The 144179-nt window shown below is 40.6% G+C and overlaps 2 long non-coding RNA genes and 1 pseudogene across 4 annotated transcripts; 1 reads left to right on the forward strand and 2 right to left on the reverse strand.

Annotated features, from left to right (window-relative positions):
- Positions 1-21560: 21560 nt before the first annotated feature.
- Positions 21561-32996, reverse strand: LOC144310889 (uncharacterized). Its single transcript, XR_013376516.1, has 2 exons — positions 32790-32996; positions 21561-22494 (listed from the first exon to the last, which is right to left on the reverse strand). It is a non-coding gene; the product is annotated as an uncharacterized LOC144310889 (long non-coding RNA).
- Positions 32997-33112: 116 nt separating this feature from the next.
- On the forward strand, positions 33113-77130 carry LOC144310888 (uncharacterized). Of its 3 annotated transcripts, XR_013376513.1 has the most exons (6): positions 33113-33602; positions 40930-41224; positions 42661-42916; positions 74404-74651; positions 75175-75264; positions 76905-77130. It is a non-coding gene; the product is annotated as an uncharacterized LOC144310888 (long non-coding RNA). The 3 variants fall into 3 exon arrangements; XR_013376514.1 differs by lacking the exons at positions 74404-74651; positions 75175-75264; positions 76905-77130 and adding exons at positions 65700-65736; positions 69228-69961; XR_013376515.1 differs by lacking the exons at positions 74404-74651; positions 75175-75264; positions 76905-77130 and adding an exon at positions 49102-51713.
- On the reverse strand, positions 44319-45402 carry LOC144310887 (ataxin-3 pseudogene; annotated as a pseudogene).
- Positions 77131-144179: the final 67049 nt, after the last annotated feature.

Consider the following 144179-nt stretch of genomic DNA (forward strand, 5'->3'; position numbering starts at 1 on the left):
ATTTCCTCTTTAACACATTGATTATTTGGAGAGGTATTGTTTCATTTCTAAGTATTTGGAGACTTTTATTTCTATTATTGGTTTCTAGGTTAATTCTATTTTGAGCAGAGAACATACTTTGTATGATTTCAATTCTGTTTAATTTGTTATGGTTTGCTTTATGAAGCCAGATATGTTCTATCTTGGAGAATGTTACATGGATACTTAAAAAGAATGTATATTCAGCTGATGCTGAGTGGACAGCTTTATAAATGTCAGTTAGACACAGTCTGCTGATGGTGTTATTTAGTTCTATATTCTACCCGTTTTTTTTTTAAATCTACCATTTCTATCAATTACTTACTAGTGTTGAACTCTAGCTACATTGCAGATTTGTCTATTTTTCCTTTTAGCTCTGTCAATTTTTGCCTTATGTATTTTGAATCTCTGTTGCTACATGCATATACATTTAGAGTTCTTATGTCTTTCAATGAAATTACCCTTTTATTGTTATGTAATATCATTCCTTATCCTTGGTAGTTTTCTTTGTTCTGAAGTTTATATGGACTGATATAACTGCTATAGGTTTCTTTTGTTTACTGTTTGCATAATATACCTTTTTCTAGATGTTTGCTTTTTAATTGCCTATATTAATATATTGAGTCCTTTTAGACAGCATAAAGCTGGATCATGTATGTTGTCTATTTTGATATTCTTTGTCTTCTAACTAATGTGTTTCATGCATTTATATGTAAAGAAAATATTGGTATGTTAGGATTTTAATCTACCGTTTAATTGTGTTTTCTGCATATTCTTTTTATTTCCATTCTTTTGTTCCCCTTTACTGCTTTTATTATGTGTTACTAGAATTTTTTTATTCCATTTTCATTTATTTACTATGTTTTTCACTATATCTCTTGGTGTGATTTTTGGTAGATATTATAGTGATTACAATATTTGTATATATTTTTTCACAGCTTATTTAGAATACATAGTTTACATTTCAAATTGAATGGAAGAGATTTATTACCATTTAGGTCCCATGATTCCCTTCCCTTCATTTTGTAGATGTCTGATTTAAAGGATAGACTATTAGGTTTATGCAAATACTTACCATTTACCTTGTTCTTCCTTTATTTCTTTCAAATAACACCATGCCATTTCATGGGTAGTGCAAGTACCTTATAGTAACAAAATAGTCCTCATTCCTCCCTCCTGTCCCTTGTACTATTGCTGTCATTTATTTTACTTATACATAAGCATACATACAATATATATACATAGATAATCAACACATTGTTGTAATTATTATTTTAAACAAGTTGTTATCTGTTAGATCAATTAAGAATAGAAAAAATATTTTATTTACTTTTACTTATTCATTCTCTGATGTTCTTCTTTCATTACATAGATCCAAGTTTCTGGTCTATATAATTTTCCTTCTCTCTAAAGAACTTCTAAGATGTCCCTTCTAAGGTGGACCTATGGGCAACAAATTCTCTCAATATTTATTTGTTATTCCACTGTCATTTCCATTCTTCTATCAGTCCTACCCAATGTGTTTTAAACATCTGTATATTGCATTTTTTTTTTGTTTTAAAATTCCAATTTGTTTCTTTTGTGTGTACTTTCTATTGTTTTGTTGGTACTTTCCATTTATTTCAAGAGTGTTGACCCTTACTCTTTGGAGCATTTATTTATTTATTTTTTAGTAGGCTCCACACCCAGCACAGAGCCCAATGTGGGGCGTGAACTCATCATGATCCTGAGGTGAAGACCTGAGCTGAGATCAAGAGTTGGTTGCTTAACTGAGCCACCCAGGTGCCCTGGAGCATTTTTATAATGAATGCTTTACAGTCCTTGTCAGATAATTCCAACGTCTGAGTTATCTCAGGATTCACTTGTGCTAATTGTCTTTTTCCACCTGAACCCATATTTTCCTGGTTCTTTGCATGCCAAATAATGTTGTATTGCCTTTTTATTGTTTGGGATATTATCTTATGAGATTTTGGGTCTTAGGTAAAGCCTATGGAGGATGTTAATATTTTTATTTTAGCAGGCAATCAACCCTATGAGTTCAGGCTGATGTTCTGACCAGCCTTCTATGGATTGTGGTTTTAACATTGGTTATATGTTCAAAGCCTTGCAGTGCTATGTGGATCCCATTAGATGTGTGTGCTCACCCATCTAATGTTTTGAGTCAGTTTGAGACCTAGATGATAACCTCTGGTTCCAGTTCTCAGTCTTTGGTATGATGTTTAGGATCAGATTCATCTATGCACAATTCGTAGGTGAGCTTGGGAATTCATAAGTGATATTCTAAGGTCCAGGTTCCTTTCCTGAGTTTCTTTCTCTCTGTGATTACTCTAGTTCTAACTTTCTCCCCCCCCCCCCTCCTTTTTAAAGATTTTATTTATTTACTTGGGAGAGAGAAAAAGTGAGAGACAGAACACCAGCAGAGGGGGAGTGTCAAAGGGAGAGGGAAAAGCAGACTCCTCCTAAGCAGGGTGCCCTTTGTGGGACTCAATCCCAGGACCCTGGGATTGTGACCTGAGCTGATGGTAGACACTTAATTGACTGAGCCATCCAGGCACCCCTGCCCTAGTTCTTTCAGACTTCTTGAGGCTCTGTCTTTGTGGGTTCTATGGCCAGAAACCTGGGATCTAACTGAATTTGCTATCATGTACTTTCCGTGACAGTGCCTGCTAAGCCAAATTGTAGGAGAACAGAGAAGGAGAGAGCCATAGGGAAAGAGCTCCATCTTCCTGGGACCACAGATCCTCTGATCAGAAAGGAAGGCACCCTTGCTTCAGTGTTTTAGGCTTCTGTGGTTCCTCTCTCACTGCTGTTGCTGCCACCACAGGCATCATGGAATTGCCTGGGGGCCGTGGTACAAGAGAATAAGAAATTAAGCAATGAATTTAAAAAGAAAAGTGACTTCCCTTATTCTCTGAGTGTTAGGATACCTCATTTCTGCTCCTTGATGCAGACCTATAGGGCTTCTCCAGAAGACCTCTGCACCAATCCACACTGGTTTTAGGTTCCTTGATTCCATGTTGGAGGATACCAGAAGAAGAAAAAAATGGTAAACACACCAGTTCAATGATACATCACATTCTAGTATTTTCCAATTTTCCTTTTACTTACTTTTCTGAGTCCCTGAATAGGTACTGTCTGCTTTCTTTGTCCAGATTTTATAGCTGCAGTCAGTGAGAAAGTCAGTGTGGAGGGTATTTATTTCATTTTATCTGAAACTAGAAACACACCTAGATTTTAATCATTAGCAAGCCCCTTCCCTCCACCAGTAGGATACTTTAAGTCCAACCTAATGTGGGACTCATTTTACCTGTAATATATTCTCAGATGCAATAATACAATAGGCCGGGCAAAGGCTAAATTGAACAATAAGATAACTTTAAGAAGCAAAGCAAACAGCTGTGCCCAACTTCTCTTACCAAGTTGTTACAACAGCTCTTTGGGGAATAAGAATATCCTTAATTTTATTGAATCTATGCTTTTCTTTTCTGTTTTACAATATCACTTTTTCAGACACCTAGTGCATTCACCCTCTTCTCTATTTTCAAGACAGGAAAACAAAGGCCAAAGATTTACTGGGTTCTCATGAAAATTATTCAAAGCCAGGTTCTGCCTCATTATTTTATTATCTTGTCACCTGGAGAAAAACTGTGGCAGATGCTGAAAATTTTGGCAAGCATGCCATATGAGGGGAAAAAATCTTAAACATAGGGCTTCCAAACACAAGAATGCGGTTATTATGCGCAGGTGAAGGTGTAGAGATGATTTCCTCAGAGAAAGACGTGGAAAGAACTTTCTAGATTCTTCTATTTCTTCACTGGTATTTATTCCTCAATCTACGACAACCTGCCCTTCTTACTCTGTGGAAAGTGTTCTTAGAAAAAGAGTCCTGAAAAGAGAGAGAGCCTCCCCACATTCTGCGGAGTCATCAAACCCTCTGGCATTACAGCCTCATTAGCACTCCTCATACAATCTAACTACTTCTGACCTTTTGTTTTCTTTTGAACCTTTCTGGAATCCCCTTTCCAGGAGGGGAATGGAGATGCAAGGGAAATCACCTGAAAGAAGTTAATTGCCTTTGCTTCTAATTACCTTCTTTTTTCCAAGGGCAATGGGTTAATTATCAAGACACTACCACATGTTAGATTCTCTGAGTGAAAGACACTTTTCCTTTAACATGATCACACTATGTTGATGATACTCATCGCTCCCAGAATACTGCTAAAATAATTGTTCCTAAGCTGGTTGCTCTACAGAAATACTCATTGAATGTAGAGCATTAACCCCCTGATTGCATATTAAACAAAATTTTTTTTCAAACTGTAAAATTACTTAGCAAGAGAAAAAACCCACATTAATTAAAAATCTATCCTTAGCCAGCCCAGAACTACATTTAAAATGCTCCAGAAGTGGCAATTTAAAGAGTTAGAAAATACCACACTTCTCTATGTGCCTCTAGTACCAAATAAAACTGTTCATATTTACTCTGCAGGGTGGACAAGTGCTTTTTAAAGTTTGGTTTCTTAACAGCAGTAAAGGGAGTTCTAATCAACCCCAAATTGGCTGCAGGTCAACATGTACGGGATTGCCAGAAGTGCTACTCAGTGACTCAAGACTCTGAACGCAGTGACCCCTACATTCAAAGTCTGGGATGAAGATGGTAGTTTCTAAATCCCAAGTTCAAATCAAGTGCTAATCATTAATACTGAGAACTACTCAGGCAGAGTCACTTTTAGGGACATTCAGGGAAGTGGTTCTCACACTTGAGGATCAGAATCCCCTGGAGTGCTTATTAAAACACAGATGGCTGGGCTACCATCCCCAGAATTTCTGATTCACCAGAGCCAGGGTGAGGCCCTGGAATTTGCATTTCTAGCAGGTTTCCAGATGTTGCTAATTCTGCTGGTCCCTGATGGGCACTTTGGGGAAGCACTGATTTAAGTTAATGAAGGCAGTTGGCACCAAAGGTAGGGCATGGTTACTTACCCCAGGGAGAGTCCATCCTTCATCTGGAGGGTCTCCTATCCCCTAGCAGCTAGATTTCCAATTTTATTTTTTGTCTCCCCTTTTCACCACAGACCTACTATCTTAGCTGTATTATTGTCAGTATTCAATTAGGAGGTTTGCACTGTAAACAACAGAAAGGTGAACTCAAACTGGTTAAAGAAGTTACTGAATAGATTTGTGTTCAATAAACACAATTTACTAGCTCACAAAGGTGAGGTCTGGGTGTTGAGAGGCCTTCAGTATTGCTTCATCTGTGGCCTGATGATATTTTCAAGGAACCACATACTCCACTTCCGTTTCTCTGCTCTGTAAGCCACAGTTTGGGTCTTATCCTAAGATTAGTTCCCTCTGTGGCTTTCAGATGCCTGCCAGCAACAATCAGGCTTGCTCTTGTCCATTGAGAGAGAAAGTGACTTCCTGGGGGTCTTTTCAGAACAAAGGAAAATTCTCCAGAAGCCTCTGGCAGGTCTCTTGTTATGTCTTCTTGCCCAGAATTAGGTCATAAACTCATTCCCGAACCACTTACTGGCATGGAGGATGGATTTACCTTTTGCCTAATTAGACCACCTTCTAGAGCACTGGATGGCTCCTAGAGGATGGCATCAGATTCTCCTGAGACCCATGGTATGCATGATTACAGACCTACATGGAACTGATATTTTCTTGGGATGAGAGAACAGAGAGTGGGTAGTAGGTAGCAATTAACAGTGTTCACTATACTTTCCAAGCCCTTCTGAGAGTAGATATTTTTAGAAAACTAAAAAGCCAACTGGGGAACAATATTTTATATTTTTTCAAGGCAAGCAATTTTTTTCAGGGTAAGATTTATCAGAATTCATCAGCTGATGGGAAAGGAGATTTGAAACTCAGATCTGCCATTTATTAAGAATGAAGCTTTAATTCACCTTTGACCTGCAGTTGTTTCTCCTTTAAAATGGGGATAATTCATAGTTTTCAGGGTTGTTAGGACTGGGAAAAAATGGATGCAGAGGATCTGGACTACAACAGGGGCTCGATCTATTGGAACTGTCATCATTTAAAAAAATATGTATGTATGTATGTATGTATGTATTTAGGCACTGGAGATTAGGCCTGGTTGGACCGGGGGGTCCCTGAGCACCAGCCACTGCCATGCAGCCTGTGGGTCTGCAGCCCCTGCCCCAGGAAGCAGATCAAGGGGACAGAGGATGCAGGGCCACAGAGGAGGCTGGGGAAGCCAGGGGATCCAGGCCCCTGGGGAAGGGGCTGCCAGGCTGGGGCTGCGTCACTTGACCTTCACCCCAGGAACAAGCAGCTGTGCAAGGACACCTGAGAAGGGAATCCTCAGGGTGAGGTGAACATTTTCCTTTGTTTAAGCGTTTATTTTTAAACACTAACAAGCTTTTTGGACATCTATTCAAAGTCAGGAAGTCAGGTTTGAGGTTTTTTGTTTGTTTGTTTTGGTCTTTAGGTCTATTACATCTTAATAGTTTCTGGAGACAATCTAGGTTAAGCAAGAGCAAAGTGCCATTGTTTGCCTTTAAGGAGGGGAGGGGGTATTCTCTACACATTTTCTTTTTTAACTTTGCACTTTCTTTATATAATAGTTTGCATTTTGGTTATTTGCTACCCTGGATACTTTCAGGAAGAATGAATTAAATATTCAGGGTGAGTGAGTTAGGTATAAGATCTGAAGTTTTCAGCTGTGAAAACAGGAAAAATATGTAACATTTTAGCTTGACTGTGGAAGACGACGGTTGCATGTTTCTAATCTGTGTGTGTTTCCATCTTTGTGAGAAGATGCTTTAATAAATCTCTTAATTATTGAAAAAAAAAATGTCCCCACTGCGTTGGGGAGTGGATGCGGGGAGGTTGAGGCAATGTTGGTTCTAGTCACGCTGCTTCCGCGAGGACACTAGTGAGGTCCCCTCTCCGTCGGAAAGGAAAGGGCGTTCAGCTTCCAGGCCAACCTCGGGGAACTGCGGCTAAGCGCGAGGAAAGCTGAAGGAAGGCGCAGGAACAGCAGCCCCACTTCCAGCCCGCTGCTCCGTCCCTACCCAGCCTCTTCCTTTGCCCTTTGCAACACTCCTCTGTGCCTGTTTCGTAGATGAAGCGATTGTGAAGTCACACAGGCCGGGGCAGAGTGAGGATCGGCCTCCAAGGCCTGCGCTCCCCACCTCTGCCATCCCGCCCTTGGGGTCATGCCCCAGGAGCAGGTGCGAGGGGGGGACGGGCAAACACCCCTAATGCACAGCCCAGCTGGCCAGAGAGGCCCAGACAGGATCGGAGCCCCTTCCAAAGACTCGGTCCCAGGGACGCCCGGGTGGCTCCGCAGTGGAGCGTCTGCCTTGGGCTCAGGGCGTGACCCCAGGGTCCTGGGATCAGTCCTGCATCGGCCTCGCAGGTAGGGTAGGGATAATAAAGGAGTCCGCTGCAAACACACCATCTGGATCTGATCTGTACTGGTGATTCCTCTTCCGCCTTCGTCTTTACTGTGCCTCCCTCTTCCTTATAGTTTTGAAGTCCCATCTTTGGACTAATTCCTTCTTATGTATTTCTGCGTGTGTGTGTGTGTGTGTGTGTGTGTGTGTGTGTTTATTGAAAACTAGAATAGCAATTGACAAAATTCAGATGTTCTCAATTTACGAGAACAGCGAAGACTCAGGAAATTTCAGAAGGTTAGGCTTGATATACTGCCTTGGCAAAATTCTGCATCTGACTATGAAACACGTCTAAATGTTTAGGCAACTAAAGAATTCAGGGGGGACTAGACACCAGCGAGCTTCCCCTAGGAAGAGGTCAAGTGAATGGACTTGGGCTCCTTGTTGGATCTAATTACCACACTGATGTGTGTGAAGGCATGTTCTCCAGATCATGGTGTGTGCATCCACTTATTTGCATGTGGGACAATTTTAGATGTGCTTACTCCTGTCACTCACCAGATACTGTCACTGTGTGTGTTCACTATCGAGACTCAGAAGGGTTACATTCTCCTCCTTACATGATGGTTGGCATGCTCACTGCCTACTCTTCTCCACCATCCGCTCCTTCTGTAGTACTTCTGATATCCCAGCCCACTCATCGGGGTTCCTTTGCACCCTTTCTTCCATCTGTTAGCTCATCTCTGCCTTTAGTCTTCCTCCTGTTAACTTTCCAAGTACCCTCCTCTGAACCTTCACCTTGCCACGTCCTCTCCTTATCTTGATCTCTATCAGACTATCCCATATAATCTCAGCTCTGGGATCAGTTTCTCCTGTAGCTTCTCCAATTGCTCAGCAACCCTCTCCCACCCAGGGTCCATCCTTCTTTTGGTCTCCACTGCTTCATCTTCAAAGTAAATTCATGGATCTGTATAATACTCTCAGGCTTCTTATCCCAAGATTGCACACCCAGCTGGCCCAATGTTTTCCTCCTGTCTTTCCAGGCTGATTGTCCCTCAGCATATCCCTTAGCTTTTTTGAGCTCTCTGAGATGACAAACATCAGACCCACCTCTCTATATATATTTTGGCAATTCCAGGCTTTGTCTTCTAAACCAGAGTACATGTATATGTATTTTTTGTCTGGGGTCACGGCCCTTTCTGCTTTTTTTTTTTTTTTTAAAACATCTTGGTATAAAATGAGACAACCTAAAGAAAACTATGAAATAGCTAGTGCTGCAGGTGGCATGTGGCCTTGGCATAAATCATGAGGGGAATTGCAGAACTGACCGAAGTTGGGAGCACTGCATGATAAAAAAGTAACAAAGGGCCCAGAAAAGGCATTTTGGGAAGATGGCAAAATGCCAGGTGGCTAAAAAAACTCTCAGGTAACCTCAACCTGTTAGAAGCTCTGGGTTAGCCTCAAAGGAGGCTTTTAATATTGTGTCTAAAAGAAAATATTGTGTCTGACAGCCTTTATTTAAAATCCTAAAGGTTTAACAACTGGCTCTCAAAGAAGAAAAAGACAAACAAGCCGTAGATTGTAATATTCGCTAGTTTCCCTAGTGTAATCTCATGATGGCTGACCCTGAGCTAAGGCTTGGCATCACTATATGTGGATTTGGGAAGAGGAGTGCACACCCAACTTTCACCAATTGGTGCAAACCAGTCACCACACACCACTGCCTAGTTACTCATTAATTTCTGGGATCTTCAGTTCTTTCCTTCCTCTCTCCCATCCCCTCCCTCCCTCCCTCCCTCCCTCCCTTCCTTCCTTCCTTCCTTCCTTCCTTCCTTCCTTCCTTCCTTCCTTCCTTCCTTTTTTAAAAAAATAAGACCTCAGGCAGCCCAGGTGGCTCAGCAGTTTAGCGCTGCCTTCAGCCCAGGGCATGATCCTGGAGACCCGGGATTGAGTCCCATGTCAGGCTCCCTGCATGGAGCCTGCTTCTCCCTCTGCCTGTGTCTCTGCCTCTCTCTGTGTGTCTCTCATGAATAAATACATAAAATCTTAAAAAAAAATAAGACTTCATTTTTTTAAAGATCAATTTTAGGCTCATAGCAAAATTGAGCAGAAGGCTCAGACATTTCCCCTATACCATCTGTCCTTACATATGTATAGTCTTCCCCATTATCAAGATTCTGCACTGTAATGGTACACTTGGCACACTTATTGAACTTGCACCAATACATCAGTATCATCCAAAATCCATCATTTGCACTGTGTTTCACCCTTGGTGTTGTACATTCTTTGGGTTTGGGTGAATGGATAATGATATGGATCCACCATTATAGTATCATACAGAGTAGTTTCACTACCATAAAAATCATCTGTGCTCTTCCTTTTCATCCCTCTTCTCCTAACTCCTGGAAACCATCCATCATTTTATTGTCTCCATAGCTTTACCCTTTTTCTAGAACTTCATATAGCTAAAATGATACAATATGTAGCCCTTTAAGATTGATTTCTTTCACCCAGTGATATGTGTTCAAGGTTCCTCCTTGTCTTTTCATGGCTTGATAGCTCATTTGTTTTTGGTGCTGAATAATATTCTGTTGTCTGATTGTACCACACTTTATCCTTTCACCTACTGACGGACGTCTTGGTTGCTTCCAAGTTTTGGCAATTATGAATAAACCTGCTACAAACGTCTGCACACAGGTATTTGTATGGACATAGTTTTCAACTCCTTTGAGTAAATACCAGAGAGCAACAGTTGCTGGATCAAATGGTAAGACTTTTTAGTTTTGTAAAAAGACACCAGAGGCATCTGGGTGCCTCAGTTAAGCATCTGTCTTCAGCTCAGGGCATGATCTCAGGGTCCTGGAGTCGAGCCCTACCTCAGGTTCCCTGCTCAGTGGGGAGCCTGCTTCTCCCTCTCCCCCTGCCTGCCACTCCCCCTGCTTGTGCTCTCTCTGTCAAATAAATAAATAAATAAATAAATAAATAAATAAATATTAAATCTTTTTAAAAAAAGACACCAAACTGTCTTCCAGAGTGACTGTACCATTTTCCATTCCCATGAGCCATGACTGAGAGTTCCTGTTGCTCAACATCCTCACCAGCATTTGGTGTTGTCTGTGTCCTATTCTCTGGCCATTCTAATATGTGTATAGCAATGTCTTGTTTTAATTTGCATTTCCTGAATGACATATAATGTTGATCAGCTTTGCAAATGCTTATTTGCTATCTATGTATCCTCTTTGGTGAGATGTCTGTGAAGGTCTACGGCCCATTTTTAACTGGGCTATTTTATTATTGTTGAGTTTTAAGAGTTCTTTGAATATTTTGGATAATAGTCCTTTATAAAATATGTCCTTTGCCAATATTTTCTTCTTTTATTTCACAATTGTTAGATGGATTAATCAATATAACAGGAGCATAGTGTCTTGCATATGATGGTTCTCCTCTACCTTACTAAAGAAATACATTGAGCACTAAGTGGGGATATTTGCACTCTGTGAAGACCATTTTGCATGGTTTGGCAAGCATTAGTCAAACTGTATCAGTCACTCAAAGGAGACCAAGAAAAATGGTTTCTCCTAAAGTTTGATGCATTTTTTGCTGGGAGGGAAAAGCACAGAGAACCAACCCTAAAAACCAAGCTTTTTTTTCCTATGAGGATTTAAAAGCCAGAGGCTTGCAACCAATGAGACTAACCACTGTACAGTTCCTAGTCCTCTATTTCCTCTGGGGTCAAGGCCCTTTTAGCTTTTTGCACTTTTTTCTCTGCCTTATCCATGCATTTCCTTTAAAAAACATCTTTATGTATATAAGAAGAATTTGAGGCAATTGAAAACTGTTACATAGCTGAAGTACCACCACTGCTTGAGTTTTTCTCTCTGTCTCTGCCCCTCACCCTGTTTGCGCTCTCTCTCTGTCTCAAGTAAATACATAAATCTTAAAAAAAAAAAAAAAAAAAAAAAAAAAAAAGGAGGGCTGCTTGGGCCACGTAGTCGGTTAAGCTTCTGACTCTTGCTTTTGGCTTAGGCCATGATCTCAGGGTCATGAGATCAAGCTCCATGCTCAGTGCAGTATCTGCTTGAGAAACTCAAGTAGACTCTCTACTGAGAGGAAAGGCTGACACAGGGCTCAATCTCACCATCCTGAGATCATAACCTGAGCCAAAACCAAGAGTCAAACATTTAACTGACTGAACCACCTTGGCACCCCTGTTTGTCTTTTATATTAGCTATCCTGGTCCATATGATTTTGGTATCTCATTGTGGTTTCAATTTGCCTTTTTCTAATAGTCAAAGATATTGAACATCTTTTCATGTGCTTATTGGTCATTTTAATACCTTCTGTGGAGAAACATCTATTCAAATCTTTTGCCTGTTTTTCATTTTGGTTGTCTTTTTACATTTGAGTTGTAGGAATTCTTTATATATTCTGGATACAAGCTGGATAGATGATTTGTAAATATTCTCTACTATTCTGTGGGCTATACTTTTCTTGATCGTATCATTTGCAGCACAAAAGTTTCTAATTTAAATGTAGTCCAATTTATCTATTTTTCCTTTTGTTGTTTGCATTTTTGCTGTCATATCTAAGGGCAAAGAAATTAAATTACAAACAAACTTTGGAGAGAACACCCCAGTAGAATCAAAGTAAATACAATTATAAAGATAAATACACAAATATTTTTTTAAAAAAATATGTAGCAACTCAGTACATTTATTTATTTTCTTTTTTTAAATTTAAATTCAACTTGACAACATATAACACCCAGTGCTCATCACATCACATGGCCTCCTTAATGCCCATCATCCAGTCACTCCATCCCCCCACCCACCTGCCCTTCAGCAACCCTCAGTTTTTTTTCCCAGATTTAAGGTTCTCTTATGGTTTGTCTTCTCTTTAATTTTTCCCCACTCAGTCTCCCCCCTTCCTTTATGGTCCCTTTCACTATTTCTTATATTCTACATATAGGTGAGACCATATGATAATTGTCTTTCTCCAATTGACTTGTTTCACTCAGCATAAAACCCTCCAGTTCCATCCATGTCGTACATAAATAGCAGGTATTCATCTTTTCTGATGGCTGAGTTATATTCCATTGTATATATAGACCACATCTTCTTTTTTCATTCATCTGTTGAAGGACAGCTGGGCTCCTTCCATGGTTTGGCTTTTGTGGACATTGCTGCTATAAACATTGGGGTGCAGGGGGTTTCACTGCAAAGGTTTCACCTTTGTTTCACTGCATCTGTATCTTTGGGGGTAAATCCCTAGTAGTGCAATTGCTGGGTTATAGGGTAGCTCTATATCTTACTTCTTGAGGAACCTCCACACAGTTTTCCAGAGTGGCTGCACCAGCTTGCATTCCCACCAACAGTGCAAGAGGGTTCCCCTTTCTCCACATCCTTGCCAACATTTGTTGTTTCCTATCTTGTTAATTTTAGCCATTCTCACCATATAAAGTGGTATCTCATTGTGGTTTTGATTTGTATTTCCCTAATGACAAGTGATGTGGAGCATTTTTTCATGTGCCTGTTGGCCATGTGTAGGTTTTTGGAGAAATGTCTGCTCATGCATTCTGCCCATTTCTTGGCAAGTCACTACTTTTAAAGTCCTATTGTTACATGTATAACTGTCTTTCTCACAGAACCATGGGGAAATCTTGAAGAGTGGCCTCATGCAATGTGGAAAGCAACCTGAACCACACAGATGCCCTGAGTCACAGGCAGGGGAACTGGTCCCGCCAAACTGTGCTGAGTTGCCATGGAAACATCCATGTGTCCATAATGCCCATCAAGCAGCTTGATGTCAAAAGCCCTTAGTAGCTGCTTAATGTTTGCTTCTCTTTTCCTAAGAGAGGGCCCTGTTATGTTATGAAATATGTAAATCAGCCATTTTTAGCTATTAAAAACATTGTTTTAGAATAGCCACTCTCTGTGTCTTCTCCTTCCTTCCTACCTTCATGGCCACATTGCATTTGGACCCATATTTCTCAAGAACTAAAGCAAATCCCCTACTGCATTTATTCTCTAACATCCTCCTTGTGAAAATATGTGTCTTTGATTCCTTATAGCCCTTTGAAATATTGAAGATTTTCAACAGCATCCTGAAATGGGTTCAAAGTTCTATGGTGACTCAAAAAAGGGGAGATTATATTGGATTATGTCATTTTTGTTTTCTGTCAAGAGGCAGCATGAGCTTGAAGCCAAAGCAGGAGTGATTACCATGTGGGGTTAAATGGGAGGTTTTCATCCATGATCCAGTTCTTCCTCCAGCCTGCCCCATTTCAACTGTACCCTTCCAAGAGCTCAGGTGAAAATCTTGGAGTTATCCTTCCCTCATCTCCCTCATCCAAACCATTAGGAAACCCTGCTGGGTTTCTTGCCCTCCTTTCTCCAGATCTGACCTTGTCTCCTGCCTTCATGGCTGACACCTAGCTGACATCATCTCTTGCCTGTCTCCTTGAAGGTGATCTTCCTGCTTCTCCTTGCCCCTCTAATAGCAGCTGGAGTGGCCATTGCAATCTAAGTCAGAACATCTTGCCTCAGCCCCAAACCTTCCAACAGCTTCCCATTTCAGAATAAAACTGCATTTCTTAACAGAGTTGACAACCCTCCCAACCCACCGCAAGACCTGAGCTTCTCAACCTTGCTGACTCCACTCCCTCTTACTTGCTCTGCTGAATGTGAACTGGCCCCTTGTGATTTTGTGAACAATTCAGGAGTGCCCCCATCTTAGGGCCTTTGCCTTTGCTGTTCCCTCTGCCTGGAATACTCCTCTCTCCATTTATCACTTCCTTCTGCTCAAATGTCATCTTAAATGAGAGAGGCTGTCCCTGACCATCCCATATAAAAATAGCACTTGTGTGTCCCATATCTTGCTTTATTTATTTTTTTAAATATTTAAAAAATTTTTATTCATGAGAGATACAGAGAGAGAGGCAGAGAGAGACACAGGCAGAGGGAGAAGCAGGCTCCATGCAAGGAGCCCGATGGGTACTCGATCCCAGCACTCTGGGATCATGCCCTGAGCCAAAGGCAGCTGAGCCACTATGGTGCCCCCATACCTTGCTTTAATTTTCTCCAAGTCATTCATCACTACAAGAGCTATGCTTATTTACTTATTTTCTGTTTTCACCCACTAGGAATATAAGCTCCACCAGGGCAAGAATGTCTGTTTATTCATTGCTATATATCTAGGACTTATTGCATGGCCTGGCATACGTACAGCAGGTATTGAATGAATTGGTAAATTACAGCATGGATTGAGAACAATGTTGCTGCAGACCTACTACCTCTGTTTAAATCTCAGTTGACCATTATTAGCTGGTGAACATTGGTAAGTTAACATTTAGCTGTTTTATGCCTCAATAGCCCCCTCTGTAAAATGGGATTAAAGATTGTGCCTACATCATATGATTGTTGTATTAAAAGAGGTGATATGTGGGGCACCTGGGTGGCTCAGTTGGTTAAGTGTCAGACTCTTGATTTCAGCTCAGGTCATGATCTCAGGGTTGTGAGATGGAGTCCAGCATCAGTCTCTATGCTGGCCATGGAGCCTGCTTAAGATTCTCTCTCTCCCTTGCCCTCTGCCCCTCCCCCTGACTCACATGCTTCTTTTGCTCTCTCTCCAAAAGAAAAAAAAATTTAAGTGGCGATACAGGCCAAGTGTTTAAAACAATGGTGAGTCGAGAACAAAGGTTCAATAAGTAAATACTAGCAATGGTCACTGTTGATAATAATAATAATGTACACAGTTGCATATCAGTCACTCTGTGAAGTGGAAGTAGAAATGGAAAGGCAGGTAAGTTGAGTAATTTTTAAAAATTATTTTATTTATTCATGAGAGACACAGAGAGAGAGGCAGAGACACAGGCAGAGGGAGAAGCAAGCTCCATGCAGGGACCCCGAGGTGGGACTCAATCCTGGGACCAGCATCACGCCCTGAGCAGAAGGCAGATGCTCAACCACTGAGCCACCAAGGTGTCCCAAGTTGAGTAATTTTTAAAGAGTCAAACAACAAGTGAATAAGAGTAAAGGAAAAGCAAGAAGGTCCAGGATTCAAAACCAGCTTCTGTGTCTCCATAGCACCGTGAAGGGGGCTTTCCATGCTGTCATTACTGCCAAGAAGTCAAGGTTAACATGGGGCTGGAACCTGAAGAATGTGATTTAGCATTTCCCAAAGTCTGTTCCATGGAACACCAGTCCAAGAACATTCTCCAAGGAAAACATGGTCCAATACGTTTTGAGAATGCTAAGTGCTGTATCCCTCCTTAGATATTGTCAGCACGTGTCATCTTTTTAAAGATTTTATTTACTTATTCATGAGAGATACAGAAAGAGAGAGAGGGACAGAGACATAGGCAGAGGGAGAAGCAGGCTCCCAGTGGGGAGCCCAATGCAGGACTCGATCACAACCTGAGCCAAAGGCAGACGTTCAACCTCTGAACCACCCAGGTGTCCCACTTGTCATCATTTTAGAGGCTCTGTGAAGTCCTTCTGTAAAGAATCCTGCTTAATTGCCTCATATAGCTTCCTTAAATATATATTTAATTATAGAGCCCTTTGTGTATGTTATGTCTACCAACATTTGCAGAAGCAAGATTCTGCAGAACATATCTGGAAAAATACCAGTTTAATAAAATATATCCAAACCAGGTGTTGGCTGTTGGTAGGATTAGTCAGACCAGTGGAGGGTGGAAGGATGGAGGATGGAAGCATCCACACAACTGAGGCAGCTAACTGGAAATCAACAGCAAGATGTCATGGGAACATGCAGTCATTAATGAGTCTACAATATCATGGTGGTAGGGAAATGGAAGCCCAGACTAGCAGCAGCATACAGCAGACAGCGTCAAGGAGTAACAAGCAGTAGTGCATGGGTTTCCTAATACCCCGTAGAGCTCAGCAACTGGGAAATCTGGCAGAAGGCTGTATGCTAAGGTTCAAGGAGGGAGTGAGAATCCCAGGGGCTAGTTACTAAATGGACCTCAAATTTTAGCATAGTTTTCAGGGAGGGAACCATGAAAGCAAGCAGTGCATTCATTTCTAGGGACCAGAAATGCTACTGGGGAAATTGGGAAGAGGCAAACTTGATCATGACTAGGTTAAAAAGTGGAATAAGAGTTTCCATAAGCTTCATGTCAAGGAGCAAAGAGAGAATCTGGTTATGCCATGTAGGGAAGAAGACAAAACGTGACTCCTTAAAACCTTCATGACTGAGAATTCATGATCACAGACCTGAGCCAAGCCTATAGGTAAGAGCCAAGGGGTTATGACTATGGGAAAAAGAGGTACAGGGATAAGCCGCCAAGGTGGTCATTACCGAGTGGAAAGTTAACATATCCATGAAACATATTCAAATAGCAGGTGGCTAAAAGCTCCAGAGTTATTCCTCCTTATTACATCCTAGGCTTCTGATCCCCAGCTGAGTGCTGTCTGCACCACACCAGATTGCCTCTTGAAGCTGGCTGGCATCCCAGGATGCACTTTGCAGGCCCAGGGTTGGATTTGCGGCCCTTGACACCCAGGAGGGTAATCAGCCTCCTATTTGGGCTGTTCTGCACCATTTCCTAGGGACAGACTCCCCTCCCAGAGCGATGGAGGTACTCTGGCACTCTAAGAATGCAACTATATAGACTTGGTTGATGTCCAAGTTAAGTTCTTAAGTAAGAGAACTTACCATTAAATTACCTGAGTGACTGTCATCACTCTGAAGCCAGCAAAAGTTACTCTGCTCAATAAAGTTTTGAGAAAGATGTTTGTTGAACTTTGGGCAAATTTATGATTTTTCTCTTCTCATTTCATGGTGAAGACTATGAAGCCAAAGAATTTTTCTCTTGGTCTCTGCTGGAACAGACAAAGCTGTCTCTTGCCCTTATACTCTAAAATATCCAGTTAGGAAATGTGGCAGGTGTTTTTAAAAAGAATTATGTTAGACAAAGCAGAACACAATTAATACAGTGTAATATAAGGGAGACACCTAGGAAATTTCTGGGAGAACGGGGAAAGGAAAGAATGATTCTGATCAGAATGATAATCAAGGAAGTCTTCATGGAAGAGATGACATTTGAGTTAGGCCTTGAAAGGTAAAGAAAGGGATCCCTGGGTGGCGCAGCGGTTTGGCGCCTGCCTTTGGCCCAGGGCGCGATCCTGGAGACCCGGGATCGAATCCCACATCGGGCTCCCGGTGCATGGAGCCTGCTTCTCCCTCTGCCTCTCTCTCTCTCTCTCTCTGTGACTATCATAAATAAATAAAAATTAAAAAAAAAAAAAAGAAAGAAAGGTAAAGAAAAAATAGTACGTTGTTGATTTACTTGCTGACCTCCAGAGGGTTTCAGTCTGGGAACATATAACAGGAGAATCTCAGAGAGAGTTAAAAAGGAAGTTGCTTTGCTTTTAGCTCTAATATTTTGGCCCCAAGTTAATGATCACTTAGGTAAGAATGAGAGCTATTATGAAATGGATTGATGTTTTATCTCTTTCCCCCTTCCCACTCCATCTCTCGATGTTCTCATTAGGAAAAAAAAATAGGAAGCAGTTCTCTCATTTCTCCTGGTTTTGAGCTTCCTTGGCTAAGGGCAATGGCAAGTATTTTTGTTTTTGTTTTGTTTTGTTTTGTTTTTGTTTTTGATGTTGGGGAAGAATAGAAAACCCAATGGTCCACTCTGAGAAGGCTTTTGTTTGCAAATGCTGATGGGAATTGACTTCATTAAGCCTGAGGAGTAGGGGGAGAGGTTGGAGGCTGGTGTAGTTGCAGAGGAACTTCTCTGACCTGAGAAGAATATGGGAAAAGAGCCACACTTGCAGGAGGAGTTGAGGTTTACTTGGATGCACCAGCCCGGAGGTAACAAGACGTGAGTGTGGCTTGGTGGTACATTGAAAGCCTGGGTGAAGGTAGAGGCCAGTGAGGCTGACATGGAAACACAAAAACCATAGAGAAGAAACATTGACTTTCAGGGGTATCAGATACCAGAATACTCAAAAGACCAGACTCCTCACTCATTTTTATAGACTCGTGTAAGCCCAACAGAATAGAGAAGAAATCTTCAGTGGTTACTGACTTTGAATTCCAAGTGGAATCTGGTGTGTGAGGGCTGTAAACCAGATTCTAATTTGATTTATAAAAATTAAGAAATATTACATTTTTCCACTTTGAGTATTGGGAAAATTCATGACTATCATATTTCAAAATCTGCAATGGCACATTAGCATTCTGTATCTAATTTCCAAGCTCTTCTGCTGAAAGCATCGTCAGTTTTTATATCCATCTTGTACTCATTAAGTGCTGTGTCTTTGGAATCAGAAAGACCTAGTTTGAATAATCACTGTGTTTCTGACATGATATACAAACAAAAGTCACTTAATATTTTTGAGTTTCAGTTGCCTCTTCTAGAAATGGGGAAACCTGCCTGAGAGAGTTATCATGGTGTTCATTGGATAAGACATTTCTACTGCTCATTCCCTGGACCTTAGAATACATTCAACAAACAGTAGCATGTGTGATTATTTCTGTGGTGCTGGGGTTAGGACCCTAGGTGACCTAGGCTCTGCCAACACCATGACAGAGGCTTGGAAAAATTTCCTGTATGTCCCTGTATGTCCTGTGCGTCCCTCTTCTTCCTCACTTTTTCACCCATGACACCTGACAATGATAAATGACCACACCCCATGCTCAGGAAGGGAAAGGGTGATTTCCCTTCTCTGGTAGGATTTATTCCTGTTTCTGGAAGGAATGTGAATTTAGGATTCAGCTGTGGTCTAGGTGGCTCTTTTGCAAGACGGAGGAGAGAATTTCTAATTCTCAAATGTTAATGTGCATACAAATCTTCCAGTGTTTTAAAACAGTGTATTAACAGAAAATTTGAAGTATAGGGGCACCTGGGTGGCTCAGTGGTTAAGCGTTTGCCTTTGGCCCAGGGTGTGATCCCTGGGTCCTGGGATCAAGTCCCGCTTTGGGAACCCTGCAGGGAGCCTACTTCTCCCTCTCCCTATGTCTCTGCCTCTCTCTCTGTCTCTCATGAATAAATAAATAAAATCTTTAAAAAAATAAGAAAATTTGAAGTATAGTAAGGCCAATGTATCAGGAGATGACTGTCATAGAAAGGATAGTTTATTATAGTTCCCAAGAGAAAGAGACACACAATGCTATGGAGGCCATACAGAGAAACACCAGGAACAATCAGTGGGCAGAGAGAGAAAGGAGAGCTGTGGCTAGTTTTAGTTGTTTCCTCAGAAAGGATGGGGTGAACCAGGGTAAAAAGGCTTAAGATTAGTTAAATAATTTCAGCAGACTCTAGGGTAAAGGGGCAGACCTACTCCCCCAATGCAGTGATTAGGATAGTGGCCTGGAGAATGAGAGCCCCATAAAGCAGGTATTTGGGGTGTGGGCTCTGGATTGGTTGGTTTGTAATTGAAAAGCAAGCTTGGGAATTGACCAATCCTGGGAGGGGTCGTCCCTTCAGGGTCAGTAAAGCCCCAGATGTCGGAGCATCAGAATACAGAAAATAAAAAGACCAGAGGATCTTATTTAAAACACAGAATTCTGGGTCCCACCACTAAGATTCTGATTCTTTTTGGCCTGAGATGAAGCTCATTCATTTCTTTTCTTTTTTTTTTTTAAGATTTTATTTATTCACGAGAGACACACAGAGAGAGGCAGACACAGGCAAAGGGAGAAGCAGGCTCCCTGCGAGGAGCCCTATGCGGGACTCGATCCTGGAACTCTGGTAAGACGCCCTGAGCCGAAGGCAGATGCTCTACCACTGAGCCCCCCAGGTGCCCCGAAGCTCATTCATTTCTCATCAGCCCCTAGGTGACACTACATGCTGCCAGTTTGTGGCTCACAGTTTAGGTAGTAGGGCTCCGAAGAAGATGAGCAAGGAGCATCCCAGAAAACAGCATCTGAGTAGAGACAGTCTGTTGTTGAACAGCTCCCAATCACAGCTGAGGATGGCAGAGTAAAACAGATCCTCTAGCTTCCCCAGCAATCCACAGAACCTGGGTTAAATGCTCTGGTTACTAGAGACCTTACTTTAAGCTCTTTAAATGTAGAGACGTTAAGGACAAACAAAACATGTTGGTGGTCTCAGTATAATTCAAAACCATCGAGCCTGCCCCCCAAAGGCACTTAGACACTTAAAGGGCAGTGGAATCCTATTAGTTAATTGACCACCAACCATTTAGGAGAACTTCCCCTATGTGAAGGAGTAGACCAAATGCTGTGGAGCTTTTATTTTCAGTTTTACCCAAACATAACCCAAACCTAAGTGTGCAGTTTAGTGAGCCTTCAGAAAGCAAGACATGTAACCACAACCCAGATCAAGAAATAGAACATTTAACCAGTGCCACAGAAGGCTCCCTAATCCTCCCTGCCAGTTTCTAGGTCCCCAACAGTCCTGACATCTATCACCATTGATTAGTGGGACCTGGTTTTGAACTTTATATAAATTAAATCATAGAGTGTAAATTCTTTTGTCTTCTATGTTCATTATTTTTTTTTTCACTCCACACTGTGAGATCCATCCATGCTGTTTTGTACAGCAGTGGCTCATTCTCATTGCTGTGTAGTATTCTATTCTGTGAACAAACCACACTTCCCCTAACCTCCCAGTGGTGGACATTTGGGTTATTTTTATTTCACAGCACTGTTGTGAGCATTCTTATACAGGTCCTGTCCATATTGTTGGGTATATACCTTGGAGTAGAATCTGTGAGAATTTACATTTAGCACAAAAGATTTCCATAGTGATTATGCCAGCTTGCGTGTGCTCCAGCAATGAACGAGAATTTTGGTTGCTCAGCACCCTGGCATCAGGTCTTGGTTTTTAAATGGAACAGGTGGAGAATGATGGCAAGGGAAATAGAGTGAACGAGAGTTTGGAGGTGGGAAAATGCAAGCCGCATTAGGGCAAAATGTTTCTATGGATGAGAAATGCAACTGGACATTTCACCAGGAGTTAAGAGAGGGACAGGCCATCAGTGCTCTCTTGAAACAACGCTTGAAGCCAGAGGCTAAAAATCAGAGTTAAGCAGAATGTGTCAAATTAGGCATTTGGAAACTGCAAACCAGAGAATCTAGGTATTCATGAAAAAGACAATGTGCCAGAGGCTCTGTTACCTCGACACTATGGATGTAAAAGTGAGTCATGTTCCCTCCTCTACCAGAGGCCACACATACCAAGAAGAGATAAATAAGATGTATAATAAAGCATTGCGATAAATGCTGCAGCAGAGACTCGTACAGACTGGAAGCAGGAAGAAGGTATCCATCAATTGGCCTGGTAGGCCTGGGAATACTTGCCTAGGAGGTGACATTGGATCTGAGTCTTGATAAATTAGCGGTTCATTAAAAAGGTAATGAGCAGAGAAGCAGAAGCAATGGTTTGAAAAGGTAGAAGATTATGGGGATGTGGTTGGAGAAAGTCCAGTCGTTTTGTGCAGACTCATGGGACTGGGTGAGAGTAGACTGGGAGCAGCCTCATAAATACTCCCGAGCATCCATGTGCCACAGGCCAGGAGAAGAAGCCACTGGAGTTCTCCAAAGGGGAGCTGCCAAGATCCCTTGGAAGGATATCGTGATAGCACGAGACTTAGGATCTAAGGTCCACAGCAGAGGAAATAAAAAGAAATAAAAAGAAAGCAACAGATGTGACTTCAAATAAAATATGGCTCAGTTCTCCTCTTGCAGGGCAAAAATCCTCATTTATTTGGAACTGGAAAAGTACTTAGGGTGATGATTTTGTTCTGCTAGGGTGGGCCCAAGACTGAAGGTAATTTCTCAAAAGCAGCTGCTCTAAGAGTTAGTTAAATGGTGCCAGGGGATTCACTGGACACAGGTGTCATGTTCAATCTTATTCATCTATCAATAGAGCCAGACTCCGAGTGCCGGCTGGATGCTGGATGGCAGCAGGGCACCTCTGAGACAGGAATTCTATTAGCAGATGCATCTCGCTGCTTCAGTCTGGGGCTCTGCTGCAGACTTCAAAGACAGCCTCAAGTCCTTGACTTCTACTGTGCGTCTCCATCTCTTCGGCTGCAGATCCTGCCGGGGTGACTCAAATACACACGTGGAGTACACTTTTCACATTGAGGGTGTTCCTACACATATTTTCCTCCTGCATTTTTAAGATAGGAAAGGAATATTTGAGCATTTAATTAATTGAATACATAATAAAAGGAGTTGGTACATTAAAAAAATTCTTTAAAGATTTTATTTATTTACTTATGAGAGATACACAGAGAGAGGCAGAGACATAGGCAGAGGGAGAAGCAGGCTCCCTGTGGGGAGCCCAATGTGGGACTCAATCCCGGGGCCTGGGGATCACGCCCTGAGCCAAAGACAGAGGCTCAACCACTGAGCCACCCAGGTGCCCCTGCTGTACTCTTTTCAGAACATTGTATCAAGGGTACAAAATGTTGATATGTTTTATAACTGGTAATGTTAAATTTGATTTAATACAATAGAACTAATAAAATATAATATTCATGTGTATAAATACAAAATACATAAATTTATATAAAAATATATGTTAAATATATTTTTTAAAGAAAAACATGAGACACCTGGATGACTCAGTCAGTTAAGCAACTGCCTTCAGCTCAGATCATGATCTCAAGGTCCTGGGATGGAACCCGCATCAGGCTTCAGAGCCTCCCTCTCTCTCTCTGCCTCCTGTTTGTGCTCTCTCTCTAGCTCAAATGAATAAATACAAACTAGAAAAAAAAGAAAAACACATGAGTTCATACAGATACCTCAGGCTTCAATCCAGCATAAATTTTAGTTTCCCCTTTACTTGTAACTTCCTTCTCCAACAGTTTAAAACCTGTCATTATTTGTAATACATTTACTTACTTGCTTACCTCTATTATATGTGTAAGGTAGTTTTAGAATTGCTAGCACATATCCTTTTGAGAAACAGATATACCAACTAGAGTACAATTTTGTCTACAGGTTCATTTTGCCTTTGGCCTGTGTCCAGGCAAAAAATTTTTTCCTGTAGGTCAGCTTCTTTCTTACCCACCCCTTCCGGTGTGATGATGTTATTCACTGACAACACAGTTACATGTATTCGTCATATGTATCCTGCAGCATATCTTGGGTTGCCTCGGTGACCTGGTTGATTTTTTAAAAATTTGAGTACAATAAAATTCACTCATAGTATGCAATACTATGGACTTTGACAATCACACAGAGTTATGTACTGATCGTCCTAATACTGTAGAGGATGTTTCACTGACCCCCCACCATTTCCTCATGCTGCTTCTTTGCAATTAACTCTTCACCCAGTCTCAAACTGACCGTTGCTGCTCAGTTTTGCATTCCTACTGTTTTGTCTTTTCAAGAATATCATATAAATGGGATCAATCAATATACAGTTTTTTGATTCTCACTTTTTTCACCTAGCCAAGTGTAGTTAAGATTAATCTACTGTTGTGTGGATACATAGCATATTCTTTAAAAAATAACATATTAATGATGTATAATTGACAATGAACAGCACATATTGAAAATGTTGATTTGACAAGTTCTGACATAAGGATGCATCCATACAGCCTTCACTACAATCAAAATAATAGATCCAGCAGTACCAAAACTTTTTTTTTTTTTTGGTAGATTTTATTTATTTATTTATTTATTTATTTATTTATTTATTTATTTATTTATGAGAGACATAGAGGGAGAGGCAGAGACACAGGCAGAAGGAGAAGCAGGCTCCCTGCAGGGAGCCCAATGTGGGACTCAATCCCAGGACCCCAGAATCACGACCTGAGCCAAAGACAGACGCTCAACTGCTGAGCCACCCAGGCGTCCCTATACAAAAACTTTTGTCCCCCTTTGTTATCATTCCTCATGTCTTTCTCCACTTCTTCCATCCCTAAGCATCCATTGATCTGCTGTCACTATGGATACATGTACACTTGCTAGAATTTTATAGGAATAAAATAATACAACATGTATTCCTTTTTATCTTTCACTCAGCAAAATTATTTTGGGACTCATCCTAAAATAGCATGTTTCACTAGGTCATTCCTTTTTGTTGTAGGGTTGTAGTCCATTGGATGGATAGAATTCAAGTTTGTTTATCCATTCACCTGATGATGGATGTTTGGATAGTTGCCATTTCGAGGCTGTTACAAATAGTGGCTATGATCATTCATGCACTATTTTTTGGGGGATGGATATATGCTTTCATTTTCTTGGACAAAGTAGAATGGCTGGATCAGATGGTGGGTGTATGCTGAACTTTTAAGAAATTGCCAAACTCTTGCAAAGTGGTTACTCCATTTTACATTCTTATTAGCAAGGCAGGATAGCTCTAGTTTTTATGTATTGCTGCCAACACATGTTATGGTCAATCTTTTTCCATTTTAGCCATTCTTATTGGTATGCAGTGGTATTTTATTGTGTGCAATTTGCATTTCCCTAATGCAATGATGTAGGATTTATTCCATGAGTTCATTTGCCTTCTCTTCTAGTAACATAACTGCTTGAATCTTATGTTTTTAAAAGATTGTGTCCTTTGTATTGAATTTTAAGATTTTGATATATACTTGGAATATATTTAAACGTCTGTTATATATTAAAAGTCTGTTATCAGATACATGGCTTTTAAATATTTTCTTCTAGTCTGTGGCTTGTCTTTCATTTTCTTAAGAGATCTTTTGGAAAGCAGAGCTTTAAATTCTGCTGAAGTCCAATTTATCAATTTCTTGTTTTATATCTCATGCTCTTAGAGTGTCATATGGAAGAAATCTTTGCCTAAAAGAAGGTCACAATAGTTTTCTTCTATGTTTTCTTCTGAATGTCTTATAATTTTAGGTTTTACATTATGTTTATGAGTTCATTTTTGAGTTAAGGTTAATTTTTCTTTATGGTGCAAGGTATGCACTGAAGTTTTTTTGCTTTGTTTTGTTTGCTTGTGGATATCAAATTTTTCCAGCACCATTTGGTGAAAAGTCTCTTTATTCACTGAATTGCCTTTGCACCTTTGCCATAAATCACTTGTTCATATATGTGTGGGTCTATTTTTGGCTTTTCTGTTTGTTAAATTTACATACTTATTTATATTTCTACCAATACGACCCTGTCTCAATTATTGTAATTTTATAATAATTCATGAAGTCAGGTAGTGTCAGTCCTCCATCTTTTTTGTTTCGTTTTGTTTACAAAATCATTTTTGCCTATTCTAGGTCTTTTATATTTCCATATGAATTTTAAAATCGGTTTGCCAATTTCTACAAAAGCATCCAGGATTTTTATTGGGATTTCATTGAATCTTTAGATCATTTGGGAGAGAACTTGCCTGTTAATAATACTGATTCCTCAACTAATAAACATACCTATCTCTTCCTTCATCATGTCTCCTTTTTGTTCTCTGAGAAAAGTTTTGTATCTTTTCAGATTTATCCTTATGTATTTCACATTGTTAATGCTATTGTAAATTTTACTCTTGGTTAAATTTCTATTGCTTACTGTGTGTTGTTATACAGAAATACAATTGATTTTCTCCATTGGTCTTTTACCCTTGAAACTTGCTAAATTCACTTATTAGTTCTAGCATATTTCTGTGTTTCCATTAAATTTTCTATGGAGAAGATTATGTTATCTGGAAATAATGCCAGGTTAATGCCTTTGTTTGCAAACTGGATGCCTTTAATTTCTTGTCCTCACCTTGCTGCACTGGTTAAAACCTCCAATACTGGGTGATGGGCACTGAGGAGGGCACTTGATGAGATGAGCCCTGGGTATTATACTATATGTTGGCAAATCGATCTCCAATAAAAAAAATACACAAAAAAAAGATCATGGAGGTATTCACCAATATTAAAATCTAAAACTTTATCATACAATGCTGAATAGAAGTAGCAAGAGTGGATATCCTTGTATTGTTCCTGATTTCAAATGGATCATTACTTAGTTTTTAATCATTGTATACATGCTAAACATAAGGGCTTTTTCTCTTTTAATGTCTCTTATGAAGTTAGAGAAAACTTCTATTTCTAGTTTGCTGAAAGGTTGCTTTCTTCTTTTTATCAGAAGTGAATTTTGTCAAATGATTTTTCTATGTCTACTGAGACTATTTTTTTTTAGTTCACTAATATGCAAGCAAAAGGACAATGAAACAATGAAATATCAGCCTAAAATCCTATACCCAGCAAAAAATGTCTTTGAAAAATGATGGTGAAATAAAAAAAAAATGTTTTCAGGCATACAAAAGCTGTGATCGTTCAATGCCAGCAGTTTTGCATTGTATGAAAAATTAAAGGAAATCCTGAAGGCAGAAGAAAAACATGACCAGATAGTAATATGGATCTACACAAATGGATGATGAACGCATTGGCAAATATATAAGGTATCTTCATACTATTAAATCGATTTACAAGATAATTATTGAAACAAGAGCAATGTAGTATGATGTTTATACCACATACTACATGTAAAAGCAAAATATATGAAAACAATAGCACAAAGGTTGGAGGGAAAAATGTAAGTATACTATTGGCAGGTTCTTATACTGTACATGAAGTAGTATGATATCACTTGAAATTGGAATGTGGGAATTAAAAAGGCATAATTTAAATCTTAGAGCAACCATTAAAATTAAACAGTTATAGCCAAAAATACATCAAGTTGTTAAAATGTTGATGGAGGTCAATAATTATATGGATAAATATCAATATTTATTGATATTGATAAATATATTGAACATATCCAAAACAAAGCAGAAAAATAGGAAAAAGAAAAAAATATGGACAAGAAAACTAATAGCAAGATGATGGATTCAAACCTGACAATATCAGTAATATGTGAGGTGTAAATGGTTCTGTATGATCCCCAGGCCACTGTTACTTCTAATCTTTTCAAATGTTTCTTTCCCCAGCTTGTAGTAGTTTCTACCCAAGCATTCACTGATCAACACTCACCTAAATACTAAATGAGACTCCTCTCCAGATCTCTATATTCTGTCTCTTTGCAGTTCCTTTCTCTATTCTACTCTTGTCTTGGGTACTCTAACCATCTTGGTTTCCCTAAATTCTTGATTCTATCTCTTCAATTCAGGAAATCTGCTGCATTCCACCAGGATTCCCTCTCCCTGTACTTTGTCCTGGAAACCTCTCAAGGCAGCAAGCTGAGCCAACCATAGGGCTCACCTCATTTGTACTCTTTCAGGAATCATTGCTCTTTGTTGCTTGGTATTCGGTGTCTTACAAAACTGTTGTTTCATATATCTCATTGGTTTTTGTTTGCTTCAGTCCAGAGTGTAAATACAGTCTTTATTATTACACTTTAGTCAGAAGCAGAAATCGGGTTTTTCCTTTTTATTGCCAGGAATAGTCATTGTATGGATGTACCAGTTTGTTTACTCATTCACTTATTGAAAGGCTGCATTATTTCCAGTTTCTGGCAACTTGAATAAAGCTTCTATAAACATTTGTATGCAGCTTTTGTAGGAACACAAATTTCCACTTAACTTAGTTAAATACCTGGGAGTGGTATTACTCAGTCACTTGGTAAGGGTGTATTTAATTTTATAAGAAATTGCTGAGTTGTTTCCCAAAGTGACTGTACTACTTGGCATTCCCACCAAAAATCTATGAGGGTTCCAGTTGCTCTGCATTCTTGCCAGCACTTGGTGTTGTAAGTTGTTTAATGATTTATTTCTAGTCATTCTAACATATGGATAGTGGTATCTCATTGTGGTTTTAATTTGCACTTCCCTAGTGACTAATGATGTTGAACATCTTTTTATATACTTATTTGCCATCTGTGTCTTCTTTTTTTGAAAGGCCAATTGAGAACTTTCACCCATTAAAAAAAATTGGGTTGTCTGTTTTCTTATTTTTTTTATTTTTTTATTTTTTTAGCTTTTTAGAGAGAGAGCATGTGAGCCAGCGGAGGGGCAGAGGAAGAAGGAGAGAATCTCCAGAAGAACCCTGCTGAGCATGAAGCCTGACATGGGGCTCCGTCTCATGACCCTGAAATCATGGCCCAAGCCAAAATCAAGACTGATGCCTAACCGACTGAGCCACCCAGAGCACCATATTTTTGAGTTTTGAGAGCTCTTTATATATTATGGATGCTTGCGATATTTTGTCCCCAGTCTATGGCTTATCTTATGTTTCATTTTAAATCTCCATATTAGAGGAATTTGATTTGACAAAAAAACTGACTTAGAAGTGTAATTTTAGAGCAGCCGCAGTGGCTTAGTGGTTTAGCACCACCTTCAGCCCAGGGCATGATCCTGGAGACCCGGGATCGAGTCCCATGTTGGGCTCCCTGCATGGAGCCTGCTTCTCCCTCTGCCTGTGTCTCTGCCTCTCTCTCCTTCTGTGTCTCTCATGAATAAATAAATAAAAATTAAAAAAAAGAAGTGTAATTTTATTAATGTTCTAAATTTATTTATTGACTGATGGAAGAAAGGATTTTAAGTACAGTAATTTTTACCCCCAGACATTTAAAGTCATTTATATCTGAGTAAATTTTGAGAGTGAATTGAGTATAGTAACAAGTTTAGGGCATTTGTGTTCTCTTTCTAGCTCAGCCACTAGTGATATGATCCTAAATATCTTGATTTTACAGGCTTAATTTTCTCAGCAGCAAATGTTCAATGTTGAGCATAAGCGTTTCAAAGTTACTAACTCAGAATGCAATAACATTCTTTGTTAACTTTCCTGGAAGTTATAGCTTTATCTTGATTTGTTTTTTTTCATTTTCATAATAACATAATAGTACCTTTTGTTAAGAGTGATATTTATATATATATTTTCTATTTATCTATTCAAATAGCTTGACAACTGGAAAATGCACATGCAACTAAAGAAGGGGAAGAGTGAAAGGGAAAAAGCTTTTATCAAAATAAAACAGTAGCACTTCACTTATTTTTTAAAATTCCACTTAAACAGTATGTTGCTTGGTAGGCATAGATAGTAAATTACTTCAGTATATTATTTAGGGGCATTAGAGTTATACTTATCAGGCATCTAAACTGATCCTTTTATTTAGTTGTGGAATAGTGAGTGTCAAAATATGTTTTGAGGGAAAATTCTATCCTGTTTTTTTCCTCAATCATTTTATGATGAAAAATTTCCAATGTAGTAAAAATTTGCAATAATTCTGCTTGGAATACCCATAAATCTACCATATGGATTTTACAATGAACATCTTACTACATTTCCTTTATTACATACCTGTCTATCCTTCCTGATACCCATCTATCAATCCACCTTATTTTCTGATGTGATTTGAAGCCTATGGATTTTATTATTTGAGTATTTGTTATGAAGGAATCTTTTGATTATTTAATGAGATCATTGTCTCTACCATATACTTGTCTATCAAAAAGAAAATCATCCCACTAAATCTTGTTAAAGTTCCCAAAGCTGGGAAATTCTCCAAAGAATCCTGGCCTGCACCCCGGATATGTTGAATTCAGATCTGGGTAAGCCTCACATTTGAATCCCCCACGCTCCTTCCTCCTGTTAGCTCCATAGTTGTTTGAATTGCCCACTAAGGTATTTGCCCAGACACATCTTGAGAGAGCCGATTAGAAACAGCACATGTGGGGAAAGGCCATGACATGCCTCAGTTAAACAGTCTAAGGAAGAGAGAGTCAGAGAGAAGATATTCCAGAAGTGAAATTGAGTGAGGGAAGATATGCTCAGGCAGGGCTGAGATTAGACAGGGCCTAGAAACAACCCTTTGCAAACCTAGTTGTCTGAAAGAATCATTTGGGAGAACTAAAATAAAAAAACAAAACAAGAGGCACTTTGGGTGACTCAGTGGTAGAGTGTCTGCCTTTGGCTCAGGTCGTGATCCTGCAGTGCTGGATCCTGCAGTGCTACGGGGTGGATTGTAAGCAGGGAGCCTGCTTACAGGCTTGCTCCACAGGGAGCCTGCTTCTTCCTCTGTCTATATGTCTCTGCCTCTCTCTCTCTCTGTCTCTCATGAATAAATAAATAAAATATGAAAAAAAAAAACCCAAAAGCCTAGTTTCTAATAAAGAGTTTGACTTAGCTCTGGGTGAGGGCTGAATCTCTACTTTTAACAAGTGACACATGTCACTTTAAATTTAAATTTAAAGAAATGTAGGGAGGTACAAAAGAGCTAGCTGCACATGATAGCTTTTAGTACAAGCCAAGTGATATTCACATTTGAGGGTTCCCAGCTTGACTCTCAGCTGTGTCTGCTGCTTGAACTTACACACATTGGGGTAGCTAGTAGAACAGGCCAGCAGAAGTTGATTGGCCTAAAGGCCCATGGAGACAAGCTTGGTCAAGTACCAAATCCATGCAGAAGGAAGGGATGGATCTGAGTTCCAGACAGTGTTTTGCTCTCAGTTATGTATCCTGACTCTGGTTGCCAGTCTGGAAACCAGCAAGAAACTGAAAGATTTGGCCAGTAACCCTAAGATATTGAAACCCAGCATTTCTTTGTTGTTCAGAAGACAGAGTGAAATACAAGAGGAGGTAGAATTTTACCCAGAGACTCAGAGACTGGAGAACTCACAGACAGCAGACCTTGACACTGTGCAAGTGTCTCCAGCATAGTGGGAGATGGCAGTTCCCAGGAGAAACCAGTGGAAAGGCTCAAGGGGACCTTGACACTTTGATGCCTAGGGCATCATTGGAGCCAAAGTGCCAGAGAAAAATGGCAACCATTTTTGGTTGCAAGGCCATTCTTAACATTATTGTGGAGCATCCTGAAATAATTGATGGTTGGGGGTGATTTTCAAGGGATGAATACCTTCAGTTGCTGGTAAAGTTTGGGCAAGAGTCAGCAAAATACGACTTCTATAGGTATTGAATTTAAATTCCATTGGCTTGTTAGGTGAAACTAACTTGTAAAGATGGCCAAAAGAAATCAGGGCCCTAAGAAATGAACGAGGTAGCATATTAAGAGAAGGGAAGAGCAGATGCTTCGTAAACTCATGTCTGCCCTAATAGATATTGCCTGGTTTATCTTCCTCTAATTAAAAGTTTCTTTATTAATTTTAACTTAATAGTTTAAAATTTTTAGACTGCAGGTATAACTATCTTCTTGTTGTCTGTGATGTTCTGTGTTTCTGACTCTTTTCTCTTGCTTTACTGATTCCCCTTCTGTAGTATTTCCTGGATTCTTCTCCTTTGATACCTTAAAAAATGTATTTTCCTATTTCTCTCCATCCCACAAGAGCAGTGGGATTTCAGGGTTGAATCCACCTGGGTGTTTGTCCATCTACCAGCCCCATGCTTACAATCCACCCCGTAGGTGACTGCTTGTCCCATCTTGGCCAGGGAGAGCTTTATGGAGAATGACTTTCTCTGCAACAAAGGCCTTTGCCCCTCACTCTGACAAAGACACATAATGGATCCGTTTTGAAAAGCATCAGATGTACTTTCATTTTCCTCCAGGAACGATGAACATTTGGAATTCTGAAGAGCAAACTAACTCTAAAATGCTAGGTGCCAAGATGCTTGCATTTGGAACTCTTGGTAAAATTGGGATTTGGTTAAAAAGAATTTCCGTGGGATGTGTGGCTTAGGACACATGCACAGGTGGTTGGGAAGAGGTTTGTATCTGGGTCATATTTTCATCCAACAGGTGATCTGAGAAGCGGTGCAGTCGTGATAAAGGAGGGCGAGGTAAACACTATCTAAAGATATATTTGAGGCTCAAATGAGAGCTTAATGCAGGCAGAGTTCTTGCAACATCAGAATGTAAATAATTTACTTTACTCATTCATTCAGCAGAGAGAGGGGAGGGAAGATTAATGGGCAGTTTAAAAGAAAGTCCAGTTAAAACCTTTGCCGCCCTAATGTCATGGAGGCAAGAGCCAGCTTAATCTAAACAAAAGGGGTGGCTCACCCATTTGGACAGGGCTGGGAGACCACACAGTGGCTCAGAATTGCCCATCAGCAGGGTCCCGCTCTTTATAGACCATTTGTTTCCATTTGTAGTGAAAAAGGAGATGCTCTTGTAGAGGTTAAGTCAGCCAGTTATTTGTTATAAACTTTCAGAAAGGAATGGGTTTGAAACAAGTCTTAAGTGTTTCAGTGACAAACATTTAACGTCAACTCTGAGATTTATGGCACTTCTGTTCACCCTTTGAAAGCTTTTAGTTCAGTGGCAAAGGTTACTGGGGGCTTGTCCAGGAAAAAAAAGGAGGTTCTTTCTGTTGTCTTATCATTTGAGCACTGGCTGGAGGATATTCCAAAGTTTCGGTAATGAATAATCGTCCTTTCTGCTCACACCGTCATCTGCCTTGCAAGTATGATTGTCCTCGGAGAGTAATCCAAGCATTGAAGCACTCTGGCATCTGGAGGCTCACACCTCCCCAGCTGGGATTCAGGGAGGAGGGCAGGCAAAGCTGACCCCAGGCCACCCCGCAGCCATGGGACCACAGGGCAGGCAGGCCCAGGTGGCACATACCTGCTGGCGTCAGCCACTGCTACACCATCTGGAGTACTTGTGCTGTTGAGATACCTGTCCTAGAATAATCCAAATGGTGAAAACTCATCATGTCGTGGCCAAGGCCTCGTTCCCTTTTGCTTAACCCAAATTTTGATGAAAGCAGCCCTCACTGGTGTGATTTCAGGAAATCTGGCTTCCTGAAAGAGTCCTTTCTAACAAGATGCTGCTTACCTGTTACCTGGTGGCACTACCATAGAGAATTCTGCTGCTGACCATTGTGAAGTCATAGCTACCTGCCACTAGGAATCACAATGCCAACCACCTGGCCTTGGGGTGGGTGGGTGGGGGCCGAGGAGTGAGACATGGGGCTCCCTTCCTAATTATACAAGGACAGGCTTGTATGTCTAATTGAGGCCCATTAGGACTTAGAGTGACTCTGGATGCAGCCCACTCAGTTCCAAAGGGTCTTCACAGAGCTCTACCCTTGCTGGCTCCCTGCTTACTGTGTTATAAAAACAACAGTCAACATTTATTGGGTGCTTAGTAGGTGCCAGGCACTGTTCTCAGCCTTTTGTGTGGATTATCCCACTGATCTTCACCACCACCTATTGAGATCTGTTTTTACAGATGAGGGAAGTTAAGTCACAGATTCTGTGACCAAGGACATTCCTCTAAAATCAGCGTAAGGTCCATCCACTAAATCTTCTTTTCCCACTCCAGGACTGATCTCTTTCAAAAGGTGACTGCTAGCCCTTTTCTTCTGGAAGAAGCTTTAACATACAGAAGCTCTCTCCCAAAGGTAGCACTCCCCCGAGGGTGCTGTGGGATGATGTAAGTATGTTTTATGTTTTCCAAGGTCTGAGATATTCAGTCAGGATACACCACAGTGACTTCTGTTTCTTTCCCAAATCTCCTTTTTTTTTAAAGGGGAAAAGAGGATGGGGGGGCGGGCGTGCTCTGGACTCCCATTGGTCTGCTGCCTTGACCAGCTAAGTAAACAAGAACATGTATGAATCTCTAAGAATTAGCAGTGCTGTGGATCTAGAAGCGAGTCTAAATTTCTGCACAAGAAAGAAACTTTTCTTTTAAGTCAGTAGTTCTGGCCACTGGTAGTAAAAACACTGCTTGAAAGAACACAAGCCAAGGAATCTGGGTTATAAAACATAAAATCTCTATAGGTGATTCTAATATGCAGTTCTGGTTGCAAACCACTGACCAAAGGGAAAGTGTAGCAAAGACATAGGACTGCTGAAAGATATACTGTATTTATCTCACCAAACAGAACATGTAATTATAGACTGAAGCATGTGTGGTCTGATGAGTTCATAGCACTCAGGTCTTATACAACAAGGCTGTGTGTGTGTGTGTATACGTGTGTGAGTGTGTGTGTGTGTGAGAGAGAGAGACAGACAGACAGACAGAGAGATAGAGACAAAGACAAAAAGAGAGAATGTGATGTATTTGCTTTGCATTTGCTAGCTATAAGGTCCTGTCCAAGTGACAGCCCTGCCAACCTTTAGGTGACATAGAATTCTCTTGCTGCTTTTATTTTGTAATAACAAGTATTAACTTTCATTAACTGAAGTAAGAGACCATGATGTGAATCTGTAGACATTTTCACTGCCTTAAACTTTGGATCTTAATAAAGTCCTTCAAAGTTAGGCAAAAACTTTTTGGAAACCACCAAAATAATTGGATTGTTTCTCCCCACCACAATGGCTCAACAGTGGCACATTACTTAAGTTCTTTATTGTTTCAATGTTTAAAAATTAATTTGGCTAGATATATTCATGCTTGCTTTTTCTCAGAACTATTTATTTTTTTAAAGGTTGATTATTTATTTATTTATTTATTTATTCATGAGAGACATAGAGAGAAAGGCAGAGACATAGACAGAGGGAGAAGCAGGCTCCCTGCAGGGAGCCCGATGTGGAACTCAATCCAGGACCCCAGGATCATGCCCTGAGCCAAAGGCAGATGCTCAACTGCTGAGCCACCCAGGGGTCCCCCCTCAGAACTATTTAGATACTCTTCCATGGTCTTCTGGCATTGAAATTTATTGTGGTGAAATCTGAGACTAGTCTGATTTTTTTCTGTTGCTTGCACTGAACTAGAATTTTTTATTTATTTATTTATTTTTTAAATTTTCTATTTATTTATGATAGTCACAGAGAGAGAGAGAGAGAGGCAGAGACACAGGCAGAGGGAGAAGCAGGCCCCATGCGGAGCCCGACGTGGGATTCGATCCCGGCTCTCCAGGATCGCGCCCTGGGCCAAAGGCAGGCGCTAAACCGCTGCGCCACCCAGGGATCCCTAGAATTTTTTATTAGGGCTGAAGATTCTATCTTTTTTAAAAAAGATTATTTATTTATTTATTTATTCATGAGAGATACAGAGAGAGAGAGAGAGGGAGAGAGAGAGGGAGACAGAGACACAGGCAGAGGGAGAAGCAGCCTCCATGCAGGGAGCCTAACATGGGACTTGATCCCGGGTCTCCCGGATCTCCAGGATCCAGCCCTGGGCTGAAAGTGGCACTAAACTGCTGAGCCACCGGGGCTGCCCAGAAGATTCTATCTTTATCCTTTAAATTAAATAATTAAATGAGATTATGTCTTGATGCCAATAATTTCTATCAGTTATTCCCTATATATATACTATAAGCATTCAATTGGTACATCCAGTTTTTCTTTCTTAGAGACATTTTTTTTCTGTATTCTATCTCTGATTACTTTTTCCTCCCTAGTCTGGGTTCTTGATTGTAAGGACACCAATTAGCTTTATGTTGGATCTTCTTTGTCTCCTATATTAATCATCCACTCGAATTGCTTTAATTTCTTTGTCTTTTCCATTCATTGAGCATATCCTATGTCCTCCCTCTATGCCATTAATATAGTACTTAATCTTATTTATGATAGTTGTTGCTTTTTCTAAAATGTCAAAAGACTCAAAATAGTGTTACAATCCTTCACTTGGTTTATTTGTTCTCCCTTTTCATCCCAATCTTTTATTTATGATCTTGTTTCACAATTATGGTTTTATTGACTTTGTATTCTGTGGGTCTATGCACTTGAGTGCCTTGGGCCATGCTTTTCTCCAGACAGATTCCTTGCCTGTTGTTTTGTGTGTGCTACTTTGGTTGTTGGTGTTTTTTTTTTTTTTTTTTTTTTTTTTTTTTTTTTTTTTTTTTGTCTTTTATCTCCTGTTGGAAGTTATATACAGAATTAATATGCCATTTCCTTGCACCTTGTTCATGCTTATTCTGGATTATTTTCCCCCATCTTCCTTCTTTGAACTACATTTTGAGGGCCGTATTTTTTTTTCTCTTATTTTTTTATGGCCTGCTTGTTTGAGCATGGGAGAAAGGAAGAAGTCAGATGGGGATAATTCTAACCCTTAGTAGGGTACTTGGATGTTTCTCAGTTTCTTGAAATCTTACCAAATGACCTGTATGTACCAAGGCACTCTTCACACAGTGGATTTTGATTTTCCTTTCATCTCGGACTGTGTCTTGGAAGATGGCAGACTTAAATAGCCCTTCTTATTTCCAGTGATAGCTATTACATATAAATTGACAGTTTTCCAAGCACTGTGATAAGCATATTGCATAATTTTTTTTCATTAAATCTTTGTGACAACTCACTTAAGTAGGTACTATTACATTGCAGTTTTGTAGATGGAGTTCAAATGAGATTGATTCAATAGTTTTTCTCCTTTGATGTATTTCTGTTATCTTGTCAGAATCAGATCTATTTAAATCTTTTGTAAATAACCATATTAATATGTTATATTTTAGGGAAAATACAATAAAATAAAATATAAAATATAACAATTCCTTATATTGTACCTAACTTTATAGACTAAACTCTAATGTATTATAAATATACAAATTAATATATAGTATGACAATCTCCTTTTTCCCCTGTTAAGTTTGTTTAGGGGGGTTCTATATTTGTGTTTTCATATTTTTTGGAATAAACTTTAAAATCTTAAATTTGTCAGAAGTCATTTGCTATTTTATTGGAATTACATTAGCCTACAGGATAATTTGAGAATCAACATATTTTTAATACTGAATATTCCAGTCAAGTATACCCTTGCATTTATTCAATTAACCACATATATTATGGAAAATCTTGATATTCTGAAGTATTTTTATATTGGTGGCTCTGGTGAATATATGTTAACCCTTCCACAGAAACACTAATATATATATATTTAAAGATTTTATTTATTTACTCATGAGAGACACAAAGAGAGAGGCAGAGACACAGGCAGAGGGAGAAACAGGCTCCATGCAGGGAACTCAACGTGGGGCTCGATCCCGGGTCTCCAGGATCATGCCCTGGGCTGAAGGTGGCACTAAACTGCTGAGCCACCCGGGCTGCCCTCTATTTTTAAACTTACTATTGTCTCTTATTCTAATAATTATGTGTTTGCTTTTTTTGAATGTTCCATGGTTAGAAAAAATCCTGTTGTTTCTAATAATTCTGTATTATTTTCTGTACATTCTTTTCAATATATACAATTCTTCCCCCTCTTCTTCTTCTTCTCTTCTTCCTCCTCCTCCTCTCCCTCCTCCTCCTCTCTGGTCTGATTGCATTGGCTCATTCTTTAAGAACAATATTAAGTTGGTCCACTCGTTCAGCTCAAGACTGCCATCAAACTCAGCAGCTTAAAGCAGCCATCACCCAGCCCAGCTTATTTATACTTCAAGGTGCTCTGCAGACTAGCAAGTGTTGATTGCTCTAAACTGGACTAGTCTGGCTTGGCTCCAGGCTGTAGGTTAGATTCAGGTGGGGAACTTGATTTACTCTTGATTTATTTTGTGTTTATGTTCAGAAGTGTGCCTCTCAGCCTTTTAAGTGTAAATACTAATGTTTAAGCCAAGATGAGCCTTCTCTTGTTTGGAACCCAAAGCATCCAGATTGACTTACCACTAAACTTATGTGCTACCCAGACAACCTGTGTAGAGTTCAGCAGCCATTTGCTGTCACTTCAGTGGTTTCTCTCAGGCTCTGTCTGCTAATGTGAAGTAGTCCCTACCTTCCTCCTTTCCCTGGAAAGCTGTGCCCTCTAGTCTGATGTTTCTCACACTTCAGCATGCATTCAGATCACCCGGAAGTCTTATTAAAAGTTTCTAAATGCTTAACATCACTCGGCATCAGGGAAATAAAAATCCAAACCACAATGAGATACCACCTCACACTGGTCAGAATGGCTAAAATGAACAAGTCAGGAAACAACAGATGTTGACAAGGATGCAGAGAGAAGGGAACCCTCTTGCCCTGTTGGTGGGAACACAAACTGATACAGCCACTCTGGGAAATAGTATGGAGGTTTCTCAAAAAGTTAAAAATTGAGCTACCTTATGATGCAGCAATTGTACTACTAGGTACTTATCCAAAGGATACAAACATAGTGATTCAAAGGGACACATGCACCTCAATGTTTATAGCAGCAAAGCCCGCAATAGCCAAAATATGGAAAGAGCCCAGACATCTATCAACAGATGAATGGATAAGGAAGATGTGGTATATTTATTGGAATATTTCTCAGCCATCAAAAAAAAATGAAATCTTACCATTTGCAACAATATGAATGGAACAAGAGGATATTCTGCTAAGTGAAGTAAGACAGGGAAAAACAAATACCATATGATTTTATGCAAACATGGAATTTAAGAAACAAAACAGATGAACATAGGGGAAGGGAAGGAAAAATAAAATAAGATGAAAATAGAGAGGTAGGCAAACCATAAAACAGACTCTTACCTATATGGGACAATCTGAAGGTTGCTGGAATTTAAATTAAAAAAATTTTAAAAAGAAAACAAATTAAATGCAGTTTCAGATTCAGCAGGTGGGACCTGAGATTTTGCATTTATCGCAAGCTCTCAGATGATCTTGGTCTACAGACCACTTTGAATAGCAAGGCTTTAGACCATGATAAGAAAATAATTTTTACCCAGTTTAAAAAAATGATTATACACTGTTAGTGACAGCGTGGAGGGGACATAAGAGGGTAGGAAGATACTAGGCTAGATTTAGACCCTGTCACTGTGTCTGCTGTCAGTTTAATTTTCACACACTGGAAAGTTGAAAAAATCAACTGTCAGAAGGGATGTGAACATATTATGCATAAACCATCCAGAGGAAAGGTACCACTCATTCTCTTATGATTAATAAGAATGATCACTAGGATTTCCCAGGTAAGTTATTGTCTACAAAACAGCTTCATGAGAAAGTAGCTAGAAAGTGAGGACTAAAAAGAGATATTTGGCATAAAATGCCTATCACTGTGCCTGGTATACACTTAGTAGTGAATGTTAACCATTGTCATTTTTATTAAACTTTTAAAGACTGAGTAAGGATAAAGCTGTGCTTTCCAAATGAGTCTTACAGAGGGGTTTTCACTGTATTCTCTTTATTACTTCTGTTTTGGTGTTGTGTGTTTTGTGTATGTGTTCTCTTAATGATTGAACTCTGTAACAAACAAGGAAAATACATAATGAAAACTATAACTATCACTCTGAGAATTGTACTGTTTGCATCAGTATTCTTTAAGCTGCAAGAAACAACACCCCCACACCCCACCCCTGACTACTGAATTTGTTTTAAGTAACAGGGAAAATTTATCATATCACTTAACAAGAAGGCTTGAGATAGGGGTAACCCTGCGATCCATCAATTCAGTGACTGGATGGGTTTTCCATCTCTCCTACTCTTCATTTTTGTTGTGTTGGTTATACCCTCATCATCTCATGATAGCTTCAGTAGTTCCAAGTGTCACATCCAGACACGACAATGTCTAGGAGAGAGAGTCTCCTTTTCTGGGTTTGTCTATTTGAGAGGGAGGAAATATCATTCCCAGAAGACCCTCAAAGACTTCTCTTCTCTCTTATTGGTCATATCTGAATCACATGCCCCTTCTTAAGATAATCCCACTGGCAAATAGAATGGGATCACCAGCCTTGTCTATACAGTCCATTCAGGAATTGTCTCTATGTCATGCAGGAGAAGGATGGAGACCACAACAGAGAATGAGGCACACAAGAAGGAGGGATGAGCTTTCTGGGGGCACAGATAGAGTGAGTAGAACTCTAAATATGAAGGGAGCTGGCCAAATTTTTATGGTGACAAATGTTTTTGAATTTTCCACTTAGGACAGGAGTTCTTTCTTGCTGCAGCCATCTCAAATATTTGTCATTTTCTGTCTAAATTTTTAGTGACTGGGAACTCATTATTTTGCAGATTTTTGGCCTTTTCTTCCCTTTTGGGTCCTTACCCACACTCCCAGTCAGCCATCAAAGGAGCTTTTACAACACGAGTACCAACCCCTTTTAGGGAAGTGTTACTGTTAGCTTCTGATGGTGGCGATGACCTGTCTCATGCTCAAAACCTCAGCTGTGCTCTCCTCTCTATGTGTCTGTGTCTGACCCTTATGATTCAAACCCATATTGAACAACGCTGACCTCACTTTCACGCTGTCCTCCTGATGTTTCATCACCATACTTTTACAATTGTCATGCCAACATGGCACCTGAAAGTAGTTGAAAACGGGCTGCTTTAAAAGACTCATCTCGCTTCCCACTTTGATTCTCACTACTACCAGTAAGCACCCCTCACGCCCCACAACCACCGAATGCCATGGTTTCCAATTCTTTCATGAATAGGAAATCTTCAGGGTCCTGCAGCTCTAGATTTTGAATCCACTAAGCATATGACCCATTTACTCTGAACTCTGAGCAAATCAATTGACCCTCTATAGCGACTAACTCTCAGATATGTACACGTCTAGAGAGATTTAAGTCCTGACCTTCTACTTGCTCCAGAGTAGTTCACCTTTGTTCAGTGGCATTGGAAAATTCACACAACATTTATTTCTTGCTCTAACAGCCTTCTTGGAAGCTTCAGAGTTAGTCAATTATCTATTCCAAGATGGAGGAGGAATAACAATGGTATTAATCTCACTGCTGTGTGATCTAACCTTTCAAAGTAGACATTTTTCAAAAGGGCAGCATTAAGAGCTCAGCGTCCCAGCGAAGGTAGATTTCCCATAATCATGTCCATAATTAAAAAAATAGTCTCAAGGAAATTTTATCATTTCAGGAAACTTCTGCTAAAAGTCTTATATTTTTATGCTTTTGAACCCTTGCTAGCTTTGCTTTTTTTGCATCATTGCCTCTCTATAAAGCCTATAGCCCCATGAAGGTCAAGAGAATAAGGGGTGTCTCTGTGATTGGCACACTAACTTTGGCTGACTAAGCTTTATGGAAATGAGGAGAACATTACCAATGTGTGTAGCCTGCATGGCCTCGTTCAGGAGAAACTTGACGACAATCTGTGGTACCAGAAGGGCAGAAGCTCCTCTGTGCATCCCGCTTCCTGCACAGCCATCCATCAGGGGAACTGCGGCTGGTCTCCAGAGGCTTCTCAGGCACAGAAAAGCTACAGGTACCTGTCTTTCCAATGGTTTATTGTTTCAAGTTGCTCAATGGTGCTGTTGTCATGTCTTCTAAACAGAAGCTTCTCACCCCAACTTCCCGATGATGATGAGCAAGAGCCAGGTGACATGGTTTAATGGGGATGGGGGGGCAGGAAAGAGCACACCTCTCCTTCAAACAGACCTTAAATCAGACTCTACGCTCAACCTTTAATATCTATCCAAATTCCCTGGGAAGCTAGCTAAAAATGCAGAATGGAGCTCATTTCTAGATAATTTGATTCAGAAGGTTTGCACAGTTTTGAATCTGCATTTTAAGCAACATACCAGCAGATAAATCTGAGAGGAGTACAAAGAAGAGCCACTTTGAGAAAATCTGCCCTAAGTCATAGATTTGAGGACCAGCATCAGCATTAAGCATCCTGCCTGTTACAGCCTCTCTGCGCAGGTTCTTTGTATACATGAGCATCTATCCCCACCAGCCTTGCAAGTTGGGTGGCCCAGTTTACAGATGAGGGGAGTGAGGCATCCAGAGGTTAGGACATTGGATCAAGAGCTCACTGCCATACGCTGGCCTGCTCCTGGGCATGAGCTGGAGTCTACCTTCTTCCACAGCCCATGCTCTCTGGTCTGGGTGACACCATTCCCCCCAATTAATGACAGCTCAGGTCCTGAACTAGGCTCTGGACAGACCAAGATGAACGAGATAGTGTTCATTTCAAGGACTCATTCTAGTGAGTTTTGAGGGCTGGTTTCTGTCTCTCTCCTTCCAGATGTGCAAAAGCAGCTTGCTCAGTGACAGGCAGGGCCAGAACTAGGAAATAAAACCGTGTGGAGATTTTTCACCTGTACCATGATGATAGATTTAGTATATCACTTGTGTGGCTTATAAGCTGCCTTGCTAGCTTTGAAGGACCTCCAAAATAGTTTAGTCGATGAGGCATTTAGATAGTGCTCCATTCTTTTCCAAGTAGTGAGTCTATTTTTGATGATGCTAAACCTCCGCAATGCATACCTATGCATTGCATTGTGTGCCAAACCAAGTAAGATGGCTGATACACAAGCATTTTGGGAGGATAAAAGCACTATGCAATGAATTGTGGATATGTTTTCAAAGGTCCTGTTGAATGAGTCCACCCAAAGCTGGGCTTTGAATCTCACAAAGACCACTTGCTGAATTATTCACCATAGGCCAGGCACAGCAGACTCCATGTATATTACTTTGTGTGTTTTCACAATAATTCTCAGACTTTTACAGAAAAGAAAACTGAGGCCCGGAAAGAACACACGGCTAGTACATGGTTATGATGAAGGCTGAGCCCAAGACCTGAGCCCTTTTGTTTAAACACTGTACATCTTTCACTCATTCCATTTAATATATTCACTTTTAAGATGGAGGGGCCCTTCGAGATAATGGAGTTCAACCTTTTTTTTTTTTTTTTTTTAGATCTTATTTATTCATCAGAGACACACAGAGAGGCAGAGACACAGACAGAGGGAGAAGCAGGCTCCTTGCAGGGAGCTGGATGCGGGAGTCCATCCTGGGACTGGAATCACACCCTGAGACACTCAACCGCTGAGCCACCCAGGCGTCCCTGGAGTTCAACTTTATTCCATCATAGAAATCAGCTCCATATTATCCTCTGAATAGTCATTGCCTTCTTCTCGCACACCTTCAGAGGTGCATGCTCTACACCTCACAGGTAACCTTCAGCTTCCTTCTTGCTTGCAGGATCACATGCAACCTTCTCAGACATCCATATTTTTACCCACTTACCTTCCAACTCTCTTCTCACCATTGCTTTAGAGACACACTAGTCCTCTGCTGTCTACTAAGTTGACTACATGCATTCCCAACCTCTGCTATTGGGTAAAACCCTCATGTGGGGCAACCTCTTCCTCTTTTCTGCCTGCCTGAGTCTTCTACTCATTCTCAAGTCCAGTATCAAGAGCCTCTCAGTCCTCAGCAAGCTTTCCCAATATCCCAGGGCACCTGTTTCCTACGTTACTCATGTACTTCCTAATGCAAGTTGTTCTCTAATGTTGACCGTTTTGGTGCTGTGGTACCGATAGACCCCATGAAAGGAAGGGCTTTGTCCTATTCATCTTCGTATCCTCAATGCCTTGCTTAAGTCATTTTTCAAGAATGGTCTTCCAGTTGTATTGGTTTAGATAAAAACTATTCTGCCTAGCAGATCCTGTATTTTCTATTTTGCATTTATTTCTCTGTGTTGGTGAAGCACCCAGCACACAGTCAATTCTGTCTAACTAGCTGAATGTTGTTGTTGTTGTCATTGGAGCTATGTGGGAACAGGCTAGGAGGAGAACTGAATCGACTTACTGGGGCTAAGAAAATATTTATGATAGCATCATTTGTAACAGTAAAAAACTGGAAACAATTTAAAAGTCCGTGTATATAAAGTTAAGGAACATACAAAGCAAGATTATGTGTTATTTATTGGAAAATGCATATTCAATACAATTATACAGCAGTATGTACCACAATAGGGATGAGGGAGAAGGTATTCATTTTTTGGAGGCTGCTCTAATAAAGTGCCACACTGAGTGGTTTGAACAACAGAAATTTATTGACTCACGGTTCTGGAAATTAGAAATCTAATATCAAGGTGTTAGCAGGTTTGACTTCTCCTAAGGCCTCTTTCTGTGGCTTGCAGATGGCCACCTCCTTCCCGTGTGGTCCCATGGTCTCCTGTGTGCAGACATCCTTGGTGTCCAAATCTTTCTTATAAGGACACCTGTTAGATTGGATTAGGGCTTACTCCAATGTCCTCTGTTTACCTTAATCACCGTTTTAAAGGCTCTATCTCCAAATGTAGTCACATTTATGAGGTACTGGGGGTTAGATTTGCAACCTATGAATTTTGGCAAGGGGTAGGGGACACAATTCAGCCCCTAATAGCAGAATTGGCTCCTTCTGAGGGCTGTGAGGGGAGAATCTGTCCCACGCAGCTCTCCTAGCTTTTGGTAGTCTCAGGTGTTCCTTGACTTATGGACAGTGTTCTCCTGTGTCTTCACACTGTCTTCCCTCCATATGTGTCTCCTTGTATGTTGATGTCTAAATTTCCATTCTTTTTTTTTTGATTTGTAAAAGGTATTAATTCTTCCCTTCTGTTTTGAAATTATTTCTAACAGTTTCTAAAGACATGGTCACGGCTGCCTGAAGCATGTCTTCTTCACTCATAACATTTCCTGGATCACTGCCCAGTGCCTCTGAACTTGTGGTGGGCCTCTCACACGGATGTGAGAGCTGTCCTAGTGGATCCTGTTGCTGCTGCTGCTGCTGCTGCTGCTGTTGCTGCTGCTGCCACTTTTCAAAGTAGGCTTCTCTTCTCTTCTGTAGCTCTTCTGAAGTAATGTGGAGTATCTTGAGATATACTTCTGGAACTCCCTTGCATACTGAGCTGAATAGCCCTGCGGAGATCTGTTTCTTCATCTTCATGTCAATTTCTTGGCGACTTAGTGCCAGAGCCCTCTGCAAATCTTCCTCATCTTCATTTAACATGCCTGACCCATCGTTTGCTTCTAAGACTCGTTCCAGATCTGTTTTCTGGACTCTCTGTTCTTTTAGTTGTGCTAATTCTTCTCCAATAAGTTTTGGTCTCTGCATCTGTTGGACCCTGATCATCTGTAGAAGTTGGTCAGCTTCACAATCTGGCAGATCACCCTTAACAACAAATACAGAATAACCTTCCTGTTGTAATTGAGATAGGAAAAGTGCAAGGTATGTGTCTGATATTAATTCTGGACCCGTCAAAGAGAATTCAAGTTGAACCACTGTTTCCCTAATGTTCTAACTGTAAACTAGTGTTCTTTGTAATTGCATATAAATGATCTTTCATTTATGGGATCGATCCTGAACCTCTGATACTCTGGACTGTTGAAGAGAATTAGTTCTAAACCCCAAACTTTCAAGGCATTGCTTATAACTTGAATAGAGAAAAAACCACTGTCATCGATATTTCCAGAAGGCTGCTGTAAAAATGTGCGATAGTCTTCACTAGTAACTCCTCCTTCTGCCATTCTCATCCTCTCTTCTTCATCTAGCTGATGTGCAATTGAAGATAATTCCACAGGGCTAAAATATTCTCCTTGCAATAGATTATTCAAGCAATGTTGAGCACAAAGTGAGCCTTCTTGTTTCTCGTGGAAGATGGACTCCATGTTTATTTGTCTCCCAAATTTCCATTCTTTTATAGGGACACACATCACACTAGATTAAGGCCCAACCTTATTTTAATTTGATCATCTCAGCAAAGATCCTATCTCCAAATAACTATCACGTCTTGCAGGATTCAGGGTGAGGACTCCAATATAGGTTTTTTTGTTTTGTTTTGTTTTCTTTTCTTTTGTTTTGAAGAGGATGGAGTGGGGATGGACACAATTCAACCCATAACAGAATATGGAGGTTGAAGAAGGTCCATAAGGGACTTTGTGTCATGCATATGTCATGTTTCAGTTCTTAGGTGAGGCTGTGTTCATAGACATTTTGTAACTAGAACAATGACAACAAAAGCATTGAACAAGACTACTATTCATCTTCATGGGAGCTGGAGCCTTAGCGTGGAGTGGACATTTCCTGGCATGTATGTTTGTATCCCCCACCACCACTACCCTCAGTAAATTCTAGCATACAGCCCAGTGCTAGTGAGGCAGTCATTGTATCTTGGACCAATTTGTTCACTGTTGACACCTTCACATCTTCAGGCATTTCTTACAAGTTCTGAGCCTAAATCTCCCCATTTACCCTCCATGCATAAGTGCTAGGGATGATTTCTATCTGTGGCCACATAGAATACTTCTGTTGTCATTTCCACCTGGAATGTCTAAAAGTGTTGTAGAGCACACCCTCTCTCCTACCTATCCTCCTACCCACTGCCCCCCAACCCATTGCTAATTCCTTTAACTCCTCCTTATACAATCCGACTTTTGTGATTTAGGCTGCTCTTGACATTGAACTAAATAGGCATTGCCTCATCCCCATAGAGCTTGCATTTTAAGCAGGTCATTACATAAGCAATAATTTGATATCAATGGTGATAAAGGGCTAGAAAGTAAGGAGTAGTGCAAGTTCTCCACAAAGAGATCATGGGTGGGGCCACACTGGGAGAAACTAGGAAATCCCCCTCCTTGGAGAAGTGTTGAGCAGGGGTAAGAATTTATTGGCTAAAGAGGAATGTCCAGCATGAAGAGGAGGTAGCATGTGCAGTTTGATGTAAGGCCTTTGCTGTGGCTAGTTAGGGACCTCTAGGTCACATTAAAGACTGTCAACTTTAATCTAAAGGGAAAGGGGAAAGTATGGAAAGGTTTTAAGTAGGGAAGCACCATGACCAGATTTGCATGTTAGAAAGACCATCTCAGGGGCTCCTTTGTGGCTCAGTGGGTTAAGCCTCTGACTCTTGATTTTGACTCAAGTCTTGACCTCAGGGTGGTGAATTCGAGCCCACCATTCAAATTCCACCACTCGAATTCCACCACTTTTAAGTAGGTGGACTTTACACCTACTTAAAAAAAAAAAAAAAAAGACCACCTTCTGTGAAGAGGCGGGGTGGGAGATTGTATGAGTAACAATGAAGTGAGTTGTCTGTTAGACTATTCCCAAGTGCAGGCTGGAGGGTGGAAATAAAAGCAGCTCTGAGCATAGTGGGCACGGTGACATGTTCAGAAGTGGATGGATTTGAAATATGTTTTAGGATATAAAAAAGAACATGATAATTTATTAGAAATAGAGGGTGAGGACAATACCACCCTTAGCCCCTACCTCTTAGCCCAAGAGGCCCTTACCTTGGACTAAGGATTGGAAAACTCCAGTCCATGGGTCAGGTATGATCTCTATCTTATTTCTCTTTTTAAATAAAGTTTTATTGAAATACAGTTACACTCATTAATCTATGTATTGTCTGTGGCTACCATGGTGCTACAGTGAAGAATTGAGTAGTTTGTGACAAAGGCTATCTGGCTCATGAAGTCTAAAATATTTACTATCTGGCCCCTTACAGAAATTTTTTTTTTTTTTGCCAGGCCATGCTTCCAAAGACCCCACATATCCAAACTGGCACAAAAAATGAATTTTTAGTAAACAAGTGAGTCCCTCTCAACCCAGGCAAATTGCTTGGCTCTAACTCTAGGCATCTACTGTTAAGACCAAGGATGTTCCCAGGGAGATGCTTCTTTCCATCCCTTCTTCTCAAGTCCTGTAAATGGATGTGTCTAAATGCTTTGGAACTTTTGGCTTTTGTTGTTGCCAACACTTTCCAGTGCAGGGAGGATTTGAGCAAAAGGAAGGCTGATATGGAATAAAAGACTAATTAACTTGTCAAAAATCATTGTCTAATCTATAGCATGAATGAAATGAATTATCTGTCACAAAGAGTAGTTTCATAGTAGAACTCAGAGCATCCGTGTGTTTGTTTTGCATTGTTTTGCAATACTCCTGCATCAGTGCAGTCTTTGTGGTCATGGCACATGGTAGATGAAGAATATTTTGCTATATTAAACTATTCATGTTATTCTGGTCTAGAGGAAACATGAATGAAGTAGGATACTGATTCTTTACAGAAATATCAAAGTTATACATATGCATATGAACTCCATTTCTACTCTAATTCTGGGCGATCATGACTTTGTTAAATTAACATTTGTTAAGTAGAGCACAGGGTGAGCTGGATGGTGAGCTGAGGTTCAACAAAAGACTATGTATGAGAGAAATTGAAATAGAGAAATTTATCACTTACAGGTCCTGGAGGAAATACCCATATGCCTTGAGGGGCCACATGGGGAGGACAAGGCAGGTATAGACAGAGAGGCAAGACCTGGGGCACCATCCCTTTATTAGGGTCTGGGTGTAGAGTGCTTTGGAATTCCCAGGCTAAATACAGATTTGTCAATTCAAATCAAAGAGATTAGGGCTTTGGTAAATTCCATGAGTATCTTATCTAAGCGGTGCACAAGAAGAAGGCCCTGGGAGATGGAGGAGACTGCTGATCACCAGGGTTTTGTGGGGAGTCATATTTGGAGCTTACATTTACTTAAGACTCTGTGGGCTATTATCTAGAGCACATGGTTGTACAAGGGGCTAATGGCAGTTTAAGGTCCCTGCAGGGCATGTGGCTACACAAATGCATGTGGAGACAGCAATACTGTGGAGTAGCTTAGCTGAACTCTTGACATGGGTCCTGAAAATATTAGGGTGGAGGAAGGCAAGGGAAGGGTCAAGGGTATCTCTTGGGTTGCTGGTGTGATCATGAAGGTGGCAGAGGTGACAGCTGGTTTGGAATGTTACTTTTGAAGAATGTTTGAGAATCCAGGTAGAAGATATAGAGTAAATGTTTAGATCCATGCTACTCAGAAGGGAATAAGGATGCGTTGAAGACAGAGTTGTCAGTCATTGGTAACTGAGCTCATGGAAGTGGTGGCAGTCTATTGGGAAGAGGAATCTGGAAGAAAAAAAGAGCTTGTACCCTTGGCATACAGTGCCTATTAACAGCTGGGTGGGGAGGACAAACCAGCTATGAAAGATGTAGAGAAGGAGAGGTCTAGGAGGTTAAAGAAAGGCTTAGAGACTGAAGAATTAGAGAATTAAAAGCTCAAGAAAAAGTTTCTTCAGAGGGAGGCTTTGGTTAATTGTGTCACATAAGCTGAGGGCTAGATTTCGCTCCTGGAAGCCATTTGTGACCTAAGAGTCATTTCCATGATGCTTAGGGGGGAAGGATGTAGAAGTTTTTGGGAATGCTATGAGGAATGCAGGAGACATGAGGCATGGAAACAAAGAATGTAAACAGGGAGTTCAGGGGGAAGAGGGAATAAAGTGGTAGCTGGAGGAGGATGTAGGACCAGATTTTTTAATTTTTTTTTTTTTTTTTTTTTTAAGGATAAGAGAGCCTTGGAGATGTCTAAGGGTTGTTGGAAAGTCTCCACCTTGGAGAGAGAGGATGATGATAAAGGAGAGACAAGAAATTACAGATGCATTCCGAGCTCATTGGCCTCACTGAGTATTGCAGCCTCACCCCTCAAAGTCTCTGTTGAGTCTTTGGCACTTAGGAAAGAGTGCAACCATTTTGCTGGGAGAGATGACAGCCGTGAAACCCTGAAAAACTCACACTCACTTACCCAACTATCTGCATAGCATTTGGTCTTTGACTCCGTTGCATTCGGAAGAGGCTTTTGTTATTTATCCTTTCAGAAAATGAGTTGCATTTAAAGTAGATCTCATTTGAGATCCAGAGCCTGTAAGGCTATCAGCCTACTAGATAGAAATAGCTTGTTGCTCTCTTGGTTGATTGCAGTCGTAACAGCAGGATTTCACGTTTCACAAATGATTACATCCTGCATGGATATCTGACATATTCTTCATCACTGTTTTACTCGATTAAAAATGTTGCATTCTACGAAGAAATAGCATTTAGGACGCACAGGTCTCTGAGTGGCAGAGTTTTCAGAAAAGCTGTCATTGCAAAATGAAATTTAGAATCTTAGAGATGGCACCAAGCTGGGAAATTTACATACTATCAGGAAGCAGGACTGGCTGTCTGGAATAATTGAAAACTCTAGTAATAACATGAGTTGTCCTAGGGAGTAACGTTAGGAAATGTAATAAACATTTTTCAAATCTGAGAGCTTTTGTTTTCCATCTATTTACTATACAAAGATGCTGTTGACCTCACAACTAAATATTTTTTCTTGATGTGCTTTACTCCCCCAAATGCTGATCACTATTATTACTGATGCCTTTTGGAGCAATTGTGCTAAGTGTTTCATATACATTTCCTCATCTTACCTTCATTATGATCTTGAGAGGTTACATTGTTTTCACTCAGTGGAGGAGAAAACTGAGGCTTGGAAAAGTGCATTGCTTCCCTAAGTGTCACAGGCATCAGATGTAAATGGCACAGTTTGGATATAAAGTCAGCCAGGATGACTGGAGGCCTTATGTTTAACTTCTTCATTTCTCCATATAGAGGCGAAGGGATTTTAGCTTCTGCTCTGAGAGCTTCAAATCTGACTGGAAGCATATCATATGTGTCCACATAACTTTTCCATAAGGCAAGAGTTAGTAAGTATAATAAGGGGTGATTTGGAATTTAGGAGAGTGAGAAGTGGCTGGGGAGTGGGGCACGTTCTCAAGGCTGGTTCATCATCAATCCTCCGAACTAGAATTGGTGGAATTGTGATTGACACGTGGGAGTGAAAGATTGTTAAGTTGGAAGGAATGGTAAGGGCAAAGGCAAGGTCAGGATAGAGGCGCTGTCTGGAGAGCAAGGGGGCAGCCCTTTTACTGATGTTTGAATGTGGAATAACACTGAAAAGACCTGTCCAGGTCAGAGTGTGGAGGTATACAGATGGCAGGATGATTATATTCTCTCCCTACATTCTGGAAATGAAGGCTGGAGCTGAGTTGGATAAAGACTTGACTGTCATGGGAAAGTCAATTCAGCTTCTACCATCCAAAGGAAAGAGAGTAAACTCAGTTGTTATAACTAGGAAATAACAATACTAAAAAAAGTTTGATCTTTCTCCTTTCATCATGCAGTCAGTAACAAGTCCTCATCTTTCCCTGGGATAGGGACTTTCAACCTTGGCTATATATTAGAATCTTCTGGGGGAAATGTTAAACTATTAAACTTGAGTGGCACCCTAGAGTAATAGAATCTCTTGGGGATGGATAACAAGCATTGGCATATTTTAAAGCTTCCCAGGTGACTCTACTATGTAGTTGAGACTGAGTACTACTATGTTAGCAGGTCCCTCACTTGTTAAGCGAAGGAATTATTTAACTTCTAGAACAGGCAAGGCTGGTAACTACAGTGCTAGTTGTGCTGGTAATAGAAAATGAAACATCAGGAAGGAGACCTGATTTGAGAAAAGATGAGGAGAAACATCTGTTGTTAAATATATTGAAATTAGAAAGTCCAGGTGGAGATTGGGTGTTCCTCTAAGGTGGGCTCTCCCTGGCACTGTGGTGTCATCTGTAAGTACTGTTCCCTGAAAATAGTAGCTGCAGAATAAACATTGGAATCAGGAAGTCCAGCAGGCATTTGGAGCTAGGGTTTTACATGCTTATGAGGTAAGTCAATGTTCTTAAGACTCAGATGTTTGAGCTGCATGTGCATTGGCAATAGTGTAAGTCATCTGGATAGAAAAGAAAAGCTGATGGCGCAACATGGTGGCATGCCAGTATGAAGGAAAAAGAACTAGGAGAGAGAGAGTTACAGATGGAGAATAAAAAATAATGCAAAGATGAAAAGACAGAAAAGGAGTCCATGCAGTCAACTGTATGAAATATTATAGGAAGTTTTTAAAAAAAGAAGTTGAAGGAGAAAAAAATTCAAATCCAATCCCATTGGTGCATATGGGATAGACAGAAGTATTATTTTTAAAATCATACAAAGAGTATTGTTCACTGTAGAAAAAGTAAAAATTATAATAACTAAAATAAATAAAACCAATCATTCATAATCCCACCACTCAAAGATAAACACTATTTCTTTTCCAAACATATATCTGGGTTTTTTTGTCAACACAAATAGAACATTATTTACATAGTCATATAGAATCTGTTGTTTTCATAACACAGTACGCCATGAATATCTTTCCATGTCAATGACTATACACATTGAAAATGGCTGCAAGTTATTTTGGTTATAACAGAGCTACCATAATTTACTTAATCACTTTCTTATTAGCAGTTTTTAATTTTTTGACATTTTAAGCTTTTTATTGATATGCACGTGTACATGTGTTTGATTATTTCTTAGGTTAAGTTTCTAGGTGTAGAATTTTTACTAGAAAATTACACAACTGGTTACTTCTTCATATGCTCAACAATACTGTAAATATGCCTTCTGTATCTATTGATTTATCAAGTAAAACAGTGGTAGTCCAATGGTGCATTTATGTGCTTTGCTTTGATTCCTAATTATGTTCAGTCTTTCCATATGTATATAGGACATATGTATTGCCTCTTTTTTTTTAATTTTTATTTATTTATGATAGTCACACACACAGAGAGAGAGAGAGAGGCAGAGACACAGGCAGAGGGAGAAGCAGGCTCCATGCACCAGGAGCCCGATGTGGGATTCGATCCCGAGTCTCCAGGATCGCACCCTGGGCCAAAGGCAGGCGCCAAACCGCTGCGCCACCCAGGGATCCCCTGTATTGCCTCTTTAATTGAATTCTTTTCATTTCCTCCACAGTATTCCTATTAGTATATTTTGGTCTTCTAGGAATACTGTCCATCTGTTGCCCAGAACACCTTTTCCTTCTCATGTACGGAGCAGAGGGATGCTTGGCTATTTCCTCATCCCAGTTCACCCTGCCTGTTTTGCAGGGCTGAAATTATGTTATCTCTTGTTTTCTATTCCTTTGGATATTGCAGAAGGAACCTGGGATGGAAAAATGTCTCTGGGTGGGTTCTTTGAAAGGTGCTAAGAGAGAAAGAGTGATGTGAAGGATGATATAATGCCTCAGCCCCTGCAAAGGGAGAGGGCAGAAGCAGGCCTAAACAGAGGAAGAAGGCAAACCCATGAGGCTGTCCAACAAAACCTTGACAGTGCTTCACGGAGCTCTGAAGGGAATGTTGCCTGACACACCTGGCCCTGATGCCCTCACCTCATTCAGTCAGTGGATAAGTATGTCTCCTGATGAAGCAAATAAAAAGACAAGATGCTTAATTAAGCTTGAATTATAGATGAAGAATTAATACTTTTAAAATATGAGTATGTCCCCCAGGCACCTATCTGGCTCAATCAGAAGAAAGTGTAATGCTTGATCGTGAGGTCATGAGTTCAAGCCCCACATTGGATGTAGAGATTTTTAAAAATAAATAAAAACTTTCAAAAAATATGAGTGTGTCTTCAGTGTTGCATGAGACATATTTATGTTTAAAAAAACAATTGTTTTCCTGGAAGTCAAATTTAACTGAGTGTTTTGTGTTTTATGTGGCAACCCTAGATGTGGGCACTAACGAAGGAGGAATATTAGATAAGGTGGCTCTGCTGAGACAGCTCTGAAGGAGCTGGTAATCGTAGGTGATCATACATCTTGTATTTGAAGCAAACATTTCTGGATGAGGGGTCTGGGTGGTGTGTTTCCATATCCAACAGAGTTAAACCCAGGACTCTCCAATCCTGAGCTTGAACTGGAAGTCCTCGGAGAACAGCTCCAATTAATTGTTAGAAGAGAAACAAAGATTGGGGAAAAAAAAATCAAGGAAATCATAAGTGATGGAACAGAGGAAGCAGATAATGTGGGAAAGTGGGACAGGGGTTCCAGGCAGCGATTTTGATGATCAACAGTTTGGCTGGAGTGTTTTAGGTCCTGTCTGTCTCAAGGATGAGCACTGACCATTACGAGTGGCAGAGTCCATTTTTTATCCGCAGGAAGCCTGCGAGAGCCCCCAGTCATCTGGGTGTGCTTGTTGAATTTTTATGGCTGTCTAATGACTCTTGAATGAGAGCTAACAGGCTTGGGCTCCTATTCCTTTATTCCCTTAAGAATGGATGAGGTTTCAGCTGTTCCAGAAAAGAGGACAGTGGGAGGCTCACACTGCATGTGGGCTGTTGGCTAACGGTGCTCATTTCCCGCAACAATGAAACGGCGTGAAAAGGAGTCTTCAAGAGGTCCCTGGGCTGCCTGGAGACTCCCTGTGTCGTAACACAGGACTAGTTTTGGCATTCATGAATACTAAATGAGAGCAAAGAGGTAATTTAACTTAATGAACTGAGAAAGCTTTGCAAGACTTCGTGAGTACTTCCCAGCCTATGCGTTACCTTAAGTGCCTACTAAAAGTAGAAGAGATGTGATGCTTTCTCTCCTCTCTCTCTGTCTTTTTATTTTTAACTCATTACTAATTCTATCTCTGTTTCCATATAAGGGTCTTAATATAGATCTTGCCCTAATACTGCCAGACTAATCTTCCTTAATTGCAACTTTTATTGCATTATTTTCCTGCTTAAAAACCTTCAATGGCTCCCTATTTCCTACTATAAAGTCGTCTTGATTTAAAAATTGCCATAATCTCTCTGGTTTTGCCTCACACGCCAACTGTATTCCTTTCTAAGCCCTAAAACATAACCAGTTGCCTTGACAAGCTTGCCCTAAATTAGGTATTTTAACAATGAACCATGGGAAACCTTCACAGGGCACATACATTTAGGTATTATTTTGTCATATTTTCACAAGGGACAACTTGAGATAACTCAGTCGTATATTTTTTTCTCAGTGATCTAACTGCAGCTGTATTTTCATGATCCTGAAAACCTCCTCCTACTTTCTCAGAGCTTTTGGTTATCTACCTCCCTGCCTATCAGCTGGAATCTTCCTCAATCAATGGGGCTTTGATTATGGATATCTAGTAAAGCCTCTGTTTTCCATAGGAGATCTGATCATCCTTTGCAGAAATGAAACAGCTTGTGTTTTGTCAACATCAATTCCCAGTTTAGATTAGAATCATTAGTGGCAGAGCAAGTGCTATTTGGCTAAGCAGTGATAATTAAAGCAGCAAACAGGGACCTGCATAAATCTGTCCGTGTTTTACATGGATAATGGAATGAAAACCCGTCACAAGGACTTTTGAAATAGATGGTAATTGGAGCTCAGTGGTACATCCCCACCCCCACACTCTGAAACCCAAGGTAAAATACCAAGGGGACATAAAAATGCCTCATCATCACTGGAAATGACAATAGAGTTCCAGCAACATTAAAGTATTTCTGAGACAGTACGGAGGAAGTGACAAAAGATACACAGTCTCAATTCCCCTTGTATACAAAAGGCAGATGTTAGCAGTGGTGAGTAAAGAATGGTTTACCAGCACTCCAGAAAAATAAAACCGCGACTTGCTGTATTCCTGCCATGGCCAGTTTCAGGTCACCATAGCAGACCTGGGGAGAAATGCACAGATTTGGTTCGTGCAAGGCTGCCCAAGCAGCTCCATCATCCCACTGAAGATGTGGGAAATTAGTCCAAGTGGTGACTCAGAATAAACCTCTGAACTGGATGTGGGGGTGTGAGGGTCTGCAGTGGGGACAAGAGGCCAAAAGAGATAAACATCAACTCCTCAGACCCCTTTTACTGCCAGTCCACAGCTTCCAGGAGTATCTATGCTCAGGAGGTAGAGGAACAAGTCAGTGAGAGGAAAAATCTAGGGCAGACCTGGTTTTCTTTCCATCAGACTATCAGCTGCCCTCTTTTTGCAAAGCAGACACTGTGGCCTCCATAAAGGAAGAACATAGAGAAGCCAGGTAGAAGAAAAAACTAGATTTAGAAAGATGTCCTAGGACAAAAACGCTCATAAAATAGAAAGCATATAACGTGATGACAAAGATATGACCAGGTTTACTGTTGACACATTAAGAATAAGAACAGGTTAAGGGCACCTGGGTGGCTCAGGTGGTAAGCATCTGACTCTTGATCTCAGGTCAGGTCTTGGTCTCAGGGTCTTAAGTTCAGGGTCATGAGTTCAATTCCCATATTGACCCAACATGGAGCCTAATTTAAAAAAAAAAAAATGAGAATGGGTTAAACTTCTGAGCAAAAGACAGACTATTCAGATTGGGTGATAAGGCAAATTCTAGCTGTTTGTAGGAGAGACACCTAAAGGAAAATGGCACAAGGAAGTTAAAAATGATCAGTATCGCAGGAAAATGAAAAGTAAAATTCAGAGCTTAATTTTACTATTACACAAAATGGAATTTAAGACTAAAAGGGGCACCTGGGTGGCTCAGTCAGTTAAGCATCCAACTCTTGATTTCAGCTCAGGTCATGATTTCAGGGTGGTGAGGTCTAGCCCCGTGTCAGGTTCTATGCTCAGTGGGGTTCCTTAAGATTCTATCTCTCTCCTCCCAATACCCCCTGCTCACATTATCTCTCTCTCTTTCTAAACAAAACAAAACAAAACATTTAAAAGCATTAAGTAGGAAAAAGAGTTATTGGGTTTTTCGTTTTTTAAAGATTTTATTTACTTATTCATGAGAGACACAGGCAGAGGGAGAAGCAGGCTCCCTGTGGGGAGCCCGATGTGAGACTCGATTCCAGGACCTTGGGATCATGACCTGAGCCAAAGGCAGACGCTCAACCACTGAGCCATCCAGGCATCTCTGGTTATTCGGTATTAAAGAAAAATTCAAAACAAGAAAAGACTCGCGAAACTTTATGTACCAAAAAAATATAATGTTGAGGTGTGTATAGTGTAACTGTTTGGAAGATGAGAAGCAGTTGATACAACCGTGGTGTTGTACTTTAACAAAATGTGACTTTTAGAATTTTCCAACAAAAGTATGATATAGATGAGTGGAATAGTTTAATTACTACATTGGATTTAATAATTATATACATAAGATGTTTGTACTCCAAAAAAATATTGATTTTCTTAAATGTCCAGTGGAACATGGTAACAAACATTCAATAAATATTTATTTTGTATTTGCCAATGCCAAGCCTTATATTCGGTAGGGGACAAAATGTGAACAGAATTGTCACAGACCCTGTCACAGGGAGCTCATGTGTCAGGCACTCTTCTAGAAATAGGGGATGCAGCAGAGAACCAAACAGATCAAGATCCCTGCTTTCCTGAAGCTTATATTCTATATATCCTAGTTGGAGAAAACAGGTAATAACAAAGCCGTATGGATCTTTCTTTTCTAGTTAAGCTAATGCCATATTTTTTGGGGTCATGGTATCATTTTCATCATATCCTTTATGTATTTTAAATTTCTAAATAGCTTATAATTGCGGTTTTTATGTACCTTTTGCCCAACACTAATTTTAAAAGAACATGTAAAAATTTTCCCATGTGGCTAGAGTTTTGGGGGGACCACCCCTTTATTATATTTTAATTTCTTTTTGCTTTGAGCCAGAGAATGTAGCCCAAATAATTTCTTCTTAAAACTCATGAAAGTTTTCTTTGTGGCCTAGTTTATGATGAAATTCAGTTCAGCGTCTCCACATTGCCCAACGTCATTGGAGCCAATTCATGTATTCCACATGCTTCAGTCCTGCTGAACTCCTTTCATTTGCTTGAAACTGCCCTTTCCTTCCAATTTTGAGACTATAAATCATGTTGTAACAGAACACTTCTCTCGTTTGTTTATTGTCCTCGTCAGAGTTTTTCAGAAGAACAAAACCAATAGAGTATGTGTGTAGAGAGAGAGAGAGAGAGAGAGAGAGAGAGAGAGATTTATTATAAGGAATTGGCTTGTGTAACTTTGAAGGCTGAGAAGTCCCAAGATATGCAGTTGCCAAGCCCAAGACCCAGAAGAGCCAATGTGTAGGACTTGTCCCCACCTAAAGGGCTGAGAACCAGGAGAGTCAATGATGGAAGGTCCAGTCAGAAGGGCAACAGACTTGAGACCCAAGAAAAGCCAATGTTTCTGTTCAGATACAAAGGCAGGAAAAGACTGGTGCCCCAGCTCAAAGCAGTCAGGCAAGAGGAGCCAGAGGACTTTCCTCTTATTCAGTTTTTTGTTGTTGTTGTATTCAGGTCTACAGCTGATTGGATGAACCCTGCCCACATTAGAAAGGACAATCTGCTTAACTCAGTTTATTGACTCAAATGCTCACCTCACCTAGAAACACTCTCATAGACATATCCAGAATAATATTTGGCCAAAAGTCTGGAAGCCCTGTGGCCCAGCAAGATTATGTTAGAGGGTCCCACTGGGTGCTCCCACAGCATCCTGTCCATCTCCTATCCTCATATTCTGATATAGTGCCTTCATTTGCTTATTCAGTTGACTAGATGGTATTCCTACATCTTTAACTATCACCTGATCAGAGAAGCCTCCCCTGAACCCTATTTCCATCACTCTCTCACTCTGTTTTATTATCCTCCACACCCAATGTACTTGGGTGTCTCTATTATTGAGTCCTCCCACTAGAATATAAGTTCCACAGAAGTAGGAATTTTGTATGTTTTTATTGACTGCTGCATCCACTACTTCTGAAAGAGCTCCTGGTACAATGTGGGTATTCAATTAATATGCAGCTAATAAAATCCGGGAATAAATAAAAATAATTTATTACAACTAAGTGTATTATAGGTATGTAAGGATAGTTCAGCATTAGGTATTATGTAGAACATTCTCTAGAATTCAATGAAGCAATCAATATGTAAAATATTTTTTAAATGTCATGATCTTGATGTCAAAAGGAAAGGATTACCAAAAAAAAAAAACACCCCAAAACTGAAACAAAACTTTAGCAATCTATAGTTGAAGGTTTATTCCTTAAATGACAAAAAAATCATAGTTATGATGAGATATTAAAGACCTATCATTAAAATGTATCAGGGTTCAGTAAACTATGGTCTATAGGCCAAAACTCATTATGCTCACTTTTTATTTATTGTTTATAGCTGCCTTCATGCTATAGTGGGAGAGTTAAGTAGCCTTGACAAGGATGATGTGCTCCCCAGAGCTAACAATATTTACTATTTGGCTCTTTATAGAAAAAGCCTGCTGACCTCTGTCAAAGAATAAGAGAAAAATCTGTACACATAGATATTGTCAGCCTTATTTTAGAATTTCCATAAGCACAGTAAGATTTGAAGTAGAAAAAAAGGGACATTAATTAGTAGGGAAAAATAGAGAAAAATCACCATTATTTGGCACTATTAATTTTCTATATGGGAAAGAGGCTCAATTCAAAGCCATTAGGATGATCAAGAAACTTTGCCAAGATGGCCCATTAAAAGCTAATTATACATTCTTACATTTTATTTTTTTTTAAAGATTTGTTTATTTTAGAGAGAGAGAGAGAGAGAGAGAGCATAAGCAGGAGGGGTAGAGGGAGAGGGAGAATGAGTCCCAGGCAGACTCCTCACTGAGTGCAGAACCCAACATGGGGCTAGATCTCATGACATCACATGATGTCACAACCTAAGCTGAAACCAAAAATTGGGGGCTTTACCAACTACACCATCCAGGAGCCCCAAATATCCTTACATTTTAATAACAAATATAATCAGTAAAGAGAAACACATGCCTCGTCTAACTTTTACTTTATATTCTTTTCCATGAAATCTACATAACTTTATTCAGAATAATAAAGACTTGAGTAGTGAAGAGTCCTATCACTTGGACAGGGAGCTTCAATATTGTGAAGCTGTCAACTCTTCCAAAATCAATATTCAGATTTAATGCAGTTCCACCCAAAATCGCAATAAGAAAAGAATATCCAGGAAGTTCTTGAAAACAATTTTTTTGTGTGTGTATCAGTTAGACGAAGCTATATTATGATCTGGTAACATACATTCTCTCCATCTTTAGTGGCTTAAAACAGCTTGGCTTTTTTTCTGATACGACACTGCCCATTGAAGATTGACTTTTTAAATTTTCTTACACTGAGATTCAAGCTGAAGTAACAGCCTCCATCTCAGATATTGCTGGGCACTGTGGCTGATAAAAGAGATCTCTAGAGGGTCTCAGATTGACAGTTAAATATAATGGCCTGGAAATGACACGTATCCCTGTGTTCACAAGCAGCACCAGAACAAGTCATAGGCCCCATCCAATGGCTGGTTGTGAATCTTCTTCTTCCCCAAAAGAGAGGACCAGATGACAGTGGCAGCAGTGACTCCCCACTATTGGGAAGAAAAGGACTCCGCTTTACCAGACATAAAGATTGTTTAAGTTGCAGTAATTAAAAAAGTGTGTGGTGCTGTTTCATGGATGGACAGACCAATTAATGCACAGAACAGAAATGCCCAAGACAGAACAATTAAACTAGAATTTAGCCCATGACAGAAGTGCCATTAAAGAGAGTGCTTGGGTGGCTCAGTTGGTTAAACATCTGCCTTCAGCTCAGGTCATGATCCTAAGTCCTGCACTGAGTCCTGCATCAGGAGCCCTGCTCAGCGGGGAGTCTGCTTCTCCCTCTCCTCCCTGCTCATACTTTCTCTTGTTCTCTCTATCTCTCTCGCTCTCTCAAATAAATAAATAAATAAATAAATAAATAAATAAAATCTTTTCTTAAAAAAAGATGCCATTGGGATGCCTGAGTGACTCAGCGGTTGAACATCTGCCTTCGGCTCAGAGCGTGATTCCCACTCCTGGGATCGAGTCTTGCGTTGGGCTCCCTGCAGGAAACCTGTGTCTCCCTCTGCCTGTGTTTCTGCCTCTCTCTGTGTGTCTCTTATGAGTAAATAAATAAAATCTTTAAAAAAAAGTGCCATTAATGAAAAAAACTAAACTCCTTGAAATCTTAAATTCTGGTTTAATCAATGATTTCAGATGATGTTAATATGATGTTAAAAATCGTAGCAATTTAAAAAAAATAAATAAAAAATAAGTGGGTGAGTAATAAACTCATTTTCTAAAAACTTTTTCTGTTTCTAACCAGGAAGATAAAAATCATTTTGCAGGTTAAGAGAGAAAATAAAATGCCAAAGGGAAGACCAATGTGGTGGAGGTGTGAGAGCTCTCCAGCCAGGGCAAGACTATGGAAGGTGAAGTGGCTTGAGTTAAAATAGCCAAGTGCTGTTCTTGGCCCACCATAGGGTATTATGGATCTAGTATTGAAATGGGTGATAGAGAAAGAATAGGTTACCCAAGTAAAAATTGGAAACCCATGGCATTAAGTAGAAAAGACACCAATCTATCCCTAGGTATTATGCTTCCTTTACATATTGTTTTAGATTTTCCCAAAACAATCAGTTGAATTCATATTTTATACTCAATATGAAAAGTAGTGCTGGTAAATTTTATCTGATTTTTAAAACTCTTTTTTTTTTAAGATTTTATTAATTTATACATGAGAGACACGAGAGAGAGGCAGAGACACAGGCAGAGGGAGAAGCAGACTCCATGCAGGGAGCCCGATGTGGGACTCAATCCCAGGACCCTGGGGTCACACCCTGAGTCAAAGGCAGACACTCAACCACCAAGCCACCGAGGCATCTCAAAAACCCTTTTTAATTGAAATATACATATAGAAAAATGCATAAGTTATACATGTATGGCTTGATGAATTACAACAAAATGAGCACACTCAAGTGATCACCCCCCCAGGGTGTTATCAAAAAGACTCTCCATATTTCCTTCCAAGTACTATCTACTCCGACCTCTCCCTCATAGATTAATTTTGAACCTTATATACATGACACTACCCAGTATTTTTTTGTTTGTTTTTTGTTTGTACTGGGTTTCTTTTGCTCAACATTTGTGGTGAGATTCATCCATGTTTTGCATGTAGAATTAGATTATTTTCACTGTTGCATCGTTTTTAAAAGAATGAACAAACAATAATGTATTTATATAGATTATTGTTGAAGGAATTTGATGGATTAGGTTTTTTAAATTTTACTATTAAAATTAATGCTGCTATTCTTGTGTATACATTATGGTGTACAAGTCTTTGGCGCACATTAGATATGTAACTGTGAGTAGAATTTTGAAGTCATGGATCATACATATATTCAACTTTAGAAGTGAATACCAACAATATTTTAAAGGGATTGTGCTAATTTACATTTCCACCAGCTGTGTATGGAAGTTTCTGCTATCTCACGTTATTGCCAAAACTTAAACTGAGCACTGTTTTTTATGTTTATTGTCTGTTTGAATGTCCTTTTCAAATTCCTTTTCAAGTTTCTTGCCTAGCTTTTTGGGAGGAGATATTCTATTCTTTCACATTGAATTATAGAAGTTCTTTATAGATTCTATGTACAATTCTTTTACTGGATTTTGCAAATATTTCTTTTGGTAGCTTGTATTTTCACTCTTTCATGGTGTCTTTTATTATTTGTAATATTAGTAAAGTGCAATACATTGTTTATTTCTTTTATGATTAGCTTTTTTCCCCCCTGCTTAAATAGTCCTTTCTAGACCATGAGCATGAAAATATTCTTTTATATTATTTTCTAGAAGCTATATTGTTTTATCTTCCTCATTTAGAATTTCAATCTACCTGGTATGGACTTGTGTATACTGGGTATAGTAGGTAGCCATGTTTTATTTTTTTCATATGGCTATCATATTCCTAAATAGCAGGATGTATCATATTCATTCAAGGTCAGACCTTCAGTTCTTCATTGTGAAAATACCAGTTATCTCCAAATTGACCTATACATTTAGTGCAATCCCAATCAAAGGACCAATAGGTTTCTTTGTGGAAGTGGACAACTTGATCTCTAAATGTGTTTGGAAATGCATAAGTCCAAAAGTACATTCTTAAAGAAAGACAATGTATGGGGCTCCTGAGGGTTGCTCAGTGGTTGAGAGTCTGTCTTTGGCTCAGGTCGTGATCCTGGGGTCCTGGGATCAAGTCCTGCATTGGGCTCCCCACAAGGAGCCTGCTTCTTCCTCTGCCTGTGTCTCTGCCTCTTTCTGTGTGTCTCTCATGAATAAATAAATAAATCTCTTTTTTTAAAAAAGGAAAAACAATGTAGGAAGATGTATTCTACAGGATGTCAAGATTTACTATCAAGGTAGTAATTAAGACCAGACATTATAGACAAAAGAGCAGACAAATAGACTGGTGAAATAAAGAGAAAGCTGAGAAATAGATCCTCATACATGGTTACTCAGTTTAAGATGAAGGTGAGATTGCATAGTATTAGAGAAGAGATAGTCTTTAAAATACTCTAATTTTATTTTAGGTGTAGCAATTAAAATTAGAAAGGTAGTAAGTTGTACTTAGATATTTTAGCAGTGTCTCGTTTTATTTATTTATTTATTTATTTATTTATTTATTTATTTATTTATTTATAGATTTTATTTATTTATTTCAGAGAGAGAGTGCACGAGCATGAGTGGGGCCGAGGGTTGTGAGAAGCATCCTCCTCACTGAGCAGGGACTCTGAAGCAGGACTCGATCCCAGGACCCTGGGATCATGACCTGAGCTGAAGGCAGACACTTAACCAACTGAGCCATCCATGTGCCCCAAATATGTATCATTTTAAAGGATAACATCCTTTGATGCTTTGTGATTTTTAATGGTTATTGAGTTAAGGGAAAGAGGCCTGAGATGTTTAACATTCAAATAAATGTAGTCAATTAAAGCATGTTGTTCTAAACATCTGCCATATGGTCACAGTACTACCATCTCTGAGGAAGCTTATCTTGATCGCAGACAAAATGTATGACTAGCTGAGGAAGTGCTTGAGAACTTATTTTGAGATTAACTGTATTAGAATATGGCGGGGCTACTAAAGATGTAAATATGGTTGACCTTTCTGGGGATTTTAGAATTGACATGTGATGATCAAGTCAGCACACACGAAAAGAGAAGGAAAAAAAAATAGGAGTCTGAAAATGGTCATTCAGATGTATGGTCAAGGGGGGCACAGAACATTGGGGGAAGGAGGAATTGGATGGACTCCCGTGTTAGCAAAGCACTCCTCAGAGAAGGCAGATTTGTGTTGAGCCTTGGAATCTGGGTAGGTTTTAGAGAAGCAGATGGGATGATGGTTATCGCTGGTGTAGACAGATGTGAGAAACTGAAAGAGGGGGAAATGAGCATTGTATTTGTCTATGTGTTGGTGGGGGTGTGTGTATATGTGTGAGGACAAGCAGCAGAGTGGGGTGGAACATTTAGATTGATGAATCATGGAGAATAGCTTGAGTTGGTGGGCTGGGACCATGTGATGGCAGAACTGAAGAAATAGTAAAGGAATTCAAAGTCACCTAAAAGGCAACAGAGACCTGAGACTTGTCTGTCCTGCTTATCACCTTACCCCCAATGTGTAGCAGAGTACAAGGCACAAAATGCATGCTCATAGATATCTGTTGAATAAATGAATGGAAGAAATAGTAGGATTTGAGAAGTAATAGCTAGTGTGTGCCCCAGTTTAGCACATAAAACTCCCAACAGTACTATCATCTCCTACATGAAACTCATCTAAGCCCCCCGATAGTTGCTGACACCTAAGAATAATTAAAATCATAACGATCAAATAATCATGAACTTCATGGTAAGGAATGTTTCATTGACCAAACACTGATCATTAATTTCCATTTTTCAAAAAGCCCAAAGGAAAAGCTCACTCTCTGCAACCTATTCTCCAGCTCCGGCTATATGTTTTAACAGCCTATGGAGATAATCAACACAGGAAAATAACATGGGATTTACTTTTTTTTTTTTTAAATGAAGACAGTCGATCATCAATGATATTTTTGGCCACAGGTTTTATGCTTCTGCCTCTCTGCACATTCAAGGTTAAGTTAATAGATGTTTGTGTGGGTCTAGGGCTCCATCTGTTCATTGTCCTACTGCAGAGAAGGACGCACTCAGTACCTCACCCTGCAGGTGCCATCTGATCACGATTTACTAATCACCACTCCCCTCTAGCTGCCACCTGCCCTGGCTCGCACTCAAAGACCCTTTGGGGAAAGGTGAAATCCTTCATTAATACCTCCGCAATGCTCCTTCACTCCTTCCTGGAGAATTCTTTCTGAGGGCATGAACTGGAAGTGTCAAGTCCAGTAATTGGACCAAGTGTCACTGTTCTCTTGTCCTGCACCCACAGCATCAGTGAGGCACCACTACTACTCATGGAATCTCCAAACTAAGAGACCAGAGAGATGATAGTCCAAGCACAGTATTTTACAGATGAGGACACTGAGCCTCAAGGATTGACTTGCCCCATGACACACACCTAACTAATGGCAGTGGTGGCAATGGAACCAAGACTGCTCCCAGCCAGCTGTTCATACCCCTTGCCACCCTGCCTTGCTCCTTTCTTATGGCTCATCATTTTGCATTTTGTTTTCACCTTTGTTTTCAAAGCCACACATTTGTCACAAAGTAAGTTTTCAAGGCTGATCCCCACTGCAGTACACATAGTACAATCCCTCACATGGCAGTTCCATGGTGTCGGGCTCTCAGGGCCGCTGTCCAAAGTGAATCGGAGCTGGAAAGACTTCTGACTTGAGGCCCTCTTGGTTGGAACTGACTCCTCTCCAGGACATGTGGCCCCAGGCAAAGTTTATGCTGAGTTTATTCTGCAATGCGGAGAATGTTTCTTTCCTCCAAAATTCATTGCCAATTTAAAGGAGTTTATGGAAAGGGTTCTCGAGCTGACAGGCTAAAAGAGCAATTCACTACATTGCAGAGCATCTGGGAAATTGAAAGCCACAAAATGCAAAGAGATGAAAGCAATGTTCATCACCTTCAGCATCAATGTGAAAAAGTTTGTCTTGATCTGGCCAACATTGGAGGGACTATGGGATCTAGAAAGGATGTGGTGCCCAACATCTTTCTCTTTCTCTCTCTCTCTCTCTCTCTCTTTTTTCCCAAGTAAATCAATGAAAGCACAGAAAGGACAGGTGACTTTTAGTGGTTGAGTGAGAATGACATTTGTTCTAAGACTACCTATCTAGTGTTCGTGTAATTGTGTTTCCATTGAAAGAGAATGTTCTCATAAAAGTGACATTGAGTTGTTCTGACTTTATCACCTATCATAATAAAATAAGATTACTAAAAATCTTGTAAACTACTTTTTAAAAGATAAACTCTCAGATTTTTTTCTACAGAGCGTGAATATGACATCGCTAAATTCTCTGAACAAAGGTAGGTACAAGATGCTTTGTGCACTTTTTGAGAATTTCTCTGCTTGCTTCAAATCTCAAAAAAAAAAAAAAAAAAAGAAGAAAAAGAAAAAGAAAAAAGGAAAAGAAACCCACAAAGACAATGTAGTTAAACGAGATTCCTAGGACATAAAGAAGCATGTGATTAGTTCTGTTGTTCCTTTCTTTGCCTTAAGAAAAAGAGGAGAAAAATTATTCATATCATTTAAGAGAACTCTGTGGCCAGAAGGAAGGAAACCCTATTCCTAAGGAATGGATGGCATCACTAGAGGTGAAGTCATTTATTTCCTTTTGCCTAAAGAGCTTTTCATGTCACTATTCCACATAAATTAGTATATCCTCTGTTCTTAAAACTCTTAAAAGATGGAACATATTCTACTGAACAACACAGAATTCTGGAATCCCAAATCCACTTCCCTCATTATAAAAACAAAGGCAAATGCCATAAGCTCCAGGGTCACCTCCCCTGTTTTTCTCCATCTCAAGAACCAGCACCATTATTTCCAGTTGTTCAAGATGTAAACTAGGGCTCATCCTGGATTTCTTCCTTTTGCCTCCCACCTCCCCTTCTACTTCTGCTCACACTGTTGCTTCTACTTCTAAAGTTCATCTCCACCATGTTGGTTCCTCTCCCCTCACCTCATCCATTCTAGCCCATGCTACCAGCCACCATCCATCCTTCTCTCAACTTGACTTCTCTGCTAGCTTCCTGACTGGTCTCTCTGCCTTGACTCTTGCCCCACTCAAACCTATTTTCTACATGGCAGTCAGAGGGATCTTTAATTTTTTTTAATTAACTAGTTTATTTTTTTAGGGCAGTTCTAGGGTCACAGAAAAATTGAGTGGAGGGTACAGAGATTTCCCACATGCCCCTGCTCATAACCCCATTTGCATAGACTCACAGACCATGAACATCCCCCACTACAGTGGAACTCTTGTCACAATGGATGAAGCTACATGGACCCATCACTATCTCCTAAGTCCATAGTTTATTAGGGTTCATTCTTGGTGCTGTGCATTCTCTGCATAGGGACAGAGGGATTTTTGAAAACATAACTCAGATCTTGTCTCTATCCTGCTGAAAAACTTCCACCAGCTTTTCTTCACACTGGGAACAAGGATGTTCCCATCTCCAGGCCTGTACTTTCTGTTTACAGTATTTCCTGGGCTAGAACACTCTTTCCTTAGCATTTCACATGGCTAGATCCTTCGGCTCAAATGTCATGCCCTCAAAGAGTCTCTCCTGAGACAACCTATCAGAAAGTAGCCAGTTCTCCATTTGCATTTTACTTCTGTAATATTTTCTCCAGGGCCCTGAGCTTAATCTGTAAATCTTCTGTCTCTTAAATTTTTCTTTTCCCCCACTATAATGTAAGTCTCCCCAGCAGCCCAACCCCACTACCTTGCTTCATTCCCTATAGGCACTTGGTAAGCACTCAATATAAATCTGTTGAGTGTTGAATAATGCTTGATCATACCAAGCATTTCCTAGGCATCATGCAAAGGTACTTTACAATCATAATATACTTCATCTTTGTACTGACCCTAAAAGATAGGTTTGATTATTTCCATGGCATAGATGAGAAAACGGAGTCAGAGAAAAGTTAAATGGCTTGACCAAAATCATACAATGGGTAGGGTTCACAATCAGGAGGAGTCTGGCCTAGAACCTACCCGCTATGCCATTCGCCTATACTGAAAGAATAAGCGAGAGTGGGGTTGTTTCTTCTATCTGACCACCTTTTGCCTTTACAGATTACAGAATAAAGAGTTCACGAGGGAGGACCAAAAAAAGATGGCAATTGTTCCTTGTAGATATCTTAGTAAAGCTTCCTATATTGGATCTCTAAGCAGAGGAAAGAAATCCAATTAATTCCCTAGCCATAGCCCTCAGGGATCCTGTCATTTACATATGATTCATCACTCTCTTCCTCTCCTGTGGGCTTTCCAGCTCAGAGCTTCAGCTACTGCTAAGCTCTGCCCTCCATTCAGTTTCTTCACCTCTGCTAAGGATCTCCTCACCAGAGCAGTGGACTAGGGATGAACAAGGAGTAAGACAGGTTGTGGTCTGCTGGTAACTAGCAATGGAACCATGAGGCTCATTTTCTTCACGTGTGAAATCCTAGGAACGATCTCTCGGGCCCATTTTTAGGTTTACAATATTATGACTTAGGAGGTGTTTTACTTAGAACTCAATTGAGGATTTTTCTAGGAGCTCTTTGCACTGTTTCCTCTGTGTCCATGCTCTCATTTCATAGGTCTTACATACCAAGGTTAGAACAACATCATAAACCAGACCAGACAAATTCTTCTGATGCCAAGGCATTTGGCAGTGGTGGCGTAGGCTCTTTGACTCCCCCACCTTGGGAATTTCTAAGTAAATTCATTCATCCATCTATCTATCTAAGAAATAATTACTGAGCGGCTACTATGTGTAAGGTTTCATGTCAGGTGTTGGGAATATACGTGGTCTGGACCCTCATGGAACCAGTAGGGATAAAGTTACTAATGAAAGAAAATCACACACACACACACACAAAAAAAAAAAGAAAAAAATTAAGAAAAAAGGACACCTGGGTGGCTCAATCAGTTAAGCATCTGCTTTCAGCTCAGGTCATGATCCCAGGGTCCTGGGATGAGCCCTACATCGAGTTCCCTGGTCAGTGGGGAGTCTGCTTCTCCCTCTCCCTTTGCTGCTCCCCTTGCTTGTGCTCTCTTGCTCTCCCTCAAATAAATAAGTCATTTTTTAAAGATTTTATTTATTTATTCATGAGAGACACAGAAAGAGACAGAGGCAGAGACAGGCAGAGGGAGAAGCAGGTTCCATGCAGGGAGCCTGATGTGCAACTCGATCCCTGGTCTCCAGGATCATGCCCTGGGCCGATGGCGGTGCTAGACCACTGAGCCACCCGGGTTGCCTAATAAGTCAAATCTTTAAAAAAAAAATAAATAAAAGAAAAATCACAGGAGTCAATGTAAGAATATTGCAGTGATAAGTACCATAAAAGGAAAGTGTATGGTGGTATGGGAACAGACATTGGGGGTATGGGGTTTGACCTAACTGAGACAGTTAGTGGGGGCCTTCCTGAAGAAGTGGCAAGCTAAAATCCAAATGATAAATAGAAGCTCACTAGAAGATGAGTGGTTAAGGTGCTCTAGGCAAAAGGAATGGCATACGCAAAGGTCCTGTGGCAAGAGGTAGGATTGCATGCTCTGGAACTAAAAGATTTGTGTGCTTGTCATACAGAAAACACAGAGACATACTCAGATAAGTCAGGGATGACAAGAAAAGTAGGGAGAACAGAAGTTAGCAGGCCAAGGCATCTATCTCAGCTTCCTGTAGAATATGATTCCCACCCAGTTATATCTCCTTACACATGGTTCTTCCCTAAGCAGCCTATAAAAATTTTAGCTTGAAGAAAGGACAATTAAAATTCATTGGTATTTTTTTTTTCAATCCTTTCTATATAACAGTGCTGGGAGACCTCTTTGGAATCGAAAAGAAAGTCTCCATCAGTTGTCATTTGGCAGCAAGGCCTGGCCATGAGGTATCCGGCAAAGAATTCATTCTCGTCCTACCCCTTCTGGTCGTGCCACAGACGATGGCTGTGTGTGTTCTGGCAGCATTCCCACTCCCAATCAACCAAATGAAGCTGTAAAGAGCAAATACAAAGCATTTGCTAGAGAAGGAAAACCAAAGGATCAGAGACAAGACCCAAAGCCAGAAGGTTTTGCCAGTTATCTCTGAGAGATAACTCAGAGGCTGTTTTCCTCTGGAGAAATAATATCATCAACAGAGTCTGGAAGTTCCAAAATGAAGTTTAGAAAAAAATAAATGGAGGTGATTCAAAACAGTGGTAATTACCCATTCTTTCCCCATTCTAGATGACTCACACTGGATCAATAATCCAAATGACTTTCTTCTCATTAGTCCCAAAATAGAAGACTTTGCCAGGGCCGTAAGGAGGAGAGTTGATGTGTATTAGCTGAATTCAGTTTCATGGATGCTAAGTGCCCCCACAAGCTTAAAATTCAATACAAGTTTTACAGACTCTCTATACTTCTCCATGGCAGAGGAGATAATTGAGTGGCTTTTGGGGGTTTCTAGGCAAAAAAAAAAAAACCCCAACCAAACAAAAAAAAAAACAAACAAAAAAACCCCACCTCTGCCTCCATCATCTGGAAATTAAGATACTGGCAAGTCAGTCTTGTGAATTGTGAATGTCAGTGTGTTAAATAAACATTTTAAAAAAGCAACCTGCTTGACAGTTTTTTTCTGAGTCTGGCATATATATTTTTCCTTCATCCAAAGAGCTCAAAATTGCTTAAGTGGAGATTAATTGAAAAAGTTCACCTCAAGAGTATGATTAAGCCTGGAAAATTTTAGCCAATAGGGGAATTTTTCATAAAATTATGACTGAGTGGAAATAGTGTTATAATGGAAGTCTGTGTATAATGGGCACCATTAAAATTATATACGTGTATATTTGAGCATCAACAGGTAACTGACTTACAGGGTTATAGTTCTGTGAAGGATTTCTGGTGATATTATAAGCTATAGGCGCAAAGTGCAAGTCATCCAAATTCCTAAATAGAATTACAGTTAGATTAAAAAAATAGTCTTGCCATAATTATACACCAGGCGTGGTTTGGATCTTCTAATTAACTTCTCTATGCACAGGCTTTGCCTATGTAGTAATGGGTAATCCAATTCTCATGTAATGGAATTATAGGATATTCAATATAGGAAGAAGCCTCTGATTTTCTAGTTCATCTTCAGCCCAAAATTCATGAGGAAAAGAAATAAACAGAAAGAATAGCAATCTTGCAAACACTGCCCCGCAGCAGGTTAGGTGATTTGTAAATACAGAAGTTCAGGAGGGAGACCAAAGTTCCAGTGTCTTAATCCAGGTACTTTTCATGGTTTAAAATTTCATTTCTCCTCTGGTCTGCTTCTAACCTGCAGTTTATAGGGAATTCTAGAATTTTTATGTAAGAGGAGTGTGGGCATGTCCCTTTGGTTGCAGGAAAGGGGTAAGCAGGTAAAACGTGCTTCTCAAACTTGAATGTGGATCTGGGGGTCTTGTGGGTGTAGGTTCAGATCTATCCAGTTTGTGATATGGCTCCAAGGTCTCAAGTGATGCTGGTATGCTGGCCCCAGCACCCCACTTTGAGGGCCAAGGCATTAAGAGAACTTGTCTCACAGCTGGATTTGCAAGCAGACACCAAACATAACCTAGACCGCCTGTTTCTCTGGAATGCCTCTGGGGCGACTGATGAAGATCAGAAGTACCCCCCTTCCAACCAGCTCTTGTCTTGGCTCCCTAATCGATTTCTATTACAAATGGGTGTATCAGATATAATTGTGAGATCCATCAGTAGTATCTAGACTCAATGAGTCCGGAAAGGTCCTCTGCCCCCCTGTTCAGTTCACCTAGCATCTTGAGATGTATGTTTATGTCTTTCATCAGATTTGGGAAGCTTTCAAGCCATTATTTTTTTCAAGCACTTTTTCTCTCTCCTTCCAGAATCCTGATAGCATGAATGTGAGATCTCTTTGTTATAGTCCTACAGGTCCCTGAAGCTCTGTTTTGTTTCATTTTGTCTTGTTTGTTTGTTTGTTTATACAGTTATTTCTCAGTTGCTCAGATTGGATTATTTCTATTGTGTAGTCTTCCAATTCACTGATTCTTTCTTCTCTCCTATTACTCTGATGCTGAGCCCATCTACCGAGATTTTATCTCTGTATTTTCTTTCTTCACTTTTTTTAAAAAAGGATTTTATGTATTTATTCATGAGAAACACGGACACAGAGGCAGAAACATAGGCAGAGGAAGAAACAGGCTCCCTGTGGGGGAGCCTGATGTCGGACTGGATCCCAGGACCCCGCGATCATGATCTGAACCAAAGGCAGATGCTTAACCATTGATGCACCCCCCTCCTCGGAGTTCCTTTTTCTTCACTTTTTATATTAACTGTATATCCCCATTTAAAAAATTCCATTTGATTCTATTTCTTGGAGGAGGCTTTCTGTTTCTGCAACTATTTGGGGCTTCTTTGTGATTGTTCATGGAAGCATTTTTTTTTATTAGAGCTGCTTCTGTCTGATTATTTTAAAATCTCTTATCTCAGTGTTGTCTTTTGTTACTCAGTTTGAAATCTTTCTGGTTCCTGGTATGAAAAACAGTTTTCAGTTTAAAACACAGGTATTTTTTGTGTTATACCTTGAGACTCTGGATCTTATTTAAACTGGTTGAACTGGGTTTTTCTGACACTGCTCTGGCAGGGGAAAGGAGTTGTCACCTTGTTTCTGCCAGATGGAAATGAAAATCCAAGTTCTTCACTTGGCCTCCATTGATGCCTAGGGGAGTAGGTGGACTGCTCTTTACTCCTGAGGAGCATGGGATTTCCAGCTCCTCTATGGTCTCCGCAGACACCATAAAGGGTCCACAGGTTTGTAAGTGGCCAACACGGATGGAAGTCCCTGCTCCTTACTGCCTTTCTGTGGCACCACCCAGGGGTAGAGGGGAAGTGGGGTGTTGGGCACTTCATTATAGTGAGGGTGGGAGTCTGGTCCCTCTTCACTGATGGGGTTGGGATGGGGGTTACAGTTTTTTCTACAGAATTTGACTGGAGTAGACAGGTCATTGTCTAAAAGTTTTCTGTCTTGTTACACTACCTCTTCCTGGTCTTTTGGCTGCAGAGGGCAGGCTTTTCTTGGTGTGTCTGTGAGTCTGTTGACTTCTCTTGCTTTCTGGCTTCTCCAGCCCCAAGGCTAAAACATTTGATAAAAAATCAGGGGACTCACTACTGTGCTGTGTCTCCAGTTCTGAGGGTCTTTTCCAGGGTCTTTTATTTTCCTTTTACTTACTGGGAAGGATAGGGAAAAGGACATTTGCTCATCTTCCCAGAAGCATTAGTCACTATACTTATTATTTTATTGTCGTGATTTTACTTTCATATGAGGGGTCTCATGCAACAGGTAGCACATATTAGTTTACAACGTGCTCTTCTCACTTAGCATTATGATTTGGAGAAGTATCCATATTGGTATGTAAAGATCTAGGTCCGAATTTACTTCCGATGGTTCCTGGCCCAGGTATAGAATAAACGACCCGGTTCAGTGAAGCATGCATACAAACATGAATTAAACAGCCTCCATCATCTGGCTTTCAGATGATTTACAGGGACTATATCTACATTACTTAGCTGATGTTTGTTTGTTTGTTTGTTTGTTTGTTTTGCCACAGAAGATATATTTTAATGACCTTTGGGTTATGGAATACTTTGAAAATTGGGTGAAAACAGGGAGCATTTGTAAGTTATGGTAGATAACAGCACTGGTCTTGTAGCAACAACAACAACAAAATGGCAATTACTATTACTACCACCAGTGGATTGCATCCTACTGTGTGCCAAATGTTGTCTTATTTGTTTTCATGGCATCTATGTAAGGTGGCATTGCTTTTATTCTTACAGATAAGGAAATGAGCTCACAGGAATCAAAAAGTTTTCTCAAAGCATCTAGTTCATACTTGCCAATTGAATCCATTCTGTGAATTTTTTTCAGTAAAAGAAAGCCTTATCTCAAACTGTAACAACAAAAAAGAAGATTTATTATCTCATATGACATCAGTGGTATCATCAAGATTCAGGTTCATTCCATCTTTCTGATCTGTCCAGCCTTGCTTCCCTAAAGGCACAAGATGGCTACAGTAGCTCCAAGCATCACATGCAGAAGAAGAGGGGGCATATTTGTGTGCAATAATATTTGTTAGAAGTACCCCAAGTAGATTTCTCCTTGCCATGTTCGCCAGAATTGTAGCATACACATAGACCAGTTATATAGTTTGTAATAATTTGTGGGGCCCAGTGCAAAATTAAAGTGTGACATCTCTTGTTCAATGGTTATTAAGAATTTCAAGTTGATAGCAGAGCCTTAAGCCAAGTGTGGGGTCCTTTTGAGACCAGGGCACCATGCAGCTGTACTAGTTGCATGCCCTTAAAGCTGGCCTCCTCCAAGCCTATAGCTTAAGTAATTTCAGACAAAGAGAAGTGGGTCATATCACTGGCTTAGCTAGGCTAATATTTATTCCGGAAGCCTGGGGTACAGGCCACCCTTCCTGAATCATAGGGAGAGGGATGGGAACCAGAATAACATTGAGATGTCCCCAGGGAAGTGGGGAAGGGCTGTTGGTTGTAAATCAATACCATCTGGTTTGAGTGTATGTATCTCTGCTTGCCTCCTCATATTTTGCCACCTCCTAAGGGTTCATATTTCTGAGATGTAGCTCAGTTCTGCTACTACGAGAATTTGAGCAAGTGTTTTCATTTCTCTGAATTTCAATTTTTTTATTTGTGTAACTAGAACACATGGGTGTCCCCAGAATTCGGAGTATGACCCTTATGCCCTATGTATGTATGTCCATCACCAGAGGGTGGAATCTTGATGCTCTGCCCAGTGGGAGTCCTCACCTGTGGAGCAGAGACTCAGTCCTCTATACCATCAGAGTCACAGGCACTGGAAGAGTCTCCTCCCATAGCATGTATTTTGGCTCCCACACTAGCCTGCCTCTTAGAACATGTGGTAGGTGGCAAGATGGCCACAAGTACATCTTCATGTTCCACTCCCTTCTGTGTTACATTGCAGCTTCTCTCATCAATGATTAGAGACTTCATCTCCATCCCTGAATCCGGGCTGGCCCTATGACCTATGTTGGGCAATGGAACAGTAATAAACATGGCTCAAGAGGAGAATTAAAAGCATGTGTTGGAACTCTGTCCTCCCTCTCTGGACTTTTGAGCCTTGAAACTCTCACATCATGACCCAGGGTAGCCTGGAGCTGGTGATACTGAAGAGCTGAGGTCCTCCAGAAGAACCACCCTGCCAACCACCAGGTACGTGAAGGAGATCATCTGTATTAGTTTCCTACTAGTGCCATAAAAATTAGCACAAACTCAGTATATCATAATCATGGGAGTGACATCCCATCATTTTTTCTATATTCTATCGATCAGAAGCAGGCCATGGGTCCTACCCACACTCAAGAAGGGATTACATAGCTGTGTGAAGACCAGGAGGCAGGGCCCTTGGTGGGTTGGGGGGGGGGTCACCTTGAAGTCTTCCCACTGCAACCTCCCAGGAGGTAGACAATAAACATACAGGATCTGCCTTCTATGCTCTCCTCCTGTCTATGGAAGTGAACTTTAACAAGTCAGTCACTTCTCTTTCTTGGGGCTTTTGTCCCAGAAAGACTCCAGGGCAGCTGATTGTTTTCAGGTTATTTGGACCCAAATGTCTCAGCAATTAATAAAAATGACACTGAGTTTAATGAGGATAACTGTAGTCAAAATTACCCTCATTTCACTTCTGTAGAAAGTGTGTCTTTCTTTTTTCTGCTTTTGTTTCAACATCTTTTAGAATAAGGCTTCCCCAGGGTCCCTCAAAGAAGGTTGAAGATGTTTTGAATTGGCATAAAGCAAGAAGACAGCATTGATAGAAAGGAACAGGGTAAGAACTTACACTGCTCTTGCTTGACAGGCTTTGCCTAATGGAGCAAAATAAAAATTTACTTGGGAAAGAAAAGTTGATCAAATGTCAGCTTGAAGGCAAGTTGCATAAACCATCCCCAAAAAGGAAGAGAACCAAGTCATGAGCTTCTAACTTGGATTACAGCTTTGTAAAAGCAGAATTGCATTTAAAACCTTTTTTTTTCTCTTGCACACCCCTCTGTTCACCATGTGACAGTACTAAAATGGGTTAGAATTCACATTTTCCCTGGTCTCAATTTCTTTCACCCCTTCCTCAAATTGCCTTCACAATGGAGCATCCGTATGTCCAAACAAACAGACAAGTGAGGAGATTAATGAACTGACCTTTAACCTTCTATGTATTTATTTCAGGGCTCAGGGGGGAAGCATGTCTGTGCCAATGAAAATCCTGAAACTGTCTCTGATAATTTGGTATTAAAGATAGCTCTGTCAAATGCCTCCTGAGGCAGAGTGAGCATCGCCCTCCTCCTGACCCCAAGCTTCTTAGCCCTTATGTTCCTCTTTCCCCATTCAAACAGATTGTACCCCATCCCTTTACCATTATTCCTCTAAGAGAGTTTTTCTTTAACAATGATATTAGCTACCATTTATTACACACTAACTACTTCAGATACTGCGTTTAGCTATTTTCATCATCATCATCATCTAACACTTTTGAGCACTTACTACATGAGAAGTCAGTCTCATATTCTTTCACTTAAATTTTATGCTAGCTGTACGAAGTAGGTGTTTCTAAAAAAAAGAGTCAGCTACTTACTCCTTCTGTAAGGAAATGTTGAAGACAGAGTGGGTTCATTGGGTTTATTAACAACTTGATTAGATGAATATGGCTCTTGAACATTTTCTGTATATGTCCTTGTCACAGCAGGGTGGGAAATAATTGGTGTTCAAAGCCAAACACTGGTATAAATAGAGTCATTTTTTCCAGCCCTCTGATCACTCCTCAAATTCATAAAGATTATGAATCGGAGCATGCACATATATATGGTTGCAGGAGGGCAAACCCTCTCTTTCTTTTGCATCCAGTGCTCTTACAATGTGACAGTACTGTACTCTAGAGGTACCAATGTGGATCAGAAGCATAGAAATACACCAGAGTGATTAGGCTTGGAGTCAAATGACAGGTCTGTTATGGCTGCTCGTGTCCAAAGATGACCTTTCCCTGTATCCTTTGTCATCACTTGGCTGTCTTCCGTGTGTATGACTGTGTGTCTCTGCTTTTCTGAAAATGACATCAGTCATATTGGATTAACCAGCTGGAGTACCAGGGGGTTTATGAACCAGGTAAGGCGTGTGGGTCATAGTGTAAGAGCTATGGATGATCTTTACAGGCTTATTACAATGAAATGACATAATTTGTTTCCCTTGTAAAATCATCCTGCTATCAGTACTATTAAAAAAAATGGGTCATTTGCACTACTAATGTTAATTATTACCCAAGAACCTGTGTGACAGATATATTGGATGGGGGCTGGGGTCCTCATATCAAGAGGTAGAGCTTATTTTTCCCTCCCCTTGAATCTAGGCTGCCCTTGTAACCATTACAGTAAAAAACAAAAGAATATAGTTAAAGTAACTTTCTAATGTTTTCAAGTTCAGGCTTCAAGAGACTGACAGCTCCTGAATGCTTCCTTTTGCAGTGTCTTCTCAGAAAGATGCTGCCATGTTGTAAGGAAGACCAAGCAGCTATGTGGGAGAGCTCCCATAGAGGAGAACGAGAACCTCCACCAATGGCCTCTGCTGAGCTCCTGGTGACAGTGACCACCAATTGCTGGTTGTGTGACTATGGCCATTCTGGACTTTGTAATATTCCCATCAACACCAAAAGAAGTAGAACTACCCATTTATCCATGGATGTGAAAGAATATATATTGTTGTTCCTTTAAGGTGTTACATTTTGGGGTGGTTTGTTATGTGGTCACTCTAACCAGAATACTACTGGTTCTCCATACAAGTTTATTTTCTGCAAGCCCTTTGTTGGAGATGCCTTTTGTTTTCCTTTCTAACACTTCTGTTCCCCTGAATTCAAGGATCAGGGCTAATGGGAAGAAGACAAGCCTCCTCCTTGGAGGATCCATCAGGACCTGGATGGAGCTCAGGGGAAAAGAGAAAGGCAACCAATTGGCTGTTTTCTTGTCTAGAGAGAAGGGATTTCTTTTACTTTCATTTCAATTTTCTATATCTCTACTTGGCAACAAAAGTGGTGCCATTTGAGGACTATGATTAGGTGTGGACCCATAGGGAGGCCTCCAAGAGGGCTACTTTGGCAAATACACATTATCTATAATGCCTATGCTTTTGAGACTGAACTGGGATCCATGAGGAAGGACGTTACGTTCCCCATGCTGCCAGCAAGCCCCATACATATACTCAATCTTTAGGGTTTCAGGAGCTACGATGCACCATAAGGACAGCCACATATCATTTGATTCCATGCCATTTTCATCTGATCCTGCTACCATTTTATTAATTTGTAGACTCTAGATTACATTTTAATGGTCTGGTTTGCATTCTCCTCCCTCTATTTTTCTGGTTGATAAAATTTTAAAAGGACATCTGTTGTGCTAAAGATGACTTTTTACTTAGGACGCAAAGTCATTGGAATGTGTGGTAGCAATTTTTCTTAGGTAATAACCTCCCCTATCTTATCAAACCAGGCTTTGGGCGCAGAAGGGCTTTCTTAATTCAATTGTTGTTTAACTTTGCCATTTGTTGACTGGCTGAATGAATGACTCCTTCTCACACCTCATTCTGACTCCTCACACATTTGTCTTTAGCTCTGAAAAAGGAGTCTGGAATCTGGAGGTCTGGCCAATGACTAATGAGAAATTCTGATGCTATTTTACAAGATTTTTAATAAAGAATCTATTTCCTTTAGTGGCTGGAGGAAGGTAGAGAGAAGCCGTGCGTGCCAAGATGTAATTGCCGTCACCATCAATGGCAAGTGTTTAATGAGTGTCTCCTGTATATAGAGCCCTGTGTTATGTCTGTGGCAGTGGTTCTTAAGTGGGAGGCATTTTGCATACCCCCACTTTCCAGAGAACATTTTTCAACGTCTGAGACATTTTTAATTGTCATAGTGGTGGGGCGGTGGTGGTGGGGTTACTGGAAGTCAGGGATACTGCTAAACATTTACAATATAAGGGCAGTCTTCCTCAGCAAAGAATTATCAAGCCCAAAAAGTGGAAGTCAAGGATACTGCTAAACACTTACAATATAAGGGCAGTCTTCTTCAGCAAAGAATTATTAAGCCCCCCAAAAATACAGTTCTGGGGGTTGAGAAACTTTAGTGTGTAGATATAAAGACATTGAACCTGGACCCCTTAATTATGGAGTGGCATGAGAACAAAAGGAAATAGGGATGGAATATGGGTGAGATGAGGCATGAAACAGAGAGGGGTCAGCCAAGCGCACATAGTTTTCCATAGAACAAAGTCATCCATAACAAGGAAGGACACTTATCCATGAGACATGATAAGCACTAGAAAAAGTATAGGCAGAAGGAAAACAGAGCCATGGTGTTCCTCTGGGTTTGGGGTGGGATCCTTTTGCATCTGTTTGTTTGTCTCTATATTCCTTTCTTCATGAAGGGAGATCTCATCCAGCACCACAGGCTTTATATAATCTCTTGAAAAAAAATAATCTCTTGAAGTTGATGACTCCCAAATTTCTATCTTGAGACCCATCTTCTCTGACGTTTGGACTCACCCAAACAGGCTTTTTTTTTTTTTTTTTTTAAGATTTATTCATTTATTTTAGGAGGGGCAGAAAGAGATAGAGAAACTTTAGCAGACTCCATGCTCAATGTAGAGGGTGATGTGGGACTTGATGTCACAACCCTGAGATCTTGACCAGATCCAAAACCAAGAGGCAAGTGCTTAACCAACTATACTACCCAGGCATTCCCCCCAACCAAATAGATTGATTATATGTTTCTATGTGGATGTTTTTAACTTAATGCATCCAAAATGGAATCCTTGATTTTCTTTCTCAGACTTGTTCCCTGCCCGCCCCTGCCCCAAATATTCCCTCTTCTAGTGAATAGTGCACCATCTTGCCAACTGTTCAGGATGAGAACATGATTCCTCTCATTTTCCAAATACTCATATTGAATAGTATTTAATAAACGGTTACCTTCATTCTTCCCTCTTGTGCCACTTCCCCTCAATCCACCCTTGATACCCACATGGACATTGGATCATGTCATTTCATTGTAAAAAGTCTTTAAAGGTCATCCATGGCTCTTAGATTATGATCTGTATGTCTTATCTGGCTCTCAGATCCCCATGTGCCCCAGCTGCTTAATCCAGTACAACTGGTACCATTATAAGAAGAGGAGACACACAAACACACAGACAGAAGACAACCATGTGCATCAGAAGTAGAGACTGGAGGGATGTGTCTATAAGGCAAGGAGCCCTAGGGACTGCTGGCAACACCAGAAGCTGGAAGAGGGAAGGAAGTATTCTTCTCTGGAGTTTTCAGGGTCAAGCCAAAACCTTGAGTATTGATTTCTAGCCTCCAGAATGGCAGACAATAAATTTCTGTGGTTTCTAGCCACGCTGTCCATGGTACTTTATTACTCCAGCCCAAGGAAATGAAGACAGACTCACTGCTCTCACCATCTCACTCACTTCCTCCCAGTCACACTGGACATTTTTCTTCTTCCACACGTCAAGCTAACTATTCTCTTTCTTTGGAAAAATGTGTTTTCCCTTGAAGTTGACAGGCTGATTCCTTCTTGTCATCCAGATAGCACCTTAAATTTTGCCTCCTCTGAGAGGACTTCTTAGAACACCAAACCTAATGGACTTATCACCTACTATTCCACACCATCTTGTACTCGGTTCTTATTCTGTGCTTAGAACATAACACTACATGACCTTTTCCTTCTTCTTGTTTAGTGCCAGGGCTCACCACTGCATGTAAACCCCATAAAACAAAAACCTCTTCTCTCCTATTGATCCCTGCTTCACTTCCACCCAGAAGAGTAGCCCCAACTTTGCAGATACAGCATGATTTTTTTAAAAAAAATTTTTAGTAAATGGGCCAGTTACAAAAATGAAAAGGTCTTTGCCAAAGTGAAGCTGGTTGGAGCAACTAGACAACTGGAATAGGCCATGAGTGGCTCAGTTGGATCTTGAGACAGAGAGGAGAAAGGCTTTTTGATGAAAGGAGCAGGAAATCTCAAAAGATCACCCTCCTATGGGTAAGAGGATCTAAGCTCCTGTTCAGTGCTGAATCTCCAGTGGAAGGGGACATGGTCGGTTGTGTTCCATCAAGCCCACCGCTTTTTCTCTACAAATATTTATGCTCTGAGCTCCCCTGTTCCCAGGCCTGACAGGAGCCCGGGGAAGGCTGTGTGCTAGCACAGGGCCTAATGGAGACATTGCAGTGCTATTAGCACAGATGGTTGTCATATGTATGCAAATGAGAAACAAATTGAATTTGGTGTCCCCTCTCACCAGCTGTCCTATCAAGGAACGCTCCCACAGCAGCCAAAGAACTGCTGCTACACTACTAATCTGTCACCACAGATTAATTACAACAAGCACATTAATCACCATTTGTTTCCAGTACAAAGGAAAATATCTTGTTTTTCAAGTACGTCCTGTTAAAAGAAGGTGTCCAGCCTTGTTGAAACAAGGCCCAACAAGGGTTTGAGGCTTCATTAGTTAGGAATAAGAGGCAAATGGAGGATAAAAAGGCCTCAGTTGCACACTGCCTTCAGAGCTATCTGCTAGTAAGGATTCGAGGCGAGGAGGCAAGGCTAGGAGATGAAACATACCTAGCCAGCTTTCCCTGCATGTGATGCTCCAACAGCCCAGAGTTTCCAAGAGTTAATTTTGCTTAGTGGATCTTTAAGGAATCAGGAGGCACCTGAAATAGGTGTTTTAGATGGATTATTATTATTACCATTGTTTGGTAGAAAGGCAATGGATAGGGCGCTAGCCAGAGATTTGAAGGACCAGGCTTCACTTCTGACATGTATCTAGTTCTCATTTTGAAACTAGATTTGAGTCATTGTTTTTGTTTTGGGGAAAGTCAGCACCCACATGAATACTTAACGAAGGCAATGGACTCTGTTGAAATAGAAGTCTGAACAAATTTTACCTGCAGTTGCAGTAGATTAATTGATTCTCTGAAGCCTTTCTATGCCCTCATGTGAAGATGGCTTTGATGAGATGGTCTCTGCTCTCTGCTCTCCCTACACCACCACCATGAGGTCAGTTCCTTAACTACAGATCTCATAGCATTGTAAGCTATGACTCTCAGTTTTAGCCATTCCTTTGGTTATTCATTCGTTCACTCAACAAATATTTCTTGGATGCTGTACTTAGTGATATGCCAATGATATGACATGAGATGCCATCCTGGTTTTCATGAAATGTACAGTCTGGTAGGGAGACAGACAGGAATCAAACAGGCATAGAAATATGTATGGAAATTCAGTTGTGAGTAAAACGTGCTGTAGGGAATCACATGCCACTATGGGAACTTACAGTAGGAAGAGTAATCTTATCTAGGGTAGGGGAGACTTCCTTGGAGAAATGACAATTGTGTGAGGATCTGAAGGATGAGGCATAGCTAATCAGGCAAACACAGATGTCAACCAAGCTCCCTGTAAAGAGAATTCATCTTTGAGGTGGAAGAGCACATGGCTTGCTCAAGGAATTCAAATAAGAGAAATACAAATGGTTTTCAGAGGCCAAGGAGTGGCCTGGAGAGATTTGTGACTGGAGAGCAGAGGATTCCTTGTAGGTGCTCTTGAGGAAGAGTGTCTTTATTCCAAGAACAATGGATAATCACTGCAGGGCTTTAAGCAATACAGGGAGCTGATTATATTTGCATTTTGGAAAGCTCATTCATCATTGACTTTAGAAGTAGATATTGGGTCATGTGGTGTCCTTGGCTACAAAGAATTTTAGATCAAGAGTCAATCATCTTGTGCTTCTATGCTGGATTAGGTAAGAGATTCAACACACATAGAGATTATCCTTCCACAGAATAGCTTCCAGGTTTAATACGTAGGAGAAGAAAATTCAAGTGTTCAGTGTTATTTCGAGAACTGAAGTGCTATTGGGTGGAAGGGAATCAGGAGCACTTAAGTCAAGTTCTGTATAAGTCTTATCTTCGGAAGACACAAAGACAAGTTTTGAGAATCAGGAATTTCACAGGCAAGACTAACCAAAATGGAGACTCAAGAACATAGCATTGAAGACAACAAGAGGGGTGTGTGTTGGGGTCATGTATGAAGAAGAAGAGAAATAACCCTTGGGAATTTAAACTTCTAGAAGCAGTTTTTTTTTTTTTCAAGGTTGGCCAATCAAGATTTCAAGGTTGACAACTGTATTAGCAGAAAAACAAGAAGCTGTTCTTTACAGTAAATAATTAATATGAAATTTCACACGAAGTCTAACTAGTCTGTAAGACCACAATATATTAAAAGAGGCCTAAAGTCACATTAACAGCAAACATTTTTACCTGGCATAAAAAGTTTATAGAAAGTAGTGATTATATTCTTTGTGTTATATAAAGCAGAATTCTGGTTCCCCCAAGGAGCAATGAAAATATTGGAGAGAAAGGAAAGCCAATTGATACAAAGAATGATTTTTACAGAAATGTATTCTGAGGGAAATAATTTTTAAAAATATTTTATTTATTCATGAAAGACACACAGAGAGAGACAGAGACATAGGCAGAGGGAGAAGCAGGCTCCCTGTGGAGAGCCCAATGTGGGACTCGATCTCAAGACCCCAAGGTCATGACCTGAGCCAAAAGTATACACTCAACCACTAAATCACCCAGGTGCCCCTGAAGAAAATAATTTTTAAAATATGTGTAAGGATACTTATCAGTAAAAGTTGGGCAAAAAATTAAGTTTCCTCCACAAGAGTAGTGATTAAAGAAATAATGGTCAACTATAGAAAGGAATATAAATATGCAGTAATTTTAAAAGGATGATTGAGATGCATAGTTATTAACATGAAAATATATCCATGGTACAGTCCATGGAATGACCAAAATGGACTTCAAAATACTATTTATTTATTCTGTGATCCTATTGATATAAATAAATATTTGTAGATGCCATCAGATGGGGACTTTCTTACTTCTTTGCCACCAAATGTACAGACTTGAATAGTTGGTGTATTCAGGATCTTCCGTGTTGTTTCCAAAGAAGAGGGATTCCCAAACCTGTCAAAGACTGGTTGGTCCTCATCTGGACTCCATGGCTCTACCTTCCCCAGGGAAATGCTGGTACTGTGCTTTTCTCCCTCCTCATAAAATTCTTTTCTGTTAGGCAGTCCCTGTCAGTGTAGTAAAAAGCTCTCCATTCCCCTCACCTTCCACAGCAGCTGCTATTTCATTTACGCTCATCACTCAGAGCAGAATCAAAACTGTTGCCGTGACGCTGTTTCCACTCCAGCTCACTCCAATCTGGTTCCTGTCCCTACCACTATTCTCAAGGTTACAAACTGGTTCCTCATTGTCAAATGCCTTGATTGTTCCTCTAACCTCATCTGATACACCCAGGGGGGCATGTGATACCATTGACCTTCTCTCAAAATCTTTCATCTCTGGCTTTTCCTTTGCTTCAGTGGCAAATCCATTCTCAAACCAATTTCCAATGTTGACTGCTTCAAAGTTCAGTTGAGATTCCTCTTTCCTTTCCCAGGTTGGGTATTCTCAACCCTGTCTGTGTTAGCATCATCTAGGAAGGCTTCTAGATGCAGGGATGTGTGGGCCCCAGACAAGGGAAATTAGAATCCCCAGTTGTGGAGCTCTGGGTTTGGCAGGTTTTAAAAGCTTCCCCAGTGACCCTTATGTGCACTCAGAGCTGAGAACCACTGCCCTAGGTGATCTCATTCCATTCCATGGCTTTCCATATTATCATCGGAAGGCTAAATCACTGCTAAATGTATATCATCAGCCCCCCAGGTGGAGCTCCCTGGAAGAACAAGGCCAAATTAGTGTGAAGGGACCTCCCTGTCTCTTGATGGCACCGCTCTACTCCTGGGACGGGAGCGTGGGGTGATCAGTGCTAATGTGGCAAAAGAACCACACTGGACTCCTGAGTTCATGTGTCAACCTGGCAGGGTCACTGGGTGCCCAGATATTTGGTCAAACATTATTCTGGGTGTTTCCATGATGGTGGTTTTGTTTGTTTGTTTTTGTTTTTAAAGATTTTATTTATTTGTGAGACACAGGGAGAGAGAAGCAGAGACACAGGGAGGGGGAGAAGTGGGCTCCCTGTGGGGAGCTTAATGTGGCCCTCAGGTGAAGGCAGAAACTCAACCACTGAGCCACCCAGCTGCCCCCATGATGGTGTTTCTGGATGAGATTAGTATTTGAATCAGCATAGGGCAGCAAAACAACTGCTCTCCCTAATATGGGTGGGCCTGGAAAATCAGCTGAAGGCCTGAGCAGAACAAAAAACTTGACTGTTCCCTGAGTAAGAGAATTCCTTCTACTTGAAACCTGCTACCTACAAACTGGGACATCAGGTTTTCTTACCCTCAGACTTGAACTGGAACATTGACTTTTCTTGGGTCTTGAACTCTCTTGAGGCTTCCTAAAGCTGGCAATATCCATGGCTGAATGGAGTTATTTTATTATTATTTTTTATTATTTTTTATTATTTTTATTATTATTTTTTATTTATTTTATTATTTATTTTTTAAACTTTGATTTATTTTATTATTTTATTTTTTAAAGGATCCCAGGACCCAGGATCACAACCTGAGCAGAAGGCAGATGCTCACTGAGCCACCCAGGTGTCCCAAGATTGATTTATTTTAGAGAGAGAGTGCAAACAGAGGGAGGGGCAGTGGGATAGGGAGAAAGAGACTCTCAAGTAGTCTCTCCACCAAGTGGAAGCCTGATGTGGGACTTGATGCTAGGACCCTGAGATCATGACCTGAGCCAAAATCAAGAGTGAGTTGCTGAACCCACTGAGCCACCTAGGTGCCTGGTGAAATACTTATTTTAAACAAGAAATGCTTCCACAAAACCCAAAATATGCCAAAGGAGGTATCATCAGCATTACATCACCGTCTCCTTTCTTCACTCTTTCATGCCTTTTTTTTTTTTTTTTTAAGATTTTATTTATTTATTCATGAGAGACACAGAGAGAAAGGTTGGCAGACACAGGCAGACACAGGCAGAGGGAGAAGCAGGCTCCATGCCGGAAGCCCGATGCGGGACTCGATTCCGGGTCTCCAGGATCCCGCCCTGGGCTGAAGGCAGGTGTCAAACCGCTGAGCCATCCAGAGATTCCCCACTCTTTCATACCTAAATGCAAACTGCGATTAATGTCTTTTTCCAAAGGTGGGTATATTTATATACACATATATTATTTTGGCGGACATAAATGGCACCATACTAGACCTATTTTTTTTATACACTTTGCTTTTTGCTTTCTTTTCAAAAAGATTTTGGTTTTAAGAAATCCTTAAGTAATCTCTACACTCAAAGTGGGGCTCAAACCTACAACCCCATAATCAAGAGTCACATGCTCTACCAACTGATCCAGCCAGGTGCCCCAAATTTAAAAAGAACTCTCTCTTTTTTTATTTTTTTGAGCTCTACATCCAACATAGGGCTTGAACTCTGGACCCAAAGATCAAGAGTCATATGCTCTACCAACTGAGCCAGCCAGGCACCTCTTTGCTTTTTACTTTCAATGATAAATCTTAAGAGTCAGTTCCTTATTAGCATAGTTAGAGCTCTTTCATTTTTTATTATATTGTATCCATTGTATGGGTATCTTCAAAATATATTTAGCTCACATTCTGCTGATGGATATTTAAGCTGCTTCAATTATCTTGCTACTACACACAACGCTGTAATAAACTTTTTTATTTCACAAGTTTGTGAGGAGATTTCATGGCTACATTCCAAGAAATAGAACTTCTGAGTCAATGACGAAGGGACTTTTATTTTTGGTCAAGTTGCCGTCAACAGAGGAATACTTTTTACTTCAGTCCCCCAGCGATGCAGGAGAGTGTCTCCTCACAATTTTGCAAGTGTATTATCTAGCATTTAGTCTTGCTCATCCTGATAGCTTAAAAAAGGGGATATTAGTGCTTCATTTTAATTTCTCCAATTGTCAGTGAAGCCAAACCTGTTTCCATAGTATTTTTTTTTAAGATTTTGTGTATTTATTCATGACAGACACAGAGAGGCAGAGACATAGCCAGAGGGAGAAGCAGGCTCCATGCAGGGAGCTGGATGCAGGACTTGATCCCAGGACCCCGGGGTTACAACCTGAGCCGAAGGCAGACACTCAGGTGTCCTATTTTCATAGTTTTGAGAGCTATTTATATTTCCTTTTCTGCAATATCTTTTCATAATACTTTCCCATTTTTTAACTTAAGCTCTTTGTGGGTTGGCTGATACTGTTTTATTTTATTTTATGAGTTACAAAATGTCAGGTGGCCAATTAAAAGCTGTTTTCATCTTTTTCTGGTTTATTAGTGTACATGTTAAGGATTTTCCTCCTTCTCCCACTGTAGCTCTATCCCATAGGTTTGATATATAGGATTTTCTTATCTTTATTTTGTAGCTTTTTGCAATTAATGAGGTTTATTTAAATTTTTTAATATTTCCAGAGGGCTGGGGATCTTTTTCCCTACTAGCTTTGTGATTACTTTTTAACTCTGTTTCATTGTTAGCAGAGAAAGTTTTCTGAACTATTTCCTGTTCATTTCCTGTGTTTTAGAATAATAATACATTATAACAATAATAATGCTGTTATTTGGTAAATAGTCAATAACTATTAGGGCTTCATTGCGAATTGAATTCATTATTTTAAAATGTTCATCTTTGACTCATTGAGGTCCTTTTACTTAGAATATGTTTTGCCTGTTATTAAGATCATGACCAATTTTTTGTGTGGATTTTTAATTGCCTGGCTTTGATTATTCAACCTTTCTTGGTCATTTTGTTTTAGAATCATCTATTCACACAGTAAAACTGGAGTTCTGCTCTGTGATCTGAGCCTTTTTTTTTCTTTTAAAGAGTGAGTGTTGTCCATTTATATCACAATAAATACATTTGTTTTTTAGTTCTGTAATACGTCTTGTGTTAAGTCTTGTGTTTTTCTTGATCTCTTATTTTAAGAAAGCCCATATGGTGAATTTTCTTGGCATCCCGAGTCTGTTTCACTAACTTGGAAATTTTATACTTTAGTTCCAAGAATTACTTTTGTAAACACATAATACATTATTACATATTTGTGTATGGCATTTAAGTATCTATGCAGACATTAGTTATCTGCAGAAAACCAACAACATTGGTATGATACACTTTCTCCACATTTTCCCCTTAGCTTCCACCCCAGTTTTAGTTGGCTTTATCATTTTTCAGTGTTTTACTTATAGTTGGTAAGTATACCTCAATGATTTTATAGTTCATCTTTAAATGATGTTTTACCTTGCCTTTGAAAGCTACAATAGTATCTCTGAGTTTCTGTCTGCCTTTTCCTTCAAATTTTTGTCAGTGATTTCATTCGGTGTATTTAGTGTTTCAATTTACTTTGAATTCTGAACCATTATCTGCTATTATTTTAATCTTTGCCCTACATTTTAATCTTAGATCTTCCCCCCCCCCCCCATTATTTCTAGTTAGCTGAGGTTTATCCTCGCTAGTTCTTTTTGGAATACCACTTATTTTTAAAGTATATCATTTATGTCATTCTTGTTTGTTCTTTCCTCTTCCATCCTTTGAAATTCTGATTATTGCATTTCATTGCCCTTGCTCTTTCCTGGTTTCTGTTGTCCACACCCCTTACCATGTTTGCAATGATATTTATCCCCCTGTGTGCTACTCCTAATGTGTGGTCTTTGTGGATTTAGTTTTCTTTCATTCTTTTCCTGAATAACTTCCAACTCATGTTTTATTTCCTTCTATCATCTCACTTCTCTTTCCTGAGCTCTTAGATGCATGCTCTATGCTTTATCCAATAAAGGTGACTACTTCATTAAGGTTTTTGTTGAATGATGACATTCTTGATTAGTTTTCCTCAGCTCCCTGGCATGGCAGCATTTTGTTGCTGAGTGCTCCTCATCTTTTGTTTGTTTCTCCTTTTTGTTGTTGTTGTTGTTGTTGTTTCCTGCTGATTGTTGAACAGGCAAATCCCTCCTGGGCCTGCTATTTGCAGGAGTTCTCTGGTTGCATGGAGGAGGGAGGAGAGTGCTCTAGGCTTGTAGAAATCCTCCTCATGATAATAGGTCTCAAGTGTGAGCAAGTTCTCCTAGCATGTACTTGAGGTTGGCGGTGAGCAAGCTACCAGTAACACAGAGGTCTTTCTCCTTTGCTCTACCTCAGTCTCTGCAAAATGGTTTGCCTATATGATTCCTGATTGTGCTCCATCTTCCTTGTTTCTCCATAGCGAGAGAAACTTCCTCTACCAACATAGTCACTTATTTTCATTTATCCAAAGACAGAGCTCTTGGTTCTGTCCCCACTACTCCTGGTTCCATTGAAAAAGTTCTCTCCAGCTTCATCTGAGATTTGTGCCTTCAGGCGCCATCTCTGCCCCTTCTCCAAAGTCCCATCTTCATTTCAGTATCATACCCAGTAGGTACTCATTATGTATGGATTCTGTGTTTACAGATTTGCCTTTTAGCTGAAACACGTTTGTGGCTCCCCATTCAATACCTGTGGCACTTTTGTGGTCATCCATGGACAAGCTTAGACTGACAAGCATGGATTCACTCAACAAACAAATTCCTAGCTGAGGTTGAACAGGATAACACTCTGCTTTCCGGGTCCAGCTTTTATACTGTAAACAAGTATCCCTTATAATGGTCTATTTGTACTATGTTCCTTGTATTGTAGAGCTTGTTGATGATGACTTTACTCTTTTAAATGGCCCCAAAGATGGTGCTGAAGTGGTGCTCAGTGTTTCTAGGTGCAAGAAGGCTGTCCTGTGCCTTAAGGAAGAACTACATGAGTTAGATAAGCTTCGATCAGACATGAGTCACAGTGCTGTTGGTCATGAGTTCAATGTTAAAGAATCAATAATATATACTAAATAAGGGGTTTTTAAACAGAAACAGACATAAAACAAGGTGATATTATGATCAATTGATGAAAATATTGTGATCAGAGGCTTGAAGGACCCTAACCCCGTGTTTCCTTTGGGAACAAGGGTTCAGTATGCACTAATTGGATGTTCTCAGTGACTTTACAGAATATAACTGCTGCAAATAACAAGAATCAACCCTATTGTCATTTTAGATTACTGATATCTCTGTTACATCAAGGACAGAGTTTTTTGACTATCCTTCTTTTTTGTTTTTTTTGCTTTTGCTTTGGGTGATTTATAAGAAAAGTAAGGGTAACTGCCACATCTTGCCATTTTAGACTATGAAAACTCCCTTTAGTTAGGGGTTATTTGAAAGTGTTACCTTGTTAGGTAAATTACCCTGAAAAGGTGGAGAATGCCAGGTAAGAAGCTGAGGTTCAGAGAAAAGAATGGGGAGAGAATGAGGAGGCTGAGAGAGGAGCGGGTTGCAAGTTCTGGCTGAGTGCAAAGCCCCCTGGGTAAGTCCCAGAATGTTTGCAGTCAGGTAGTTTAAAATCTGATCTTGATCCTATCATTCATTACCTCTGCGAGACTAGATAGGTTATTGCTCTGGGAGTCTGCTCTCTCTTTTGCAAATGTTGATCATATGGTATAATTGTGAGATTATATATTTAAAGACTATATCTGAAAAGCGTCTGTGACACAGTAGGCACTCAGCATTTATTAGTTCACTCCTCATTCACTCAGGGAGGAAGCATATTTGGGAAAGCTCATATGCCTGCATTTCTGATTTCTCTCAGAATCGGTTTATGATCCGTGCCCAAAAAAATCAATCTCAAAGTCATACTTGTTTATTACCCAAAGTGCTATTACCCTGCTTGATCACCCTCCTTTTCACCAGGCTTGGGAATGAATAGCTCTTAGCTATTTTCCAAAATCAAATCTACTCTGAGCAAATGAAGATTTGCCTCCAATAACAATATTATAGAGGACATACTGTAGCTTTGAGGGCACAAAAGAATTCTGGAGACATCTACACCGAGACATCGCTGATTATGTACAGCCTCCCAGAGCTCCTGCTTAAAAGAGGACAGCACATATCACAGTGCCGGGTTCTGACATGTTTATTCTTTAAAAATCAGCCTAATTACCTTAGCGTTACACCTGGTGGGTCTCAGCTGGTGTGGCCCAGGCAATTAGGCTCAGGAGATTTCCCATGATGGTGAGAAAATTGGTGAGACAGTCAGGGGGTACTCTTGACTGGAGACCCTCTGCTGTCTGCTTACCAGTCATATCCCAGAGGTACCTGTGTTGGGGACCTGAGAAGGGGATGGAGCCATACTAGGGCTTTCTCTAGAGGTGACTTAATTTTCCCAGGCAGGAAGTGTTTGGTCACACTGCCCTCTGATCAGGAATTCAAGTCACTTAGTGGAAAGAAATAAACAGACAAAAGATGAGGGTTCAGTGGCATAAGAATTATAAGTGGTATAAGAATTATAAGTAAAGTTTGGGATTCTGCTTCGCCCAGCAGGAGAGTTTGATGTGGTTAGGGGTGTAGAGGGACAAGGAATGAGTCCAAATTAACTCTCTGGACTGATCACTGGATACACAACTATAGGCATTGTGTTTTCTGTATAAACCTTGATCTTAGTCTCCTCTCCCCGCCTCCACTTCCCAAAATGATGATCAAGTTGCTTATTCACCTTCCATAAATGCTCCAAAATTACAAGGGGTGCTTTCCACAGTTTATCAGCCAGTAGGGCTACAAACCTATAGAGTGATTCTGTTCCTTCATTCATTCAACAGATGAGGTAACGGAAGCTCAGAAATCTTGGGTAGCTTCCCCCAAGGTCACCCACCTGTTAATGAATGACAAAGCTGGCGCTCAAATATAAATTTGTCTTACTGCCTGAGCCCAGGCTGATTTCACATGCCAGGCTGCAGTGAGGTCCTGTATACACAGGCGTTGGCTGGAATTGCCTTAGGAACCCCTTTTCCCAATGGCCTAACAGTCTGGCTGCATGTGGAATTACGTGAGTATCACATACCTCAGTGATGACGCCTTCCTGGAGGGAGATCTCCTTAGCCTCATTTTGAAGTCCTCATTATATTCTCAAGAGTAGACTTCTTCTTTTCCATACAGAGTATGCATAGAGATGCTACTTTGAAGTTTGAGATGAAATATGAAGAATTGGCTTTTCTAGTACAAGAGACTATATTGCCCACCAAAAACTCTTTAATGATGTTTTCGGTTGCAAAAACGCCAATTTTGGCAAGGAAGGGACATTGTTAGAATGATCTTGGAGGATTTCATGAAATCAAAAGAAGGAAGTATCTGAGCCTTAGGAAGGTGTTGAGTCTCTGGAGAAGCCTGAATATATATGTTCATTCTCTCTTCTATCTATCTATCTATCTATCTATCTATCTATCTATCTATCTACCTATCTTTGATATTACCTGAGAACTTGTTACAAATGCACTATTCCCAGACTCTGCCCCAGAATCAGCAATATGTATTTTCATAAATCTTTATGATAATTCTGGTGCTCAGTAAAGATTGAGGAAACACTGCCATGGACCACATCTGTTACTTTTCCACATAACAGAAAGTAGCCATTATAGGGGCACCTGAGTGGCTCAGTTGGTTAAGCGTCCAACTCTTGATTTCAGCTCCCATCATGAACTTAAGGTTGTGAGATTCTCTTTCTTCCTCTCCCTGATATACCTGGTAAGCAGGAGCAGAATGTGGGCAATATGTGACTTAGCTACCACTACTTTAGATTTTGTCTGCTTTCAAGGGCAATAGATCTTAGTAAGTCGGATGGTTTGAGACTGGGCAAGGTGAGGTTTGAAATCCTGTCCATCTCCATAACCCCAGATTGTCCTCGGCCATTTGCTGTTTAACAATATGACCAGTGCATTCTGCACTACAAAGCAAAATAAGAAAGGACCTGGAGGTGTGGGATTCTCAAATGCAGGTTTGAGACACTGGAGAATTTGAAATTTATTCTGGCTGGGGTATGGTCCATCCAGACATAGAGGATTAAAGGCATTTTCACTACCCCTATCAAGGAAGACCGCTCATAGAGAGAAAACGTGAACTGGAAAGAAAATGTCCCAGAGATATATCCAGGGAGGCTCTAAATGAGAGACTTAATCTGCAATCAGTAATTTTCTCTTAAAGTCCCCTATCTATATCCCTCTATAGTTTTATGCAAATTTGTATAACAGCTTGAGATCTCGTGTCCTGAATGCACCAATCTTTTAATACTATCATGTGAAGGGGAAGCCATTCCAGAGGAAACTATGGTCTTAAGAGTTTTGCACTGTCCTGCTCATCTGGCATATTCGAACAACCTTACTCTTATTCTAAAAAATCGGATCCATTTGTTTATCTGCCCACATCTGCTCCTTCCTAGCCTCATGATGCTCTAAAAACTTGTGATGAATTTTCCTAGAATTTCAGGCACAGGTCCTCCCTGCCCCCAGCCCAGCTCATCCAGGACACCCTTACTCTTCCATTGTGGTTCCTTCTGCTAGGCATCCTCTCCTGGCATCAGCCTCCCAGCACCCTGCCCTTTGGGTTCTTCTTCTCCCCAGTTTTCCCACCAGTTTCTCCTCTTCAAAATAAATGTGGATTCAAAGCCTGCCTGGCTTTCTTTCCTTCCCCCAGTCTTCCTTACTTTTCTTCTTTTTCACCTTATAGGCAGCTATATTGAGAATCCTATTTTCCTCTTCCGTAGCAACAGTAAGAATACTCAAGAGCCTTTTATTTACTAAGAACAGAGGAAGGCTGCTATCTTGTCTGGAATAGCCAGGAACAACTGATACGATGGGGAGCTTTTCATCACAGTCCCCACGGGGTACCTTGTGATGTTTTAATGGTCAAGACCAAACTTAATTCAAATCCAGCAGGCATTATTAGAAGTCATGTTGGCTGGCATGTCTTTATTGCTCTCATTTAAAATTATGAAGTGTAATAAGGTCACATTTCTGGAAATAGAACTCAGTAAGATACATTGGTTTAATTTGTAAAAGTAATCTCCCTTCATAGACGATATGTTACATTCCACTTCAGCTAAAATCCACATCAATAGCAGAAAAATGTAACAGGCTTCAATTAGCCTCAATAATCCTTCCACACGATGATGAACAGGAAAAAAAAAAGAAATTGGTATTTCATATCCTCATCATTTAAGGGCTTTGATGATACAAAATAGATTGGTTCTATTTATTTCCCTATGGCAGTGCATGTCTTCTTGAAAGGTTGTAATATGATAAAATGAATTTTAATAAAACAAAGGTGAAAAAGATTCCTTGGAACTGAGTCAAGAAACTTTCAACTGGGCAGCAGAGAGGATCCAGGAGATCTTTTGCAAACTGGAGGCTGGGGTTGATCTGTGCCTGGATGGACTTGGCTTGAAAGCATGAGCAAATCTCCCAGTATCTGGAACAATCCTTAGCCTTGGGGAGTTGTTGATGGAATATTTCAGTGTTGAAAATGTCACTCGTAAACTTCTCAGGGTCGAACAGTTTTCAGTTGAGTATGAAAATAGTTCAGTTTTTTTTAAACCCCTGCTAAAAAAAGTAGTGTGGATTTATATAGCTCAATGGCCCTGGCAATTCAAGAAGGACTGAGTCTAAGCAGAAGACCCAGGTCCTAGGAGTAGTTGTACGTCCGTGACCTGAGGTGTGTCCCTTCTCAGTCCTATTTTAATCATCTGTGAAACAGGAAAACACAACAAGATCATACTGGTAGTGTTTTCTCATTTCAGTGTTCACTCATCAGCATCTAGGAGTGAATCCTGGCTATAAATTATATAACGACCCTTAGCTTTTTATAGTTGACAAAATGCTGCCATTTATCCAATGTTATTTGATCCTTGCAAGAAGTGCTTTGAGGGAGTATTCCAAAAGCCATCTCCGTTTTACAGATAAAGAACACTGACTCAGATCGAGGGTGACTTATCTAAGTTGATACCGATAGTCATGGCAGAGTGAAGACTCAAATCCAGATTTTCTGATCTGTAGTCATTGTCTCAACTGAATTCTGATTCAGTCCAACAAGCATGGACCCCACTATATGCCAAGTTTTAGAGATATAATGTGAATAAGATAGACCTTAAGTCCAATCTTCCGGGAAAAATCAGGTCCTTCACCTGATAGACAATAGAAGAAGCAAGTGTCACTTTCATAGATCAAAAATGTTGGCTATTGGTGATTTCATTTGATCCCATCTAATACTCTGTAAATTCTGTGACAGAGGTATATTGATTAGTACTTTGTTCTTTTCCTTTGTACTCCTGGCATTTCTTCTGTTTTCATTCATTTTTTTCTACTTCCTGAAGCAGTTGGCTTTGTCAGGGGTGACTAAGTATCATTTGGGGGTGACTAAGTGATCTCTTTAATTCATGACAGCACACTCACTGGATGCCGTCTCTAGCGAATGGCACCGACTTCTCTCTTGCCCGAACCAATGCTCAAGTTTATGTACAGTCTACCTTTCCTTCACTGTAAGTACACAGAACCAATGGCTAATGAATGATTTCATGCAGGCTCTAAGGTTATATCTAATAAGAGGGAATACTCCCAGATCCAGGACACTTAGGGCTCTACGGTGCTGAGGACTGCAGGAGGTAGGATGGATAAAGCCTTTGACAAGACCATTAGTTTACCCTCTAGAAATCATTGGTATCCTCAGGAGCTGTTACTGTGGTGTGAATGGGATTCAAATGGGATGGCAAAAGGTAACAGAACTGAACGAGAAAGAAAGGCTGTATATCAAGCGTTGGCTCAAAACCTGAGTGGTTGAAAAGGGAAGTCACACAATAGGATGAGGGTGAGTGGATTAAACTGTGTTCCATGGTGACAACAGGGACATTTTTTCAGCACTAAAAGGAAAGGTGCTATCGAACCAGGAACAGACATGGGGGAAAGTTAAATGTGTATTGCCAAGTGAAGAAAGCCAATCTGAAAAGGATACATGCTGTATGATTCTGAATCTCTGACATTCTGGGAAAGGCCAAACTAGGGAGACAGTAAAAAGATCAGTAGTTTCCAAATGTTAAAGGGAAGAGAGGGATGAATATGTAGAGCACATGTAGATTTTTAGGGCAATGAAATTGCTCCATACAATATTATAATAATGGATATATTTGTCCAGACCCATAGAATGTACAACAAGTACCAAGAGTGAGCCCTAGTGTAAACTGTGGACTCTGGGTGATCATGACTTGTTGGCGTAGGTTCATGTGTTATAACAAATTCACTACTGGGTTGAGCGATGTCGATAATGCAGGAGGCTGTGCATGGGCCAGTGGGGTGAGTGAGCAGATGATATATAGGGAATCTGTGCCTTCCATTCAATTTTGCTATGAACCTAAAACTGCCCTAAAAATACGAAGCCTACTTAAGAGGAGAAAAAGAGAGAAGTCACAAGCTTGAGAAGTTAGTAGGATTTAATGAAACAGATTTTCCCTGTTTTTACTTTAAAGGATATGAAAGATCATAGGATTTTGGAAGGCAGGAGGGAAAAAAATCAACCAAAAACAAAGAGATTAAAAGTGTGTGAGAAGGAGAGAGAGAAAGAAGGGAAGAGAGATGCACTTGTTCAAGGAAAAGGTCCTCCTTTGAAAGAGAAGAAAGGAATTGATATTGACTCAAAGGCTATCTTTTCACCTAGATATCTACTGTCCCCTTGTTTGCCTTTTCAAGCCTCTCAAAGCCTGGTGAACAATGTACAGATTATTGAATCTTTCATTGAAGCAAATGGGAGAAGAGGGGGGTTATTAAAATAAGCAACATTAGCTCCTATAACAAACATTAGCTCAAATCCTTGTGGCTTAACAAAATAAAGGTTTATTTCTGACCCACCCAAAGACATTCCTACTTGGGCCGTGTGTCTGGGTGTTTTCCTTCTATCTTTTCACTGCACTCTTTCTTGGGACCTCAGAGCCATCCAGTAGATCACCTGAATCCAGCACTTGTGAGGTCATGTGAGAGCAGGGGTGGGAAACCAAACTCATAGGGTGAATCTTATCCACAGCCAGGTTTGGTCTGGCCTTCGAGCTAAGGATGGTTTTCATATTTTTTAATGGCTTAAAAAAAATCAAGAGAAGAATAACAGTGCGTGACACGTGGAAACTGCATGAGATTCAATTTCAGGGTTTGTAAGTAAAGTTTTATTGCAACACAGACCTGCTCGTTTGTTTGCCTATTTTCTATGGCTGATTTTTGCTAAAATGGCAGAGCAGAGTAGTGGCAGTAGAGACTTAATAGCCTGAAAAGCCTACTGATATTTATTATCTGCCCTTTACAAAAAAAAAATTTTGCTGACCCTTGACCTAGAGCACCCAGTATTTAACTATGTCATCCCCAGAGGTCACACCTTAGTTCACTCACGTTTTATTGGCAAGAACTGACCATCTGGACCCATTCAGATGCAAGGAGTCTCTGTCTGGGTAGCTTCTGCTCTGCATCGGCTCTGCCCTTTCACACTGGGGAGCACAAATCTTCATAATTCAGGTCTGTGGCATACACTTCACAGGATACACTTCACAGATTTAAATGCCCTTTAGATATTTCTACTTTCCAAAATCCATGGTCAACTGTGTCTCCAGAGGAGGTGAGTGTGTGCGTAGAGAGGGTGGCAATTCTTCCCTTCTGCCTCTCGCTGTATTGCACATCCTGCTTGGTTCAAGTTGGCTTTCCTCAGACTATCACTCTTGCCTCTTCTCTCTACTGTGCTGAGTGACTCAGTTATGTCTGAGCTTCCAAGGCTGAATGACATACCCAGTCTCCGCCACTCCAAAGGGCAGCACTTATAAATAGAATCCACTGGTCTTGGAAGGACGTGGTCATCCGAACTCATCAAAATATGCCTTCCAAGAATGTGAGGCAACTCTCCAATATGAGAAAGATGGGCTGGGTAAAAAAACAAAACAAAAAACATTTCCTCTGTGTCCTTAACCTTTAAAGGATTTCAGGTTAAATCTCAATACTGTCAATTCAACTATGTATGTACAATGCATTTTAGGGAGTCTTTTGGTGCCTGGGGGTAGCTTACCCAAGATTTACTATTCCTCTGTCACCCACCACCTAAAGCTACCTAAAGAAATACAAAATCTGAGTAAAAATTCAGTGCAAGTCCAGCTCACAGACTCTAATACCGTCTTGCCTTAGATTGCCATCCCCCAAACCACTGCTTTATAGAAATTCTGGGGTTTCTGCTATGACACAAAATTAGTTAAAACAGTGCCTGCTCTTCAGGGAATCACAGTCCACTGGAAAGACAGGCTCTTACACATCTATGGATGATGGAAGGTAGACGAAAATCAGGGCTCAAATTGAGATCCAAACAAAGTACTCTGAGCAAACACGGGGGTGGAGTGATTAATTGTGGCAGATGTTAACCAAGAGTAATGATTTTAAGTATCAGGAATAGAAAGCCTTTCTCCATCACGCTTGCGATGCTAATCCCAATTCATTCATCATCAAACCTCACCTTGCCTGGCCATTTATCTTAAATGCAAACCCAGCTTTATTCAGGAAAATCAGTCATGTTCATTTATCCTTTGATTGCAGACGCTCAGAAAGGATAACTGCTGCCTGCCATATTTCATGCTCATCCACTCACACGGTAGGCCAGAATTTTGCCAGGAGACCTCTTAAACTGAGATGGTTTTGAATTCAATCTAAAACCAAGGCTTGGTCATAGAGCAGCCTGATAGCCCTGTAATACATTCTAGGACACACACGCGTCCTGGTCTCCAGTCTGCTATCCTGGTGAAAATCATATGGATGCATATGGATGCATCTCTTTGGATGCATCATATAAGTATGAAGATGGGAAGGTGACTGACATAAGTTCTGTTCCCTCAAGAAAGGCCAACTAAGAATCAACTAAGCAATGATGCAAGGCTTGAGGTGATGCAGGAAGAGAAGGGCACAGAGCAACATATCATGAAAGAATTGGAAATGGAAAAACAAATTTTATCGGAGTACCCAACTCATTCCTCTATTAGAGTAAGAAACATTGCTCCTTCCTGTTTGGGCAAAGCTTTCTACCTCTTCATGATATCAAGTCCTCCTGTTTCCCTAGTGATGTAATCATTTCTCTCTACCAACCTCTCATCTTCAACCATCAGAGGTTCTCCATTGTGGAGGAGAAAAATCTACACCAGCCTTAACAGCCTCCTCTGGCTACTTTTCCCTTCTTTTCTCTACCCAACATCTCAAGATAAACCTATTGTAATGCCCTTTACTAGGGCTGCTGTCCCACTATCAATACTAATTTATACAAAATAGGCATCTTCTCTCAATTAGCCTGCATTCCTTCTTCCTAAATAGTCCTGCCTCACTGTTGTTTATGGATACTTCCTCCTCTTGTGCAAATTTTCTAGCTCTTTGTGATTTGGATGTGGTTTCAGCTAGAAAGTAGCCAGAATCTGAGGGCAAACTGTAGCCATTGGACAAAACTGACCCTCCACCTGTTTTTGCAAATAAAGTTTTATTGGAATTGGGTATAGCTGTACCTATTTATTTCTGTATTTATTTAGGACTGCTTTTGTGCAACAACAGGCAGAGTTGATTAGTTATGATAGAGACCATATATTCTCAAAAGCTTGAAACATTTACTATCTGGCTGTTTACAAATAAAGCTCACCAATCTCCCAGATATACTTTCTCATAATTAGTATTATAGACTCTCTGTGGTCTTTGATTCTCTTTACCTTTGATAAGCTGATACTGGACTTTAGGGAGGCCACATCCTTGGTTCAAAAGTGGGAGACACCTGGTACAAGAATCAACATTCATACTTGGATTATTTCATGCTGCAAGCTAGGGCAGCCACTATGCGCATAAAAAATCCAATTATGGAAAAAAGATGACTAAAGTCACACAGTCTTTACTTCCTTAAGAATTCTTTTTTCTTTCTGATAACAAGCCTAAGTTCTTGTTTGTTTGTTTTTTTAAGATTTTATTATTCATTCATGAGAGACAGAGAGAAAGAGGCAGAGACACAGGCAGAGGGCGAAGCAGGGTCCCTACGGGGGAGTCCAACATGGGATTGGACCCCGGGGCCCCAGGATCACAACCTGAGCCGAAGACAGATACTCAACCACTAAGCCACCCAGGCGCCCCACACTTAAGTTCTTGTAATAAGCCTAAGAGATTGTGCTTAGATAATTAAGTGACTCAGAAGGTCAATATTGCTTTCCTGGACTGGCAGTTTCTCTGGTAAAGGCAGGGTGCTACTCCAGAAAGGAATCTTGAACACAAATGCTCAGAATTGGGATGCCTGGGTGACACAGTTGGTTAAACACCCAGCTCAGGTCATGATCTCAGGGTCCTGGGACTGAGTCCCTGCAGGGAGCCTCTTCTCCCTCTGCCTGTATCTCTGTCTCTCTTTCTGTGTCTCTCATGAATAAATAAATAAAATCTTTGGGAAAAAAAAATCCAGACACTTAACAGGACTTAAGTAGACTGCAGCCTGCATTATCCATTAGAAATGTAATTTAATACTTCCTTATAGCCACCTAATGAAAGTCAAATGAAAGAGGTGAATGTAGTTTTAACAATAGATTTTATTTAAGCCACTATATCTAATGTAGGATCATTTCAACACATAATCAACACAAAAAGTATTAATGATTTATTTTACTTTTTTTTTTCCATGTTAAGTCTTGAAATCTAGAGTGGTGTTCTATGCTTATGGCACATTTCACTTTGGACTAGCCACATTTCAGGCTGTCTATAGCCACATGAACCAGTGACTCCTGGACGGTATAGTTCTAGATTGTGTCCCCAGCTGGCAAACATTTTCCAGGTCCCCCCCTGGAGTATTTTACTCCTCCAGGAGCCTGGAACATGTCCTACCAAGAAGTAAAGCCAACCATGAGTAAAGAGACCAAACTCCTAAGGGAGTGTGACTGTTGTTTTCCTACTCCTTATGGTGGTCATAATATTATCATTACTAATACCTAACGTGTATTGAATACTTACCATGTCCTGAACTCCTGTGCTAAGTGCTGTACAAGATTATTTTCATTCATTACCCACAACAAACCTCTGAGAAAATAATTTGCACGACCATCTTAAAGGTAAGGAAACTAAAAGATAAGAAAATTTAGGCAATTTGGCCAAAGTCTCAGAAATTTTGAGTTGTTGCAGCCAGGATTCATTCTAAGACAAATATTTCCAGTGCCAGCTGTACTAACCATAAGTAACAGTGCTCATTTCCTGATCCTTTGCTTAATTTTTTTTTTTTTTTTTACCAACACATTTGCCCCCTCCTGAGCACTAACTTCTGTCTCCTGTCTTGACCAACAGTTGCTTTAACTAAATATGGGAGTGAAGGGAATGTTTTCCAGGGCTCTTTTTACCAGCCATGGATGGCATGGTGTTTAAACCAACCAGTCGGGGGATCCCTGGGTAGCGGTTTAGCGCCTGCCTTTGGCCCAGGGCGCGATCCTGGAGTCCCGGGATCGAGTCCCACATCAGGCTCCCTGCATGGAGCCTGCTTCTCCCTCTGCCTGTGTCTCTGCCTCTCTCTCTCTATGTCTATCATGAATAAATAAATAATAAATAAATAAATAAATAAATAAATAAATAAATAAATAAATAATTTTTAAAAAAATAAATAAACCAACTAGTCTTGAATTCCAACCTCTTTCCCCAAAACAAACACAGTCTTACATGTTCAGTTTTCCATTGCCTTTTGAGAAAGGCATTGAAAGTCTTCTCTAGGGCCACCTGGGTGGCTCAGCGGTTGAGCATCTGCCTTTTGGCTCAGGGCGTGACCCCACATCCTGGGATCAAATCTCGCCTGGGCACCCCTCAGGGAACCTGCTTCTTCTCCCTCTGCCTATGTCTCAACCTCTCTCTGTGTGTCTCTCATGAATAAATAAATAAAATCTTTTAAAAATACATAACTATTTGCATTCTTTAGCCAAAAAATGTTCACTTTCCTCAGCTCTTTTTTTTTTTTTTTAAAGATTTTTATTTATTTATTCATGATAGTCACAGAGAGAGAGAGAGAGAGGCAGAGACACAGGCAGAGGGAGAAGCAGGCTCCATGCACCGGGAGCCCGATGTGGGATTCGATCCCGGGTCTCCAGGATCGCGCCCTGGGCCAAAGGCAGGCGCCAAACCGCTGCGCCACCCAGGGATCCCCTTTCCTCAGCTCTGATCTTGAAAGTAATATTTCATTTTTTTATTTTAAAATGTTGGTCCTCTTTAACAACGCATTGACATTTAAAAAAATATCCTCTTCTATGAGATTCAAGTGATGCAGAGAAAGGTTTTTCATTCCTGTCCTTCTCCCAGTCCTTTATTTTCCATTTTAATAGATACTAACAAATTGCCTTCAAGGAAGTTTCATCAGTTCTTTCATCTATGCATAGCTCAAGTGACAGCATGGGGAGAATCTGAATCCTTCAATCATCACCATTATTTGACTTTATCAAATTGGAATATTTTTCAATGTTTTCCAATTCTTCAGAAAAAGTTTAAAGAGGATCTTCACTTTGAATATAATTTCCAAAGTATGGAAAGTGCAGCCAGACTCCTTTGGTTTATATCATGGCACTGCCACTCATTAGCTGCATGATCCCGGGCAAGTTGCTTTACCCTTTAGACTTTATTGATAACTGTGAAAATGAACTATTTGCTGCCTTCCTTTGCAATAGTTAAAACTCTTCTTTTTCCTGTCTCATGGCATTGGTGAATATTTTTAATGGTACTGATAATAGAGATCCTTGTTTTGTTCTCAATTAGTAAGACTGTCTCTAATATTTCACAAGTATGTGATATTTTTACCGTAGGATTTGATAGAGACTCCTTTATTTTTTTATTTTTTAAGATTTGATTTATTTATTCATGAGAGACACACAGAGAAAGGCAGAGATATAGACAGAGGGAGAAGCAGGCTCCCTCTGGGGAACCCAAATCAAGACTTGATCCCAGGACCCAGGGAACACAACCTGAGCCAAAGGCTCAACTACTGAGCCACCCAGGTTCCGTAAGACATTTTTAGAGAATAAGGGTATTTTATTCTGATAAGAGAACATTATGAAAGTATTTATTTAATGAAGAAGGTTATTGAATTTTATCAGATGTTCTCTTTGGCATCTTTTAAGGTGACTATATATATGTTTTTCTCTTTTAAGTAGCTTATTTGATGAATTATATTAGTGAATTGCCCATTGGTAAGTGAAATAAACCATTCTGACATTCTATTATCAAACTATTGCATTCAATTCATTTATTTACTACTTAGAACATTTACATCTGCCTACGAGAGTCTGGCCAACACATTTTCTCCAAGCACTATTTTTGCAGATTGAGGTGAGAAATTTCCTATCTTTTGTTATGTTATAGAGTAAATTAAATGACCCAAAGCCTTGAAGACTTGGTAGAATTTGTGTATAAAATCGTTGGGCCCGGAGTTTAGGGGGGAACTTTGATTACCTTATTGGTTTCTTGCATGGTTAGTAATATATTCAGGTTTTGTAACCATTCTTAAATAGTTTCTCTTTTCCCAAGAAATCATTCATTTTATCTAGATTTTCAAATTTTTTGGCATAAAGTGGTACAAATATTTTTATAATTTACAAACCCACTCTGTAACTATCATCCCATTACTGTTCTTCTTTTTTTTTTTTTAAAGATTTATTTATTTATGATAGACACAAAGAGAGAGAGAGCGAGAGGCAGAGACACAGGAGGAGGGAGAAGCAGGCTACATGCTGGGAGCCCGATGCCGGACTCGATCCGGGGACTCCAGGATCGCGTCCTGGGCCAAAGGCAGGTGCTAAACCGCTGAGCCATCCAGGGATCCCACTGTTCTTATTTTCAATAGTAGTTAACATTTTCCTTCTTCTCCTCTTTCTCCTTCTCCTCCTCTTCTTCCTTCTTCTCTTTGTCAGACCTGCCAAGGATTTGTCTCCTTCATTAGTCTCTATAAAGAATGGGCTCTGGTTTTACAGATCAGCTGACTTGTTTTCTGGGTGGCTGTTTTCTACATCATTAATTCCTGCTGCTACCTTTCGAGTGTCTTCCTTCCACCTGATTATTTTGTTTATCATTTTGTAATATGAACAACGAGACATACACAGACAGGAAAACACTGCCTCTGAGGAAGGTAAGTTAAGGCTTTGGGCATGTACCCCTTCATACTGTTTGAGTTCATTTTACCGTGTGTGTTTACTATCTATTCAATAAATAAGTTTAACGTAAACTGAAATTAAGGTCATTAATTTGTATGGAAAAAGTCCCAGAGGGATCCTGAGTGGCTCAGTGGTTGAGCGACTGCCTTTGGGTCAGGGCATGATCCTGGGGTCCTGGGATTAAGTCCCGCATTGGGCTCCCTGCAGGGAGCCTGCTTTTCCCTCTGCCTATGTCTCTGCCTCTTTCTGTGGGTCTCTCATTAATAAATAAATAAAATCTTTAAAGAAAAAAAGAAGAAGAAGAAAGAAAAACTCTCAGAACTGGAAGGACTTTTAGAGGAGAACTAGTTTAAGCATCCTCCTTAATTTAAATAGAGTTTTAAACACTGGGAAGTCACTCTCAGGGTTCCAGGGTAGAGGTCTGCTATCTCTGGGAGAATCCAGACCACATGACTGCACAAAACTTGCTGTCTGGTCTGCTAATGTAGTAGTGGCTACAGGCAGCAGCCCAGGACTCTGGGACTCAGCAAAGCTTGGAGAGGAAGGTTATCGCTAGATCCGGCCACAAGAGTGACAGAGGAGGAAACAAGAGGTTTCCTGTCTGGGGAAGGTTTTTGCTTTTGTTTCAAGACCTCTTATCTCCATCAGGTTGTGTCTGCCTCCACTCACCTAACAGCTTGCCTGGCTCTGGTTTTTCGCTCTTGAATCGACTCCAGCCCCAGACAGAGTCCCTGTCTGCCCTGCCTTTGACCTGCAACATCTCTTTATTTCCCAGGCACCACATGTCTGTCCCCAAGTTCAGCCACTTTACTGCTTCAGCCACCAGGGAACAGGAGGTCGTTGTACATGCAGGTCGTAAATAACTGTGAGGTCAAAATGGGTGTTGAAAGTTGAAGAGAATGGACATGGAAAGTGGAATTAGCTAGACGGATGGAGTCAATAAGTGAATATTTATCTGAAAGATGTGGAAGAGCACATTTGTGCAGAATGGGGAAAGAAAGAGGGAGCAGGACAGAAGGTTGGACTTGGAAAGGGGGATCACCAAATTCAAGACTTCAGAGGGCAGAGGGATGAAGGGGAAATCAAAAAGAAAGTCAAAAAAGTTCCTTCAGTGTTCCAGGAGCTCTGTAGAGATCATCTCACGGAATTCTTTCAACTTCCCCACATTTTATGGAGGAGGACTCAAAAGCCTATGGGAACTAAACACTTTTCCAACAACCCACAACTGATAAGATGAGATGCAGGGATTGGGTGGCTGATGGAGAAATAGATGGAGGCCCAGGGTGGGTTTGGAGGAGAGAAGCTTGATGTTCCCCCTTCAGGCTCAAATGGTTTGGAGGAAGCAAGAAGTAAGGCACTGGTTGGAGAAAGCAAAAGCCTCGTCTGCCTGGTCGCTCATGCCAGGAGCCTGCTTTCACCCCATCCGCCAGCCAGTCTTGAGGATTATAGTCAGTCTTCAAGATCATATTCCAAAATACATCTTGACTCTCCGTACTCTTCAACTCTGCCACCATCACCCTAGCCCAGGCTAGCATTCTAGAATAAATGATCACTTACCCTCCTTTAGACCACCATGCTAACTTCCTCCTGGCTTTTTGTTTCCTTGGATCCATTTTCATAGATCAGATGGAGTAATATCCCTAATATGATATGATTATCATATCATGATATGATTATCGGATCAAGTCTTGCCATCCTGTAGCCTTTCCAATAACTTTCCACCATCTACAGGATAACATTCGTTATCCTCAGTACGAGATATAAATCATTATGCAACCTGTGTCCCATAAACTCCTCAAGATTCAGTGAAGCCACACTCGCCTTTGCTTATAGGTCTGGGTACTGGGCTTTTCTTTGTTTCTCAACCTCAACAAAGCTTCTTCCAGTCTTAGGATTTTTAACATCTTTCTTTCTGGCTCCATCTTTTCATTCTTCAGGTGTCAGATGCAGCTGGACCTCCACAAGGCTGGTCTCTTACCTGCACTGTTTGATCCCCTTATTACACAGCTCATTGGTGGATTAATTTATTTAGACTCATGTTTGCCTCTTATATGGAACTCTCCATGAGAGGTGAGATTATTTTCTTGTTCACTCAGGCTGATATTCTGAGTGAATGAAGAAGTGAAATATTAAATGATGAAAATGTGTCATGAAAGCCAATCACAAGTGTGGTCTTGTACTGTTTAGCAAAGCACCTGCGTGAAGGATGAGGAGGTCCCCCTCCTGTCACTCTCCAGAACTAGGAGGTAATGGCTCATCTGGGTAGCTCATCCCACATCTCATCCTGATGGGATTTGGCTGTGGTCTCCTTCCCCTTTTGCTCAGTGAAGAAATCCAATGAACACATTCCCTTCATTTAATGCCTCCTAGTTTCCTCTGTGGTTTATCCATACCCCTGCTCTTCCTTTTGCTTTCTGACTCTGGCTTGGAATAGTAGGTGCTGCTGGCAGACTCTTTCCTACTTCTCCTATGCTAAGTATTGTAATAGAGGCTTTTTTCCTTGCCCAAAGTAAAGAGGAACCTAGGGAAATATGTGTAAGTATGGGGGGGAAACAGAGTCTCTCTGCTCATTTGGAATCCCTGTCAAGTCACCCCAGGACGTCGTCCTCATTTCTCCCTGCACAGCCCCAGCACTCCGTGAGATACAGCACCCCCTCTAGACATTTCGCAGACCAATAGTGATGCTGTTTGGCTCAGCAAGGGGGCACCAGGCTCTGCCGGAGGGATCTGGGCTTTTTCCATGTCGTGAGTCAAGCTGGGCAGACAAATCCTGCTGAAAGGAGTAATAAATTGGGGACTGTGAACTTCTCCTGCTGAGAAGCTCTAATAGTTTATAAGGGAGAAAAATTGATAAACCCCTGGGTATCATTTTTTTTTTTTTTGGTTTTCATTTCACTCTGGGGCCAGCTGCAAAAGGGAACTGACTGTAAACAGCCTATTAAGAAAACTGCTTTAGCAAAAACACCGCAAAGCCAAGTCATAAGCAATTGTTACGTCAGCCAGGGCTTCCCACCTCATTTCAAATGGCAGAAGAAGTGGAATGAAGCCCCAAGGTGAACCTATCTTGCCAAAAACAAAACAGAATTGTCACAAAGCTGGTTTCCTGAGTGGAGATGGATCCTAATGGCACCGCAATGTGGCAACAGTCTGGGCCTCCTACATTTTCTCTTGGATGAGACTCGGCCACCAATGCTTACAAGTCTTCTTGGCTTCAGGTCTTCCTATCGAAACTTGATCATGGGCAAAGCATACAGGGAAAAGAAATTGGGCCCAGAGCCATGCAATATTAAAAAAAAACAACAAACATTACAATGGCAAGCCAGAGGCCCAACCAAGTGCCTTAGAGAAGCAGAAGAGAGCAAGTTCACTGGCCTGGGTTGTGTGAAGAAGGAAGACATGCAGAACGCAGCTTCCCAACTGGACCTTGAAATACCAGGGGTAAGGGGAGAGGAGGTGAGAGATGATTCTGCATGAAAGAGGCAGCAGGAATTGAGGCTTCAAAGAAGAAACCCCCTCATGGGGCTGGGTGCCATTCTAAGGTCAGCTTGCCAATAGTACATCAATATGCGAATGTAATTGTGAACCAAATCTAAAGGATTTTTAAAAAATTCAAATTTGAATGTCAGCTGGTCTGTGACTGGAGTCATATTCTTATTGTTCATGAGATATAGAGCAGCCCCTGGAGAATGGATGGTGTGGTGTCAGCAAACAGCTTGGGTGCCTTGGTACTGTGGGGCACTGGCATCCCCGGCTGGGAGTGTGTCCCTTAGCTGTCCGTCCTTCTAGGGTGGATAAAATAAAGCTCCTCTTGCTGCCTCACTCCCAGGCGTGGCTTCGCAGAAGGCATTCCAAACCCAAGGCCCCAGGGGGACCCCGGAGACCACCAGAGACCTCCTTGAGGCCAATGTGAGGCCTTGGCCTCTTTGGCTGGATTTCAGACCCAACACCTTGGGTCCCAGGGAGCCTGGCATGACCTTGCAGAGGGTTTGTTTATTAGCTGTTCTGTTAAAGTTCCATTCATTTATTTAAATAAACAACTCCATCTAACTCAAGGCTCTCCCCTGGCAGCCTTAAATCAAAGGAAGCTTCTGTTATATTTTATTGCTTTACTTTGCAAATTTGAATGAAAAGAAGGGGTTAGCCAAGACCAAATTGCTTTAGGGTTCAGCTGCAGCCACGTAGCAAGTTCAGTTAAAAACCCTCAGGGTCTGCACCCCACATCCTGCCAGCACTCTCATTCTGTGGGCCCCTTTATTGCTAGAGCTGCACTCACAAGAAGGGCAGAGGAGAATGCCTGGCATAGGCTGAGAAGACCCATTTTGAATGAATGTGTTGAGCTGGGGGCGGTGGGGGCCATGGGGCAGCATGCAGGCTTAGGGCCTGGAGACCCCAGGTCAGGGCCACACCTCGCCCAGATGCTGCTCTGTGCTGTCGGGCAGTCACTCTGCAACTCTGACCTTCACCATCTTCTTTCTGCAAAATGTAGGGACAGGGCAAGAAAATCTTCTGGTCTTTTCAGTTCTGTGATGACTGACGACCAGGGCACAGCTGGTGGTGAGGAGCCAGATGTAAAACAGGGAGGCGGCAGTTGTCACTTGGCTTGCGAGTGAGGGGGTGTTATCTAAGGGGTTATAGGAAGAGAGAGAGGGAGAGAGAGAGAGACAGAATCACATATGAGTATTTCCAACCCTAAATCAGTCAGTTGATTATAATTATACAGATGGGGATGGAAAGAAGGGTGTCAGATTTGGGCAGAGTTAAAACAGACTCTGTGTGTTTTAGATTTGGAGGGGTGAGGTCAAGAGTGGAGTCGAGAGCCATCCCCAGCTTTTTTTGGCTTGTGGCCCCTAAGATAAGAAATATTGAAGAAGGAACAGGCTTTGGTGAGTTAGATAATTAACTCATTTTAGGACATATAGAAGGACTTCATCTTAATTTTAAGAGCTGGAGAGATTCTTGGGGCACCTGGGTGGCTTAGTGGTTAAGCATCTGCCTTTGACTCAGGGTGTGATCCCAGGATCCTGGGATCGAGTCCCGCATTGGGCTCCCCTCAGGGAGCCTGCCATTCCCTCTGCCTATGTTTCTGCCTCTCTCTCTGTGTCTCTGATGAATAAATAAATAAAATCTTTTTTTTAAAAAAAGAGCTAGAGAGATTCTTAAAGAACATTTTAAAATCTTTATTAACTGAATACTTAAAGCAACATATATTCCCAGTATGAAAATAATACACAGGGAAAAAATTAAAAGATGCAGAAAACTATAAAAGAAAATAAATTCCCCATAATTCCACACACACAGATAAGCACTGTTTGCAATATTTAGTGGTTGCCAAGAACAGTGGTTTTTGGCTTGGTTATGTGGTTATCCCCAGATACACATGCATACACAATTTTTTCTCACTATTTGTAAACATTTTCAAATGACATTATAGTTTTTATTGACTATATTATTCATTCTGAAATGTTGAGTTGTTTCCAATTTCTTTATATTAACAAATACTGTATGAAAATCATTACAGTTAAATCCTATGTCTAATTATTTCAAAAATATGAATTATGAGAAGCAAAATTTCTAGTTAAAAATGAGTGAACATTTTTAAAAGTTTGATACATATTGCCAAAATACTTTTCAAAAGTTGAACCGATTTATGCCCCCAGAAATGCTATACAGGTACATGCTTTCCCCTATCTTTGTCAACATTGGGAAATCTTTTTCTTTTTAATGATTATCAATCAAAATTGCTGAGATTTTGAGTTACATAATACTTTAAAATGTATTTTTTGGCCATGTGTAATTCTTCTTTGCGAAATTGTCTATTCATGCTTTTTGTTTTTCATTTTAGATACTTGATTATATTTTATTGATTTTTAGAGCTCTATATATATTAGGAGTTTAATCTTTTTTCCTGCCATTGCACATTTTTTCCAATTTAATTTTGTTTATAGTGTTTTGTGACATATTTTTTAATAATCACATTATCTTATTTATCTTTTCAATTATGCCTTTGCTCTTATGAATATATAAAGATTATCTTTGTTCTAAATTATATAACAATTGCTTTCTGAATTTTTGATTGCTTTTTAAATATTTTCACCTATAAATTCACTTAGACTTTATTTTGACATAGGGTGACAATTCCTTCAGTGACAAGCTACCATTGGATTATTACATCATCTACCTGTTGACTTAAAATGCCTCTTTTAGTATACACTAGATATCTGGGTTAGTTTCTGGTCCTTCTTTCTCAGTCTATTGATTTCATTTTTACATTTTATGTTTTGCCTCAATTTGTAGGACTTTATGCTCCAATAGACGAGTTTAATCATTTATATTTAACATGATGAGTGTTATTTCATTTCTATGATCTTGTTTCATGCTATTTTAATGCCCTCTTATTTTTCCTTTAAATTTTTTTTTTTTTAATTTTTATTTATTTATGATAGTCACAGAGAGGGGGGGGGGGCAGAGACACAGGCAGAGGGAGAAGCAGGCTCCATGCACCGGGAGCCCGACGTGGGATTCGATCCCGGGTCTCCAGGATCACGCCCTGGGCCAAAGGCAGGCGCCAAACCGCTGCGCCACCCAGGGATCCCTTTTCCTTTACTTTTAATTTTGTTGTTGCTGTTATACGGGCTGCTATTCTTTTTCATAAATCACTTTCCTTCTAGTGACCTAGCAGAGCTACGTTTTCTTTGGCTTGTTATTGAGGACCTTGGCAATAACAAGAACACAATGTTTGTGAGTCCTCTTCATGTAAAATAAAGAAATTATTGAAATCATATAGTATTTGTCTTTCTCTGAATGGCTTATTTTGCTTAGCATTCATTACACTCTCTAGCTCCCTTCATATTGCTGTAAATGGCGAGATTTCATTCTTTTTTATGGCTGAGCAATATTGCATTTCACTGTTTATATATAAATTATATATAAAATTATATATATAATTATATAAGATGTGAGATTCATCTCATATCTTCTTTATCTATTCATCAGTCAATGGACACTTGAGCTTCTTCCATAGTTGGCTATTGTAGATAATGCTGCAATAAACATAAGGGTGCATGCATCCCTTCTAATTAATGTTTTTTGTAATCTTTGGGTATATCTGCTAGTGCAATTCCTAGATCACAGGGTGGTTCTATTTTTAATTTTTTGAGGAACCTCCATACTGTCTTCCACAAAAAATAAAGTGAATAAAGGGGGGAAAGGGGAGAGACAAACCAAGAAACAGACTCATAACTCTAGAGAACAAACCGATGGTCTCCAGAGGGGAAGTGGGTGGGGGATCTGGGAAATACATGATGGGGATTCAGGAGTACACTTGTAATGAGCACTGAGTAATGTATAGAATCGTTGAATCACTATTTTGTACACCTGAAACTAATATAACACTGTTATGTTAACTACATGGGAATTAATTTTTTTTAAATGAAGGAATTAACCCTCATTTGATTTCATACTTTGCTCTGTCATCTCCTGAGTGTAAGTTGACAGAGTGTGGCACCGATCAAAAGTTTGACATTCTCTATATCTAAAGTTGCCCCATCTCTAAAGTGGGCGTAATAAGTGCATCATAGAATTATGGTGGAAATTAAATGAGATAATGCATACAAAGCATTTAGAACAGTGCTTGCACGGTAAGTCCTCAGGAACTTTGTAATGATAAATAGGATAAATATATCCTTAGAAATTTTTAAATTATTATCATCATTTGCATACAAAACTTGTCATTTAATAATTACTCTGACTGCCTTATTTTTTGGAGTGATTTAGACTTTGGTTTCTACTTTACTGGTTTCAGAGCTTACTGTCTGCTCTCTCACGCAGTATTTTCCTATGTGCAAACTGTATTTTGATTCATCTACTCATTGATTGGGCTACTTCAAGTAATTTTAGGTTATATACATGTGTCATAGTTGTATTAAGTTTGCAAGAAACAGGGAAAAAAATCATGACTTTTACAAGTTTAGAGTCTATTTTTTCTCTTGTGTCTAGAGGTGCTCTGGAAAGTTTAGTGTCACAAAGTCATCAGGAACCCCAGCTCTGCCTGCCATGTCATTGCATCCATTCCCAAGAAACAGATGGCTATTCCAACACCATCCATCCTGTCTTTATTGCATCTGGCATGGAAGAAGAAAGCCCAAAGATGGACATGGCCCCTCCCTCCAAAGAGACTTCCCAGAAGTTACGTACACCACATTGGCTTCCATCCCATTGTCCAGGATTTAATTATGTGGCTACAATGCAAGGGAAGCTGTGAAATAGAGTCTTCATTCCAAGTAGCCATGTGCTTAGCTAAACATTTATTTCTGAGAGAGAAGAGAATAAATATTGGGATCAGCTAGCTGGTTCTTCCAAGCCTGCCTTTTGGCTACTGGAATATCCATGTGCTGTCTTTCCCACACACAGGATGTCCTCCTCTCCCATGGGAATATGGTCCCAAGTCCTACCCAGTTGGTGCATCCTGTCTGACTCCCACAATTCCTACATAATGCACAACCTTTTCCATCAGGTTTGGTGTGGCTCTTCCTGGGTCGATAATTTATTACTTCAACACACATGTTCTATCCTTCCCATTCTAAGCTACACCCATAAAGGAGAAATGTGAAACTTAAAACAAAATAAAAATATATTTTTAGGGGGCACCTGGATAGATCAGTGGTTGAGTGTCTGCCTTTGGTTCAGGGCATGATCACTGGGTCCTGGGATCACGGGGTCCCTGCAGGGAGCCTGCTTCTCCCTCTGCCTGTGTCTCTGCCTCTCTCTCTGTGTCTCTCATGAATAAATAAATAAAATCTTTAAAAAAACAAAACATATTTTTAGAGGAGAGAAAGTCACTGGTCAGTGACTGCTATGTGTTTCCCATCCTCTCCTTCTTCAGTAGGATCTATGACGATGATCCAAGTCAGTAAGCAAGAGGAGCAGAGACCCTCTTTCTTGGCAGTGGGCAGGTTGCTGGATGTCCCATGTCACAACCTCAGCCTCTACTCTCTGTTCATTGTTTCCTGTGGTCACCCCCATGGTGGGTTTTGGAGAGGTCTCTTCTTGTGTTTGAGATTCTCAGAGTTGTTTAGAAGTCAAAAAGTTTCTGGCATTTGTAGCCAAGCCAGTGATCTCTTTGGGCACAGGTCCTTCAACAACTTAGTAGACGTCCTGTCTACTCGCTCTCCATCAGTTCCACATATAAGTAACCCTGTCAAAGATCTTGCTTTTAATAGTTTAACTCCCAGATCTTTTGCCTGCCAGCTTCTGCTCTGCCCAGCCCTTCTCTCAAGTTAGGATGATGACCTTGAAGTGGTTTGGAACAACAGGCTTTGGGGATAATATTGTGTAATCTGCTCCTTCCCCCCTGACTGGGTTGTGTTATCTGGTAAAGAATCCTTAATAGAGGGGCACCTGGGTGGCTCAGTGAGTGAGCATCTGCCTTCGGCTCAGGTCGTGATCCTGGGTCCTGGGATTGAGTCCCACATCGGCCTCCCTGCATGGAGCCTGCTTCTCCCTCTGCCTGTGTCTCTGCCTCTCTCTCTGTGTCTTTCATGAATAAATAAATAAATAAAATGTTTTAAAAAAGAAGAATACTTAAATGAATATATTTCAAAAGGGATCGGGGGCCAGAGTTTTATCTCTTACTAAGTCCAGATCCTCGGGTTACTACTTAAAACTGCTCCCATTTGGTTTCTGGTGGAAATTGTTTTGTTTTCATCCCTGCAAGGCTCTGTGTTCCCAAACTCTGAGTCAGCTTACTGAGGACCACAGGCAGAAAATGTTTCTTCTCAAAGAGCCATGTCCCCTTCCCTCCAGCTCGCAGAGCAGCTAGCTGTAGGACAAAGTTCATCTCCATTGTGGGATGTGAGAACAGCAATAGGCAACCAACACACCAACACCCTGACCATTTCCTCCCCTCCCCTCCAATTCTTCCTCTACCCCTGGAGCACACTATTCCTCTTTCCTTATTTTCATCACTGTCTGAATAATGTCCAGCTGTCATATTTGTCTCCTGTCCCTAGCATCTCCCTCTCTGATCCAACCCTGGCTGGTTGGTTACCAGTGCAGAAGCTGAAGAGCCAGCCGGGGTTGTGCTTCCAACTCTGCAGACCTGGTTGAGTCACTTCGTCCCCGCAGCTTGCTTTTTTGCACCTTGCCACTTGCTGTGTATGAGTGGTGGCTGCTGCCTAGTACAATAAGAAGTTCTTTCTTCTTCTTCTTTTTTTTTTTAAAGATTTTATTTATTTATTCATGATAGACACAGAGAGAGAGGCAGAGACACAAGCAGAGGAAGGGGGAGAAGTAGGCTCCCTCTGGGGAGCCCGATATGGAACTCGATCCCAGGACCCCAGGATCACACCCTGAGCCAAAGGCAGTTGCTCAGCCACTGAGCCACCCAGGCATCTCGGGAGTCATTCCTTGAGGAGAATCCTCTATCCTGTCTCTGTGGCCATGGCTGGCCCTTGGCTCGCCCCTGGCTTCATGGCCAGGTATTCTGGCTGCCAGGTCAACTGAATTCCACATGACTCCTTCCAGTGTTGCTACGAGCACGTGGCAGACAGGAGTGATACAGTGTGTTTGTGGAGCCCCTGCCCTCTGAGCCAGCACATGGAAGTTCCACAGTTCCACCCATCTAGAGCGGCCAAGGAGAGTCCTCTCCATGAAGCCCTCCCTTGGAACTTTGCAGGATCCCGTCGCCTCAAGCCTCCCCCAACTCTGAAGCAGCAGAAATTAGAGCGACCGCAAGTTTTCCCTCTATGTTTCTCATGGGACCCAAACTGCCTTCTGAGGAAGATGGGCTACAATTCTGGCCCCAGGTTGTCCTTCCATTTTATCTAGTTTATATTCTCACGTTTCCATAGCACTCTCCCCTCATTGGTGATGCTTAGAAAGACTTCTTTTCTGCTTTTCGATTTCCTGGCTCAGTTCATGCAGAGCCACAAAGGTGGGAAGGGGAAGGAAGCCAGTCTTCCAAGGTGGCCTCGTTATTTCCAAGCTCCCAGCCTAAATGTGTCACTCATGGGCAAGATGAGGCCAGAAAGGTGCAGGCTTTTGTGAGGTACCTCTTGCATAAAACAGGAAGCACATACTATTCTGACAGGAATCCACAGCAGACTTGGGTCTGGCCTGGACTGCTTTCTAAAAACTCCCTGTGGACAAGTGGCACCAACTAGACATAAGAACTAGTAGCTGGGTAAGCACAGCTTACCATGTTCTCATGGCAAGCACAAAATTCTTTGAGAACAAATGACCAATGTGTGCTGGAATAGACAAAGAACGGCAGATTTGTGGAATCTGGGGAAACATGCCCCAATCTTGATGCCACCATCTTGACACCACCACCCCTCTGCGATGCAGACTACACTGACATTGACACACAGGTCATGGAGGCAGCACATTTCCTTTCTTTATGAGTCAGACAAGAATGCAAAATTAGGGGAACTTTGCCCTGAAAAAAAAAATTCCCCGCATCTCATCACTCATTTACTTTATTTGAATCTTTCCTTTGCCATCTCGATTAATACATTTGCCCATTTGGAGGACATTTTATGATCTGGTTTTAAGAGGAATCCATCCATGGCTATCTGGCTGCCTGGAACTAAGTAAATAAATGCACAAAGAAAGAAAAAACAATAATCAGAGAAAGCCAATAAAAGAGCCTTTAAAACTTGTGTGTGTTCTTGTGCTGATCATGTCTTGAGGTTTCACTCTTTCCTCTCTTCTGTGAGGAGAAGGTGCTGGCAGGCTGGCTGGACGTGCCAAATGCTCATGCAGAGTAGATCCAGGCTGGCCGCTGTCGACAATTCTTTGATGGGCCTCTTCTAGAAGGAAGATTGATGTGAGTCAGCAAAGCCCTCATTAAGTGAGTCACACCATTAATAAAAGGTGCAGATTGCAGAGTGGTGTTTATTTCAGTGTTGATAGAAACCAGGACACAGTGGCCTTGAATCAAAAATAACCTTGGGCCAGACATATTGAACTTGCATCAGACCTGCAATCCCAGGCATTCCTTCTACCCCAAGGCAAACACACCACCAGATGAGTTGGTCCTCATCGCCAGTTCCTGCCCTGGGCTTGATGGTTTACAGAGTCCATCCGCTTTGTATGGCCTTGTCCCAACTCAAGGAAGCCTTACATTGTGGTTAAGTGATGTGCTTAGGTTTCAGCCAGTCCTGGGTCAGAATCATGGCTCTGCTATTTTCAAGGCATGGGAACTGAGTTGGCTCATTAACCTCTTAAGGTTTCACTAAATAACCTGTAAGGTCTCTTCCTAGACCGATTCTCTCAACTTCCTCCTTTGGGCCCAATGTCCTTCAGTTCTCCAGTTTATTAGTGAGAATGATAGTCCCTCCATAACAGAGCATGAAGATTACACTAGGTAATTCAATTACTGAAATCATCTCAATGGGCGGCACATGGCAAGAGCTCAAGATATGTTATCTGGAGATTTGGGGACCATACACAGTATGCCAGTTACTGGATAAAGAAACTGGAGTTGAGAAAGTTTATTTGTTTAAAATCATAGAGGTGGAACCCAAAGGTCCACAAGTTGAAATGAATTCTTCTGACATCAGAGCCAGGATTCTTTCAAAGCCACCTATAGCACAGGTCTCTGAGGGATGACCACATTTTCTCTTGCCTTGATCCCTGTCCAGGAAATGAACTTGTCTTGTACTTCTCCTGATTCTTCTTGGTTTGCTGTTCTGTTCCATATTCACTTTGGTTGAAATGTCAGAGCCTGGGGCCTCCCTAGCCAACAAGACAAGGTGCTTCCAACCTAGCAGTTGTTGTAGTCAAGTAACAAGGCCATTGTAATTTGGTGTGCTGGGTGATACAGCTGCCATACAGGTGGCACGTCACCCACCTTGGCTGGAGAGAGGGTCAAAGAAGGTGATCAAAGAAGATCTAGCATTTAGCAGTGGTCCAATAAATATTTATAAACTGGTTGCTTACTTCTCCCCAAGGAGATGGTGTTGAAGCTGGTATCTGAGGGACAATGAGGGTCGGTCAGGTGAATGTGGGGAAGAAATTCATTCAGGCAAGGTGTGATGCATTGTGGGGAAAGGATGTGCTATGTTCAGGGAGCTGTAGTTAAAGTGCAAACCAATGAGTCTGTTAGGAATTTTGGAGCTTATTCTACAGACAGCAACTTGACTTCCAAGAGGAACATTTTCTTTTAAGTGGTTTGATGCAGTCCTCTTGACAGCACCATATTTTTTAACCCAGGAAAGAGTTTGATGCAGAAGTAAAATATACCCCTTCATAGGTAAAAACACTGTCTCATTACCAAACAATGTAACCACCATAATTCATGGTCTACATAGTCCTTAAGTCAGGTCTAGCCTGTTTTGTACATTATTGGATATATTTTGAGGTTAAAAGCTTAATATTTGGGGCACCGGGGTAGCTCAGGTGGTTAAGCAACTGCCTTTGGCTCAGGTCATGATCCTGGGGTCCTGGGATTGAGCCCTTGGGAGAAGCTTACTTCTCCTTCTCCCTCTCCCTGCCACTCCCCCTGCTTGTGCTTTCTTTCTGTCAAATAAATAAATAAAATCCTTTTTTTTTAAAGCTTAATAACTTCAGAAGAAAATGTGAATTACTGTTTCTATTATCCTAGGATAAGTAGGTAGAAAAATATAGAGAGACATTGAAAGATGTACCTAGATAAAATCAAAACTTTCTTGAGCTGCAACAGAACTATAAAAGCTGAAATATACACAGAATATTAATATTTTTTCAAGTGTGACAATAATTAAATAATAATTTAAATGATTTAAAAGATCCTAATGCACAAATAGTTTCTAAATATTAAAAGAAACAAGATGAGCAGATTAGTAAGTAGCTCATAAAAGAAAAATACAAAAATGCATGAGGGCAATTATTTATGTCCCATTTCAGTGATGTACACATGCTAAGTGCACAGAACAGACCTGGCTCGTTTATTCACTTGCTGAATGAATAAATGTGAAACATGCTTTAGCTTCATTAGTGCTTTCAAAGAATACTTTTTAAAAAACCCACAAGATGTACTTTCCAATCATTAATTTACTCAAGATTAAAGATATTGATAACATCCAATCAGAGTTAGAATGTGGGAAATTCAACTGAAGTTTACTGACACAGACTATATTGATTATAAACTAGAAACAATGAATCCCCATTAAAAAGGGGATGATTGGGACCCTGGGTGGCTCAGTTGAGCATCTGCCTTTGGCTCAGGTTATGATCCCGGGGTCCTGGGATTGAGTCCCGCATCAGGCTCCCCATAGGGAGCCTGCTTCTTCCTCTGCCTATATCTCTGTCTCTCTCTCTTTGTGCCTCATGAATAAATAAATAAAATCATTTCTTTTAAAAAAGAGAGCTGATTAAATAAATTAGAATGTATCTATGAGTTGAATGAAATATTATGAAACCACTCAAAATGTTTATATAGGTGTATATCAATTTATCATAGAAACCTATATATGTCACATTCAAAAGTGAAAATTGAGAACTGAGAAACTACAGAAGGAATAATTTGTTTCATTATTAAAGTATAATTATTGCTATAGGTTTCTAGGAATAACTTTAATGAGTTAATGAAGTTTCCTCTGTTTTTAGTTTACCAAAGTTTTTTTTTTTCATTCATCTTTTAAATCCAGTGTTGCTGATGAGAGCATTGGTATTAATCCATTTTTTGTTCCTTGTAGATATCCTTGTTTTTTTTTTTCTCTCTCTCCTTCTCTTTCAAATTCATATTTTAATGAAATTTTGCCATAATACATATAGGTGATGGGCCTTTTTCATTCAGTTCTGTTCAACATTTGATGGGCTCTTAATTCTGGCATTTTAAAAAAAATCTCTGTCACTACTTTCCATATCCCCTTCTCTCCACCCTTCTATTCAGCATATTTTAATTTTTATTTCATAATTATCTTTTTCTTTCTTTGTGCTGGACATCAGATGAAATTTTTGGCCCAATCTATTAGCTTGTGAATTTATTCTTTTTTATCTGTATCCATGCTGCTCTTGATCCATATAACTAAGCTTTTGATTTTTGTAAAAAATTTATACTTCATAAGCTCTCTAGTTGATTCTTTCTCCCTTTTAAAAATGATCTGTGAGGGGGACCCCTGGGTGGCTAAGTGGTTTAGCACCTGCCTTGGGCTCAGGGCATGATCCTGGAGTCCCAGGATGGGGTCCCACGTCGGGCTCCCTGCATGGAGCCTGCTTCTCCCTCTGCCTGTCTCTCTGCCTGTGTCTCTCACTCTCTCTCTCTCTCTGTGTCTCTCATGAATAAATAAATAAATAAATAAATAAATAAATAAATAAATAAAATCTTTTAAAAAATGTAAAAAAAAAGATCGGTGATGTCTACTCCATATTATGAGGATTGTAATTATATAATACATATTTTTTAATGATTTATTCATTTTAAAGAGAGAGAGAGAACGCACAAGTGGGAGAGGCAGAGGGAGATGGAGAGAATCTGAAGTTGACTCCATGTTGAGTGTGGAGCCTAACATGGGGCTGGATCTCATGACTCTGAGATCACAATCTGAACTAAAATCAAGAATTGGCTGCTTAACGAGCCAGGAGCCTCTGTAATTAAATATATATAATACATGACAGAGAGAGAGCACAAGCATGGGGAGCAGGAGAGGGAGAAGCAGGCTCCCCACTGAATAGGGAGCCCAATGTGGGGCTTGATCCCAGGGCTCTGAGACCATGACCTGAGCCAAAGGCAGATGCTTAACCAACTGAACCATTCAGGCACCCATGTTTTTTTTTAAAAAAAGATTTTATTTATTTATTTGACAGCACAAGCTGAGGGAGAGGGAGAAGGAGCTCAATCCCAGGACCCCAGGATTACAACCTGAGCTGAAGGCAGTCACTCAACCAATTGAGCCACCCGGGCCCCTAGTTATATTTTTTAAAACTATTGTTTTCATTGCTCTATTAAATCTAACCTCTTGACTATTGTATCAGTCATGATAACACTGCATAACATATAACTCAGAAAAGCAGTGGCCTACAATAATAAGTATTTATTTTTCTCATTCACAGGTCTGAGGACTAAGGTGGCTCTACTTTAGATGGCATTTGGCTGGACTGGTCTCCTGGGTTTAGGTGTATTCAGGTCTGTCCCACTTCACACTCTCCTTGGACCAACAACTACCTTGCTATGTGTTTACCTCATGGTAGATTGTGGGAAAACAAGAGATCACATCAATCAGTGCAAGCATGTTTGAAGTCATGGCTCATGGACACATCTGCTAACAGTGATTTTTGCTTATATGCTCAATCTTGAATTTGATTTTCCTAAGTAGGATTTCTGTGAGTGCTATATTTTTTCATCACTGTTTGTGGGGGAGGGTGGAACTTGGTGCCAGATTGGGTCTACCCAAGACCAACTCTAATGATCACATAGCAGATGTTGCAGATGCCCTACCTGTGACTCTTTGGCACACACATTCTGACATATTGGCTTCCTATTGTTTAGTACTCATGATTCAGTCTAAGGAATTTCTCTTGCCATGGTAGCTTTCTCAGCTTATGCTTGAAGCAGGACCCACAAAACTGGAATAGGGGGACCAGGGAACTAACACCCCAGAAGCAAGCCTCAATCAATCATGGACTGGAAATGGATGAATACCTAACTTACCTGTCTTTCAGGTGGGACAACTCACAAGTGTGCCTTACATGGTCTCAGAGTCATACCCAGTAGGATTGGGCTCTAATTGCCCATTGTTCCTCTACTTTAGATAGTGACCTAGTCTTTAGCAAAGCCTATATTGACTTCCTTCCCATCCTTTTTTTACCTCCTCACTCTCTTGTAGGTGTGTCCTGAGATTATTTCCAAAACAAATGACTTTTATTCCAATCCTTACACCTGCTTTTAGAGGACTCCAACTTAAGACAAAAGTATATTTTGGTAATAAAAGTTCATGTAAGGGGCCATCTAAATGGCTCAGTCAGTTGAGTAACTGGTTTTGTTGGTTTTGGCTCAGGTCTTGATCTCAGGGTTATGGGATCAAACCTTGCATTGGGGTCCATACTCAGTGGAGTGTCTGCTTCAGATTCTCTCTCCCTCTGCTCCCACCTTGTTCATGCATGCTCACTCTCTCTCTTTCTCTTTCTCTCTCCAAAATAAAAAAAAGGTTAATGTAAAAACTACATTTCCCTCTTTATACTGCTCAGAATTGTCTACATGCTTTATATAATCCAGAAAAAAAACAATAATAACAGAAAGAAACCCCAAGAAAAACTTCTGCCATATCTAGTTGCCATGAACTTCTCCTGCTATCTTTTAGGAATTAGAAAAATACACAAATCAGAAAATTAATATGCTCCTTTTCCACTAAAAACAGGCAAATTATTTTGGTGTCTATGGTGCAAGTTATAATTTGGAAGATGCATTGAGTTAAAAAGGAAAAAATAACCAAGAGTCTCAAAATTCAATAGATTTCCCCCAGTTTCATCATAAAAAGAGAACATGAAGAGAAGAGCTGTCATTTCTTCAAAGTGCACTGATTTTATGGTAACCATCATGTTTAACTTCAAGAAAACCAGTGGATATGAAATTGTAATATTAATGTGAATCATCTTAAATACCACATCCATCTACCTCCCTCCTCTACACTCATAGTCTCCAAGAATATGATGGATGAGCTGTTCATCTAGAAATTCAACAAATACCTCATTGTTCTTTGCCAGTCATTGGAACAGGCTGGAAAAAGACTGGTAAAAGGTGTACAGTTCTCTGATATCAAGGTGCTGGTGGAGAGAGACAAAACACATAAATACATGAACAAGAGTATTCAGGTTATGATAAGTTCTTTGAGGGAAATAGGATGGATGGTTATTTTGGAGTGAACTGAGTTTCTCCTCAAAAACATGAAGAGGAGGGGCATCTGGGTCACTCAGTCATTAAGCATCTGTCTTTGGCTCAGGTTGTGATCTCAGGGTCCTAGAATCAAGTCCCCCATCAGGCTCCCTCCAGGGAGCCTGCTTCTGCCTCTGCCTTTGTCTCTACCTCTCTCTGTGTGTTTCTCATGAATAAATAAATAAAATCTTTAAAAGAAAAAAGTGAAGAGGGAAATCCTGTCAGGAGAAACCTCATTTGAACTATCTCGAAAGAGAAGAAGATGCCCAGTACGAAGAACGGTTCCAAGCTGAGCAAAGGGCAGAGGGGAAGCCCAGGACTGGCTTATTTGGAAGTACAGATGGGAAAAAAGATGATTCTGGAGAATAGTGAGTGATTCTGTTTTGTGCAACTACAAAAACAAATCAAAAACCTACATTCAAAGACTCCCAAAGGGTACCTTGGTTGAGTGTCTACCTCTTGATTTCGGCTCAGGTCATGATCTCAGGGTCCTGGGATCAAGCTCCATGTGGGGCTCTGTGCTCAGAGGGCATCTGCTTGAAGATTCTCTCCCTCTCCTGCATCTGCTCCCCCCACAAGATCTCTCTCTCTCTCTCTCTCAAATAAATGAATAAATCTTTAAAATAAATAAATAAAGGGATGTCTGGGTGGCTCATTCAGTTGAATGTCCAACTCTATTTCAGTGTAGGTCATGATCTTGGGGTGGCGGGATTGAGCCCCACATCAGGCTCCGTGTTCAGTGGGGAGTCTGCTGGAGACTCTTTTTCTCCCTCTGCCCTTCCCCACCTCAAATAAAAAAAAAATAAATCTTAAAGAATAAAAAGCTAATAAAAATGAAGCAAGCAGAAGCAAGGAAGTAATAAAGATTAGAAATTAATGAAACAAAAACTGAAAAACATTAAAGGAAATAAATGAAATCAGAAAAGAACCCCCTCCCTCTCTTTCTCTCTAAAAATAAATAAATAAATCTTAAACAACAACAGCAACAACAAATGCCCTCAAAGTATAGACTGAAGCACACTGAACTGTCATACCAACTCTTGGCAAATCAAGGAAAACGAAGAACCCTCTCATATACTGTGTGTGAGAGTATAAATTGGTACAGACTTTTTGGAAGGCAATTCCATAATTCCTATTTAAATTTAAAATACTCGTTAACTTTTTACTTCATTTAATTCCATCTGGCCTGAAATTTTATACTTATGTTTTACTTTTACATTTAAAAAGCTGATGAAAGCACTTAAACCCGTACTTTTCACATTTACCATATCGTGACCCACACACCACGTCCATGTATACGTAGAATGTGAGAGGACAGGGCACAACAGCACAGAGTCTAAAAGACAATGAACAAATAGGTGTCTCAAGGCAGAATTAAGCAAAGAAACCAGGTCCCTATGGGGGCCATGAAAAGGTTGGATCAAATGTAAAACTCGAATCCAGTAGAAACCAGCTTGATACCAATTTCTTGCTTTAATTAAAAGTGTATTGCTTGAACAATGTCCAACCCATGTCTTTCTGGAATTTCTAAGTCTTGCTTTTGGTTCCAAAACTTTTCACCATTTATCACACTTTACAGCCACCCTCCTAGGAAGGAACACAAGGTTGGTCTGTGTTAAATACACAAGTGTATGCCAGTGCTGTTGTTACGTCATTTCCCATAGGTGATCCAGGAAGAAGCTTTGAGCCCCAAAGTGGCAGATCATGGAGGCCAGTTTATTGCAATCAATTTTTCAATAACTCCCAACTGGGCCAGAGTCAATCCAATAACAAAAGATGAAAGTGTCTGAGTCTATTAAACTATCAGGTGCCCAAATTTACTTAAATCACATATTAATTTCCTTCCCTGATCTCACTGCTAAGCTGTCAAAGCCCTATCCATGTGTCACTGAATCAACTATTCTGGGGTCAATTATGTTGAATTGCTTTACTATTAATTGGAGCACAGCCCAGCAGACTTAATTCAGTCTTCAGTCTGGAATGGTCCACGATCCAATCACCCCCGTGTCCTCTCTCTGAAAGCAGCACAAAGGAATGTGTTGTCTGATTGTCCTTTTGGAGGTCAACCTGAAAATCCAGGCATGTAAACTAACAACCCAGCTACAGTCATGTTGAGTATAACATTGGTGAGCTGATAACTCGGGCATGTTCCAAGAGCAACTATTTCACTTGAGGCATAATGACATACCCCTGCTCCCCCCACCCCACCCCACCTGAATGTAGCACCATCAATGTAATGGCTCATTACCTCTTGAGTCCTCCTTCCCATGCCCATTCTTTATAACCCTCATTATTCCAGAATGGAGTTTTCTCCCACCTATCCCAGACTTCTTTCTTTCCAAAGTTAAGTCCTGTTCATCTTTAGCACCTTTGCAAGTGCCCACACACTCTCCCTCCAGTTTCCTGCTTTTAATGTTCTCAAAGCCTGCTTTGCATCGTGGCCGACTGGAACGAGTCCAAGAGTCCTTTCAGAAGCACGATGCATGGTATCCATTTTCACTGAGGAAGAAGTGTGGCATCTTGAAGGAACAATGAAAGATTCTTCTTAGCTGCGATATTTTTTTCAGCTTTTAAAAACACCTGGATGTATTCTAGGATATTCTTGATGGTCAGAATTTCTCCTTCCAAATATGGATCTAACCCACAGCTGGAAATAACATGTACTCCAAATCCCCTTGCCAAAGAGCTAAATATCTTCCCAGCATTTTAAATCATTTAAAGGCACTTAACCACTCAAAATGGTATGAATTCTCCTTCCACTCACATGGAAAGCATTGCACAATTGACAAAGAGCATTAGAGGGGCTTCAAAACCAGAGCTAGAAAAAAAATCAGGAAAAGCAAATACTCTAGAGATTTATGAATGAAAATCTTTAACTAAACCATAGTGAAAGGCTTATCAGGAATGAGTGAACGGTCCTCCCTTGGTCTCACACCCAAATTGGCAAGAATTTACTTCTGCTGGCTGGAAAGACAAATTGAACTTCTACAAAAAAATAAAATAAAATAGGAACACAGTAAAAATAAATCAGTTTTCTTTTTCTTTCTTTTTTTTTTTTTCATGAGAAGTAAAACAGCTCTTAGAAATATGTTAGCAGAGCAGACATTTGGTGTTGGATACATTTTTTTCTATGCCTATTCTTCTAGACCAAACCACTCTCACCTCTTACTTGAACAACTACAACACTGCCTCATTGGACTTACACCTCCCGCTTTTGCCATGCCAATCCTTTCTTCAAAGAGCCTCCAAATCGTATCACCTCATTGTGCAACCTTCTAATGACTTTCCGTTGTTCTTTTAGAATAAAACCTAAACCTTTTGCCATGGTCAGTAAGGATTTGCATGATCCAATTCCATGGGGTTTCTGCAGGTCCACCTTGAACCATCTATATTAACTATGGAACTTCTACCTTGACCTGTTCTTAGAACATACTTTTTACTGTTCCAGCTCAGACCTTCTGTATCCACTATTTGCTCCATCTCGAGCTCACTTTTCCTGGCTGCTTGATTGATTTATGATTGATGTATGTATTTATTTATTTATTGAAGATTCTCATCTTTTAAATCTCAGCTGACATCTCATGTGGCAGAAGGCCTCCCCACTAATCTCTCTCTAAAGCAGACTGCCCTTCACCTCCAGCTACTTTTAATTACATTCATGGGTTTTACTTCTCCATCGCACTTATCGCGATAGTTATCTTGCTCACTCTTTTTTCTTCATCTCTTCTGAAATAGGGGTTTTGTCTGTCTTGCTCAGTATTATATTCTCAGTGTTTAGAATATCATCTAGTGAATAGAATATTTAAGAAATATTTATTGACTAGATAAAGGATGAATTTGAAGATCCGCTCTAAAATATAGAGGTTAATAGTCGAAACAATTTATTAGTGAACAAGTACAAATAAATCTATACTTGTTCCTCATGAATGACCGGTCTGATGAGGACAAAGTAATGCTATGGCTGAGAAGAGCCCCAAAGCACATTGCTTCAAGAGATAGTACTTCCTATTTGGGTTTTATGTAGTCAAACTACTCTTAAGTGCTGTTTTTCAAAGGTTCTGGATGATCAGAATCATGACTTGATTCCTGATGATCATGACATATAGACTTGACTCTTGGAGATATTGAGATAGTGAAGATAGGATGAAGCCTGAGAATTTGAATTTTTAAAAGTGCCTCCAGGTGCTTTTTATCTTAGAAGTTTGGGAAGCAGTACTCTACCGCAAAGATCAAAAGACTTTGCTGCACATTTGAGCCCCAAGTCCCAGAATGCATCCTCCTGTCAAGTAAATTAGAATATTTGGGGGTGGCAATCAGGCATCTGTTTTTTCCTAAAACAATCCATTATTCCAGTGGCTGTCCAAGTTTGAGAATCGCAGTACTTCTCAAACTTTACCTCACATATGAATCACCTGGGGAACAAATTAAAATGCAGACTGTGGTTCAGTAGGTCTTGGTTGGGGCCCAAGATTCTGTTTTTTTTTTTAATATTTTATTTATTTATTCCTGAGAGACACAGAGAGGGAGAGGCAGGCAGAGACATAAGCAGAGGGAGAAGTAGGCTCCCTGCAGTACCCACACGGGACTTGATCCCAGGATCCCGGGATCACATCCTGAGCTGAAGGCAGATGCTCAACCACTGAGCCACTCAGGTGCCCTGGGTTTCTTTTTTCATAAGTTTTTGGCAGTGTTGATGCTGGATTTCCTTGGATCCTTTCTTAGGCAACAAAGTTCTAGTAGATCCATGAATGGTACAATCTTGATGTCTTAGTTTGTTTGGACTAATATAACAAAATGCCAAAGGCTGGGTGCTTATTAACAACAGGCATTTATTTTTCACAGTTCTAGAACCTGGAACATCCAAGATCAGGGTGGTGGCATGGTCAGGTGAGAGTCCTTTCCAGTCCATATTGTATCCTCACTTGGTAAAAGAGGCTAGAGAGCTCCCTGGAGCTTCTTTTATCAGGCCACTGATCCCACTTGTGAAAGCTCAGCCCTCCAAAGTCCCCACCTCCTGTTACTGTCATCTTGGGGATCAGATTCCAACTTAGGAAATTTGAGGAGGGGCACAAGCACTCAGACCATAGCACATGGTGTCATTGGCTATGCATATGGTATAGAAACCTATGGAAAGAGTTTTTGTCTCTGATATCACCGAGTTGTTCCAGCAAATTATATTTTGTGATAGACATGCTTTCTGTCTGGGACTTTGGGCTGGGTAATACAATACATTTGAATTTTCTTAACATTTTCATTCACAAATGCATGAGGGTCCACTTCATGTTAGGTGACGTGCTTACTCTTCTGTGGATGGGAAAAATCAGGATAAGGCAAGCAATAAAAATTTTCCATGAAAGAGTGGTATTTCTGTATCATAAATAATTTCACAGTCATCTTCTTCTGTCCTAAAACAAATGAAAGTGCTCAAAATTCTTCAACTCTTTGAAATGGATACATTACTAAAATGGATGATGATCTTCCAGGCATATTCATGGTACATAATAGTTTGTGATGGGGTCCAGGACACATTGTTCCAAAATATGCCATCATATGACATATTGAAAACCATAAACTGAAGAGGTTTGAGAGTACAGCAGAAGCAGGAAGCTCACTCTGACCTCCTCTCCTCACCCTTCTTCCCTGAAAAAGGTAATAAACCTGCCATGTGAAGGGTACCCTCCCTGTACTAGGAGGAAAAGAGACATTTCTATCACCAGGGATGGAGAACTTTGGGGCCAGGAAAGCTGCATAAACAAATTTGTTAAACGGACTTTATCTTTCTAGTTACTCCTTCACTATTTACTATCCTTCACCCAAACCACTTTGTCTTGTCAATTCTTCACAAATTCATTGTTCTTCTGTCTAAAAGCTTTCTGATCTGGTTAGCTCTTTGAGTCTTTAGTCTTTTGTGAAGGTTCCCACCTACACATAAAAATTTGATAAAATGTGCATGCTTTTCTCCTGTTAATCTATCTTCATCAGTTTAATTTCCAGACCTATTCAGGGACCCTAGGAGGGTTGAAGAAAGCTTTCCTCTTCCTTACATTGCAATCTTGGATAAGTAGTTCCATCCAGTCTTAAATTTGAGTCTTGATTCTAGGGTCACATATATATTGGTGAAGTCAATGATCAATTTTTGGGTCTAGTCATTACCTCTCGTGGCAAGGCCTTACTACAAGCAGGAGAAAGAAGTTTCTCTTGACTGGCTTTGGTCAAAGGCCATGTCTTTATATTTGATTAGTTAGACCTTTGGCAGTTTCATCACTGAGCAATAGATCTGATTATCTTCTTAATGACTGACATAATCAGACCCTCTATTGATAAAGCCACTGCTTTGCACTCAACCGTAATGAGAGTTGAGGGAAAAAGAAATTGATCCCTTTGGTGAAGACTAATCTGTGCCCTTAAAATACGGAGTCTTTTGGGAAGGAGGGAGGTGACGTGATTCCATTTCTCTAGTTTATTGACACTAATGGCATGAACAGTCCTGTTATCAAAGCTTGAATTACAGGTGCAAAGTTATCCACTGTGAGAAGCATCCTTGTGACTTGTACTCCAGGAATGAGAGACAGTTTGTTTTAAACCAATATGCAGAGCCAGATACATTGAAGTACAATATTCTAAGTTCCGCCTGTGGAAAGAGAATCTCTATTCATCTACAGAGGTGGCGTATTTAAGACAGAGGTATTATCACAGAGTGGAAATAAAGCCAGTCTTCCCACTTGCTAACTGTTCGGCATTAATCAAACTTCCTCAGTAATGTAGGATTCAACTCCCTTAAGCCTAAAATTGAGCCTCAAGTCCTTTCCGTTCAAAAGTCTATGAATCTATGGGAACGTTTCAGCTGGTTGTGTTCCTGCAGAGGCTCAGCTTGGATATTGGAGGTTTGTAGCTTTCAGTTAGTGGCCTTTCGTTATTGGATGGTTTCTGACAGCTGGCTAACTCACTGGATATTCCCAAGTCTATTCTAACCTCTCGGACTGAGAGTTGTAGCCTTGTTCTGGAATTAAGTGAAGATATTTGCCCTCTGAACTGGGCTCTGCAGGTACCTCTCCCTGGGTGCAAATTCACTTATCAAAATAAGAGGACACATAGCCACACTGATGTTTATTCAGACCCTTGCAACTGACCCTGCTCTCAGCACCCCTTTCAACACCGTTGTGAAAATTACAAGGTAATTGCCAAGTTCAATCTGCTTCCATGATGTAATAAATGGAAAGACCTGTGAATTGCTCCATTGCTAGACATTAAGGCACGGAATGATGTCATTCCTTAAAAATAAATAAGCATAACCTAATGTCTTTTTATTAATAGTCAACTAATTGCTGCATCAGAAGAAGGAAAGCTTTGTAGAAGGGAATGAGAAACTGCCCCTGACATCATACCAACAGCACAAGAGGAACTTTATTCTCTGGCTTTACACACATACACACACGGGTAAAATGACTTCTTAAGTAATGAATCCCCAGATAACGCTGTAAGAAACATGAAAGGGGTGTCAGCATTCTGATTGGCTCACAGCTGGAAAAAATTAGAGACTGAAAAATGACTGAGAAGTGATACGACGTGATCCATGGGGGAAAGGGCTGTCTGGGGGGAGGAGGGGAGTAGTTCTGTTTCGAACGTGACCCCTGTGCCGTCACTGGGAGCCCTTCATTTCAGACCCCACATCTCACCTGTGCGCTCATGTGTTGGTTCAAGTGCACCGCAACAGATGCAGCGTCTCAGTAACATGCACTGTGGTTGAATGGAAAGAGAAGCAATGAAAAAAAATAACATTGACCAATAAGGCAACTTGAGAAGTCAAGTCACGGCAGAAGAATCAGATTATCCAGGTATTATGATTTTTTAAAAAATATTTTATGTATTCATTTGAGAGAGAGTGAGCAGGGGGTAGGGCAAAGGCAGAGGGAAAAGCAGACTCCCCACTTAGCAGAGAGCCCAATGCTGGGATCGATCTCAGGACCCTGTAATCATGACCTGAGCTAAAGGAAGACACCTAATCTACTGAGCCACCCAGGCACCTCAGTATTATGATTTTTAAGTATTTAGGGCTCAACAACTGGCGTTTTTTCTTATTAGTGGATTTGAATGTTTCTCCACAGGAGGTTGAATGTGTCCCATCTTGACTACTCTGAGTGTTATGATTTTTGTAGCACTGGGGCAGGGGGGACAAAAAGAAAGGTCTGTTCACAACCCCTGGAGTGTGTCCATCATATTTCCTATGGACAGACATCATAAAATACCCGCTCAGATTGAAATCCATGATTCATTGTTAGTGGAAACGCAATCCCACATGCATTACCACAGATAATATTGATGGCAACATGCCTCTTGTTTCCAATCTGGAATTTCATATGCTGTGAAAGTCAACACACACGCCAGTTAGGGTGAGGCATTTCCACCTGGATCACTGCCCTGTAAAAGAAAGAGGTCAGGAAGCTCTCATCAAAGGGAAAACAGTCTTCGTATCAGCTTCTCAATCTGTGTCCTGACAACTATGGGCCTGCCGTACTTCCAGGTAACATTTCTCTTTGGATCTTTTTTCATATTGAGCCAGCGCTGGAGGATTTTATGAGTTAATCAGAATGAGTAACTTTAAAAAAGAGCATGAAAGCATTTATATGGCCTCTCTTGGTTGCGGATTTTAAACACAAACGATTGCTCACCTCTCCCACCACATCATGGAGCTGAAACAGCCCCATTGAGATAAGGTTCTAGCATGATGAGTCCCAAGCAGAGTGCCATCATAATTGGACACCTAATAGGGGCCTCAGTGATGAGAGGGGAGCTGTACAGTGAAAAGACATACAGTGAAAAAGCAGAATGAAGAGGGAGAAAGCCCAGAAACAGATGCCATATAAACAATCTTTCATGGAAGCCCAGGGATGGAAGAGCACTGGGCTTGAGGATAACATTAATGGTAATGAATAATTACTACTAACGATAATGACTGGGAATTTGGGATGTGAGTTTAAGGAATTGGAAATGCAAATTCTCAGGCTCCGTCAGGATGCAAATCGGAAACCCTAGGGAAAGGGCCCAGGGATCTGTGTTTTAACAAGCTTTCCAGGTAATTCTGATGCTTGCTCTACTTTGAGAACCATTGGTCTAAGAGCCCTGCTGAAGCAAGGCCAGTCAATACTTGTCCTCTCTGAGAGCGAGTTCCCCGTGTTCACAGGATCCTCACTCCTACTTCACTCCCATTCTTGTCACACCCTCTGATCACAGTTAAAGACTGTGAAAAAGCACCTGCAGGTAGGAAACAGATAGTTTGCATTGCTTTAATAGCCATGGCACTTCAGGCAAGTCCAGCCACTTCGCCAAACTCAGTTTCCATATCTGCAAAGGGAGCTATTGGCAAGGTCCCTTTAGAAGTAATTTATGATTCTGTGAGCTGTTGGTGCTATTACCCTAAACTCTAAATACCCACCACTGCTCTCATTATGTGTTATCGAGGTATTCAAAAGGATAAGGAGGTCTGATAATACTCCTCAAGATAGCATGCAATAAACAATTGAAGTCTTGTAGATAATGAGACCCTTAGCAAAAACTGCCTGTGACATCACTATCTGAGGCAAGGACAGTGATCCATAACAAATAAACATGTCTAAATTTATCAGTCTGCATTCTTGCCACATACACTGAAGATAGTGCCTTAAAGTTAATGAAGGTGACAACGGGCTCTCACCTGGGTTATTCTCAAGTAAATATTGAATAATTAAATGGCAAATCCGGTGACTGGGTATGATAGTGAGGTTTTATAATAGATTTAGTCAATAATAACATTATCATAATAGATGTAAGACCCAAAGCACTGGAAAAGATTTTGGAAATTAGACTGTGCATGCCTTAGATAGGAGAGACAGCTTCAGGCTCATTTTATTATTTTGTTTTATTTCAAAATATTATTTTTAGGTCTTTTTAAATGGAAAATGTATTTGTTTATTCATGAGAGACACACAGAGAGAGGCAGAGAGATAGGCAGAGGGAGAAGCAGGCTCCCTGCAGGGATCCTGATATGGTACTCGATCCCAGGTTCCTGGGATCATGACCTGAGCTGAAGGCAGATGCTCAACCACTGAGCCACCCAGGCACCTAGAAAATTTAAAATAGATGAAAAAGTAGACACAATATAATAATGACCCCTATATTGACAGAGGTCAAAGTTTAGGGCAAAGACTATAGTCAGGAAACCTGCAAACAGAGAGGGTTGGAGAATCAGGAAATGAGAGAGGAGACCCGGAAGGTACAAGAACAAGGTCAGCAGCTAAATGCTCTCCTCGCAGGGAACTTGTGAGGCTGTTCTCAGCCCTTGACCTCCACATGACTCATGCTGGGGGCGGGAGACAAACCCCGTAATGGCATTGGCATTAGTGAGCGTTGGCCTCTCTTCTAAATGCTTTACTCACACTCCCAGCAGCGGCACATGAGGCATCTATTGTGTTCCTACTGTATAGACGGAAAACAGGGTACCAGAGGCTAGTTCATGGTAGTGTTGGGATTTTGAACCCTGGCAGGTACCTTCCAGACCCTGCAGGCTTATCCGCTGAAATTCCTCTGTACCTTAGAAAGATTCTCCTAATCTTACAGATCAAGGAGAAGGCAGAGGGAGCAGCTTCTTGCCAGCAGATGATTCTCATGACTTGTACTGGGCAACCCCAAAATAAAACAGAAATTCTGATGCCCCACCCAAGACAAATTAAATTCAGATCTTCAAGACATTCTTTGAAGCTCTCCAGATGATTCTAATGTGCAGACAAGATTGAGAAAACACTGATAGCAGAGGGGGCCTTAGGTGTCATCTGTCATCTGCTTTGAAATCCCCACTCTGTCACTTGGCCAGCTCGTCACCTGTTTTATAAGGAAGTATCCTTTAGATGATTATAGTAAGGCTAATGTTTTGAAGGCTTCTGGCACATTGCAGGTGCTCAACAAATTATAGCTATTCTTCCTACTATTAGCTGCTGACATATCCAAAGTTGAAATAATGGATTTTATTTTACTTTGTTTTCCAATAAGCACAGTAAATGGTATCCAGCATTGGGAGCTTCAGCAGCGCTCTGGAGTAATAGCTAACATATTAAAGGAACAGACTATGGTAATCAAGGCTTGTGATCCACTAAAGTCAACCATGTTGACGAGTATAGCGAACACTATCACCCTCCAGATGTCTTACATTTGTGCTCAGTAAAACCCAAATACCTCCACTCTGACCACGCGGAGAAGTTTAAGTATTGTTTTTCGTCTTCTGTAGTTTATCTGTGTGAACTTGCCTTTCTTGAAGAGGCGAGTTAACCATGGCAAGTTCCAAGATAACTTGTTTTCGGCCTTCATTGATTTGAAGGGCCTTTGATGATCACAGAGCTGACATATTGTTTATTCTCTGGGTTTACAGTGGGCTTAGTGAAAAGACACGGCTCTAAACTGGAAAGAAAGTTTTGAGATGGGCATCTTGGTCTCTGAGTGAAAATATGCTGGGGACTCTCCAACAATCAAATGCAGCCCTGTTCTGATTGGATTAGCCTTCACCTGCCTCACTTATTTTGCATGGTCTCGTCTCACACTGCAATTCAATATTTCTTTTGATTCCCTGATTCAACATGGCCATATGTCCAGAATGACTTTGATTTGGTTATATGAACCTAAGCTGAAATGCCAAGTCCCTCTGTGCCTTTAAAGCTTACTGTTCGGGGATCCCTGGGTGGCGCAGCCGTTTGGCGCCTGCCTTTGGCCCAGGGCGCGATCCTGGAGACCCGGGATCGAATCCCACATCGGGCTCCTGGTGCATGGAGCCTGCTTCTCCCTCTGCCTGTCTCTCTTTCTCTCCCTCTCTCTGTGACTATCATAAAAAAAAAAAAAATATTAAAGCTTACTGTTCGTGGGAGAGAGGGCATTTTCTTGCCAAATCATTGCTCTCAAACTCCAGGCTGGAGGCCCATTACTTTGTGACTATCTGTCCAGTGCCCGCTGAGATGTTGCCCCAGCTCCTATATCATCTCCTACTTCTACCCCATTGAGATTATGTATGTTTATTTCACTCCCAAGAGGGATTACACTCCATTGGTAGTAAAGTGATTACTCAAGAGAGTTTATATATTCTTCCACTTTCCAAAAATCCGTCTTTTATTTCTAAACACCTACATTCACAGAGCTTTAGAGCTGGAAATGCCTAAAGCATTCACTGGACATCTTGGGACAGTGAAATATTTTCAGCAAAGCTAAGTGACCTACTGAAGACCCAGTGGTCATTCCATGCTAAGACCACTAACTCTTTCTTCTGTTCTTATCTTGGATTTTAAATTTTCTTATCATACTTTTTAAATTTTTAAGACTTTTTCATAATGGAAAATTGCAAACATATATAAAAGTAGATAGAACAGTATATGTGTCCTCAAAACCTAAATTCAATTTTGGTCAATTTTGGTCAATCTTGTTGACTCATCATGTTCAGTCTTGACATAATGGTTTATCTTGTTTCATCTACACCTTCCCACATTCCCATATCAATAGTAAACAAATCCTAGATCCTACATTACTCCATTCACAAATATTTATTTATTATGTTCCTATAAAAAATGAAATGCTTTTAAAAATATATAACCACATTACCAATATAGTATTTTCATACATAAAAAATTCACTCTCTGATACTCTCAAATATGCAATTTTTAGATGCCACATAGATGTCAGTTGTTCACGATATTTTGTAAAACTATCATTTTAAAAGATTAAGAAATATAAGATATATTGTGACTGGAGTTTTAAAATCTACTTGAAAGACTTTGGAGTATAAACTACCAGACATGTAAGAGGTTTAAAGAAGAATGCTGTAGGTCCTATGGGTTTTACAAAATCAGATAGCAGGATCACCACAGAATACTGTGCTCAGGAAAGAAGATTAAGGATGCCTAATTTTAACAGGGCCTTCAAAATGAGGACTCCGGCAGTAGAATTTAAAAGGGAAAATACAGAGTAGGGAGTGCTGATCCTAAAAATCTCAGAAGCAAAACATACAAGGTCTGTGTGTGATAGGGAAGAGAGTGTTTGTTTACAGCGCAAGTTTTTTAATCTTATGCAATATTGAATGATAATATTGGATATTTCGGTTAGATCAGATCCACAGTCACGAAATATCAAGCTCAGGGTTTTTCAGCTTATCTCTACATACAGTGGGGAGACACTGAAGGCCATTGAGCTATTATAAAAGCAATTTGGCTTCATGGATAGTGGCAAAATAGGGATATAACATTTTGTCATTATTACACAAAATAAATCGAAGCAGAAGTAAGACCTATCTATCTCCATACTACCATCAGAAAAGATAATTAGGGGAAAAAGTATAATTTAAATGATAGCCACCAACACACTGTAGATATTAAGATTTTTCCAGGGACGTTCTAACATCATTTGTCAGCAGACATCAAATTAAATTGGCAAAAAAAGAACATGACTAGCTTATGTCTCCAGTAAAGATATTTGAAGTTGTTTATTGAACTGGAATTCAATCTCCATAATTTTGTAGCTCCCTCTTTTCATCCATAATAATTCATCTCTATAATTAAAGCCTAATGAACCAAACAATTTCTCTTTTCATAATCAACCTCATCTGTGTGAGTGGCCAACATTAAAACACAATCTTTCCAGTAAACGGAGTCAGTGCTCCTAGTCAAGAAAAAATAATCTTCCTCTTTCTTTGAAATTTCACACTTATCCCCATTAATTAGCTTTATTTCCTTAAGAATGCTAGTATGTCACAAAGAGTACCAAGAGTGATTGCTGATAACCTCCAGAATTAGAACAAAGCTATGTTATTATGAAATTAACTTACTGATGCTACACAAAATCTAAGAATGTGTGGTGTCACTGTGATCTATTGAGGGCCTTTGGTCCCTTCCATGCTTTGTCACTTAATAATGCTCTGGTTCTTGGGAGTAGCATGGTGTAGAAAAAGATGAAATCTCCATCTTTGGGTCCTCATTTAAAATTTAAATATCTCTTGGAAATGTAAGGCTTTAAGCCATTATCAGATAATGTCTTTGGGCATGATTAGCTGACATCCAGCTGGGACCAAAAAAGAAGATTCAGTCTAGATTCCCATTGGAATGGAGGCCCAGCCAGGAGAAGAATTTGCAGAGGTAAAGACACTAAGGACAACTTTTTTAGTCTCTACACCCTTGCATAGAGCAGAGATCTAGTTACTTCTAAGCAAACCATTTCCTCCCATTGACACAAGTGCCAGACATTGCCAAATCCAAGTGGCTAATGTATCTGCTGGAAAAAATGTGTATTGTTGAAATGATTGTAAATAATATCCTAAATACATGGCCTAAGTTTAATAACATCCCTTGTGCCTAAGCCTCCATAGCTGAGATTTCAAATTGGCCCTCATGGCCTCAGTTGTGACCTCTTTGCCCTACAGTATGATCCTTAAAAAGTTCAAATCAACATTTAAAAAGAAGATATTTAAAAAATAAATAAATAAAAAGAAGATATTTCACAGAAAGATATGCATGTCTGGCTTCTCTTGGAAAATGGGGAGATATGGTAAAATTACCTATCTTTTCCACAGAGCAATGTGTGGGTTTCTAGGAACAACTGCACTCTTTGGAAGGTGTGTTTCCCTGTTCCCCTGCACCAGTGACCTCCACCCCTGAGGCTGTGTCATTAGTCATTATCATTGCCCTTAAACTGATTTTTTCCCCCGCTTTTAGTAGAGAAAGATTGTCCAATACCTCCATAAAATATGGGACAATTCAAGACAGCTAAGCTGATTTTTCCTGGTTTCCTATTTTCCTTTTCCTGACTTTTCCTATCCTACTTGTCTTATTCATTTGGGTTTCTTGCCTGGTCTCCATGGGCATTTGAGTTTCTTACTCTGCCTCAAGACCTTGTTGGGGGGATAAAAATTTTCCTTGACCCATTTAGGGTCCCTGGCCAGGTCTCAAAATTAAAACCAACAAAGACAGATTAACAGGAGAAAAGCATACAAATGTATTTAATATAGGTTTTACATGACACAAGAGCCTTCATAAAGATGTGAAGCCTTGAAGAAAAGTTAAGCCTGGGTATTTTGGAACTAATTATGAGTAGTGGGAGTTGTGTAGAAATAGCAGCATGGCCTGTTTGTAGCAATTCTTCTCAGAGTCCCTTTCTCTTTGGAGTTAAGGATGCTACTTTCCACCAGGCATAAGGAGGGTGCCTCTCCCATGGTGGTTTTATGACCTGTTTTAGGGGAGAGGGTGAGTCAGAGTGACCTTCCTCCTTCTGTTGCTTTCTCTGTTGAAAATTTTAAAGTATTTTAAAGTAAATGGGGATCCTTGGGTGGTGCAGTGGTTTAGCGCCTGCCTTTGGCCCAGGGCGCGATCCTGGAGACCCAGGATCGAATCCCACGTTGGGCTCCCGGTGCATGGAGCCTGCTTCTCCCTCTGCCTATGTCTCTGCCTCTCTCTCTTTCTCTCTCAATCTGTGACTATCATAAATTTAAAAATAAGTAAGTAAGTAAATAAATAAATAAATAAATAAATAAATAAAGTAAATGTTAAAAATCTTATTGGCTTTACTCAGTGATTCATGAATCGGGCAGCGTCCCATCTAGCAGACAGAGAGGAGCTCAGAGGAGCTGTACAAAATGAAAGATTTTTATAGGCAGAGGGAGTAGGAACAAGGAAATCATGAGTTCCCTCTTAGGGGATGGCAGGGGTCTATCAAGCGGGTGGCCTCCTGAGTACTGATCCAGTGATTCCTGACTGGTTTAAGATTCTATTTCTGGGAGAGCCAAGACTATAATTAAGTCTCCCTCAGTCTGGTGTCATGGGGCTTAGCATAAGTGACTCCAATTCGCTCCCATTTTTGACAACTCAAGCTTCTCCAACCTGAGATTCAATATGCCAAGCTGCCAAATTTGGGGTCCTATGATCTGAACCCCATCAATGGCAGCTGAATTCTTTTGGGAGGCTTTTGCTTTTTAGGTAGATCAGGGAAATTCAGAAGAAGCTTCTTCCTTCAGCTGTTGATCCTCAAATGTCTTCAGCTCAAAATAATCCTCACATTGCTAGGGTATATTCAGAGCCCCTTGAGGAGCTTTCTGGGAGAGATGGGCAAGGTACATGGAGTGACAAGATAGTGTGAGCCAAGCCAAGGTGGGACAGGGCCCAGAAGGTTCAATGTGCATCCCTAATCTGAAAGGACTAAGGTTGAGAGTCAGTGCTGGAGAAACAGTAGGACTTCTGCTTTGCTGGCATATGTGTGATCTTTTATGTTTTCTCTGATAGTCCCCAGTCAGGACTCTGTCTGTGTGGTTCACCACTCTACCCTCAGGGCCAGACACGTTGGTAAATGTTCAGGAAATACCTATTGCCTGACATTTGACTACGAGGCTTAATCATGAAGGAGAGAAGTTTTTTCCAGTAGGTTGTTGCTTTTTGTTTTGTTTTGTTTTTAATATTTTGAAGATCTTCCAGAGGCTTCTGGCAGAATCTGCTTCACATGCTTTCCGATCTACTTTCACAAGGCTTGCTCAGGAAGCCATACCTCTAACTTCGTGCACTCTACAAAAACCACATCCAACATATCTGGCAGTATCCCATCTACCAGATACAGAGAAGCTCAAGGAGCTTGTACAGAACCTTTGCAAGTTCTTTGTAAGGCAAATACGGTGCATTGACTGCAGACGTGAAAACAATCTCTCACCCCTCCAGGAATCTATGTCCTGTGCAACATGATGCCACAGCTCCTCCTCTAAAGAAGTGGAATTTACTCCCTACTCCTTGAATTTGGCTTGGCCTTGTGACTTACTTTAGCCAGTAGCATGCAGCAGAAGTGATGGTGTGCCCACCCTAAGCCTCTAAAGGTTTTGTGTACTTCTGCTCACACAAAAATCTTCAGCATCAGACATATAACTCAGGCTAGTATACAGGATAATGAGAGATACATGGTCCAGTCAACCTGCTGCCCAGGGAGCAGCCAACCCACCACAGACACGTAAGGCCATCTTCCACCTGCCCCTAGGTGACATATAGCTGCATCTTGATGACCTGCATGAGTCAGCCTGGCATAAATCACCAGTCAGCCAATCCACCCAATAATAATAATATTGGTAAGCAATAACAAATGTGTCCTGTTTGCAATCACTGGGCCTTGGGGTGGTTTGTGGTGTGGCAATAACTAACTAATACAGGAGGGACAAGTGATTTCTCTTCTCTGCTTTTCCTTGTAATCTAGAGCTTTTTCCACTCCAAGACATCTCTCTCGTTTTTCTCTTTGGTGCCTCTCTTCCAATAGACTTTCTCTATGATTCATCCTTTTAAGAGTGTGGTCATATTACATGTGGATTCCTATGCCACCACTGAGAACTGAAAATGGAATCTGAATACATATACATATGAAAAGACATTTTTTGGGGTGCCTGGGTGTCTCAGTGGTTGAGCATCTGCCTCTGGCTCAGGGCATGATCCCAAGGTCCTGAGATCGAGTCCCACATCGGGTTCTCCACAGAGAGCCTGCTTCTCCCTCTGCCTGTGTCTCTGCCTCTCTCCCTGTGTCTCTAGTGAATAAATAAAATCTTTCTTTAAAAAGGCATTTTTTTAAAAAGTGAGAAACATATCATACAGGCGCTAATTGTGTATGCATGGTTGAATGACTAAACATGCCCTGGAGAGGTTCTGTAGCATTCCATCAGAGCTTGCTCATAGCAGGAAACATACCAACGGTGTGTGCAGCCTGATGTGAAAGAGATCCCAGGTCAGTGGCTTTCCAGCTTGCTGTTCACAGGCAGAAAAGATGTGGAGAGCTCCCATCTTTTCAAGTGGCTGCAGATTGCTATTAGTGCACGCTTCCGGCCTTGGCCTACACAGGCAAGCTCTTGGGGAGGAAGTGGAAATGGGAGTTTTGACATCAGAGAGATGGAGTCTCTGGCCAACAGCATTGCTTCTCTGTGTCCCAAACAAGCTCCTTGAGCCCTGGGACCCTTTGCTCGGTATTCCAACAAGGCATCCCCCCAGCATTGTCCCTGGGGTGAGTACACAGATTCATAGGTGAGTCATCTGTGGTGAAGAAAAGAGATACACTATTGTTGGGGCCAACCATTAGCCCAAGTGAAAGAACTTATCTTTCTGTTTCAGGGGGAAAAAAAGACACTAGTAATTATATTTGCAGTATAATGTTTTCAAAGCCTTTTCTGATTATTTACGACACAGAATCCTTATAATGTGAAAGAAATAAATGATGTTCAAAGAAGTTAAGTGACTAACTCCAAGCCATAAAGCATTTTAGTGGCTGAGTGGCTAACTGCCCAATGCTTTCATTTCCTTCATTTTATTAATTTAACAAATATTTCTTGATCATGTGGCATTTATAAAGCAGGACTTCCCCATCACATACTTTAGAATTTTTTTTCCAGGAATTTTCTTTAATTGTTCATTTTACAACATGTATATGAAATCTGAATTGCTAATTGAAAACAAAATCACATTTGGGGAAGTTCCGCATTTAATCTAGTAGCAGCTTAACAAAGTGACAATACCCATCACAAGACACCATTTAAAACGTTAGATTAAAAATATTAATGTTGACTTGAGCTAAGTAGGATACATCAAGGGGAAAATACAATATTTCCACAGGCAGTCCCCATTAGACATCTATTAAAGTGACAGGTACTACAAAAAATGATTAGGAAGCTGGTATAAAGCCTTTTGGAGGAGCGGCAAGGCATTTATTAGGATGAAAGCATGATTTGAAACTTTAAAAGGAAAAACAAATGGTCCCTGGTTGCGTGTGGACAGGAGGCAATAGAAAGCATTTGCATTTGCTAGGCAAATAAGACCTTAAAAGGTAGGGTTCAAATGCTTGCCTACAGTTTTATAAGATCTATTACCAGCAGGTCAGACTAAATCAGAACACTCTTTCTGTCTGTCTTCAACTCAGGCATCTGATTGGAAACAAAAGATCCCTCCAGAGAATAGTGTGCGAGATGCCAGATGTGGCAGGGCAGGGCAGAGGCGGGATAGAAAATGAAGCTAACTGACAGGGTGGTGCCAAAATGTACCTGAAATCCAAAGAAATTAGCAAAGCCTGAGTGAGGAGTGAGGGCTTCGGTTTTTTTCTCCAGGGGATGAGATGAAGTGGAATCCTGCAACTCCGCAAGCAAGAGAGTGGTTTCAAGAGAATAAACCGATGCCAGTATAGACCTCCTGGTGTGGAGTGAGGCCGAGCAGAGCTCCAGAGTCTGTGAACTGTCTGAGTCCCTACCAGCATCCTCTGTTCCATGCACAGGCTCTGCTTTACTGGCTCCCCTGGCTTTGCCTTCAAGATCCCAGGCCTGTCTGGGTCTAGGTAGCTCTGCCTGCCATCAGGGGCTGCCCTGGCTGGATGAGCTCGCATGGCCCCCGAAGCAGACACTGTCCCTGCGTAACTCACCCAACAGGTCCAGGCCAACCCTGCCCACTTCCGGATGCAGCTGTGGCTCTTCAACAGGAGACCCCAGCCAGAGCTGTGGGAGGAAGCCTTGGGGAAGTGAGGACTGGGACCCACCAGAGTCCAGGCAGGTGATTTTGAGGGATAAGGAGTCTGAGTGATGAGCTCTGAGCAAAAGCAACAATAAAAAAGCTTGTGTGAGCCAAAGGTTTTGCGATTCGAGAAACTCCCTTACCCATTGTCCCTTGCCTCATTCCATATTCTTCTTCATCCTGGCAAGAACTGGTTCTGGAGCTTGCCCTGGCATTATGTCTCTCAATGTGTGGTCTTTGTGTCAGGATTGGTAAGGGTGTTTTTTAAATGTGCAGACTGGGACACCTGGGTGGCTCAGTGGTTGAGCATCTGCCTTTGGCTCAGGTGATGACCCCGAGGTCCTCAGATGGAGTCCCGCATCCCACCCCGCCCCCCCGGGAGCCTGCTTCTCCCTCTGCCTGTGTCTCTGCCTCTCTCTGTGTCTCTCATGAATAAACAAATAAAATCTTTTTAAAAAAGAATTAAACGTGCAGATTTCCATAGCCAATACTTATCTAATGGAGCCGGATCTCCGAGTGTGGGACCCAGGACTCTGCATTATTAGCACATCGTCCAGACATGTGGACATTTGAGAACTGCTTGAGTGTTTTGGAACATGGTGATCAGAAGTTGGAGGCAGTTCCAGAATCTTCCACAGATGTCAAAATTTTACTGCTCTTGTCCAATACATTAGCTGTGCCCACCTACAGGGAATGGGGTCCTCCTTCCCCCTTGTCAACCGTCAATGTTAAACAAATATTTATTGAGAATGTACCATGCAACAGGTACTTTCCAGGTCCACAGACATCGTAGAGATACAATTCAAATAAAAATTCTTGCTCTTTCAAAGCCCAAGTGGGAGGAGACAAATAATAAATAAGTGATGGATAATGGAAAGGAGTTGCTATCTGGAGAAAATGAAGCACAGGGAGTAAGGGGAGTGAGGGTGGGGTGGAGGGCATCCTTGAGAAGATGACTTCTGAGCAGTGACTTGGTGAAGATACAACCATGTGTGGGGCTGTTACAGACCAAATCATGTCTCCCACAGTCCTGTGCTGAAGCCCTAACCTCTGATGTGACAACCAGTAGGATCAGACCTTTAAAGATGTGATCAAGATTAAATGAAATCGTAAGGGTGGGGTCTTAATCAATAGGATGGGTGTCCACCCAGGAGCAGGAAGACACACCAGGGATGTGAGCCCATAGAGAAAGGGTCATGTGAGACGCAGGCTCCCCATGTGCAAGCCAAGGAGAGAAGCCCTAGGAGAAACCAGCCCTGTCATCACCTTAATCTTGGACATCTAGCCTCCAGAAGCATGAGAAAAGAAATTTCTTTCTTGCCAGGCACCCATATGTGGTATTTTGTTGTAGCAGACCAAGCAAAATGATACCCAGTTATATTTTCATTGCATGAAGAAAATAAGTTTTCACCATGCATGCTGCATACTCACAGCAAAACATTATCTGTTGTTTGTATAAAATATAAATGTAAGTGCACATCCTAGGGGCACCTGGGTGGTGCAGTCAGCTCAGTGTCTGCCTTTGGCTCAGGTCATGACCCCAGGATCTTGGGATCAAGCCCTGTGTGGGACTCCCGGCTCTGTAGGGAATCTGCTTCTCCCTCTCCTTCTGCTCCTCCCCCAACTCCCCTGCACATGCTCACTCTCTCTCTCTCAAAGAAATAATTAAAATCTTTTTTAAAAGTGAATACAGGTGAGCATCCTATATTTTTATTTGCTGAATTTGAAACCCCGGTTATGTCAGTACCTGGGAGAAGAGAATTCTAGACAGAGTGGACAACACTAAGTGTCTGGTGTGTTGAGGGAAAGCAGAATTAAACCCAAAATGGAACAGGTGAAAGCAAAGGATGGGAAGAGATGGGTCACTGTCAGGCGGCCAGAGGAAATTCGGAACGTCCTTACATGATTTATCTGAATAATGTATTATCTGTTGTTTATCTGAAATTCAAATTGAACTGGCTTGCCCTCAATATTTATTTGCCAAATTAAGCAACTATAGGTGGGGAGCGGATTCTATGGGGTCTGCTAGCCATTAAAGGAGCTGGACTTTTACTCTTCCTGAGACCGCCAGCAATTAGGTGATTGTTGATAGACACGAGATTTTCAAAGTCATTCCAAAAACTCCTAAGCTCTTTGCTCAGAAGACTATGGTAGACAAGGTTCTAGTTCAGATCTTCGCCTTAGAGCAAAGACTGTTTTCTTTGCAACAGGCATACCACTGTTGCAGCGTCGCTCCCCTAAATCCAAGTTGACCTGGCTTTAACTGCAATGTGGAGCTCATAAAAAGGTTCATGCTATACCCATTTTACACCGTTACCACTGCTACTATATTGAAGCTTGAGATTTCATTCCGATTTTTTTGAGCCTCCGTGCATACCATTTGAAATGAAAGAAGGTGGGCCAGGCTACCTTGTTTAATTAAGGCTTTCTAATTGGAAACTTTTTGTAAATCAAAAATCTGATTCTCCCGGTTAATTTTGCTTATAAAACTTTGCAAATTAAAACCTAATGGAAAAGAACTGAAAAAAAAAAATTAAAGCTTTGAAAAATTCCCAAACACCTCAATGAAAAACCGTTCTATTTGTTCAGAAAGTTTACTGCTAGGAAAATCTTATAACCTGTTTAATCCCCTGCAGCTGGGAAAAGCAGTACGGTAGACGGAGGAGGTTGTTGGCAGCCTTTTGCAAAGAGCAGGGGGACTGAATTTTATTTCATTGTGCAGCATCACTGATTGTAGCCTGAGGAAGATTCTTTGGTAAGGTAAGGTAAAATATTGATACGGACTTAGTCCGCGCTCTGAATTCTAAGAACATGTAGATTGCAGTTCTCTTACAGGCGCTAAAGAATCATGACATGGTGGCAAGGTTTTGGAAAAAAAGTTCACCCATGATGATCATTGAAATGGTTAAGTAGGAGCAAAGTGAATGAATTTATTACTTGATATTCTTACTATGCCAGCCCAGACACAGACATGTCATATGATTAAGTTTAGTGATGTTTCTAAAGCAGAAATTGGTTCCTCAAGGGGCACCTGGGTGGCTCAGTGGTTGAGTGTCTGCCTTTGGCTCAGGTCGTGATTCTGGGGTCCTGGGATTGAGTCCCACATTGAGCTCCTGGTGAGGAGCCTGCTTCTCTCTCTGCCTGTCTCTGCCTCTCTCATGAGTAAATAAATAAAATCTTACCAAAAAAAATCTTACAAAAAAAAAAAAGAAACAAAGAAATCAGTTCTTCAGAATAGTTCAGACATTGAGTCAACACAATTATAACGCGGACTCAAGAAACGGGTGTTGGGTAGTTTATTAAGTTTTTTTTTTA

Source organism: Canis aureus, chromosome 3, assembly GCF_053574225.1.
Source record: "Canis aureus isolate CA01 chromosome 3, VMU_Caureus_v.1.0, whole genome shotgun sequence".
Lineage (NCBI taxonomy): Eukaryota > Metazoa > Chordata > Mammalia > Carnivora > Canidae > Canis > Canis aureus.